At 32.2% G+C, this 144,179-nt stretch overlaps 7 protein-coding genes across 9 annotated transcripts in view; 5 read left to right on the top strand and 2 right to left on the bottom strand.

The window, feature by feature from the left end:
- LOC139516136 (alpha-2A adrenergic receptor-like) overlaps nt 1-2,799 on the bottom strand; it is a 4,557-nt gene extending 1,758 nt beyond the window's left edge. Inside the window, exon 1 of one of the 3 annotated variants that reach the window (XM_071306013.1) lies at nt 2,390-2,799. The gene's annotated coding sequence lies outside the window, so the exon portion shown is untranslated. Of the gene's footprint in view, nt 1-372; nt 742-2,389 lie in introns of those variants that run through there. The other 2 variants (XM_071306016.1, XM_071306014.1) reach the window with 2 other exon arrangements.
- Nucleotides 2,800-11,833: 9,034 nt separating this feature from the next.
- Nucleotides 11,834-40,846, top strand: LOC139515137 (DNA ligase 1-like). The gene is made up of 6 exons (XM_071304698.1): nt 11,834-11,926; nt 12,916-13,073; nt 38,214-38,474; nt 38,895-38,971; nt 39,822-40,086; nt 40,479-40,846. The coding sequence occupies exons 2-6, from the start codon at nt 12,923-12,925 to the stop codon at nt 40,844-40,846; spliced, it is 1,122 nt and encodes a 373-aa protein (XP_071160799.1). The 5' UTR covers nt 11,834-11,926; nt 12,916-12,922.
- Nucleotides 15,087-16,183, top strand: LOC139518145 (uncharacterized). The gene is made up of 2 exons (XM_071309838.1): nt 15,087-15,391; nt 16,119-16,183. Exons 1-2 carry the CDS (start codon nt 15,169-15,171, stop codon nt 16,181-16,183), a joined length of 288 nt encoding a protein of 95 aa, XP_071165939.1. The 5' UTR covers nt 15,087-15,168.
- A 7,516-nt stretch (nt 40,847-48,362) lies between the features above and the next one.
- LOC139516135 (ADP-ribose glycohydrolase MACROD2-like) lies at nt 48,363-61,524 on the top strand. The gene is made up of 10 exons (XM_071306012.1): nt 48,363-48,657; nt 49,346-49,480; nt 52,766-52,921; nt 53,392-53,487; nt 54,394-54,414; nt 55,294-55,397; nt 56,285-56,315; nt 57,108-57,187; nt 57,975-58,071; nt 59,427-61,524. Exons 1-10 carry the CDS (start codon nt 48,420-48,422, stop codon nt 60,050-60,052), a joined length of 1,584 nt encoding a protein of 527 aa, XP_071162113.1. The 5' UTR covers nt 48,363-48,419; the 3' UTR covers nt 60,053-61,524.
- A 3,231-nt stretch (nt 61,525-64,755) lies between these two features.
- On the top strand, nt 64,756-96,738 carry LOC139516131 (WD repeat-containing protein 27-like). The gene is made up of 24 exons (XM_071306008.1): nt 64,756-65,292; nt 66,604-66,745; nt 67,679-67,803; nt 68,332-68,445; nt 68,874-68,996; nt 69,367-69,484; nt 70,268-70,466; nt 73,082-73,185; nt 73,373-73,464; nt 73,911-74,110; nt 75,154-75,236; nt 76,303-76,399; nt 77,677-77,769; nt 79,079-79,188; nt 85,446-85,535; nt 85,970-86,145; nt 87,598-87,731; nt 88,562-88,656; nt 89,083-89,204; nt 91,324-91,421; nt 92,343-92,445; nt 92,677-92,775; nt 95,428-96,181; nt 96,577-96,738. The coding sequence occupies exons 1-23, from the start codon at nt 65,152-65,154 to the stop codon at nt 95,476-95,478; spliced, it is 2,709 nt and encodes a 902-aa protein (XP_071162109.1). The 5' UTR covers nt 64,756-65,151; the 3' UTR covers nt 95,479-96,181; nt 96,577-96,738.
- Nucleotides 96,739-99,550: 2,812 nt separating this feature from the next.
- LOC139516130 (uncharacterized) lies at nt 99,551-139,187 on the bottom strand. Its single transcript, XM_071306007.1, has 14 exons — nt 139,071-139,187; nt 137,046-137,167; nt 136,426-136,553; nt 126,852-126,992; nt 124,908-125,003; nt 122,105-122,219; nt 115,775-115,896; nt 114,694-114,816; nt 113,319-113,418; nt 112,638-112,721; nt 111,046-111,132; nt 101,619-104,857; nt 100,981-101,010; nt 99,551-100,164 (listed from the first exon to the last, which is right to left on the bottom strand). The coding sequence occupies exons 1-14, from the start codon at nt 139,091-139,093 to the stop codon at nt 100,141-100,143; spliced, it is 4,434 nt and encodes a 1,477-aa protein (XP_071162108.1). The 5' UTR covers nt 139,094-139,187; the 3' UTR covers nt 99,551-100,140.
- A 111-nt stretch (nt 139,188-139,298) lies between these two features.
- On the top strand, nt 139,299-143,940 carry LOC139516134 (uncharacterized). Its single transcript, XM_071306011.1, has 4 exons — nt 139,299-139,579; nt 139,849-140,531; nt 141,656-141,864; nt 143,020-143,940. The coding sequence occupies exons 2-4, from the start codon at nt 139,901-139,903 to the stop codon at nt 143,137-143,139; spliced, it is 960 nt and encodes a 319-aa protein (XP_071162112.1). The 5' UTR covers nt 139,299-139,579; nt 139,849-139,900; the 3' UTR covers nt 143,140-143,940.
- The last annotated feature ends 239 nt before the right edge of the window (nt 143,941-144,179 follow it).

Below are 144,179 nucleotides of genomic sequence, written 5' to 3'. Positions count from 1 at the left end.
GTCAGTGTTGATTTTAAATTCTAAATCAATATTAATTTTAAATCGATTGCATGAATCTTCTATCATTCTTTCATGTGTTAAATGTTTTCTCAAACGTCAAATAGCAACGTCATAGTAGATTTCTAAAGTAAACATATGAATAAAAGGTAAAGATATATACATATCTGCTTGACCACTGTATGTATATCGAAACGAGTACAAGAAACATCCATAAATATTCATCAACGCTTCAAAAAACTGAGGTGTTAAATGTTTTTCTGTTCCTAATTGAATGAATGACTTAAATTTTTGCATACTAATTACTCTGAGACTAATTAATACCTTCAAATCTAAGACTTGATAAATTTCTAAAATTTCAGAATGATTTCTTACCTACGAATTAACTTGGGAATACTACAAGATCCTTGTTTTCATGTATTTTAACTTTTCAACACACGTGTTAGTCAACTTACTTTAATGAAACCTGTCAATAGTCTCCAATCCACAATCAACTAATCCGAAAATGTTAGTTTTCTTTAAATGATTGTTCTTTCCGTGTATTCATTAAAATTAAACAGTTTAATCCTTTAACAAGATTAAGGCTTTAGATCTTATAATTGTGATCAAATATTTGATAAATATTACCTCACACTCCATTAAGATTCAAAGAAAATTAACGGTCAAGTATTAATAATATTTCATTTAATAATCTGGGTCGGCGTTTATATCAGATGTAACATCTTAATAACCACTTATACAAGTGTCCCATCGTGTCATAAGACATGCTAATATTTTAAACAAGTAGAAATTTATGAAAATTGACATGATAAAGGTCACAATTAGGTGGGCTATATACCGGTTTTTCTACATGTATATATGCCTGTAGAATTGTTAATTGCGATGAGTTTATTGCTATAACCCTGTTTTTAAAAAACGCATACAATACTATAGAAACTATTTTATTGTTATTTTATAAGGCTGGCTGAACATGTTTTCAATGTAAGAATCTATTCAATTGTTCTGTCACAGAATAAGTAAATGGTTTCTATGTTTTGTCCTCGTAATTTTGCTATATCATGCAATTACAGGATAAAAGTTGATATACCCGGTAAACTTAATCCCTCTCAAGGCAGTACTGAAGGTCAATCTAAAAACTAATTGTGTGCCGGCCTTCATCTTTAGACAAAGCTTTTAAAAGATCGTAAGATTTTCATACATGATAACACGGGTAATATATTAACATATATTATAAATTCAATGTTAGCCACAAAGGTTAATGACAAAAAGTAAAACAAAATTATAGATCGAACTTCAATGCAAATTTAAAATGGATAGGGAGTTCATATAAATTGACAAAATCAAATTTTACCAACCGATGGAACGAGTGAAATTGACTGATACTGTTCCACATTTATAATGTCAAATATGACATTGTTTCAAATCAAACAAAACAACAACAAAAACGCTTGTTTATTTCTTGTCATCTTCAAACAGGTTAATTTGAGAATTTGACTTTATTTTTTTGTCATTTTTTATGATATAGCTCTTTAAAAACGTTTCGGTTTTATGCATCCTTAGTTCTCAAATATTCGGCTTTCGGCGTTCCTGATGAAGGTGCATTCAGTAAGCGACTCGAACGCATTACATTTATAACTTGTTGTTTTCATTTTTGAGTATGACTTGTGAAATAAGGAAACAGTTTCTTAAATGTAAAAGATTATCCCAAATTTTCCAGTGTTTATATTTCTATTTGGATAAATTCGTTATAATTGGAATGGCAAATTTTGATAAAAAAAAAGTGTGATGCATAAAAAATTAATAGCTTTTTAATTGAAGCAATAAAAAGTTAAAAGCCCACAAAAAATCTAAAAACTTGCATTTTTCTGGTTCATTTACTTTTTATACAAAAATTTAAAAAGAAGCATCACCTATGTTTTTCATTTCGTTTGTGTCATAAGACAATAAAAGCAAATCAAAAGTATGTACACTTTCGATAATTAGCGATAAAGTCTATATGAGGAACGTGGTGTCAAATATACACTCAAATACGTTAAAAAGTCAACACACTTTTTACTAGGACAACTATGTTTATCCTATGAGAAATACACACCTTTGAAATAAATACGTAAAAGTACGATAACATACGAAATTAAAGATATTACTTATTGTCAACAGGAACTTTATCTACAAATAAAGGAAACAATAGCTCCTTCTGTTTGTTTATACTATCACGCGAATAAGATCACCTTATGTTGTGGTTAAAGTCCATGTAAACGGAGATAAACAATAAGAAGGTATTTATATTAAATAACTTCCTGTATAGTGTATACCTTTACATACAGGTAAAAATGACGTTATGTTTTTTACAATAACATATATATACATATTCATAAAAACAATAATATCCTACCTTTAAATTCCAATTATAAGAAATATTTTCGTGTCAGCTTTTTCATTTTAATACGTGTCTCTCCAAAGAATTTTCTTTTAAAAATGAAATCCGAATACAAAACATCTATTTAACAGGATACTTCTTGTCCTGGCTTGAGTCCAACTACACATTATATCGTATATCGTTTGAATGGGGAAAGCGTAATTACCGTCAGTTAAATATCACGACCATTTAGATAATGTTAAATATAAAAAAAACAATAAATTACTATAATGTTCAACATCCGGACGAGTAACATTTAGTTCAATGCTTACTTGCCCGGTCAACACTGAATATGTTGACCTTTAGTCAGATTTAAAATCCAGACGTTAAGGTTAATACCAAACTTGTTTTATAGAGATTAATCGTAATCGACATTCAAAACCCTTAAAAATTATTTACAGATTTGTATACGTATATGGTATTTAGATTTACTATCTGATTTTGATCTATCCACTTATCTAATGCAATTAATGAAACGTTTTTTGTTTGTCGCATTCGTATTTGAAAATTTACCACTTTAATAAGTTACAAAACCAGGCAATTAAAATTTTCTATAATAACTTTTCACACTAAATATACATTAAGATTATCTTGACGACAACAAACAAATAAAAATATCAGTTATTTCATACAACAAAATACCCAACTACATTCAAATATCTCATATATATGACGATGTATCTGATTTCATCTGCAGTTTGTAGTAAGGATCATTCCCTCACGTTAAGTTAAAGTTACTTTGCAAGGTTTTATATCTATCATTTGCATTGTGTTTTCTTTTTCTTTGTCGTTCTTTTTCATTTGGTCAATCTTAGATTCTTTAACTTTTTATTGTCCATTAAATATTCTTATGTGAAATTCTTAATCAAATCAATCAAAACAGAGTTCGACTCGTCCTTGTATTGACTTTCGCGATTTCAACACTGTTACATTTGGAAACCAATATCAATTTCCATGAACAAAGTTTTCTTCGGTAATAACTTTAATAAACCTGTCGACAACTTTATTACTTTTTAAATGAATATTCAAATTTAAACTTGAAAAGGACATCGAAACGACTTTTTGATATGGGAGAAAAAGATTCGTAAAGGCAACAGTAGTATACCGTTGTTCAAAAGTCATTAATCAATTAAAAGAAAACAAATCCGGGTTACAAACTAAAACCGAGGGAAGCATATCAACTATAAGATGAAAAAAATATCTGCTTAAAAGAAAAAAAATCAGTATAGTATGAAATAAGATATAATGGAGCAATGAAAAACCAGATGTCGAAGATACACAAACAACACCATATCCACATAACAAAAAAAAACAACAGTTAACAGCATTGTACAGAAAAGTAAAATATTGAGCAACTCAGGTAACCAAAAAGGGTTCGCAGATTCTGATCAAGCAGTGATACCCGTCGTTTGATAATAAAAATTCCGATGGGAGATTTATCATAAATGAAGAAAATGGACTAGATTGTGGCTGAACCGGAGATCTGAAAGTTGTCAAAGGAGGAACGAAAGATACCAGAGGGACATTCGAACTCTTAGATCGAAAAATATGGCACAGAAGTTGCATAAAGTTCAAGCAAATCAATTTGGTTTGTAAAAAAATTGAAAAAAAGTAGTAACAAAATACAGGATAATTTTAAAAAGTACATATGATCTGACACATTCAAAAACACGAATATTACGTACTTGGAAGGATGAATTCAACCTTTATCCTTACAAATAATTTTAGTGAAAGAAAGGCAAGTCCATGGATATCCTATCTGCTAGGATATATCTACTTCATATGTAGTTACTATTGGCGTTTTGTTGCATAGAAATGAAAAATTAACAATGGGAAAATCTCTTTTTATTAAAGAGTAAATTATAAAAGTTCGTGTGACTCTGTCTTTAGTTTTCTAATCTGTTTTGTACAGTGTTGTTTATAATTTTGCCGTTTCTCGGGTGTTTTTTTTTTTTTTTTTGCCATAACATTGTCACTTACATTTTAGACTTATGAGTTTGAATGTCCTCTTTCGCCTCTCTATTAGAAACCATTCGTCTCAACTCGGCCGATTCCGTACCCTCATCTAATGGATAGAAGGAGAGTAGCGGATTCTACCGAGGATTGCCGAATGTATTAGAAACGTGTTCTTGGTGGTAAAGACGTGTGAATGATGTCAGAGGTACATTCAACATCATAAGTCCACAATAAACTGACAACGCCAAAGCTAAATCAGAAATAGACCAACATACAAACAGACAAACAATAGTACACAAAACTCCACATATAAAACTGAAGAAAAATCAACACAAACTCTACAAAAACTGGTGGTGGTCATAGCTAAGAGTTTATATCAGCAATCGTTATTAGTCCAACGGATAATATATGAAATGGAACTTACGTACAATACGTGTCTCTACGCAACTGTATATTTTTATCACAAATAGTGTGTTTACAAATATAGGTATCAAGGATATTTGGAGACATATCGTCTTTACAGTAGAGCTTGTTTAAAATCAATCTAATTATGCTTAAGGTTGAATATAGTTATCAAAGGTACCAGGATTATAATCAGACTCATTGATCAGTGACGCTCATATCAAAATATTTATAAAGCCAAACAAGTACAAAGTTGAAGAGCATTGAGGATCTAAAATTCCAAAAAGTTGTGCCAAATACGGCTAAGGTAATCTATGCCTGGGATAAGAAAATCCTTAGTTTTTCGTAAAATTCAAAGTTTTGTTAACAGGCAATTTATAAAAATGACCACATTATTGATATTCATGTCAACACCTGAATGTTGACTACTGGGCTGGTGATACTCTCGGGGACGAAACGGTCACCAGCAGTGCCATCGACCCAGTGGTGTAAATAGTTATCAAAGGTACCAGGATTATAATTTAGTACGCCAGACGCGGGTTTCGTCTACATTAGACTCATCAGTGACGCTCATATCAAAATATTTATAAAGCCAAACAAGTACAAAGTTGAAGAGCATTGAGGATCTAAATTTCCAAAAAGTTGTGCCAAATACGGCTAAGGTAATCTATGCCAGGGATAAGAAAATCCTTAGTTTTTCGTAAAATTCAAAGTTTTGTTAACAGGTAATTTATAAAAATGACCACATTATTGATATTCATGTCAACACCTGAATGTTGACTACTGGGCTTGTGATACCCTCTAGCGTTGAGACGTCTGATGTTAAAGTTAAGTTTTAAAACAGAGCGATTATCCTATAGTCATGGTTGTAAAAGTTTGAGAAGGAAATATCTGAGATGATAAATGGAACTTTGCATTGATAGGGATTAATTTTTATCAGGGATTTTCCAAACATAAGATGTTGGCGTTCCCAGTTTGACTTTGACTTATAAGCTTAAATGTATACCTTGGACATCTTCCGCCTTGCTTCTGTATATCTATTCTTCTTAGTTTCGGAAGGGAAACGAGTTAGTTTCGAGCGAAAAGGTGCATACTCAACATATTATTTAAAGAAGTAGTATACTACATAGCACACTAGTTAGGTAAAAAAAAACTACACATACAACAATTCTTTTTATGGCAGCTCACGTGTGCCACATGTGGAACAGGATCTGCTCACCCTTCCGGAGCTCCTGAGATCACCCATAGTTTTGGTGGGGTTCGTGTTGCTTATTCGTTAGTTTTCTATGTTGTGTCATGTGTAATATTGTTTGTCTGTTTGTCTTTTTTCATTTTTAGCCATGGCGTTGTTAGTTTATTTTCGATTTATGAGTTTGACTGTCCCTCTGGTATCTTTCGTCCCTCTTTTACATAGTACTTTGAATTATTCTTTTGTATGGAAAACGTGTATGCCATTTCGATTCAAATTTGATTAATTTGTCAAAACAAATCCAGAATATGGCAGGAAATTTAGACCGTCAGATTGTCTATGCCGTTTTTAAACTTAACAGTAGTCATACCTATGGTAGTATGGGAATTTTGTACAACTGTACAGTGCTAAATATTTTTTTTAGATCTACATTTTTTTTCATTGTTTTGTTGAAATTTGTTATATCGTATTTATTTTCTTCCTTTCGGGACACATAATTTCCTTCGCTTGTTTATTCAAAAACGTTATTGTAGTAAAAAATATTCAACATGAGGTCATCTCTTATGGTAATTTTCCTATATTGGTTATCCCGGAATAAGACATGGGAAGCCATGTTTCCATTACCTAGATCAACTGGTGTCGATATGTTGATAGAAAGGAGTTAAACATAGCCTTGTTTTAATCTGGACAGAGAAAGACAATTTCTATGCAAGACAATGGACGGATTTAAATAGAAATTGAAAATGTAAAATCTGATTCAGTGTTTTCCAAATATTACTTTATTTACTTCTATGATAATTCTTGGAAATGAAACTCAATATACTTCTATAATAATTCTTGGAAATGAAACTCAATATGGTGTGTCAGACGTTTATAATTAAAAAAACTGTGAAACATGTATCATTAAAATTTATATCCCTCATAAAGATAAGGAAAAGATCAGGATGTGTGGAATTGTAAAGTAGCTTAAGGAAAAGAAACCATTCTTGTCATTCTGTGTTTCATTGACGATCAAATCAAATTTCCTTATTTTTAAACTGTTTAAACTACCTGACAACAGGGAACCCCCTGAGACAAATATAACTTCGTTTCAATTTTATTTTAAGGTACAAGTATACCGATGTGTGTTTAATTTTTTTTTAAAGTTGATGTCTAAACAGACAAATAGGAATATATATATATTGATTTAAAAGAAGCAAAATAAAACGGTATAGAGGTTTAAAACTTTAAAAAAAAGTTTTCCCTAAAGTATACACAGTTGTGTTTGTTGCATTTTGTTATTTGATATCTTCTGGTCAGTGCCTCGTATCTGTTCTTTTTCATATAGTGGGCTAAATTATACAAAAAAAATGTTCGCGTCGTTACACTTGTCTTGTATTAACTGCGTTGAAAACCCATTGATGGACTTCGGCTGTTGTCTGGTCTTTGGTCTGATTGTTGTCTCTTTGACATATTCCCCATTTTCATTCTCAATTTTAATAAATATCAGATATTTACCTTGTTTTTTTAGGAAAAAAAGACGCGGTGGATACTAGATTCAGGCCATACTGTGACAAAGCAGCGGTCCTATCGACGATAGGACCGCTGCTTTGTCACAGTTTGGCCACTATTCGTGTCGAAACAATACACCAGCAGCAGCGGCTATACTGTACAAGCCACTACAAATACAACAAACTCGCACTTAGTTGCATCGTTTATATCTCAACAGTTCAAACAGTTAGGGAGCTACCATTTAATTTTTATGGGGGGGGGGGGGGGGGGGGGGAGGGGCTAGGATGAAATTTGAAAAAAATAGGCAGGACAGTTTTTTTGAGTAAAAAAAAAAGGCAGGATGAGACACTTTGCAAAAACAAAAAGCCAGGATGACAATTTATGAAAAAAAGTCAGGACAAACTAATAAAAAAAAGGCAGGACCTAATAGAGTGAAAATTAAAAAGGCAGGATAGAGATTACAACTAAAAAAAAATGCAGGACAAAAGTTTTCATCCTAGCCCATCTCCCCCCCCCCCCCCCCCTCCCCCCTAAAAATCAAATGGTAGCTCCCTTATATATATTTTCATAAAGCAAATGATGCTCAAGTCCAAATACATACTATATATTTGTTTCTATTATTTCTTGCGACAATTTTTGGTGAACACTAATTGTAGTTACTTCTGATCATGCAATTGAAAAAACACTCGAATGTTATGAATAACAATGAACTGCACTTTCGTGATGTAGAAGCAGGGGTTTCTTGAAACCACGCTCGTCCAATCCTTTTCGCAACAATTTACACTTGTTTCAGAAGTAGAACTATGAAGTATAACAATAGAACTTGAGCCAGAAAGAAATGATCAACCACATAGTCGACAAAATTTTATTTGTAAAAAGAAAGATTTAACCAAAAATAGAAATAGTATCTCCATCATTTTAGAAAATAATAAATGTGTCTTAAAATTCTGCAAATATTCAAGAAAACACAAAATTATTTACAAATTGGTCTTTTTCTTGGAATGTCTATAAGTATTCTTTTGCATCATATATTATCCTGCAAAAAAGGCTTCAAATTCCTTTTATAAACAGAAATTGCTGCGCTATACATCTTCAATCTTCAAAGATGATACTACGGACTTTCTCCGTCCGAATGCAAATATATCTTTACAATTATTACAACTTGAATCACTGAAAAATAAGTATGTTTGTATACTTATTTTCAATCGGTGTTATTGTCGATAGACTTCTCAGTGCTTATTAAACGATACCATTGATTTCAGTTTTAAACTTTCAGATTATAAAGCAGGTATTTGTAATTCAGCTTAGGTTACAATTAGATAAGGCAATGTTTACATCAATTTTGCTAAGGTAAATGTTTGGTTTTTTTTTGTATTTTGGTTGCCATTTGGGATTAAGGCGTATCGCAGATAGAGGTTAACGCAGAAATACTTACCTTGCAGATTCGAATTGGTATCATGTGTTTATGAATGACTGTCCTGTCATTTAATCCATATCGGAAAACAAGTAAAATTGGCTAGCATCATTTTTATTGATACTTTAAACATTTCCGGAGATTCAAGTTTCTTTTATAGGGCGGTTATGGTCGCTTCCGTATATCAAAGGCAGTTTACATCGTTTGTTGAGCACGACATTAACTGGTAATACTATAAGACGACTATTAGTACTTTGATATTGGTGTCAAATAAGCTGTCCTATCGTACATCCCGGTGTCTTTATAACCTGCTTAGTCGCTCAATATATCTCGTATCGCAGTCTTGTGACGTTTGGGGATAACTTTCACTATATATATATATATATATATATATATATATATGCTATTATATGCTATTGCTATACCAATTATCAGGTTGTCTGTATATTGATAGTGTATACTTGTATATCAAGTCACAATAAGAAGCTTTTGCCGAATGAGCGCATCGAACGATTTCAAAAATAATTCATATTGACGTATTCAATATAAATATGCAATCACTCAGATATTTATTTTAATATCGGGTTGTATTTGCGAATTTTGCACAATAAAAACAAGCGTTTTTTGTTTGTTTGTTTGGGTTTTTTTTACCAACAAACCGGAAGATGACTTTTATTTAAATCCAAGCAGAGTAGGGGACGACCGAAACATTTTGAGATTGGTGTTAGATAAGTAGTCCTCCTTTTGAAAAAAAATCAAAAATCTTCTAAAATTTGGGTAAAATTTAAGATGTTCTTATACTGTGGTGCCTAAACATTGGTGATACCGCAATATGTTTACTTTGGTTACCACTTGTTGTTAGCTTGTTGTTTGAATATATACCCAAAATTTCTAAATAAAAACTGTATTTAATTAGTTAAGAAATCCCAAAAATATTTAAATCCATTATTTTCATATTCTTTATTCAAAAATTTAAAATAATTATAAAAAAGAAGATGAGGTATAATTGCCAATGAGACAACTCTCCGCAATAGACCAAACGACAACGAAATTAACAACTATAGGCCACCGTACGGCCTTCAACAATGAGCACAGCCCATATTGCATAGTCAGCTTTAAAACGCCCCGACATGACATATATGTAAAACAATTCCAACGACAAAAACTAACGGCCTTATCTATATACAAAAAATGAACGAAAAATAAAAATGTAACGCACCAAAAAACGATAACCGCTGGATTACAGGCCCCTGACTTTGGACAGGCACATACATACAACATGTGGCGGGTTTAAACATGTTAGCGGATTCCCAACCCTCACATAACCTGGGACAGTGGTGTAACTGAATAACATAAGAAGTTTCTTAATTATAGTAAGAGACTTATCATAATTCATTTTTGCTTATTTATTTTTTTTAGCATAAATGAGGTCTGTTTAACTTTTTGTCATTAGTTTTCTTTATAGATAATTATCATATGGTATGTATTTGCTCATTATTGAAGATCATATGTTGAACCATAGTTGATTGCGTCCTCGTCTGTAAAGTTTGTATATTGTTAATATATATATGTTCTCTGTAACAATTGTATTCATTCTGTTGGTCTCTGGTTGATATTTTCTGATTGGCATTAATACCACATCCGTTTTTTCTGATATATTTCAAAGGACAGATATATAAGTTGCAGAAAACTTACTAATGTTGAGGTGAAAGGACGACTTTCTTTTAGTGTGTGTGTAGACAATACATAGTAAAGGTGCCTTCAAATGTTTAGAGGGCAGCATGAAGCTGAGATTTGACAAGGGTAGGATTTTCATTTATTTGTACGGATGGTTCAAACATCCGAGTATTTTAACTTTTATCGTATCCTAGAAGTGGACTAGACGTCATGGTAACGCGTTTATTAATTGCTTAATTATTTTCAAACCTGATATCAAAATATCAAAAAATTTCGTCATTAATTGAGATCGAAGCCAAGTAAGATTTTGTTCCGTTTACGCCAATTTCAACAACAGGATTAAAGATGTACTTAATTATCTGGTGACAGCTTATTTACCATAGTGGACAATATGTTGGTCCTGTTTTCGGAAAGTTTATATCCTCTAGATGTTTTGTCGACATTCGTGTTACCCAGCAATGAATTACTCCGATTTATAGTCTGAAACACAGGATGACGTTGTAAAAACTGGTACATGAACCATATTATAAAAAAGGAGATGTGGCATGATGATTTACTAATAGAGAATTGCAGAGAATCCACTAAATAATGCAGTCGGACATGTCAATAAAAAAAATGTAGATAAATGAATAAAGGGAAACAAGAATGGCACAGAGATGTAAACTATAATATCAATCCCATGTTACAGCCGATTTCAATGAGTGTGTAGGCAAATGTGATATCTTTTATTAGCTCGCTTGCTAGCTGAACCGTGAGGTCATTGTTAGGTTAGGTAAACTACCCCCTTTTAAGAGTAGACTAGATCGACAAATAACCAATCTATCTGTCTGTAGGACTAAGCTACTTCGAAAGAAGGGTAGTAAACCTTACCTAACAATGACTTCACGGTTCAGCTAGCAAGCAAGCTAACCAAAGAAATTACCTTTAGCTACACACTCATTGAAATCGGCTGTAAACTATTAATGGAATTTTGCCTTGATTGTTGTTTTTCATATGCATATGTCGAACTGTTTTAGCCACTAACAAGCAAGGAAAACTCAAAACTGTCAAATTTTCAGAGAGTGTGTGTCTTGATTGCTGTTCTTCATCAATGATCTAACAACATTCTTATAAAACAATAAATGAACAAACACTGATTACAACTTAATGACAAATACGTTACAACTTATTGGCCGTCATCAAACATAAAAGGAAGCCGATTACATAGAATCACAAAAAACTATGCGGCGGCGCTGCTGTCATACTTCGACGTCATAAAGATCGCCAATGCCAACGTTATTGTCGAAGTATTGGCAATACACTGCAGCGGGGTTTTTTTTCTGAAGACTAAAAACTAATTTTATTCAGCTTTTTGGAAGATTCGAAAAATCAAAAGATAAGTCTGGTGAGTACACTTTATTTCACTTTTTCAATTCATGTGTTTTTCATCCAGTTATTTATAAAAAAAAAAAAACTTTAAAACCAAAACCCCGTCCGTATTCAAGAAATCATGGTATGATCTGACAATATTTTATCACTGGTGCTTAACTTTCCGTAAAAACGTTTTAGGTTTTGATGAAGAATTCATGTTGCCTCAACAATTGATATATGTGTTTTGATGATAGCGTTATTGCTATATGCAAAAGTTTGGAATACAAAATATTGATAGAACAAAAACCGAAAAGACCGAAAACTGAATAACAGAAACGATCAAGTTCGGTGAATGATTGCATTAGCGATGCAATAATTTAAACCCACCTAAAAAAAAGTCTTCAATGTAGAATGAAATTCAAAACAGTGTGGCTGTGGCCATTGATTGACACATTAAATTCAACCATTGACTGGGACAATTTACGTAAACGTTTGTCTGTAACGACCACTGTTCACGACGTACCTACGATAGACATTTAAACTGTGGGGTCACCAAAGGTTTCTTAACGCCTTTAATTATAAAATAATTCGAAAAATTAATCAGGAATAACCTTTATGTTTTGATTTATATAATTGATATAAATCAAAACATCGTGTTATTTCTGATTAATTTTTCGAATTACTTTATTAAGGTGTTGAGAACCTTTGGTGACCCCATAGTTTAAGTGTCTTTAAAAAGGTACATAGTGAGCAGTGGTCGTTACATACAAACGTTCACCTAAATTGTCCCAGTCAATGGATGAATTTAATGTGTCAATCAATGGCCACAGCCACACTGTTTTGAATTTCATTCTATATACATGTTTTCAGGTATAACTATGAATGTATAAAAGTAAAACCATTCTTGATTGCATAATCCAGCAGATTTCAAAATTTGATAAAAAAAAAAGGGGGGGAAGGGGGGAGAGATGTATCATAGAAATTTCATATTACATTAACTTACAGCTGGTTCAACATTAATAGGTTTATAATGGATATGTCCAATCAAGAAAAAGAAAAGGACCCCGTAACTGGCTTTTGTGAGGCCATATTAAGTACAGCTGAATTTGAATGTTCGCTTGAAGACATTCTAGACAAGAAGGCAGCTGAGGCAAAGAGGACAGTATGGAAAATGGAATTAAGTATGTCATAATATCAGATTCTAATCTAATGTGGACAAGCAGGTCAATTGTTCAATAAATATAGTCCTTTTTATTCTGTCGTCCATGTTTTTAAATCTGCATCTTTTTTTCTCTGTTTTGTTAAGTGTTTCCTGTAGTATTTGACTACGTTTGATAGTGCTTTTTTTCAAATTTAAGCTGGAAATTTCACAATGACTGAAAAACCTGCAAATATCTAGAGGTCAATCTACGACTTTCAATAGCAGAGAAAGGTCGTATACAATATCACGAATATGTGTCGCTCAAAATCGCTAAAAAATGTATTCGATCTTCCAACAAGAGCGTAACAAAAAAGTTACATATGAACGGTTATACTAATTCTGTTGAGAATAATTTCATTCACCATCTTCATTTTTTCGTTTAAGATTGATTATAAAATTCATAATGTAAACAGCACATTTTCCTCATTTTATTCATTTGATTTATTTTAACAGAAGGAGAAAATAAGGAAGAGAAGAGATTAGAAAAAGATGAAAGTATGAATAGAGAAGAAGAGAACCCAAAATTGGGTTTGGATATATCAACAGAGCAGAGATTAGAAAAAGATAAAAGTATAAATATAGAAGAAATGGAACCAGAAATGGGTGTGGATATATCAACACGGCAAAGACAGGGTAATGTTTTTATTGATATGCTTTGTCCAGATATAACTATTACGTTTGCTGGTTGTATATACTTATATGAAAATTTATCTGGTTTATTATAAAAATAACTTCGGAAGATGTGGTATAATTGTCAATGAGACGACTCTCCACAAGAGACAAAATGGCATGAAAAAATATTTTAAGCTGTATGTCACCGTACGAACTTTAATAATGAGTAAAACCCAAACTACTTAATCAGTGTGAAAGTTTATCAAATTTTCGTCAACGAAAATAACAAGTCTGGATAAAAAAAAAAGAAGATACGGTATCATATTATCTCAAATGAAAGTTCTCATTCTTAACTCTGTTAAAATTGCTTGAACTAATGGAACAAAATGCCGAGAGAAAATGAAAGTAATGTGAATATTTTGCTCTTTCTAGAAATGATAATTACAAAGCCGATCCACGTGCAGAGAATTGGAGAGAACCCATTGAAGAATGCCGTCGGACATGCTTATAAGGTACAATAGAACATTAAGGGAACACGACTATGGGGTAGATGTTGATTATTATCCAATTTTATACTAGTAGAGGAACAGTGCTTTCATTCTTCATATTCACAGTGAGATAATGGTCAATGGGTCAATATACTCACAATTGACATCAAGACAAAACAAACATTTTTCCTTTAAACGAAAAGTAAGCTTGACCGTTTCTAAATATATACTCTACCCTTCTGATTTGGCTTTCTTTAAACGTACCAAAATCTATCATTTTTTAAATGGTAAAAGTTGAGGTTGTTCCATTTGGCCAAAAGACTGATTTTTGTGTGTTCATATGCTAGTTGGTTTCTGGTGCTTTTAGTGAAAATCAACGGATTTTGAAGGGGAAATTTCAATTTTAAGTATGTCATAAATCTTGATAAAATAACAACTTGTTTTAAATTTAAAACAGCTTTTTTGTCTTTTTGAAAATGAATATAATTAAGCTCTTTTTTAAACATATTTGAAAGATATCTTAAATAAGGTATCCAAATTTTCACAACGTTTTCAATATTATTTATTTTTGTGTGTGTTGCATTTAAGAATTGAATGCTTCTTTTTGTAAATTTATTGGGGTGTAAAAGCGTTGACCGAAGTACATTTTGTATGAAGTTACAAAAAGAGGCATTCAATACTTATAAATACATTTTTTAGCTATGATTATGAAAACACGAATTTTATATATTTTATTATTTAATTCACCTGTGCACTTTATTGTTGGAGCACGTGTTATCATGAATGAAAAGTTGTATTGAGCAATGCAACTGCTTACGGAATAACACGTGATGTGCAGTTAGCCAATCAGAATAAAATATTATAATGAAACATACATCTAATGTAATTATTATTAGATATATACATGTTGGACAATCATTATAGGATCCTGTCCAGAATTCTGAATCTAAAGGATCAATTGATGACAAAGAAACGATGAAGGACGAAAGGAAAAGGAAAAGAGAAATCACGAAAGAAGAAAAATTAATTGAGAAAAAAGCCAAAGAAGAAGAAAAGGATGTTAAGGCACAAAACAAAGCAATCGACAAGGACATTAAAAAATACTCAAAAGATGTCAAATCAACATGGAAGAAGGAAGAAAAGAGGAAAGCACAGATGAAAAAGATGGGTGAAAAAGCACAAAGGATGTTGGAAAAAGGTATTTCATAAATATGTCCACCTTCTCCAGTCTTTTCCTGACTTCCTTAACGAATTTTGAAGAAGGTGGAAATATTACAGCCGATTTCATTGAGTGTGCAGGCAAAGGTATTATCTTTGGTTAGCATTTTTGTTAGCTGAACCGAGAAGTCATTATTATGTCAGGTATACTTCACTTCTTTCGAAGTAGCCTATTCAAACAGACAGACAGATTGGTCATCTGTTGGACTAGTCTACTCTTTAAGGAAAGTAGTTTACCTAACCTAATGACTTCACGGTTCGGTTAGCCTGCAAGCTCAGCAAAGATATTACCTTTGCCTACACACTTAATGATATCGGCTGTAATATGTCCTCCTTCTTCAGTCTTTTTCTGACTTCCTTAACGAATATTTATGGTTGTCAGTGACGTTCTGGAATCAACCAACACGTGCAATGATGAAAAACAATAAGAGAATTAAACAAACTTATTCAAATATCATATTTCACATTTTTATGATCTTATTTATAGAAATTAATTGGTTAATTCTGATTAACAAGCACTTATATATAAAATTCAGGAAGAGTTTGTCTTACATTAAAAAAATGCAATTTATTTGGTATGACTTCATATTTTTGGTTAAAAGAGAGCAAAAAGCTTCAAAGTGTTAATACGCAAATTTCGAATCAACACTGCAAAAAGAAAGATTGCATTGAATTAAAAAAACCTACATCTATGTTTATGCTTACAGAAATGAGGAAGATCGAAAAAGAAAGATTAAAAGACGAAAAGAAGAAACTAGTCCAAGCTTGTTAAGAATTGCACATGAGGTGTTCCCGCTACCGCTCTCCATGTACACGACGTCACCGTTGTTGTGACTTTAGCTTTTCAGAGTTCAATACAAGTATCATTGCAAGCAGACGTTCTTATTCTTATTAAGCCTTAATTTGTGTCCGATACAACCACTCTACGATATTGGTACCGAGACCAGGATGAATCTGAAGCTACGTTCGATACGAGCAGGACATAGAAGTGCAGTTTCCAGACTGATAAAGAAATTTGAAGACGTTCAACAAGAAGAGGATGGAACCGTGGACACGGAGGATTTGTCAAACATATTGGATAGTCTGAAACGGAAGCAAGAAATATTACGCAAGTTAGATGAGGACATAGTACAGGAACTGGACGACGGAGATATTGAAACAGAGATCGTTGAAGCAGATGAGTATGCATTTAACTTAGAAGGTAAAATTCGTCAAGTCAACAAATTTATCTTAGTCAAAACTACATCGTTGAATACACGCGCAGATAGTTTTACTCCACGCATAGAAACTACTCAACCCGTTCATACTATAAACTCTTCATACACAGAACATCAGAACAATTCAAATTACCGTTTGTCAGATTTTCGCCCATCCTTTAGCTCAACTAGTGAATACAACAAACTACCCAAGTTGAATCTCCCTACTTTCGATGGAGATATACTTCAATGGCAATCATTTTGGGACTCATTTGAGACAGCCGTGCATACGAACCCAACCTTAAGCAACGTCCAAAAATTCAATTATTTGAAATCGTTACTTCACGATGAAGCTCTAAAATCAGTGACAGGTTTTGCGCTCACTAATGCAAACTATGAAAAGGCAATTTCCCTATTACAAGAAAGATATGGTCAGCAACATAAAATCACACAGAGGTATATGCAGGAACTTATTGATATTACGTCGCCTAGGTACACACTTTTCAACCTCCGACATTTTTATGACAACATTGAAATTTACATAAGAGGTTTAGAATCACTAGGACAAACTGATGATTCATACGGAGCGCTGTTAGTGCCAATAATATTGAACAAACTACCAGGGGAAATTCGAAAAAACCTAGCAAGAGAATTTGGGTCCACAAACATACGCTTAGCAGACTTACGAAAAGGCATATTTAATGAAATAAATATCATGGAAGCCGGTAACTCAACAGACAGTCATGAAAATCCTACCGCTACTGCAGCATTTTTGACCAACACAAAATCGCGAAATCGACAATCAAGTCACAGTCACCAAAATAAGAGTCACCAAAACACTAACTTCAAATCTAAACAGTGCGATTATTGTCACGAATCACACGCCTCGGTAAATTGTACCAAAGTAATTGAATATAAAGATCGCATGTCAATAGTAAAAAGAGACCGCCTATGCTTCAACTGTTTAGGACATCATAACTTGGTTGATTGTAAGTCAAATAAAACATGCAGAAAATGTCATAAGCGTCATCACACGAGTTTATGTAAGGATAATGCACAAATAGATAAAGAAGATAGTGTGAACGTAAGTACCATTCAACACAACGCGAAGGAAACGGACACAATTTTACATTCACAGGCAACCACGAATGTCATGCTCAAAACCGCAATTAATCCTGTAAGTTCAGGACTACAATCTTTAGATGCCAACATTCTTTTTGATGAGGGCGCACAGAGGTCGTTCATCACAGAAGACTTAGCCGCTAAATTACAGTTATCAATAATTGGCACAGAAAGTTTGAATTTATCCGGGTTCGGGGACAGTGCAGAAAGTACGAAAATTAGACACTTAAAAACTGCAACTATTTATTTGCTCACAGACGAAGGAAAATTGCCGATCAGAGTATTGATCGTACCGGAAATCGCCGCACCACTCCAAACTTACATCCGCAAAGCTGCTAAATTGTCATATTTATCCGAGATAAAACTCGCACATCCAGTTACCGCGAACGACAATTTCCAAGTATCAGTACTAGTAGGAGCCGACTACTATTGGTCAATTATAGAAAACCATATTATTAGAGGTGAGGGACCTACTGCCGTGAAATCAAAAATAGGTTATTTACTGTCAGGACCACTTCACGGTACCCCAAGTTACAATGACCAGCCAACATCTATGATGAATGTAATGACATCAAGAAAGACAGAAGAATGCGACCTGGAGAAGTTTTGGAAGTTAGAAACACTTGGAATTGAGCAAATAGATGAGAAGGAAACAGGGAACAAGGAATTAAGAGAAGTATATGAGAAGACATGTATCAGTTTCCATGACAACAGATATTTTGCTACATTACCCTGGAAAGAAGAGCATCCACCATTACCAATGAACAAAGAAATAGCCCATCGCAGAACAGAAAACGTAATTAAACGACTGAAGAAGGAACCGCATTTACTACAGAAATACGGAGAAATAATAGGTGAACAAGAAAGAAGAGGATTTATAGAGAAGATAGGAGAAGACACAGCGACTAGCAACACAGTACACTACATACCGCATCATGCCGTCAAAAAAGAATCGTCGACTACACCTATTAGGATAGTGTTTGACTGTAGCTGTAGAGCAAGACAAGAAACTCCTAGCTTAAATGACTGTTTAATGGATACACCACCTGATCTAAACGAGTTAACAGGTATTTTACTTAGATTTCGATTAAATCAATGGGCAGTTTCAACAGATATTGAAAAAGCGTTTTTGAATGTTGGTTTAGAAGAGAAAGACCGTGATGTAACTAGATTTTTTTGGTTTTCCGATCCTACAGACTCTACAAGTCCGCTCTCAGTTTACCGATTCAAATCCGTCTTATTTGGAGCTACCTGTTCTCCATTTATTTTAAATGCAGTTGTTCAAAAGCACCTAAGTGAAAATACATGTGAATGGACTGATGCCATACAGAAGGATCTTTACGTTGACAACATAATTTCAAGTTTTCCAACCGAGAGCCAATTACTACAATATTTTGACACATCTCGTACCTTATTTGCAAAAGCGGGATTTAATTTACGCTCTTGGGCATCAAACAACAAGACTTTACAAGATCGCGCAACGTCAGAAAATGTACTTGATAATGACAAACTTATCAAAGTATTAGGACTTAGATGGAATACAGACAAGGACACGCTTACTTTCGCAAAACAGGAATACATCGAAATGGAGGATCATTTGATTACAAAGCGTGAAATTCTTAGACAATCTTCAAAAATTTACGACCCTCTAGGAATTATAAGTCCGATAACAGTGAGGAGTAAAATGTTCATGCAGACCCTATGGGAGAAAAAACTGGATTGGGATGAACCGCTATCGCCAGAAACTATAATGGAATGGAAAGAAATTCAACGAGACACACATGAATGTATAGAGACTGAAATTTCAAGACCGTATTTCAAAGAAAGGAGATCAACGGAAGATATTTCACTACACATATTCACAGATGCAAGTTTAAAGGCGTATGGAGCATGTGCATATGTAGTTTGCGGGAACCAGTCTACGCTGATTATGTCTAGAAACAGAGTTGCCCCATTGAAAAACATGACAATTCCGAAACTTGAGCTCATGGCAGCAGTGATAGGGAGTAGATTACTGAAACATTTGAAGTCACATATAAGCTTTTCACAGGCAACACTTTGGAGTGACAGTCAAATTACACTGAGTTGGTTAATGACTAAGAAACAAGTACCGATTTTCGTCAAAAACAGAGTTGCGGAAATAAATCAGCTTACGCATGGATTTTCCTGGAGATACTGTCCGACTGATTCAAACCCCGCAGACTTACTTTCAAGAGGAATGACAGCTGTAAGGTTTAAAAATTGTGATCTATGGATGAAAGGCCCCGGATGGATTGTTGATACTACAAAATGGCCTCAGTGGAAAAAAGAAGCTCTAATATGTACAACTCTAACCAAAGATAACTTATCAACAAACACAAACGATACAGCGACAAGTATTACAGTGGGAATAAATAAAATCATGGATATAGATAGGTATGGATCGTACCAGAAACTTTTACGTGTAACAGCATATGTATACAGATTTATTTACAACTGTAAAAATAAGAAAAAACGTAGTGGGAATTTAAATGTAGAAGAAATTCAGATAGCATCCGTTGCTTGGATACAGGATTCACAGCTTCGAAATTACCCGGATGTGTTTCGCAGTTTACAACAGAAAACGTCAAAAAATAATCTTGTAAAGCAGTTGAAATTGTATCTGGACGAGAACAAGTTAATACGTTGTGGCGGACGTTTAAACAACGCACCTATTGCCGCTTCAGCCAAGTTCCCGATATTATTACCAAATAAGGATACATTATCAACTCTAATTATAATGGATGCCCACAATAGACTACTTCACTCTGGATTAGAAAGTACTGTCACTTCTTTACGACAGTTTTACTGGATTCCAGCAATCCGACAATATGTGAAAACAATTATTCACAAATGTGTTACTTGCCGAAAGGTTACAGGAAGACCGTATCCTACTCCGGACCCACCGCCTCTACCAGCAGACAGACTAAGAGATTCACCGCCGTTTACTGTAACAGGCGTTGACTTTACTGGTGCATTGAGCATCAAAACTAAAAATGGAGTTGGAGGAAAAGCGTACATTTGCCTCTTTACTTGTGCGAATACAAGGGCCGTACACCTAGAAATTGTAGAAGATCTTACAGAAGAGACATTTATTTTAGCGTTTCGCCGATTTACTAGCAGGAAGTCGTTACCAAAAATCATGATATCAGATAATGGTACAACCTATGTAGCTTCGGCAAAGAAAATAGAGTTTCTGACCAAGTCACCGTTATTAAATGAACAATTAAATTCGTATGGCACAGTATGGAAGTTTATACCGAAACGTGCACCATGGTACGGTGGTTGGTGGGAAAGATTAATAGGTTTGACAAAAAATTGTATTAAAAAAGTTTTAGGAAAGGCATTTGTGAGTTTACGTGTACTTGAAACTATCGTCACAGAAGTGGAAGCTATTCTTAATGATCGTCCATTGACGTACCTATCATCTGATCCATCGGATAATGAACCATTGACACCCTCACATTTACTCTACGGAAGAAGAATTACGATTTTACCGTACACCGGAACTTTAGATGGAAACATTGAAAATTCAAAAAACTTAACACACGCATCAGCTAATAAAGTGTTACAGATTCAAAATCATATCATTGACAATTTCTGGACAAGGTGGAAACGTGAATACCTTACATCACTTAGAGAACAACATCGAACTAAAGGAGTGGACAAACAGAACATTAATATTGGAGAGGTAGTTCTAATACATGATGAAACTTCAAGAACAACTTGGAATGTAGGGATCATCGACAAATTGATTCAAGGACGAGATGGGTTTAGCAGATCAGCTATTTTACGGACTAAAAATGGTCAAACGTCTAGACCTATTAGCAAGTTATATCCTCTAGAACTAACATCTAATGAATACACAGGACCGTGTGATGAAATACTACCCGCCAGACGAGCGAAGACCGATGCAAAGGAAAAGATAAAGATGTGGACCAAATGAGACTATCGTATAATTTTATGGACTGTTAACTGTTCGTGCTTTATTACAGAAATAATTTTATTTTATTCGTGCTCATGATCAAAGACAGTTAAAGCTATTCAAAGTTTTCAGAGACAGTAATTCAAAGTGAAATTTTCATAATTTATTTTCATTTTATTGTAATTAAATTCATTTGCGGGCCCCCAGAATGTTAAGAATTGCACATGAGGTGTTCCCGCTACCGCTCTCCATGTACACGACGTCACCGTTGTTGTGACTTTAGCTTTTCAGAGTTCAATACAAGTATCATTGCAAGCAGACGTTCTTATTTACTAAGCCTTAATTTGTGTCCGATACAACCACTCTACGATAAAGCTATTGAAGTTGCTCAGGAAAAACAAAATGATTTGAAAATAGTTATTACAAATGAGGAGACAGAGAAAAATGGAGAAGAAAACAAGAAAACGGACCAAACTATCAATGTTAATGGTGAAAAACAAAATGATTCTCAGAAGACAGAGGCAGGGTTGATCAAAGAAAAGAAAACTAGCTGGGATGTCATTGAAATGAATGAAAGAAAAGAAAATGGCAAAAAAGACGCAAAAGACATTGAAATGAATAATGTCGGAAAGAAAACCACATTTGCTGCAAGAATCAGTGGATTCTTCCGTTCCTTATCATGTATCAAAGGGCAGAAGAAAAGCAAATATGTGTGTTGATGAACTGTTTTTATTCATTGTTATTCTATTTTCGTTGTTTTAATAATAAAAAAAACAAAATTAATGTTATTTAGCCTTGAAAAACCTGTTTTATTCGCCGACTAAAATTGAGCTTTGGTCTTGAACTGCGAGTAAACACTTATTTCGATAAGTCGACAACAGGTGCTCAGTCAGCTCCAGGGTAATGTAGGGATCGATAAGAAAGCAACCAAGTCCAGAATTCCTTCCAAGGTTGGTAGTCCAAAAGCTAGTTCTAGTTCTCAAAATGGGTCCCGGTTTGAAATATTAGCCGATGTGCATACTGAAGCTGATATACATCGTGAAGTATTTCACCACTGTCATTTTACTATTTGAATATTAATGGTGTTCTACAGGATAAACTTTCTGAGGCTAAGTTTTGCCCCCAATAGGTTTCTATGTTGAACTGTTGTGCACAGTGACAGCCAACCTGTACAAGCGGAAACCCTGTTGAAATATAACAAAAGCTCTTTGTTAGAGAAGGCGATAAATGCTTACTGTAATGTTTACGAGGGTTTCTTATCGTCGAGTTGCAAGTTGCGAGTTAAGATAGTCGAGTTGCGAGTTACAAAAGTCGAGTTGCGAGTTACAAAAGTCGAGTTGCGAGTTACGAAAGTCGAGTTTCGAGTTACAAAAGTCGAGTTGCGAGTTAAGAAAGCCGAGTTGCGAGTTAAGAAAGTCGAGTTGCGAGTTACAAAAGTCGAGTTGCGAGTTACAAAAGTCGAGTTGCGAGTTAAGAAAGTCGAGTTGCGAGTTACGAAAGTCGAGTTGCGAGTTAAAAAAGTCGAGTTGCGAGTTACGAAAGTCGAGTTGCGAGTTACAAAAGTCGAGTTGCGAGTTACGAAAGTCGAGTTGCGAGTTACAAAAATATTTTTGAGGATCGATTCACATTTGATAAACAAAGCATGCGTGTGTAAGTGATAAATTTGTCCTGGTAAAATATGTCTGGGCGGACAAATATTGCTAGTATAAAAAGTCTATGGTTACAGAATTTACTAGTATATTTAGTCCGATGTTAGTTATAATATATAATAAAAATATAATACGAGATTTTCATCCTCAGATAATTTTATTATTCCAAAACCAAATACAGAGTTGTATAAGTCTAGTTTCTCGTACAATGGACCAAAAGTGTGGAATGCTCTTCCTAATTCAATAAAAAAATCAAATACAGTATCCGAATTTAAACATAAATACAAATCTATGTACTTTTAACATTACCATCATATTTTTACTGTAATGCCATATCATAATTGTTTATTGTATTTTAAATTGTACATAATCTTTATTTACCATTATTATTGATGCATTGTTTATTTGTTATGTAATTATTATTGTATTAAGAGAGCCTTATTGAAAATTTGTGTAATCCAAATGAGTTACTCTCTCTAAATAAAGATATTATTATTATTATTATTATTATTATTAGTTATATATGTCCCCAGACTAACTTTCCTAGGTAATCATGTCCTATAAAATCCTATAATAAATTTAATTACATTTAAACCATGGAAATTTAGATGTGATGTTTTAGTAATGTTTAAGAGTTGCATAGTTATATTTTTGATAAAATTTATGTCCCCAGACTAATTTTCCTATGGAATCATGTCCATGCCAATAATAGTCGTAGGTTAAAATGTCCATGCCCTTAATTTTAAAAGGTGAATATGAATGTAATATGTTTTAGTATTGTTAAAGACAAAACGAAAGAGTTGTGTATCAATCTGTTTAAGAAAATTTGTCTCCAGACTAATTTTCCTAGGAAATCATGTCATTAATAATTCTAGTTTAAAATGTCCAAGCCATTAGTTTTAAAGGTAACTATAAAATAAAATGTAATATGTTTTAATATTGTTAAATAGTTGTGTATCAATTTTTTAAATAAATTTTATGTCCCCAGACTACTTTTCCTAGGAAATCATCCCCCCCGCCACATTATGTATGTATGTGCCTGTCCCAAGTCAGAAGCCTGTAATTCAGTGGTGGTCGTCTGTTTATGTGTTACATATTTGTTTTTCGTTCATTTTTTTTTTTTATATAAATAAGGCCGTTAGTTTTCTCGTTTGATTTGTTTTACATTGCCATTTCGGGGCCCTTTTATAGCTGACTATGGGGTATGGGCTTTGCTCATTTATGAAGGCCGTACGGTGACCTATAGTTGTTAATTTCTGTGTCATTTTGGTTTCTTGTGGACAGTTGTCTCATTGGCAATCATACCACATCTTCTTTTTCATATGATACGAATAATATACAGTTACTGTCTTTTGATGAGGTAAATAAGCGGTTTTATTGACTTTTTAAAAAATGATATTCACTGAGGCCGACGGCCGAAGTGAATATCAGTTATTCCAATGTCAATTAAACCCCATATTTACCGAAACAAAAGACAGTAACTGTTTTGTTCCATATTCCGAGAAAAGAAAATGTATTTAATGACAAACATATACCAAAACAAATTTTACATGAAACATTTTACCATAACGTTGCATGTAAAAGCGCGTGACGTTTAGCGCGGTGAATAACACTTTCTGAAGTGAATATGCTTTTTTATTCAAAATCCAATTCATATAGAGAAACTTACCAAAATGATACCAATATGGAATAACGTCGTTTATTTGGACCAAACTTATGATGACACTGAACAATATTGAAAGCGAATGGCAAATGGCACGCAATAAATCGTACGAGTGACACACGACTGTTGTGCGACAGTCGTTCGACAGTGGCACGAGAGTGGCACGACAGTGACACGACGGTAACACGCATATTTCTATGACATGAAAATCTGAAAAATAGAACCAACAACTCACGATTGTCGTACGACAGTCGCACGACTTTCACAAGACTCACTCAATTCTTTTTTTTCCTGTACTGTACCCATCGTGGAACCATCGTAGACATTTCGTAGCTGATGTGACCTCTCGTACGATCTGTTGTGATCGGGGCTTTACATTTCGAACATCTCTATGGACGTCATGGCAGTATGGCCGTTACGTCCTGCATCGGGTGTTATTACCATAGTATCATCCTTAGTTTCCCGAATATAGAACAATCGAAATTGAATTCTTAGAAAACTAACGGAAACCGTTTTACTAATTAATTCATAATTGACAATCTCAAACGTGTGAACACTATATAATTTTAAACCTAAGTGACTCAGTTTTATAAGTTACCCTATACCCAGGAGGAATACTTTAAAAAAAAATCTTATTCACGATGTAGCACTAAACATTTTAAATTTTCCAATTAAACCCCACCTGTAAAATGGCACAAATGTAGTTTTTACAATAGTATATTTGATGGCTACATGTATAGAACAAAGAATAAAATCGGGGAATGGGTCAAAGAGACAGCAACCCAACCAAAATATGCAATTCAACCGAAGGCCATTTGGTCTTCAACACAATGAGAAATCACACACCTAGAGGGAGCCCCAAGCAGGCCCCGAAACACATTGTTATATATCGTTAGATCAAGAATATTTACGCCATTCTATGCTCCTAAATATAAAGATGAACCAAAATAAAAAAAATATACAAGAGCAACAAAGGCTAAAGGTTCCTGACTTAGGTCAGACACAAAAATTCAGCGGGTTTAAACTTGTTTTATGCACGCACATCATTTCCCCTGTATCTCTAGCCAATGTAGACATATATAATTTTAACGTCCACAATTTTGAGTGTCACTGCCAAAGAATAAATTTTGCGGTCCCTAACGATTATTGCCAGGCTCAGCAACTCGACTTTCGTAACTCGCAACTCGACTTTCTTAACTCGCAACTCGACTTTCGTAACTCGCAACTCGACTTTCTGAACTCGCAACTCGACTTTTGTAACTCGCAACTCGACTTTCTTAACTCACAACTCGGCTTTCGTAACTCGCAACTCAACTTTCGTAACTCGCAACTCGACTTTCTTAACTCGCAACTAATAATAATAATAATAATAATAATAATATCTTTATTTAGAGAGAGTAACTCATTTGGATTACACCAATTTTCAATAAGGCTCTCTTAATACAATAATAATTACATTACAAATAAACAATGCATCAATAATAATAAATTAAAAGATTATGTACAATTTAAAATACAATAAACAATTATGATATGGCATTACAGTAAAAATATGATGGTAATGTTAAAAGTACATAGATTTGTATTTATGTTTAAATTCGGATACTGTATTTGATTTTTTTATTGAATTAGGAAGAGCATTCCACACTTTTGGTCCATTGTACGAGAAACTAGACTTATACAACTCTGTATTTGGTTTTGGAATAATAAAATTATCTGAGGATGAAAATCTCGTATTATATTTTTGGTTTGCAGAAGCTGATACAATAAGACTGGACATATATTCTGGAGCTAAGCCATGTTTTGCCTTATACATTAGTAATGATTTGTGATAAAGTATTCTTTGTGTGATTGGCACAATGTTACATTCGTGAAATAATTCTCTTGAAGGTTTGGTGTAATCATGTTCGTCTAAAATTATTCTTGCTGCCCTTTTTTGCAGTTTTAGTAAACTATCTAACAGAAAGTTATTACAGTTTCCCCATATTGAACAACAATAATCTAAGTGAGGTAAAACGTAAGCGTTATAGTACATTTGTCTAGCTTTATGATTTAGATATTTTTTTATCCTTTTTAGTAAAGCTAAAGAAGAGTTAACTTTTTTGATTATATAATCGATATGAGAAGACCAAGATAGAGATGCATCAATAAAAACACCTAGAACTTTTTCACATGTACTTTCTATAATTTGTTGTCCATTTAAAGCAAGATTAATGTTTTCATTTGATGTAACGGAAAGCTTTTGTTTAGATCCAATGCATATAGCTTTCGTTTTAGATACATTTACAGCCATCTTATTGTCATCACACCAGCGAAAAATATCTTGTAAAACCGTATTAAGTTTTTGACTGATGCAACTTTTGTTTTGTCCAATGACTGATATGGTGCTATCATCAGCAAATAAATCGGTGTTATGATTAGTATTAGACAAAGGAAGATCATTAATAAAAATTAAAAACAACACCGGTCCTAATACGGATCCTTGAGGTACACCCGTTTTTTGTTTTTGTACGTCTGAAAATGTATTTGAAATAGATACTTTCTGATATCTGTCAGCCAAATATGATGTAAACCAACGTAATGAAGTATAAGATAATTTGTATTTGTTTAATTTTTGAATAAGCAGTTCATGATTGAGAAGATCAAAGGCTTTTGCTAGATCTAGAAATACTGCTCCAACAAGATCGCCATCATCAATGGCTTTAAGCCATTTATCTATTAAAGCTGTTAAAGCAGTTTGACAAGAATGGTTTGCACGAAAGCCTGACTGCATTCTATACAATAACTTGTATTTATTAAGATATTTTACTAAGTGTGTTTTCACATGTTTTTCAAGGATTTTAGAAATGAGTGGTAAAATTGCAATTGGTCTATAATTAAAAACATCCTGTTTTGAGCCTTTGTTCTTATAAACTGGTATGACTTTTGCCAGTTTAAATGAGGATGGAAAAATACATGTTTTGATACTCAAATTAAAAATATGACAAAGTGGTAGTGAAATAGCATGAGAAGACATCTTTAAAAATTTTGCACTTATGGTATCAAGGCCTGTTGCTTTTGATTCATCTAGTGCTTTTAGTTGTAAACACACAAAATCATTACTCATAAGTGGTATAGAAAAATACACGTCATCTGGTACATGACCCGATATAAAATCACCAAGTCACTTTCTTAACTCGTAACTCGACTTTCGTAACTTGCAACTCGACTTTTTTAACTCGCAACTCGACTTTTTAACTCGCAACTCGACTTTCATAACTCGCAACTCAACTTTCTTAACTCGCAACTCGACTTTTGTAACTCGCAACTCGACTTTCGTAACTCGCAACTCGACTTTCTTAACTCGCAACTCGACTTTCGTAACTCGCAACTCGACTTTTGTAACTTGCAACTCGATACTCGTAACTCGCAACTCGATACTCGACAACAAGTGAATCTCGTTTTATTTTAAAACACCGTTTGCATAAGTTTTCAATGTATCTATTACATATAGTCCGGCCGATCGGTGAAAAAATTGCTCAAAGAATGAGGAAAGCACCAATTTTTGCATGATGGTACATTTTTGTGTACTGAGCAATTTTAGCTATGGACCCACCGTCAAAATTCAAAATGGCGGTTTATTTCAAGATGGCTGCAGTACGTTCTAAAAGATTTTCCAATATTGCACAAACCACAGTGGATTTGATGCTAGGAGCACAAAAATCAACATATTTGAATGACTTGGTCTACTTAGCAAGATTTTGTTTTGATCTATCTTTGAAATACAAAATGGCGGCTATTTTCAAAATGGCCGCCTTGAAAAGTAAGCAAATATTCATTATTGAGAATTGACCTGAATATAAGCATTTTATTGATGTAAAGTGTCATTTATAGTATCTGTCCCAGTTCTGTCCTTTTTGATTTTGCCTTCCTTGTCATTTCATACACAAAGTAGTTGCTTTCATAAAAAGCTGCAGTAATAGCTTTCATTAAAAGCTGCACTCTTTGTTTTCTTGGGTCACAAATAAAAGCTGTGGTATGGGATTTATCTGCCTTAAGATATTATTCAGTGCCAATCTTATTTCTTGGGTCGTAATATTTTGCTATTTGAGATATTAAACTGTGAATTGAGAATCATTTAAACACATATCAGTGAAATGGCAGGAATTGAGGATAACACGGACAAGAACATTAAAATGGCAGAAACTGAATCATTTGGGGATAATGAGAAACCCACAGCTGAAGACGTTTTAACAAAGGACAGCTCAGAAATGACTATTAAACTATTGTATCAGGAATTTTTAGCAGATAGAAAATCTAATGCTCAATGAACAGTTGAGATTTACCGCAATATAAAACAGAGCGAAGCGCGAATTGATAAAATATGTGTTGGTCTCATTACGTTTTAAGCTGAACAGAAAGAGGCAATGGATATTAATAACGAACAGATGAGAGCAATATCTCGGCAACTTCAGTAGTCTGAAGACATCATAGACCACAAGGCTAATAATAAATGCTTGGCGGAATTGATGGTAAGACCAATACGACACTCAATGTTCTGGTGAGATGAATAGACAAGCTGACAACAACTGAGGAAGGAGACCCAGTTCAATTTAAAAGTGCATTTGAACAGCAGGGTACCTTCCAACAACTGGCATCTGTTGTAAATGAATTATTCGACAATCGAAATAAAGAAGTTAAAATTTCTGCAATAGACACATCATCTAAGCCAAACTGTGACCTTAGCCAGTACAACGCAAGTTTACCAAAAGTACACGACAAAATCCATGCCTTGGGTCTTTCCCCAATTGTAGTTCGCATGAACCATCAACCGCACCAACTCTGTTGAAGGTGTCTTCACCTTAAGTCAAAAGTCCTATGTCAGGGCCCTTAACCCTGCATGAGACAGTCCAAGTTATTCAACAACAATCTCTAATTAAGAAAATACTATAAACCTCTAGTACTTATCAAGGATATCAGCAAAAAGGCTTATGTGTCTTCTCACGCACCCTTACCTTCTACTATCAGTCAATAATTTTTAGTTAAGAGCAGCACACCATTACAGAAACAATTGGCTGCAAGTGGATTCTATCAAGCTTCTCCAATGCTGAATGCAGTGCCTATACTTACGGTATCATCCCCGTCGAGTCAATGGCAAATCCCACATTTATCACTCCAATTATGACAAACTCGTCAGCTCCTGTAGCTCTAATAGGCTTCCCATAACAGCAAGCTGACTCCCCTGACCGATCCAGGAAAGGGCAGAGGAAACCAAAAAAGTGTGGCAACACCTCTTCTTCAGACTCCTCATTGGAGAGAGAATATACCCGATGGCAAGAAAATCTTGGTGCAAGGGACCGGAGCCGAAGCCCACCTCCCAAAAATGCAAAAACTCAATTGAAGAGGGTCCATGACTTGGGCGGCGTTTATTTACCAATTTGAACGAACTGTCGGTAGATGACAATGGTAAAACAGGAAAAATGTGTGTAGGCCCCAGATTGCCAGGCTGATGTTGGCTTTGAGTACGCTCGCAAGGTAAACACAGATAATGATTCCAAGGCCTTAAAAAGCATTAATTTGGAGCAGCACTCCAGCAAGAAAGATCAAACCAGATTGGAACTGAAGCAATCCGTCGAGGATGTAAAGACAAAGATTCTATAAGAAATTTTATAGAGAGGAACCAAGAAACATTCAACAAGGCGTTGAAACAATTGAAAACCTTAAGGTAGTTCAGGGGTATAGAAAAAAAATGACAGAATTTTCTTATACTTTGTGAAATTCAACTTTGAAGTATTGTAAATGAAAAAATGCAAAAAAAAATGGGGGTCACCGGCCATCTAAGAGATATTTTGACCTCTGAAAACGAGTGCAAATAGGTTATATGGAAATATAGGGGAAATGGACAAAAATCTCTGTGATTGAATTTTCAGAGCAAAATAAATGACAGAAGTTGCTCATTATTTCATACTGTAAAACTTGATGTCTCTATTTTATAAAATTGGAATAAAATTTGGGGGTCACCGGCCATATCAGAGATTTTTTGACCTCTGAAAATTAGTGCAAATAGGCTAAATATAGGAAAAACAGACATAAAATCTCTGTGATTGAATTTTCAGAGCAAAATAAACGACAGAAGTTGTTCATTATTTCATACTGTGAATCTTGATGTCTCTATTTTATAAAATTGGAATAAAATTTGGGGGTCACCGGCAATCCAAGATATTTTTTTACATCTGTAAATGAGTGCAAATAGGCTAAATATAGGAACAACAGACATAAAATCTCTTTGATTGAATTTTCAGAGCAAAATAAATGACAGAAGTTGCTCATTATTTCATACTGTAAAGCTTGATGTCTCTATTTTATAAAATTGGAATAAAATTTGGGGGTCACCGTCCATCCAAGAGATTTTTTACCCCTGAAAATTAGTTCAAATAGACCTAGCATAAAACGAACCATCACAGTTCCTCAAAAATGACTGTTACCATTAAAACTAATAAAAGTGCTGACCAGGAGTGCATTCTAGGACCATGCTCGCTGAATAGTTGCGAATTTGTTTCGCACGTAGTTGGAAAAGGAAATAGTTGCCCCTTACCCGTTTTAAGTGAAGGCAATCGTGTTATCCCTCTGAAGAAAGGTACACGTATTGATTACATAGAATAATTTGACGATGGAGTGGGTACGGCAGATGAAAACTCGATAAATGACGCAAGACGTGGCATTGAAGAGACACGAGACATGGTGCCCTTGGCACTGCCTTAAAGTTCAGATGAGTTACCAACTATTCCACCATATTTAACCGACATATATTAACGTTCAATCGACTCGTTTCAACCTATTTCATTCCAACCATTAAAACTGAAAGCGTTTAAAGAACAATTACAATAACATGTAACATATTGATTAACATTTTGAATTTCTCTTTTTGTTTTTGCATATGCAGCCATATTTGCAAATGTATGTGTTATAGAAATAACCAAATATTTTTTTTTATATTTTAAAATTAATTGATAACAAATTCAAGAACATGAAGTCCATTTTTAAAGAATCATTACTTAAATTTCCGAAATTTTATAGAATACCTTTAGGACAATCTTGATATTAATACCGTTTTTCCGCCATCTTGAAAATGGCAGCCATATTGGATTTTTCAGAGTGGGTCCATAGCTGAAATCAAAGGGTATATAATCAAGAACTACTATGCAAAGTTTCATGCTTTCCTCATCAAGTGAGCAATTCTGCTTTATATCTGCACCAATCGGCCGGACTAATAGTAATGCATAACAATTAGATATCTAGTCGACGACATGGGTATCTATCAAGTTGGATGTAGAAAATGCCTAACCTCCGATTTTTTTTTGAAAAAATTACCACGGACAGAGACCATATCAATCTATTAGTTCAGTGTCTGTCCTTCCATTATGTGACTCAAGAAAAAATTCCAAAAAATGGGTAACAATTGTATCGAAAAGAGAAAAATCGAGTGCACCTTTTTATGTTAGGGTGTGTTTGAGGTGTATATTTTGTCTTTAAAACGTAGAAAACAAGGGTATTTTATATACCATCTCGCTTCAGATTCCATAATTTTATATATCAAAGCTACAGGTTGACTTTATAACATAAAAAAATCACAATACGAACTAAAAGTACTTGACGACAGTCTTTTAGGTTAGATGATGAAAATGCATATCTTCTTTTTTTGTGTGATAACTAGGTTTATATAATCTTCAACCACTGAAAAGTTTTAGTCTGCCCTTCCACGAAATATTTATTTAGAATTTTTTTAAATATTTAAGAATTTTCGAAAATTCCACCTGACAACCGATCAGACAATAGTTTTAAGTTGAATCAATGCAGGCAAGATCATTAACTGATGCTTATTAGCTAGTAGTATAAGGATCGTTATGGTGCTATGTGGATAAATTTATCGGTTTTCAAGAGCAAAATTGGCAGCGCGTCATCCATACAATGGCTTCCAGTTCTACGATTGTGAAAATGAACTGGCGTAATGGGAAGATCATTTTGACGAAGAAGAATCCTGACTGTGTACCAAACACTAAAAATAACATTGTCTTTTATTTGATATTTAGTTTAAATGATGACTGTCATGAGGGAGACACTAATTTAAATCAGTGCCAAACGTTCACAAAGCGTTCATAGATTAATTTTATTTTGATAAAATTGCTATTAATATCAAATGTGCATATTGGCCAACATGCTATGACTGCTTCGTGTATATAATATGTACATTCCTGTAATTAAAATTTGTGCATGTCCAAGTTTCCATTCGGGAATTTTCTTTCAACATTTGGAATAACTTCTATTTGAATACGTTCACATTTTTAACAATCGTGATTCTTTAATGGAACACAGCTTGCTGAGTGGGCCTCAAACCTGCATAAATTTACGTAAAGAAACAAAAGATTGCAAGTTTTGTTAAATGATTCCAATAAAATATGTTCCACAATTTTTATTTCGGTAAGCAGGAAAAGCTCAAAATAAGAGGATCACATATGGTGCATTTCTGCATGATGTGGTTTTCGTGTGCGAGATGGCATCCGAGAACCCACAAGCATGTCATATTTGCATCGTTCTATTTGTGTACCTTTGTGGTGTTAATTGCCAATTGTTATTGGCCAAACACTTGTCCATTTAATAAAAACTTTAAGCTCAAATATGTCCTCAATATTTATGTTCAAATGTTAACGACATTTAATGATTGGATAACGGACACCAGATAAGATACTTGAGATATGTGTCCATGGGACAAAGATGATAACCCTGCTTGCATATACGATTATAAAGGAACATAACTCAAGAACGGTAAGATTGACACTACCCAATTTTGTGCTTAATCTGTGTTTTGTGGTAATACGCATTGTTTATAAGTTTCATAAAATTTTCTTGAGGCGAACTTACTAGGCTAGAGAACAAAATTGAAAAATTCGTCAATTTACCCATTTGTAAAGGGCATAACTTTAAAGCAGTAAAAGTGACATAACATTTGTTTGATGGAGACTAAAGTTAGAGATAGGAGACTAAAAAAACAGCATTTTTTTCATTTATAAAGGGGCATAACTCTAGAATGGTAAAAATGACGCTACCAGAATTCCAACGTAATCTGTATTTTATATTAATAAGCATTGTTATTAAGTTTCATAACATTTATAATCGAACGGAACCAATTTTGGGACATACGAACGGATAATGGTAAATTTTAATACCCCTCCTTTACGGCCGATGGGGAGTAGGGCATAAAAAGAATATCTCAATATAAAAATATCTTCACTTGCGAGAGCTCTTTATTTATTTTTCATCAATATGATAATTAAAGTTAAAATTTTAGATGAAGGTATTTCACAAATATTATACATTTAGTTTTGTTCTACTAGTTTTTAATAGACTGGTGCATTTTTTCTCGGTTCTCTGACTATTGATTAAGTGGTAATTTATTAGTATTGGGTTTTTTTCAATGTCATTTGTTTATATTAACATAATCTTTTGCAACACATACATTAAATCTTGGTGGTTGATTGCTTGATGTACAGTCTCAAATATATCATGCATATCTAAAGCAAATATAAGAATTGCAAATAGTTGATTTTGTTAAGTTAAATTCATTGTTTACAAAGAAAATTATTATTTTGCGCTTATGTACTGCAGTGATGACTATTTATCTTAGAGCTAATTTCCGAATGCAGGTAGTTTAAAGGTTTGCTTTGTTTGCTTGATTTATATGTATAACTGTTGCTCAAGTATTGTAGCTATGTTTTACAATTACAATTAGAAGATAAGTGAGGGTTCAGCTAGTCTAATGTTATTGGATGCTTGAGCAAACATTTAATCTAACAAAAAAAGCAAACTAACCAAACCTTTTACCTACATGCATTAGGAAAATAGCTCTAATAATGTATCAGGATTTCAGGGTATTGCAGTTACGGCTTCCTGTAAATGTGGTTGCAGGGCTTATACGAAGGTAAAATACCCTTTAGGCGGTTATTTTCGGTTACCGTTACCGTTTGCGTCTAATTCGTTAAAATTTTACCGTGATTCGTCAAAATATCCTTATCGTTATTCGTCAAAGGTCTCAAATAATTATTGTTAGCGTCATTTTAGTGGGAAAAATAAAGTGATGTGTCAAAATCAGTCGATTTTTTTATCGTCTAAAAAAAGTGTACATTTTATCGTCATGCACCCAAAATTATTCGTCTTGAAGGTATCCCCCATTACTACCCTCTTATGGAAAAGTACTGCTTCATTATTACAACAAAACAAAAGGACGGTTTCAATATTAATATCAATTGAATTTATATTCATATAATATGTGATCAATTTTCTGATAATAACGGTTGACATGTCTAAGCGTTCATATAAGCAAGTCGTGTTAATTTAATAAGATCTAAACTACTTAAGGGAGAGACCGATTTTATTGAACACTTCTGATACCATACAAAAAAAAGTCAAAAATATTTATGATATGGCGTATAATCGTAGTGTTTTGTACTTCCTAAATGTATCTTTGAAACAATCTCGTTTTCACAGGCAACACTGACATTTTTTTCAAATCAAAAAAGACTTTCTTCTGTCGATCCCAATGTTGTGATAATATGACATGCGATCTATACTTCTAAAGGAAGAGAACATATCCATTGAGCCGCAAATCTTCTGAAACCATGCATACAAAGTTGGAAATATTTGTAGTATGAAATATAAATCTTGTAGTGATTTGTACCTCCTTATTTTGGGAGAACATGAGATGATACTTACTTCCTCCCCCTTTACTTCTTTTTTTCGGGGAAGCATAAATTATCCCTTGTTTTCTATCCTCTTCATCTGGTTCCCGTTCCTGTAAGTGAGAGGATGATCATTGGGTTTTTCCCAATATCCTCCTTATTATTATTTTTTTTTTCTTTCTAAAGCATAAATTATCCCTTTTTTACTACCCTCATTACCTGGTTCCCGCCTGTCTCTTAATTCCCTCCAACCTAACTCCCACTCATTCCTAGAATCGTGTCCACCCCAGTTGCGGATCATAGAGGGGGGTTTGGTGTTGGAACTTCCTTTTTTTGTGCCCCTTTTTTGAAAGATCAATACATTTGAATGGGATATATGGTTGGAACCGGCATCTCCTAGTAAGATTAAAAGGAAACTGAGCTATATGTCGATTACGTAGAAATCTTCTTTTTTTATGAATTTATGTAAGTCCAATAAATGATTCAGAAGTAAAATCGGAATGGACCTTACATCAATAGATTTAAACTATTCACCAAAGTTTCATAGGAAATAGGTGAGTCTTTTTGAGCTATTGTCTGAAAACACCCAATTTTTTATCCAAAACATTTAATCTGAAATTTCTATAATAATCAGAGAATAGATATTTATTCATGAACATTTCACCAAAATTTGTATGTGAAATGGTGACATCATGATGTAGTTATTGTACGACCTGTTGACGACAGACCGACGACCAGATAACGGTACACCATTGTTTGTTCTGTCTGAAAACACAGGCGTATAAAAAAAAATATACAGCTGAAATCTTCAATAAGTTTACTCAATAATATTTTGTCTGATGTTTGGTTGAAAGTTAAAAGTACAACTATCAATTAAACTGTTAAATTGGGGTAAATAAATTGTAAGAAACCCCCCAAAAAATTAAAAAATCATAATTTAATTTGGTAACTTGATTCTTCAACTCAAACTCATCCCAAGGCCTCGATTCAAGAATGATGTCTACCTCAGTGGCAGATTAGGGAGGGAAAGTTCCGAGGGTTGGAATCCCCGTTTCTCCCGGGTAAGAAACCAACTCCCAAATTGTGTGTGTGTGTGTGTCTTGGTTGCTGTTCTTCATATAACGGCATTCTTCTAACACAACAAATGATAAAACACTGTTGACAACTTACTGACAAATACGTTACAACTTATTGGCCGTCATCACACAGAAACGGATAACAGAAAATCGGAGAAGCTATGGGGCGGCGCTGCTGTCATACTTCGACGTCATAAATATCTCTAATGCCAACGTTATTGTCGAAGTATCGGCAATACACTGCAGCGGTGTTTTATTTTCTGAAGACTAAAAACTAATTCTATTCAGCTTTTAGGAAGATTCGAGATATCGAAAGATAAGTCTGGTGAGTACTCTTTGTTTCACTTTATTTCAAGTCACGCGTTTTCATCCAGTTATTTATTAAAATGAGAACTTTAAAACTAAAAAACTGTATTAAAAAATCGGGGTATGATCTGACATGATATATCTTATCGGCACTGGTGCTTATATATTGGCCTTTAGATACAGGTTATAACCGGGCTTCTTGAAAACGCTAAATTAGCTAACCGTATTTTGATAAGAGCGTTATTACTACATGCAAAAAAATGTAATATAAAACGTGGAAAGAACTTGACAAAAACCGAAACGACCGAAAACTGAATAACAGAACGATCACTTCGAATAATGATTGCATTAGCGATGCAATGATTTAATACCACCTAAAAAAAATCCTCTTCAATGTATATACATGATTTCAGGTATTTATGCTATGAATCTATAAAAGAAAAATCATTCTTGAAATACATAATCTAGCAGATTCCGAAATTTAAAAAAAATGGAAAAAAAAGGGAGATGAATGTTACAAAGAAATTTCATGTTACATTAACTAACAATTGGTTCAACAATTAATAGGTTTATAATGTCCAATCAAGAAAAAGAAAAGGAAAGCTTCTCTGTGTATGGCTTTTGTGAGGCCATATTATGTACAGCTGAATTTGAGTGTCGGCTTGAAGACATACTAGACAAGAAGGCCGCTGAGGCAAAGAGGACAGTATGGAAAATGGAAATAAGTATGTCATAATATCAGTTTCTAATCTAATGTGGACAAGCAGGTCAATTATTCAATAAATATTTTTTTTTTAAATTCTGTCCATGTTTTTGTTTCTGCATCTTTTTTCTCTGTTTTGTTAAGTGTTTCCTGTAGTGTTTGACTGCGTTTGATAGTGTTTTTTTCAAATTTAAACTGAAAATGTCACCATGACTGAAAAACCTGCAAACATCTAGAGGTCAACATACGACCTTCAATAGCAGACAAGGGTCGTATACAATATCACGAATATGTGTCGCTCAAATTCGCGAAAAATATATATAATTGGGAATATTTTCATTTACCATCTTAATTTTTTCGTTTAACATTTTCAAAATTGATTTTTATTCTTTTAATTCCTCATTTAAATATTCATTGGATTTATTTTCACAGAAAGAGAAAATAAGGAAGAGAAGAGATCAGAAAAAGATGAAAGTATGAATATAGAAGAAAAGAGGTCAGAAAACGATGAAAGTATGAATATAGAAGAAAAGAGATCAGAAAACGATGAAAGTATGAATATAGAAGAAAAGAGATCAGAAAACGATGAAAGTATGAATATAGAAGAAAAGAGATCAGAAAACGATGAAAGTATGAAAATAGAAGAAAAGAAACCAGAAATGGGTGTGGATTTATCAACAGAGAAAAGACGGGGTAATTTTGTTGTTGATATTTTTGCCAAGATATAACTTTTTGCTGGTTGTATATATCTTTTTATAAAAGTTTATCTGGTTGTATATAAAAAATAAGAAGATGTAGTATGATTGCCAGACGACTCTCAACAAGAGACCAAATTGCATAAAAGTTAAAACTGTTTGTCACGTACGGTCTTTAATAATGAGTTAACTCCATACCGCTTAGTCAGCATGGTCAGTGTATATCTATAATGAAAGTTTAACAAATTTTCTCCACTGAAAATGACAATTCTGGATGATACTAAGGAGAAACGGTATCATATCATCTAAGATGAAAGTTTTTATTTTTAAATCTAAGTTCGTTGTTATACCTGCTGGAACTAATAAAACGAAATGCCGAGAGAAAAAGTCAGTAATGTGAATATTTTATTCTTTCTAGAATTGAAAATAAGAAAGATCCACGTGCAGAGAATTGGAGATAACCCATTGAAGAATGCCGTCGTATATGTCAATAAGGTACAACAGAAATTAAGGGGATGTTAGTATGGGGTAAATGTTAAAGATAGAATCTAATAATTATCCAACAGTTGCGGATCCAGAGAGTGGTCCGATGGTTGGAACCCCGTTGTATTTGGACGATCAATGCATTTGAATGGGAACATAATTATTGTTGGAACCCCCCTTTTTAAAATGGATGGATCCGCCCCTGGTCAAATGTTATACTATTAACGGAACCTTTCTTTAATTGCTGTTCTTCATCATGATTCACAGTGAGATGAAAGCCAGTGGGTCAATATGTACTCACAATTGACATCAAGGCCAGAAATCATTTGAATTTTATATATGTCATCAATCTTGATTACATTAACAACTAGTTTCAAATTAAAAACAGCTTTTTTTGACTTTTTGATAAAAAAATATTATTAAGCTCTTCGTTTTCAACCGTATTTTGAAATAAATCTTAAATCACAAACCCCACATAAAACTTCCGTTGTGTAAGTATGTTGCGTTAATAAAATCACATTTGGTGGTGAATGAGCAGTATACACGGCTGGCCGTGTAAGTTACAAGTAAGGAGTTTTATGATGTTAATTGTTCTGTAATTGTTGAAATTATAACTCCTAAAATTTTAAAACAAAAGTTACCCACATCTGAAAATAGAGTTACGGACAGTCTGCTTAGTTTTGATCAAAAAGTTACGGATGTCTTATGTAATTTTAAAGTTGGCCTTGCGCTTTAGTGAACTCTAAATTAACAAACGTATGGTAATTGCTAGTGATTTCCTTATTCTTAGCAACGTTTTCGATATCTAATTTACTTATGTTGTATAATTTGATATATACATGTACATACAATTGTTATATAGGATCCAGTCCAGAATTCTGAATTGAAAGGATTGATTAATGACAAAGAAACGACGAAAGACGAAAAGAAAAAGAAAAGAGAAATGATGAAAAAAGAAGAAATACTGGAAAAGAAAGCTCAAGAAGAGGAAAAGAAAGTTAAAGCACAGTATAAAGCAATCGACAAGAGTATTAAAAAGTACTCAAAGGATGTCAAGTCAAAATGGATGAAGAAAGAAAAGACGAATATAAAGATGAAAAAGATGGCACAAAGGATGTTGGAAAAAGGTATTTCATAACTATGTCCACTATCTTCAGTCTTTCTGTGACTTAAGGAATGTTGTTGGTTGCCATTGACGTTCTGAATTCAACATTCACGTGTCATTAATGAAAAAATCAATTAAATTTCTTATTCAATTATCATATTTCACATTTTTATGATATAGTTTATAGAAATTAATTAGTTAATTCTGATTTACAAGCACTTATAAAATTCAGGAAGAGTTTGTCTTACATTTTGCAATTTATTTGGTATAACTTGATATTTTTTATTATAATTAAGAGAGTAAAAAGCTGTATGAGACTAATTTTCGGATTAACACTGAAAAAAAAGATTGCACTGAATTAAAAAACTTGTTTGAAAACATTGAATTTCTACATCTATCTTTTTATTTTTACAGAAATAAAGAAGATTGAGAAAGAAAGATTAAAGGACGAAAAGAAGAAACAAATAGTCAAAACAAATGAGGAGACAGAGAAAAATGAAGGCGAAAACAAGAAAAAGGATCAAACTATCAATGTTGATGGGGAAAAACAAAATGATTTAGAAGAGACAAAGAAAGAGACAGGGATGAATAAAGAAAAGAAAATAAACTGTGGTGTCATCGAAAAGAATGAAAGAGAAGAAAATCACCAAAAAGACGCAAAAGACATTGAAATTAGTACCAACAATGCTGGAAAGAAGCCCACATTTGCTGCAAGAATCAGTGGATTCTTTCGATCCTTATCGTGTATCAAAGGGCAGAAGAAAAGCAATGATGTGTGTTAATATGATGAACTGTTGTTATTCTTTTATTTTTTTTCAAGGTTTCATTTTCTTCATAAAAAGCCAAATTTATTATTATTCAGCCTTGAAGAATCTGTTCTATTTTATTTTTAGTATTTAATATAGCTTCAACTAGCATTTTGTAACTGCGAGTGTGTTTTTATTATGGTACTTTGTGTCTTTTAAAATTAAGTGAAAAGTGGATAATCCCAATGAAAATCTACGCATTTGTAGGTCAGGAAAATTGCAAATGGCTTTATTCTGTTCAATGTTGTGTCCGTTGAAGAATTTGGTCTAGACGACAGATGAATAGTCTCTGTTTAAGCCATTAGAAGCATGTTTAGATTCGGAGCAATTAAGAGCAATTTAGACATCCCGTGTTGTCATCCGATCATGATTTCAACCACTGACGAGATTGGTCTTTTCTGATAAACAAATGAGCTGTTGTCTGTTTAAACTTGGTGTTTGAGATCTCAACCGTCGACCTTTTAGATAAAAAAAAAAACACCACAACAGTATAATAAAAAAATTACCGATAGGCCAAAAAGAATTCAAGAGACAATTTCATTTTCACGATCATAAACAAGTCAGTATGTTGTGAAATCTGTCATTGCCGATTTGGGCTCCATATATATCTAGTATAAATACACAAAATACACACACAAAATCGGTTTAATTCGGCTTTTGCCTTATATCTATTTAAGGACTTTTTCCGAGGCTAATGCTAAAGGTTAAGGCGCTTAAACTCAACAGGTTGTCCACTTCACATAGTCACCACCGAAAACCCGGAACAGATGGACATATAAAAAACGAATAAACACGACTCAAATTTGGATTAGTGTCGCAGCAATTTAAGAGCCGTCAAAAAAAGACAGAGAAGATGACTACTAAAGGACGGGTTTCTTTCAAAACCATATCAAAATCGTCGATAAAGGATAATAAAACACACGTACTAGTATCTCGTAAAGGAAAGGAAAGATAATCAAAGTACTGAAGTACTGAACATCAGAGGACCTCAAGTTGTGTTGAATTATTGATAAATGACAGGTGTTTATATTATACCTACCAGACAGATATGTTCACCATACAATATAGTACAAATATTAAATATAATATGCTATCATATCTGAGATACTGACTTGAACTAGGAAACTTAACTTTGTGAATTATCAATGATTACTTGGTCAAATGAGAACTGTTAGATTGGCATTATGACCATATATATGCACACATACAAAAATCGTTAGCGTATAATTTATAATAGAGAATCAACATAGCAAACAATTCTTCGAGTAGCTATATAGTCACTCACTGAACTATGAAAAAGAGGTTCAAGATAATCATATCAAAACAGATAAATTGTAATATTGTGGCTAATTAAAAAATAAAGTGGGGAAAAATATATTGTTTTGGCGAAAGAGGTGGCGAAAAAATAATTGACCCAGGGGAAACTTTGGGGCTAAAGATACCAGATGAACAGCAAACTCATAAATGGAAAATAAACTTACAATTCCATGACTAAAACTGAAAAAGACATGCATACAAATAAAAGTACACTAAAAACAACATAGAAAACTAAAGACTGAGCAACACGAACCCCACCAAAACAGGTGATCTCAGGTGCTCCAGATGGGTAAGCAGATCCTGCTCTACAAATGGCATTAATTAACAATGTTTGTACATGTAGTATCCAGGTCTTTTTTCTGAAACATTTAGCTTTTGGATCAATTGCTAATTAAATGGATGTTAACACAGCAAGATTACTATCCCTTATTCTAGATTTTTGTTGCAGTCAACACAAACTCTTTAAATGTTCATAAATAGCTTCACTGAGTTACATTTGTATCTTGGTTTTATTGTAACACAGTCAATCATTTATCCATTATATTTTTTTTTAAATTAGCAGCTATACATGTACATTGTAGGTTCTGTTTTCTAATAAGGTCTTTCCACCTTTCCTTGGAAAGACCTATTGATTTTGTTCTGATTATTATTTTTTTTTTCTTCCGCCTAATTTTTTTTCTTGCGTAATTTTGTTGTTTCAAAAGATGTCGCTTAGATATTTGGAATATGATATCGTATAGTTTATACACTTTAAAACTGACAACCGCGCAGTAAGAGTTATCTCCCCAAACACTGTTTTTCTTGTGGCCACTACTCCTTCGCAACCGTAAAAGATTACAACAAATTTATTTTACCAAATTGCTCGTTACATCTTGAGGATTCAGAGTTTAGTTTTAACCGAAGCTATCCTGATACTCTATATGAGAGTTATTCCCCCTTATGTATTTGATATAAGTGATTTGCATTTCTAACTGGTAAACCATAAGTGATAGAGACCTAGGGTCTTTAAATTTGAGATCCTTGGTCCAAAAAAAATGAAAATTAGGTCAAGGTCAAGGTCATATTCTAAATTTTTTTTGGCTTATTTTTACTTATTTTCAAAACCTTATAACATATCTACATCTTATTTTCACTAAATTGTTAGTTGCGACATGCCGTTACTTATAATTTTTGTTGAAAGGGTGCGTAAACAATAAATAGGAGTTTTTGCCCATCTTATATTTAGAATTATGCGTAAAGTCATATAACTCATTAACCATACATAATAAAGACCTAGGGTCTTTTGATTTGAGATCCTTGGTTTATGACCTTGAAATTGAGGTCAAGGTCATAGGTAATTTGCACGTTCTAGATTTTGACCTTTGCTTTAAATTCATATTTATATATTATAAAGCCATAGGAACTGACATTTTAGATTGATTTTTAATATTTTGATTATAAAATAGATCTTCACTTGTGGAAAGACCTTCAATTGTTCTTTGAACAATTGGTTTTTAATTATTAAATGGTTCATTGTAAATATTACAATGTATTATATGTAGATAGCCATTTGCTAATGATGGTATTTTTGTTAATTGAATATCACAACATTTGGATAGTTTTTCAACTGTTAGGTTTTTTTTACTTTGTTCTGGATTTAATACTTTGGATACCACTGGTTTAGCAATGAGAACATTTTGCACTATACATATAGAACACAACTACCATATGAATGTGTCGGTCCTTTGTAAGAAACCTGTAAAACAGGCCTTGTAATTTTTTGGTGTATATCTTGATTTCCCGATTGTACATTGATGTGGCCATTAGTTTTCTTGTATATATTGTTTAACATTTGACATTTCATGGCTATTTCTAACTGATTTATGTATAGTTTTTTTCTGATTGTAAAAATGTTGTATGGTTATAAGCTTTATTTCTTTTTCATCATTTTGTCTAGAGCTGGTGTCTGATTTATACCAATCATACCTCCCTTTTCTTTTTTTATGAATAATGACAACAGTTTGGTTTTAATTTTCATTTATGTATGTACATGTAACAATATAAAACAGTATATATACATGTATAATCTCATTCCATCATTAATATTGGTCATTGTCGGTATATATTTATCTTTAAGTTTAACAATGTACTGTGAAAGAGCTATCTTCTAACAGATACTTAGTATGTAATGGTTATTGTGAAACCACCGATTCAAAGGACAAGTTTCACTTAATATTGCCCAAAATAGCCTATACTATAAAACTCCAAAAAGTTCTCAATTTGGTTCGTAATTTGGGTTTATTTCAAAAGTCTTAACACTCAATAAATCAGTTCTTTTCATAAAAGTACATTTTATGTTCCAAATTTGTCAAAATGTGATGATTTTGGGCAATTTTCAGACCTGAAAGCTTTAAGCCTTTAGGAATAAAGATTTGGCCGCTACCTACATGTACCATCCAAAATGTTTTGTAACCAAAAGAATCCAAATCTGATATATATAATTCATCAATATAAAAACTTTTTAGATCTTGGATGGCAGCCAAGTTTAATTATGCCAAAAACAATTAAAGTTTTACCATAGTTATCTGTGGTATAATTTTCACAATTATTCAATGGTTTTGTTGTGTCTGATTTTCGAATAGAAAAATAAAGATGGCAAGACCTGAACGATGCCGCCGAATTTTTTTAAGTAACATATATGAACAACAGAGTCAGTGTGGGGCCACTAAGCTAAACTGCCCGCTTTGCACCAGCCAATATAAATGAATGCCTAGGGTGGGAATCGAACCCACATACACCAACTCTGTTGTCCCTATATTTTTTTTAAAAATAAACAAAAAATTGTCAAGAACAAATTTAAAAATATAGCGCTCATAGGTTTGTCTCAATAAAGATTTGCTTAGTTTGCTCATGCAGTATCCCAATATTGCTCTCAATAGTATCATAGGCGGATCCAGGGGGGGGCCCTGGGGGGCCCGGGCCCCCCCTTTCATGGGAAAAATTTGGTTGATTATATAGGAAATCACTGAAGCATGACTGGAGCGGGCCCCCCCTTAGGTCAACCACAGGGCCCCCCCTTATGAAAAGTTCTGGATCCGCCACTGAGTATAAATAGGCTCGTGTGTGCTTAAATAACCATTAAGATTAGTCTCAATATTGATATATATCTAACTCAATTGAGTAGATCTAGCTCAAATTTTACTCAACATATAACTGATCATATTTGCTCAATTTAAGATCTCATGGGTGCTCATAGATAAAGTTAACTGATTGTATTTCTCATAGATATAACTAATCATATTTGCTCAATTCAAGTTCTCATATGCACATATTCATGTACATTTGTATGTGTGAACAAATGTCTAATATAAGTTACTAAAATTTTACATGGATATGGTTAAACATTTAAATTAAATAATGCTGTAGAGAATGATAAGCACAAGTATGTCATCAAATTATCATATAACTTTGGCGATACATGTCAATACTACAAGCTAAGGAAGACTTAAAAAACAGGACAGTTAATCTATATTTATATCTCCAAAACTGTAAGGTTTCTCCCAATATATCTATAGTAATTCAGTAAATGTGATTAACCCAAATTCTGACATTTCAGTGTAAAGTAAGACTCTTGATTTCACGAGCAAGAGTCTTTATACACTCAAAAAGAGTCCAACTCTATAGATGAAAGAAAAAGTCTTCTCTGAATATTATATAAACAATAAATTCAACCAATAATTATATATTAGAATTACTTACATAGACATAGTCAAAGTCATTACAAATTCCGCGTATTTTCCAGTCAAGGGGACATATTCACATATACTAATGCAACAAACTAAGTCGGAGAAGTAGCAAAATTCCGAAACAGTATCTTAAAAAACAGAAAATAGTTCCGTGTGTGTGTCCAAGTGATCAATCTACTTGTTATTTACGAAGAAAAGAAATTTAACTCAAAAAATTGTTGAGATCTTTATAAAAACAAATTGTTGTTATAAAAAATACACAAATAGTAACCTTATCTTTAAAGGCCTTGCAGGTTCTTGTTACTCCTACCCAATCTGCTGGTATTTTCAAAATGGCTGCGGGGGACGTGACCTGATAATTTATTTTAATATTATGACAGATTAAATTTTCCTGGTTTTGCTACGTTAATATTATAGACAAATATATGCTACAAACGGTTTAAAAAGGTTACTCCAAATCAAATAATTGAAATATAATTACCTTTCTGTGTATAAATGTGTGAATTGATTTCCTCTCGATTTTCTACACGCTCGCTCTTGCCCTCTTGCGCACTCGTGGTATTCATCCGCAACAACAATTTTTTGATATTGAAGATCGTTTGATTAAAATACAAATATTTCTAACGACAAAACATTTTCATATTATAAATTTTGCATTAAGAAAAATTAAAAAAAATGAGTATCCATTGAAAACATGAATTTAAAAGAAGTGATACGGAATTTTATTCTGCACTATATAGGTCCGCGGGTCCATAATGTCGCTTATCATTCAAAAACTAATTATATATGCATCTCTTTGATCTTTGCGCGAATTGAAAAGTAGGCGATGGCAATACACCCGAGGCCCCTCAGGGGCCTCTGATGTAACAACCAAAATCAGCGATAGACTGTAAACTATAAAGATTGAATTAGAGTTAAACCCCGCCACATACTGTATGTGCATGTTCCAAATCAGGTGCCTGTATTTCAGTGGATGTTGCTGGTTCATGTCTGTCATATTTGTTTTTAGTAAATTGTGTTGTTATACATTAGGCCGTTAGTTTTCTCAATAGATTGTTTTTTCATATTTTCATGTCAGGGCCTTTCATGGCCTACAATACGGCATGTGTTTTGCTCGTTATTGAAGGTCGTTCAGTTGCCTATAATTGCTTACATACAATTCATTTGAACTTTGGTGGCTATAGTTGTCTCCGATGATTGGTAATCGTACCGCATTTCCTAATTTTTATAAAATAAATTGTTGAAAACTACAAGAAAGAGCTCCCCGATTCACTTAGAAAGACTACCACAACAACACATTCGAACAATAACTTAAACAATCTTACTGACTTCAAACACTTTAAATCAGACGAATGAGAACTATGGCATTATAAACATACAAAATAAAGACAAAAAACTGGCCTGAGTTCTTACAGTCCTTTCACAATATGTTAAATTTTACAGATCATTCATATAATTTCAGATATAATCTCACACACATTTTATTTACCCCCACCCAGGAGTACAAAGTATGGCAAAAAGAGGTTTTGGTTTGAGGTAGGAAAATTTGGTGAAATCCCTACCTATAACTCTGCATGCACCGAGAATCTCTAATTTTGGACAGATCATACGTTACATTTCAGCATGCTTCTTTAGCTTATTTAGACTTTAACTTTGTCGTCCCACAGCTGAAGTATTCTAGTAGTCACTCAGTGATCTGTTTTTTGTTTGGTATTATTTCGTCCCACAGCTGAAGTATTCTAGTAGTCACTCAGTGATCTGTTTTTTGTTTGGTATTATTGTAATTTATTTATTCATGAGTGTTTTTGTCTCTTTGCTAACCACTGTTAAATATTTAATGTGTTAAGCTTGGATGGTTTGATTTATACATGTTGCTTATTCATCATAATATGCAAGTGTTTTATCTATAGGCAATGGCTATTTTGTCGGGTCTAGGTAAGTGGAAGCCGAGTTAAAAACTCAGCGGAAGTTCTTTATTAATTTACAATTTTGCACTTCTAAGAACTGACTATCATGGCAAAAGCAAAAACTATATTATTTTTGAAGCTATGTGATTGATTTTGTTTAAGTGTGTAATGTTTTATCAAATTTATGATGCAATCAGACTTTTAACTTTCATTTGTTTACAACAAACAGTTAAAAAAAAAATTTGTATACATACATGCATTTGAGGACTTTGAGGTCATTTGACTGTGTGACTGATTTTGGAAATAATTTCAACTGCACATTTTGAGATGATTTTATTGCAGCAAATGTGTTATGTCTCTACTATTAAGGACGTATCCTCTCACCAAATTTAAAAAAAACGAGCTTTACAAAACCTTGAAAAACGGGAGTAAAACTTACTAGGTTTTAAAATATATAAAAGATCATAAAAAGACTCTAAAAATAGTGTCAGCGCACCGGATAATATTATCTGAACCGTCCTTGTTCCCGACTTTGTAATTATTGTTAAACTTCCGCTGATAAAGGAAGCAAGATATGTTTCTGTTTGAAGTTTTCTTATTATGAAGAGATTCCATTCACTTTACGTATACTTCACTCAAACGAAACGAATTTTACGAACATTTAAAACACCAGAAAGAACGTTGTCAACAGCTTTTATTACAAACAGCAGCAAGAAAAATAGGAATATTCTTGGCTTTCCACTTTTGGTTTCGGTTGGCATGGAAAGAAATAAAGAAACACCACAAAATGAGCCTATAACTCGACAAAAGTATAGTACCAAAATAAAAGAACAAAAGGGTGAATGACCATTTGTTTTAAATAGTTGTTCCTAGTACTTACTTGATAGGAATAAAACGCAGAAAAAAAGGGGGGGGGGGGTAATTATGTTGAATATGTACAATGTGGATACATGACTATACCTCTTATCAATTTCAACTGTTTAATAGTTCCTTTAGCAGAAAAATAAATAAATTTGAAATGTGCTTAAAAGCAGTAATTTGTATGACAAGTCTGACCACAATTTCATTGCTCTATAAGGTAACAGATCGAGACTCAAATTATGAATCATAATGCAAAAAAATATCTTCTTAATCTTACTGTTGGACTCATCATGACCAAAAATGATGAGTCCTTCAAAAATCCTTAGTGAGAACCCTGTTATGAGTTACATTGGAAGGTACTGTGGATTCATTATTACCCTTGGAATACCAATTGAGTCACAGATCTAAATGTACAACAAAGTATGAATTTAGATATACAACAAATAAAAATTGAGAAAATGGGGAATGTGTCAAAGAGACAACAACCTGACCAAAGACAAATTTTATATACATTTGTAGGCTTACAATGTACATTTACATACATGTACATGTAATATCTACAAAAATAAATCTTTTCCTTATTAATGCATGAATTGGAACTGAACAAAAATTAATGAATCCTACAGTTAATACAATCCTCTTATAATCTTTTACATTTCTTGCAGATAAATTTCTGCATATGCCATTAGAAGAAAAGAGGCAAATTTATAAATGTAGAAATAAATACAATACACTGGAAGAGGTACAGACATGGGAGGAATATTATAGTGAAAACAAAGTTAAATTATTAAAGAAAGTTGGTGAGTATTTTCACAGTACTGTACAATGTACATATATATTCTGTCTGTTTCAATACATGTACATTGTAGTTTCCAGACAATACATTGTGTAACTTGTGTTTAAAGAATTGATCTCTCAAAAATTGTAATACAAGTTTCCATACTACAAAGGAAAGACTGGGATTGAGTTTGATGGTTATTGCGTGCTCCAAGAGGGGTCAATTTTTTTAAGGGGTTCATATTTTATTTTCTCAAAATTTTCAAATTTCAAATTTTTAAAAGTTTCAAGAAGAAATCGTCAACTGCACAGTATTGCGTGCTCCAAGAGGGGTCAATTTTTTTAAGGGGTTCATATTTTATTTTCTCAAAATTTTCAAATTTCAAATTTTTAAAAGTTTCAAGAAGAAATCTTCAACTGCACAGTATTGCGCATTAGATTTGTAAGATCATTGAATTGACCACTTTATTTTGTGTCAGAAACCCGTACATGTATTATGTCAAAAACTTGTGTTTAAATTTGCCCCAACTGTTCAGGTTTGACCTCTGCAGTGGTTTCAGGCTGCATTGAGCGAAGCAATTTATCACACTGTATTTCGAATGATCAAGTTATTTATCACTGGATATTCAATAGAAATACAAAATGTCAAACCTGCTAGATAATGTACATGTATCACTAATATTAAACAAAAACCTGTGTATTAAGACCATTAACTGTTGTGTACTTTGTACAGAGTGAATTCGAACCTGTATTAAAAGACCATTTTTAGCACTCCCTTAAAGTCATATGAAACGAGTTGCTGGTGAAAAATAACGTTTAACCAATTCTTGAACCAATAAAATTGAGAATGGAAATGGGGAATATGCCAAAGAGACAACAACCCGACCATAGAGCAGACAACAGCAGAAGGTCACCAACAGGTCTTCAATGCAACGAGAAATTCCCACACCCGCAGGCATCCTTCAGCTGGCCCCTAAACAAATATATACTAGTTCAGTGATAATGAACGCCATACTAAACTCCAAATTGTACACAAGAAACTAAAAGTTAAAATAATACAAGACTACAAAGGCCAGAGGCTCCTGCATGTACATGTATATCATGTATATATCATAAACTTAGTCTTCTGTGCATGATTTTATCATTTTTATGCCCCACCTACAAAACGATAGTAGAGGGGCATTATGTTTTCTGGTCTGTGCGTCTGTTCGTTCGTCTGTCCGTCCGTCTGTCACTCCATCCGTTCGTCCTGCTTCAGGTTAAAATTTTTTGGTCAAGGTAGTTTATGATGAAGTTGAAGTCCAATCAACTTGAAACTCAGTACACATGTGCCCTATGATATGATATTTCTAATTTTAATGCAAAATTAGTGTTATGACCCCAATTTCACCGTTCACTGAGAAAATGATAGTGCAAATTTCAGGTTGAAGTTTTTGGTCAAGGTAGTTTTTGATGAAGTTGAAGTCCAATCAACTTGAAACTTAGTATACATGTTTCCTGTGATATGATCTTTCTGATTTAAATGCCAAATTAGAGTTTTTACCCCAATTTCACGGTCCACTTAACACAGAAAATGATAGTGCGAGTGGGGCATCCATGTACTATGGACACATTCTTGTTTACGTTAAGATATTGTATAATCGTCAATTTTATTTCTCTCTGTCTGTTATGATTTAACAAATATGGCAATTCATTAATTGCTGTGTTTTGAAGCTGTAGTTTACCAATTGTCACCTTGTAGTAAACAATCAACAAAAATTGAGCACGTGTTTAACATATACAATCAGATAATTGTTTATTTTATTGACAGATTCATGCGTATTGCAATCACCTGATTTTTATGAGTCGGGTCATGCTAAGGTCACTTGCATATACAGAAAATATGTCGGCGAAATTGCTTCCTGGAAGCAAGCAATTAAAATAAAATAAACTTTCTTCTGAATGTGGACAAATTAAAGAGTTTCTTCAGAAAAAAGTATATGTCCATAAGTTTTATAATGAAAACTATCCATTTAGTTATGAAAATCATATGCATCATTTTTTTTTATTTGAGGTTTCATATGACTTTAAGGTTTCTTAATACATCCAGGAACATTTTAAACGGGTATTCAGTTTAAGGTTAATTTTCCTCAAGTTGAATTGCATAAGATTCAATATATAACAATTACCAGTATATATAAGGATAAGTGTTAAGGTATAATTTGGTAAGGAGAAAACACAGAAATTACCTCTGAACTGCGAGTCTACAACCAAAATTTTGCTAGAATTACAACAACTTATATATCTGAATTTGCATATTATTCTTATCTTTCATAAGAGTATTTAAAACAATGTAAAGTTTGGGTTTCAAACATCATTCAACAAAAATATTCACTAAATACAACATTTTCACCTTATTAATATGTTGATTTATTTTTAAAGAAAATCATATTTATATAGAAAAATCATTTCTTAAAATGCTTCAAAAAATCTAATTCTGATTAATTCAGTGGTTATAAGTGTGTTTAAGTGAATCATGGTATGAGAGCCATCAAACTCACTCACAAAATCTTGTCACACACTAGAGTCATTGATAGTCATGATAGTAGGAAAAACAAATCAGTGGGAAATGACTAATTTATATTCTTTGTTTCAGTTTCAGTTTTTGCATCATTTATAATTATAGTTTATGAAACATTGGTACAGTACACAATTTCCTTCTCTTTAAAAGTGAAGCATTTTTTACATTCAGGATTAAAAATAATTAATCATCGGAAAAAAAGAACCAAAAATAGGATGATTGTTTTTGATTTTTTATGGTAAAACTTAGATCAAAGCAAAAGACAAAACAGATCGTCATCAACATAAACAAAATATATAAATAATGATAAAATTAGACCAACTCTTATAGATTTCAGTATCAAAAGTTGAAAGCCTAAATTAGGTCTGAGAACAAGGTCAAACCTGTCTTTGACCCTTGACAGACAAAATGACTCACTTTCAACAAACTTATTATTGTGAACCAAATAAAACTTTTCCACAGAGTCATTTTCTTTTGGTCGAACTTTTTTTAACTTTTGTAAGTTCTTTTGTCCCATTGAATAAATACACTAACTATGTTCTCTATGTAGTTTATTCGCTGGGACCTTTTGATTTTTTCTAAGAGAAATCTATCACTCATTGATTTTTTTTACCTAAAATATATTAGTCTTCAATGGTCTTTAAATAGACAAAAGTACATGTTTCATACTCAAAAACTGCTGAAGTAAAACATATTCTCTATTTATTTTGTATTTTGTAATGTCTTAACAAGTAAACAATGTTTTCAGCAAAGAAGAGTAATTTAGGAAAGAGTCATGGTGAGAGAAGAGAAGTAAGACCAGATCTAAACAAGAAGGTGTCCCTATGGAGAGGGGATATTACCACACTGGAGATTGATGCCATTGTCAATGCTGCTAATGAATCCTTGCTAGGAGGTGGAGGAGGTAAGATATACAGACGAAACAATCAAAGCTTATTTTCATGTAACTGTAAGGTGAGGGGGAGGGGGCATTACAATTTGGCATTTTTTTTGCCCCTGCAACTGAAAGTTTGGGGGTATATTGTTTTACCCCTGTCTGTCCGTCAATCTGTTTTCAGTATCTCTCACATTTACATAGGAGTCAAGCAATTTGTTTTTATAGTTTTGAAATGTGAACTTTTAAAATTAAAATAATAATATTTCTTGAAGAAAAAGCAGCACAAACATTTTTTTTATTAGCTTTTAAGTACTTTATAATTGCTAATGAGACAACCATTCATACAAATATAAACATCAGAGATGCAAACGACTACAGGTCACCCTATGGCCTTCAGCAATGAGCAAAATTCATCATTATAGTCACATTATTAGGTTTGACGATAAAATTTGAATGACAATATTATATCAGGCTATCCACTTTTTTTTTTATCTTAGTGGATGGAGCTATACATCGGGCAGCAGGGAAAAAACTTGTAGAAGAGTGTGCTACACTTAAAGGTTGTAGAACTGGCCATGCAAAGATCACTGGAGGTAAGTTTATAGAAGAAACTCAGTCATGAACCACATGTAGACAACAGAGTTGGATTGAAGACTCAGAAAATGTAGACATGATCCTCGATATCAGTATTGCCTGTCAGAGTTTTTGCTTCATGCTCCAAAACATTTCCCCTAGATCTCTGTTGTAAAAAACATCTTCAGTACAAGTCATTAAATGCTTCCTATAGTGCATGTTTAGCTTGTTCATACTATATTGGTGGTACCTTAACTTGTTTTGATCATGGATGACAAATGGAATAGTAATGTGTCCTGAAAACACATAAAGAGGCTGTTTTGTGACATTATGAGTAAATAAAAAAGTATTTGTTTTCAATTTTGCATTAATACTTCAACTTTAGGAAAAATTCAGATTTCACTTAAAAGTAAATAAAGGTTTTTATTGCACCCTGCCTTTTTGAAATTATTAAGAAACTAAGGTTCCAACTCCCTCAGACAATGTTGATAATATGTTGATTTGGCTAGTTTAGGAATCTTAATTATTTAGGTATTTTATACCCTTGGTTTTTAATTTTGCGAATCAAACCTACCTGATGAAGGTTAATTCAGTACACTGCTTCAACTTTAAAATAAAGTTCTAAAAAATTTAGCATGCATTTTTTATTGCCAAAATGTGGATAGAAAACTTCTATTACTTTCAAAACTGACAAATTATGTCCAAGAGTGCAACAACTAATAAAGAGCAAAGGCTTGGCAATTTGAACTCCAGATAAATTATCAGAAGCAATTTCAATCTTTAGAGATTAATGAAAGAAAGAGGGAGTAGGGTACCAGCGTACACCAATGAAACAGCAACACCACAACAACAAAAAACAAAAAAAACTCAAAGACCTAAATTTTACATTATTTTGTGAAATATTTAATGAAAATTTTATTTTTTAGGCTACAAATTACCAGCTAAATGTAAGTATAAATTGAATATCAAGTATTATCTTAAACAGAGTCCTTTAAAGTGGTTTCTAAAGGGTCACATAATGCTTAAGGGAGATAAGTCTTGTTAGTCAACAGAAGGTTTGAACAATATAGTGCATTAAACATGTTAAAGCAGCTTCATATCGACACAAACTTGAATTTCCAAAGTATGAAATGTCTGCTGTTATATTTATATGTATTGGTATTTTGAGAGTTATTTTACAGAAATCTGGAAATTGGTTCAGTTTCGGTCTAAAGAAAATTCAGAAAATGATTGCTGCAATTGTCAACCAAATGTTGATTTATTCACATTCTTATCAAATTATGGTTCCTCCATGGGTTGCTTTCATTGTATGCTGTCAGTTGAAATTTTATGCATGTAAAATGGCAGTGAAAGGGTTCAGATCTAAATAATGAGTATTATGTATTTACAACTATTTGTTATTGATTTCAATGTTGTATTGTGGATAAGAAAAAAATATCTTGTACCGGTATTTCATACTTAAAAAAATAAAAAATCTTGATCATATATTATAAATTAGTTTGTCAAAGTTACCATATCTAGTATAACATACAAATACTTGTAATGTGAATTTATCTATTTTTTGGTGGTAACAATTTTCTTGGATTGAGCAAAAAAAGTATTTTCCTGGATTTTTTATCTCATGGTATTGCCAAAGTCTACATACAAGTCAATATAAAATTTCGTTCTTTCCTGAACAATTAAATTCCTGGTTCACCTTTACCTACAAAATCCTCAAAAGTTTGTATCCTACAAATAATAAGGAATCCATAAAATTGCAAAATAACTAACGTTACACAGGAAATATAATTAATTCTTCTTGACTAAAGGACAGATTTACTTTTTAGATGTAATACACACAGTTGGCCCAATAGGTGAACAGAAGGAGATGTTAAAAAGTGCCTACGTTTGGTGTCTGAAACTAGTAAACGACAATGAATTGGTTTCTGTGGTAAGTGTATAAGTGTATTTAAGTTGTCTTCAATTAGAACAATTGACCGTTTCAGTTTTTAAGACATTCTTGGTTATATATTTCAAAACAATAACCAAAACATTTTAATTGGTTTATAAAGTCTTTTAAGGTGGTACCCAACACTTTCACTAAAATTAATTTGGCTTGTTTAATTTTTATAAAATTTTGACAATGTACTTACTTTGACCCCTTTACAAAAATATAAAAATTTCAAAAATTTTGAACCAACCGTTTTGTCAGAAATATTACACTGCTTATATAGCAATTTGACAAACACTAATTTTGATCATTGAGAAGCTTAATATTCCCTTAACAACACAACGTAATTAAAACGTTTAGCTGATTTTACAGAGTTATCTCCCTGTAGTGTTAGGTACCAAATCAAAGACAAGAAAATTGGTATTATCTGCTTTTCAACATTTATGAGTGTTCAGGGAGTGTTGTATATATTTCTGCAGACTGGTACCCTTTGAACAAGTTTGTTAAAAACCCAGTTCTGCATATCAATTGTTTACAAAGCAGGAGTCATTTTCTGGACACATCAATGTGTCCTCATTATATTTTTGTACTATTTACCACTGGAGGTGATCCATTCATCTATTTAACAAGACATAATTTAAAGCGTTTGATGCTGAGATTCAGAAAAACATAGATTCACATGAATTTGATCTTTTTGAAAAGAAATTGAGATAGATAGTATATTTCTTCAAATACAGTGTTTGAGCTAAAATTTAGGGGCAGAGGGACACATTTTATATTTTGCACATTATATACAGTTACCGGGTAGGTTGATCTGAAAAAAGTTTGTTTACGTACAATTGAATATTTCGATGAAAATTTTAACAAGTAAGCATTTTCTTTTTTAGGCTTTTCCTTGCATATCAACCGGTATTTATGGTGAGTTCCAGTATTAATTTTCAATCAGTAATGTGTTTGTAATAGACACAGTTTCATCTTTCCTTTTAAGTATTTTCGTTCAACACGATAACAATAATCAGTGTTGCTTAGATGCTTAGAATATGCTTATAAAGGTTGCAGTCTTGTAATTGACTGCTTCATAGGCTTACATGCAAAACAGCTGATCTCTGAAAATAAAAAAATAAAAAATGCTACATAGAAAAAAAAATTCATGTTCATATCATGTATGTACTAATGTAAAATTGTGATTTAATCAAGAAAAAAAAGGGGGTCATGCCACGAAGAATAAAAAGTTACACAATCCTGAAGTCAAAACATTTTTTTTCTACTTTCTGTTTGCTATTTTTACTAGGCCGCACCACTTCCAGTAAACATGATATCCTTCCAATTTTTTTAAAGTCTATATATATGTTTCAATTCAGCATAAACCTATAATCAAACAGAAAAAAATTCAGAAAAAAATGCACTATTTTGTTTCCCTCCATGTATTGACATGCACCGGAAACTGGAGTTGTAATACAAGACTGGTACCTAAAAATGTAAGATGCAAATGTACTGAGTTAGTTCCCTTTAGTGAAGTCTTCCTCTTTATAGAACATATAGATTTTTTCCATGTTCCGGGGTTGGAACCCCCCTTTTTATTTGGCCGACCAATGCATTTAAATGGGGACATATAGTTGGAACCCCCACCCCCCTTTTTAAAATGGTTTGATCCGCCACTGTATGTCCTAAAACATTTTTAGTATTTAAATATTTTAATTTTGAATTTAGGCTATTCCAGTGAAAAAGCTGCTCCGGTGGCAATTGAAACTGTTAGAAAATTCCTGGAGGATAAAGAATTAGGAGAAAAGGTACATTTCAAATATAGTCTATACACAGCATTCTAAAATCTAAAACAGCCATACAAGGGATTTAAATGAATACCAGTATTGTTGCCATAACATTGTACTGAATAAAAAATACTGAAAAAAGGTTATTGCAAAAATAGTTTGTCTCAGTTTAAATTATATCAACATGCTTCCATCTGTGAGTAAGATCCTTGCTGATGGAAAGTCTATTAAGCAGTGGGAGATGTACTGACTCGTGCCAAAAGTGAAGATAATTCCAAGATGGCTGCCATATACAGTTGTCAAGTATCTGTCACTTTTCAACCTTTGTAGTGTAAAATGATTTGAACTCACCTAATACTTTGTGATGTTTCCTTTTGTCCTTATTTATTGCCTTAAACGTCTTGGATAAAAAAAATAATGAATTCTAAGGATATATTTGTTCATATGTTCCGAATTGCTGTCTTCATTTGAGCCTTTGTAGTGATGTAATGAGCCTGTTTTTGCAGTCCATTTTGTAAATAAACAGTAATATTCAGCTGTATTCAATTGGTAGGTCTTCAGTTAGTGATGAAATATCATAAAGTTAGTCACAGAAATTGACATTTAAAAAAGTTTAAGTCACGAAATAAGTATATATATTGAGTCATGACTCATGCAATCGGTGTAGGATTTTTATATCATATTCATATATCTTTACTAATGTTAGTGAAGAAAAAACTCCTACCAAGTGTATCAGAAGTTTTTATTTTATATTTTCAAACAGATATATTATTATTTTGTTGCTTAACTTTTTATTTTCTACTTGCAGATAGAAAGAGTAATCTTTTGTTTATTTTTACAAAAAGATGTGGATATTTATGAAGAACTTATGCAACATTACTTTCCTATAGAATCAGATGATAGTGGTATGGAATAATTTATGGCACATTGCTAAAATGCTAATTAGAAAAAAAAATCTTTTTGCTTAAATCCTATGTGTGCTGGTGTTTTTCAACTGTAAGCATTGGAGGAGGCATATTTTATATTTGCTTGATAGATTAATTGGTAAAACAATGACATAATGTGGATTCAAATATTTTCTTTGATACCAATTTTCGTGGATAGAGGGAAACTTGCATAATCATGGATATTGAATTATGTGGTTTTGGCAAAGGCTGCAAATATTCAATCAGAAAATTAGTATGAGCTTATGCTATAATGTTTTGTATATATATAGACTCTAAATAAATTTGACCTTGCACAGGCATGATAAAGTTTTAGGGGTTGAACTGGAAGTGTAAAGCCCAAAACAATTGATGTGGATAAATAGGTTTAATTATAAGGACATAAACTTTCCTTCCTCTTCCTCTTTTTTAGATTATTATATTGGAACCTGTTTATTTCATTTCAAATTAAAAAAGAAACTTAAAATAAATAAAATTGAGTGACTTTTTGATGATCGGAAGAACCTGTCTAAGTTGATTGTGTTGGAAAAGTCTATTTGCTGATACCGTAATTATTACTGTTATAAAAGACCCATTATAATGAGTTGTTTCCCATAAATTGTCACTAACAATGCAGAGCTAGTAGAGAGAGTGTGCTGAAATCATGTAATATTTGTGTCTTAATAGTGAGTAAATCACAAAACAAAAAGTCACTAAATTTAATAGAGCAGATTGGTACCCCTGGCATTGTTAACCTTGGCTTCGACAGGGTTGACAATGTTTTCTCAGGGTAACAATCTGGTCTATCACCCTCTCAGCTATGTCTTATTTGTATAATAAAAATTGTTTAAGACACTCATATATATATTACCTTCAACTATCATGCATTGCACATGCAGCTGCTCATTTTATCTGGGTAAGAATCAGTCTAAAACTAATAAAAGGAAACAACTTGTTTTAAAAGTGTGTAATAAAATAATCAAATTAAGGTGGTACCTAACACCTGAACTAAAATCAATTTGGCTCGTTTAATTTTCTTAAAATTTTGACAAATTATTTACTTTGACACTTTGACAAAAATATAGATAATCAAAAAAATTTAACCAACCGTTTAATCAGAAAAATTACACTAGTTATATAGCAGTTTGACAAACAATCATTTTGATCATTGAGAAGCTTAATATTCTCTAAGAAAACAATGCCGTTAAAACGTTCTGCTGATTTTACAGAGTTATCTCCCTGTAGTGTTAGGTACCACCTTAAATACTAAATATTAAAAGAGCAGAAATAAACTTTGTCATATGGAAATATGTAATATTTTTTATACTTATTTGTAGATAGATCTAACACGGTATCAGAAAAAGACGACAAAGTCTCAACTTTAGGTCAAAATACAGGTGAAAATGAAGATGTTATAAAAACTAAAAAACTGAAAAAGGACAATGAAATGAAAATCATGAATGAAAAAGTTATGGATGTGAATGACTTGGAAAATAAGCCTCCAGAGGATAAAATAGAAAATGTTTCTCAAGAAAATAAAACTGTGATTGAAAATAAAAGGGAAATTCAGTCAGAAAATAAAGCTTGTAAAGATCAGAAAATGGAAGATTCTATTCAAAACAAATCTCTGAATGAGAAAGAAATGGAAGTTGACTCCATGAATAAATCTTCAGACGACACAAAGACAGAAGACATATTGGAAAATAAATCTCCAGCGGAAAAGAAAATGGAAGTCAGTGATGGGGAGGGTTCTGAAAAGGACATGGAAACTAACACAACTAAGACACTTCTTTCTGTAACTAAAGAAGATGAAGAATCTTCATCTAAAACAAAAGAAGAAAATAAATCTCCTTCTAAAACAAAAGGAGAAAAAGAATCTTCTTCTAAACCAAAACCTTCAGGGACTGTTACAAAACCAATAACTAGAAAGGATGTAGTAAAGCAAGAAACCACATATCTTTAAAAAGTACTTTTAGCGGACATATTTAGGTTTTTTCTGAATGTTTGATAGTAAATATCCAGAAACAATTATTGGTTTGCTAATAAAATTCCAGACAGGCTTAAAGCTTATTACTTTTGATAAAAGCTTTGTAAAAATACTGAATGTTATGTTTTGCACTTGATCATGGTGTGAAAACGCCGGTTATTGTTGGTGGTACTTTGTTTCAGATTGTATTATATTTAGTATTTTGTTGATTATGAAAGGATTGTATTTTTACTAAAAAAAAAAAAACAACTGAATAAATGAATATCTATTAAAAGAAATAGTATAAATTTTGTGATTTGATAGAACCATGACATCAAGGAATATTAGCACACATAAAAAATTATTTTTTCACAGATGGATGAAGGGTATGTTATTGCGTTTCACAAACATTATCATTATACCACAACCAATGTTCAGAAGTAAAGATATCCATTTATAACATATCCATTTTATTTACTCTTTATTAATCCTCAGGAATTTTCTTAAGTATTGAAGTGAAAATTCTTCCAGAAATCCTTTATTTCATCTTTTTTTGATTTTAAAAGATAAATATCAAAACAACATTTGGCCAGATTTTAAATTTGCATTTGATTCTATAGTTCTTACACAGAAATAAGAAGATGTGGGATGGGTGCCAATGAGACAACTCTGCAACCAAGCTACAATGTGTTAAAAGTTATAGGTCAAAGTATAGCCTTCAACACAGAGCATTGGCTCACGGAACAGAATTTAATTCTCTCCCCATTTAGGCACCATTGCTGACATTTTGATGTACTGCAAATTCAGAATGTATGGATGTTTGCTATTAATATCTTTCACATTTCACTTATACTCTTCGAGAGTTACTTTTAGAAGTTCTCTGAAAAATTGCCTGACAGTATTTTTCTCTATTACAATCATTTTAACAGATTCATATTTTACCCCTATTTGGAATTTTTTCTTACATGTTAATATTTATTGTTCTCTCCAAACATTCCCTATGACATTTTAGTTTAATGACAAGTAGAAAATTGAAATTCAAGACTTTTGTCTTAATTTTTTTTAACTTTTCACAAATATTTGAAAAAATTGTCCTTTGCAATGCATAACAAAATTTCACCATAAGCGTGCCGTATATTTCTCCTCATTATTTAAAAGATACATATTAATATTAACACATTTGGTTTAGTGGTAATATATGTAGTTCTAATGCAAAAAATACCGTTAGTTTTACTCAGAAATATTCCATTTGTTTAAACTTTTAAGTTTTAACTTTTCAATCCAGGTTGCATTACGCGTATACATAACATATAGATTTGTAATTCATTGTCCTAAGGTCCTATGGAATGTTTTGCCCTTTAAATAACCAGATTGTTTTAGCAATTGTTGAAAGCTTTTTGTATGTATTTGTTATATACTATTTTCATTATATATTTTTGATTTCATATAGAAAAATAAAGATGAAAAATTTGTATTTTTTAACTTGCATGGCCACTGTGAAGTGTATTTTGGCTGTAGGAGCTTCTCTACATATATTGACTGAGATTATACTGTAAATTCAGAAATTATTGCGATGTTTTTATTATTGCAAAAAATGCAACAGGGTTATAATCCCAATAATTTTAACTCACATTTTTTTTTTATATGAAATAAATAGGATTAATAGCGATATTGCAAATGTTAAAATTCTCATTTTAGTCTAAAATATCAATGCCGCAATAATTGCTGCATTTACAGTAGCCAGTTTCAACTCATTATTGCTGTCTCAGTACCAGCGTCACAATAATTACAGAATATCATCAATGGAAAACAAGAAAGAAGAAGTTATAATACTGTACTACCTAGTGATAAAACCAGGTTTAATTCACCATTTTCTACATAAGTAAATGTCTGTACCAAGTCAGGAATATGAAAGTTGATTTCCATTTCATTTGATGTGTTTGACTTTTTAATTTTGCCATTGAAACATTTCCACAGAGTCATCTCTTCTTGGTCAAGGTATTTAGACTTGTGTCCTTTCTATTGTCCCTTTGAAAAAAATACAAAATCTATTGTTATCTGTGTAGTTGCTTCACTGGGATCTTTTAATTTTTTTTATGTCATATAAATTTGATACGTGCCATTCAGTACCAACTGAAATATGCAGTGAACATCACATGCATATGATACATACATATAATCTTTATATATTCATAAAAGGAGGGAAATTTACTAATGGATTGTTGATTAATGAGTGTTTTTGCGACTTTCAATACTTTTGTGCTATTTCATGACGGTCAGTAGTTATCAAAATGCATGCAATATTTGTCACTGAATTGTAAGAAAACAATTATCAATCAATCAATCATGGCTGTCAGTTTATATTGGATGAGGATGCCCACGTACCTGGAGTAAATTGATCTTCAGGAAAACTGACATTACTGAGAATCATTGACCCTCAAAGGAAAACTGATAATCCTGAGAACCACTGACTTTCACTCACACAGCCTTCGGTACGATAACTGACAACACTGAGCCACTGACCTTCAGTACGAAAACTGACAATCCTGAGAACCACTGACCAACCTTCAGTAGAAAAACTGACAATCCTGAGAACAACTGACCTTCAGTAGGGAAAACTTACAATCCTGAGAACCACTGACCTTCAATAGGGAAAACTGACAATCCTGAGAACAACTGACCAACCTTCAGTAGAAAAACTGACAATCCTGAGAACAACTGACCAACCTTTTTGTAGAAAAACTGACAATCCTGAGAACCAATGATCAACCTTCAGTAGAAAAACTGACAATCCTGAAAACCACTGACCTTCAGTAGGGAATACTGACAATCCTGAGAACAACTGACCAACCTTCAGTAGAAAAACTTACAATCCTGGGAACAACTGACCAACCTTCAGTAGAAAAACTGACAATCCTGAGAACCACTGACCAACCTTTAGTAGAAAAACTGACAATCCTGAGAACAACTGACCAACCTTCAGTAAAAAAAACTAACAATCCTGAGAACAACTGACCTTCAGTAGGGAAAACTAACAATCCTGAAAACCACTGACCTTCAGTAGGGAAAACTGACAATCCTGAGAACAACTGACCAACCTTCAGTAGAAAAACTGACAATCCTGAGAACAACTGACCAACCTTCAGTAGAAAAACTGACAATCCTGAGAACCACTGACCAACCTTTAGTAGAAAAACTGACAATCCTGAGAACCACTGACCAACCTTCAGTAGAAAAACTGACAATCCGGAGAACAACTGACCAACCTTCAGTAGAAAAACTGACAATCCTGAGAACAACTGACCAACCTTCAGTAGAAAAACTGACAATCCTGAGAACTACTGACCAACCTTGAGAAGAAAAACTGACAACCCTGAGAACCACTGACCAACCTTCAGTAGAAAAACTGACAATCCTGAGAACAACTGACCTTCAGTAGGGGAAACTGACAATCCTTAGAACAACTGACCAACCTTCAGTAAAAAAAAAAAAACAATCCTGAGAACAACTGACCAGTAGGGAAAACTAACAATCCTGAAAACCACTGACCTTCAGTAGGGAATACTGACAATCCTGAGAACAACTGACCAACCTTCAGTAGAAAAACTTACAATCCTGGGAACAACTGACCAACCTTCAGTAGAAAAACTGACAATCCTGAGAACCACTGACCAACCTTTAGTAGAAAAACTGACAATCCTGAGAACAACTGACCAACCTTCAGTAAAAAAAAACTAACAATCCTGAGAACAACTGACCTTCAGTAGGGAAAACTGACAATCCTTAGAAACACTGACCTTCAGTAGGAAAACTGACAATCCTGAGAACAACTGACCAACCTTCAGTAGAGAAAACTGACAATCCTGAGAACAACTGACCTTCAGTAGGAAAAACTGACAGTCTTGAGAACCACTGACCTTCAGTAGGAAAACTGACAATCCTGAGAACAACTGACCGAATTTCAGTAGAAAAACTGATAATCCTGAGAACTACTGACCTTCAGTTGGAAAACTGACTATCCTGAGAACCACTGATCATCAGTAGAAATCATCAGTAGGATAATTGACAATTCTAGTCAATTTCAAAAGAGGGACGAAAGATACCAAAGGGACAGTTCAAGTTAGAATTGAGCCAAGAGCACCTTCTTCGCTATTGGAGGTTTTATAATTACTATATAAAACATATATAAAGCATATAATTATTGATTTAAATTAAAAATAGATATATTGATTTAATTATTAATGAAATCATACTTGCTAGATCATTGAATGGTATCAGGATTGATTGTTGTTCTGCTTAAAGTGACATAGTCCAGTAGCAAATATTACATAAATCTTGATCTTTACAACAGTCCTAAACATGTCTTTGAATGGGGATTGCACACTAAAAATTATTAGTGCATTTTTAAACTTTTTTTATTCATGTAGGTCATGCAGCAAAAGCGCAGGAATTATACATTTTTGCAATTTATGTATTATTCTTTTAAAAGAAAATATGATACACCTGATACACAAAAAAAATAATTGGGTATATGTATTTGAAATGTTTTTAAAATTATTCAAACACACCCTATGTCTTAAAAATGTTATGTTTAATCATGAAATTAATGATTGTAACGATATCTATTTCATAATTCGTCCGTTGTTGTCCTTAATTAAAAAAAAAACACCGGTATTTGGGTAAATCTTCATAGAAAATCCGATTGCCTCCCTTGAAAGAGTTCTTCAGGGCACTATGGAAATTGTGACGCTTTTTCAGAATTCGCAATGTGTTCTGTAAAATTATTAAAAGATACGAAAGACACAATTTCAAAACGGTTTTCGTAGGTAAAATTCATGAAGAACCTTCAGAAAACACATGGAGCCTTCAAGTAAAAGTAAAACCTGGAATGACACCATTTATTTCTGGCAAAAATACTTATGAGTTGGATAATTTTAAATAATAAATAGGAATTAACAGATTAACATCTTTAATTCATGGAACAGGAATGTTTATGTTTACATTTAATAAAAAGATCATACAAGACATACAATACTCAACAAAAATTATATCTTATCAATGTCAACGACTGGTGATTCAGAGACGACCTGAATAAAATGGAACTTCAGTATTTAAAGAACATTAGAACTGCCTTCAACCCTGCTCATATTCAGATAGCACTTGATGGAACTTACTTAGCGCTTCCATTGACTCGTACAACTGCAGGTGTGTGGAGTTTGCAAGATTTGTCATTCAAGGTAATTTGTAAATAATAACAAATGAATAAGGAAAAAGGGGCTTGATTAATTTCATGACACATGTCAACGTATATTTGTTCTGCATATCACTGGAAACTTTGTTATAAACATTTTCATAATATCTATTCCTGTTGGAACAAATATTCTCTACCATTTATTCCGTCAGGGACATATACTGTAATATTTTTTCCTTTTGGAACTTATATTTTGAAGGAACTTCTATATTCCGTGACAGCCAAGGCCTTCTTCTTCTTCTTCTTTCAAACGAAAATTTAAACACTCTAGGGACTTTTTCTACTTGTAATGTATGTCTGCCCGGACATATTTTCCAGGACAAAATTATCTCTTACAGAAAACCTTGAGTAGAGGCTGAGACTACGTACTATAACACATAGTAGTCTCAGGTAGAGGTAAGCATACACGGTATGTACATGTAGTACAGAATATTAGTGCAAGTTAACACTCTTCAAAGTTCCAGGCATATAACATTGTATAAACGGTGAAAATATGGGGCACAGCTCTATATTTTGATATTTGAAAACAAAATAGTAGTGCATATGAATTAACTTCACTTTCTACATGATATTTTTTTTTCAAAACTTCCTGGGACTATAATACTACATGTACTAATCATGCTAATAGTCCCAGAAACTTATAAGCAAAAGCAAAACAGACAAAAATGACATTATGCAGATTTTGTATCTATAAAATAAAATATTATACCTACCTGCCTACCCATGACAAAAAATATACCGAGCCAAGTTATTTTTTTGGTGAAAAAAATAAAATATTTTACCTACCTACCTGCCCTGTTTCAAAACATAGGGTCAGAAATGGGCAAACAAACAATATTTTAATTTAGGCCTAACCTTGCCTCATAAGTTGCTGGTTGTGGTAGGTCGTTAATATGAGCCAGGAATTATAGGGGTCCAATGACTGTCCCTTGAGGCACCCCTGAGATCATGTCTATGGGGTCGGATTTATGCCCTTCCAGTAATACGGCTTGTGTTCTCTTGCTTAGGAAGTCTTGTATCCACTTGAGAGTGTTACTCCACATATTCTGTAGTAGTCCATCTTTTGGACGAGTGTCTTGTAAGGCACTTTGTGGTTTGGGTTAGAAAACTATGATGAGATGAGGGTCTAAATGGGGGTACCTTCATAACAAATAACAGTGAAATATCTTGCCATATGACGTTAACATAATTTTTGGTGCATGACGATAAAATGATTTGTAAATGTACATAGTTGTTACATGTAGTTAATTAAACTATAGTGAAATGCATTGTCATCATTTATATATTTTACTTATAGCCATTGGAACTTGAAGGTCATAGGAAAACTCTGAGATGCATGTGTTTTGGACATGGATCACAGCCAAAGTACATATGTACAGCTGCAGACGATTATGTTATTGTTTGGAATATACATCTTGCCAGACAAGCAGTCACTAAAGGTACATATATAAGCATAATTTGTTGCACATTAAAATTTTCTATTAATATAAAATTGTTGATACATTGATGGTTGAGCAAATTTTAATATCCAGATTAAACCACATAACCTAAATGTAGTAAGATAACTCCTTAAAATAAGAGTATATTGTACCTTCCCATCTTTGCAATGACCAAAATTAGACCTGGAACTTTTTCTCTAGCAGTAAGAATTAAGTTCAAACGTCTGTTTCACCAAGATACTAACGTCTTAACATTGATTGTACGTATACTGAATAGTTCATGACTATTGATCAACCTCAGTTGTAAGTTTTTTTCATTAAACTGGCTCCAGACCTTTAATATTTCATGTAAATTGTGTACAAAATTATTGAAATTATACTGAAAATGTTCTTTTTTCTGGTAGAGGTATAGACTATAGAATCACTGATTGGTCCAACATACAGAAAATACTCATGTCTTCATACATTTGGTGCTTAGATAATTTTCATGGATTGATTGATTGTTGATTATTCAATATCCAGCAAAAAAAACCCAAAGTTTTCGAGGCATAAAAGAGTGCTGCAGAACAATGCACTGGGGCAAATTCAATTTAATGTAGAGGAAAAAGAACAATGTACATACTAGTAGATTCATTATTATGCCTTGGATACCAATGTGTGTGGATTCTGCTGGTACTTCTGTACTGCAATTTAAATTTTCAACTAAGTACCCAAATATTTAAGGCTTGTACATTTTGTATTCCCACAAAATCATATATGCATAAAAATACAATCTTTCCTTGGTCCACGATAATAAATGAATTCACAGTATGTTTGTTATTTTGTTAAACATTTCGAAATTCTTGCGTAAATCTTTATAGGTTCACTTCCACTTGGAAACAATGTGTATTTGATGGTTTACAATTTATAAAGAAATGCATTTTCTGTTAACAGGTAATCAAGTGAAAGGTAAAGTGATAGGAACAACATTAGGATGTATACAGTATTGTTCATTCAGCCCTGATGACAAACTGGTGGCTGCTTGTTGTGAAAATGATGTCATCATTCTTGAAATTAAGGTTTATATTTTCTTTATGAATGTTGCTATATATATTTATTTTATTTATAACTCCACCATATCTTGAAGATTTATAAACAAAACTGTTTGCCATTTTCTGAATACATGTATTTAGCACCACAAAAAAAAAACCCGGCATGTCTGAACTTTGAATTGATGTGAATTTGTAACATAGATTTGGTGTATATATACATCAAAGAGACTGGAATTGAAGCATATAACCGAAAACATTTTAAGGGAAAGACACAGTTTTCAGTAATAAACAGGTGTCTTCACAATTAGTCAAGCTCTAAACACTGACAAGTTTATTGACTTGAACAGGCTCTTTCTACCAAAGTGATACTGCGATATATACCTAGTTCTAAAAATCGGGTCTAAAGAATTATCACATGATGTCTGCATTAAATTCTGAAAACTTTATATATGCAAATATACGTTCAATAAATATGAAGGACATGTAAAATCACTGATGATATTGTGATAAATTGAAATATCTGGATTTAAAAAAAATATGTATACATCCTTATAGAATGAAAAGGTACTAGCTACAGTGGAAGGTCACACTGCAAGATTAACAGGTGCAGAATTTTGTCCACACTATACATCAACTCTGGTTACAATATCTGAAGACAGAACATTTAAGGTAATATCAAATATTGTTATGTATAATTTTGCAGTTAAATTGAAATCAGAAAATATTTAGCACTACATGTATTACATTGGTTACAATAAAATACTGTGATTTTTCAGTTAAGAATAAACCAATAATTTCTCATGTGAAATAAGTTAAAAAATTTCACTCCTCTGACCTTATACAACAATAAGTGATGTCAAGACATTTTTTATGATGTTGCATCAGTACAAAATGAAAATGCCTTGTTATTTGTATAATCTACTTTTTTCCATCAAAATCCCAGCTCCTATGCAATAAAAAAAAACTAACCAAAAAATTCAAACATTAAATTCAATACATGTATGCCCAAACAACATTAATACTTAATTCATGCTCCATACCGTTTCATAAGTTGATGTGCTGTTTGCAATTGGTCACAGTTTCTACTAATATTTTAGGTATGGGATATTAGTGATTTCAGTTTAGTGTACCAATCCCAGATCATCACAGCCTCACCATTTATAAGTATGTCAATGAACATAGAAAAACCGCAGGTGGCTATTGGAACGGCTGATGGTCAGGTATGTTTGACTTGTCAAGTGAATAATATAGGATTGATTTTTTTTTCTGTACTTTTGAATGGGTTTGTAATCTCACAATTCAACATTTTTAAAGAACCTAATAAGATGTAAATGTATTTACACAATTCTTTGAAGGATAGTGAAAACCTTCCTAAGCTTTGAGCTTGCATAATTTTTACTTTTGTTTCATATGTTCAAAGTTATTACAGAGAATTATTTCCCAGATTAATTCAGTCCTCCAATTCTATTATCTGTCTATACATGTATAACAAAATGTATATAACAATTGAAGTTCTGTCTATTGCTTTCATCAAATCCATGCTTACTATGATATAGAGCCATATATTGATTAAAATGATTTTATTTGAAGGTAAGAGTTTATGACTTAACAGATGGAAATGGATTTAGATGCCTACATCAGCTTGATGTAGAGAAAATAGTTAGAAAACAGAAAGAAAAGAAATTTATTGAACCACAGCCAAGTCAAGGTAAAAAATTGATTTAATTTGTTGATTTTTCTGAAGATGCATGTTTAAGTAATGTGAATCCATTAACATTGGCAGATACCAAATTTTAATTGATTTCGATTCAGGAAAAAAAAATGAATGGGGACGTGTAGTTGGAACCCCCCCCCCCCTTTGTCCTGGATTAGGACCCCCCTTTTTTAAAATGGCTGGATCCGCCCCTGATTTTTCTGATAAAACGGTTGGTTCAAAATTTTTGAATTTTTATGCCCCACCTACGATAGTAGAGGGGCATTATGTTTTCTTGTCTGTGCGTCCGTCCGTCCGTCTGTTCGTTCATCCGTCCGTCTGTCCGTTCGTCCGTCCGTCTGTCCCGCTTCAGGTTAAAGTTTTTGGTCAAGGTAGTTTTTGATGAAGTTTAAGTCCAATCGACTTCAAACTTAGTACACATGTCCCCTATGATATGATCTTTCTAATTTTAATGCCAAATTAGAGTTTTTACCCCAATTTCACGGTCCACTGAACATGGAAAATGATAGTGCGAGTGGGGCATTCGTGTACTGAGGACACATTCTTGTTTATATTTTTGTTAAAGGGTCAAAGTATACTCTTGTCAAAATTTTAAGAAAATTAAACGAGCCAAATCAATTTTAGTTAAAGTGTTGGGTACCACCTTAACATCTAAAAATTTCTGTTTCCCCTATAACCACATAATCCATGAAAAATGGTCTTCACTAATAGTAATGAATTCACAATAATTTCCAAATACGAATATTCAGTTTTCGTGACATACTGTTTAATTTGTAGGCCCAGTAAAAATAAGCAGCAGACCATCATGGAAAAGACCTGACCAATCAGAAGAAGTTGACATAGTCAATGCAGAAGATGAAATAGAAACAGGAAGTGCAATATTAGGACTACATTTTACTTACGGATCTCAGAATAAATCATCAAATTCATCATCATCAACTCCTTCATTTCTACGTCATGAAAACACATTACTGAAGTAAGTGATATGAGACTAGAATCTGTAATTATTGGTAATTCTCAAAGAAACTAAAACTAAAACCAATGGTTTAAAGTTTAAAATTTTACCCTGTAGGACAGGAGGCATTAAGGGCATATGATACAGTTACAGGGGAGGTAATGACGTTGCTAACGTAAATAGTTATTTTCGCGATGTCAAAAGTATGACTTTTGGGGAAAAGGTTCAGTTTTCAACTGATATTTATCATTCAAACTTATTAAACTTGAAGACGAGTTCATGGACCCCTTCTTTTATAAAATGCCATTTGATTCCATTACATAAGAAGATTATGTGTTCCAATTTTCATGAAAATGTAAATAGTGCATTTTTTTTTTTTTTTTGATAAATATACAGCAAAAAATAATGATTTTTTTTTCTACATTCATGATGATTTGATAAATATGAGTTAGGCCAATTAAAATTAATTGCTAGATTTTCATCCCCGCCCGCCCCTCTGAAATCGTCTCGCCCCGATTTTTTTTATTAAACAAAAATACGATTTCCGGATTTCGGTCATGTCCGTTACCAGGAACCATTGATAATTTCGTTTCATTCGAAACTTCCTGTTTGAAATTTCTTTTTTGTATTTCTTCGCCAGAATAATCCCATCGAAAATGATTAAGTCGAAATATTCTGCTGCTCTATGATGACAACATCATCTACCGAGAATAGAGATTGATAACGAGAAGGGCATGAAATATTCGAGTTACGAGTAAAACGCCTTGTACTTGAACGCAAATTGCGGAAGTCACCGGTAGTCACAAGTGAATCGAAAATCGTGTTTTTTTCTTTATTTATACAATGACTTTGTGTCAGGAAATTTGGACTGTGAATGATATCCAAAGCGTAAGAATCGTAGAACAAATTGGTACAAAAAACATGACTGGATTAAAGAAATTGACACAAGCACGAACTTGTTTGAATTATGACCGTATATTGAGAAAAAAATGTCGACAAACACGCATTTTAATTATAACAAGCCTTCTATTCACCCATGGCTTTTGTTTTTGTTGACAAACAGCAAACACCCTCTGTTACTGTCCCTACCATCAATTTAGTCATTAAGCCACAACTAATTTTTTGGTTAAGTTCATGTTTTACATCATAATTTCTTTCAACACTGAGTTTACATTTTATTCTGTACTCGTAATACTTGTGTTGCATACAATTGTACCAAAACATTTAATTAATTTTATGACGACTACAAACCATTGCTTAGAAAGCAAAATAAATGTGGTGTAGGTATACTAATAGTCTAACTGAAGACTGAAGAGAAATGCTGTCTACTATAAATAGGTTTCTAAAGCGGCAATTGCATGTATAACAGTGGTTGCCAATCAGGGATTTTTATTTAAGAGTTTAGTGTAGGATTCCTTATACAGCATGTATATACATTATACAAGCTTGTTTTCCACTAGCATATACCCCGCGGTATGAAAAACTCATGACGATGATTTCATATGAAATAAAATTTTAAAAATAAAATCCTCCCACCCGCCCCATTTTTTTCAAAAATTTGGATGAAAATCTACTAATTAATTTTAGTTGGCCTTATTTAAAGAAAAAAAAAATGCCCAAATTTAAAGGACATCTATATAAATTAGAATTCACAAATAATTTTAACAAAAAACAGATTGTGTTTATCTTTTAAAACAAAAAAGTAATGTATCTCTGTCGAAAAGAAAAATACATCCACAAATCCGAATTTTATGCAAATATAAAAAATTTTGTACTCAAAAAGTAGCACATGAGGTATATTTTTTCTTACATATTTAATTTGATCAGGCAAAAAAATAGCCGATATGCAAATTGTCAGCAAAATCTCAATATGGGATCAAAACTGTATTGTATGCCCTTAAGTTTTACCCTTGTTTGTCTGTATGTCCATATATCCCATAGCTGGTTTTTGTTCTCTAATTTTAGTTTGCCTCAACCAAAAGTTATGAAACTTATACACTATGCTAATTACTACAAAACACAGATAAATATTAAATTTTGGTGGTGTCACATTAGCTTTTCTAGAGTTATGACAAATGTAAAATTACTGAATTTTTCGATTCCATTCTCACAGTTAAGTTTTTCTAAAACCAAAGGTTTATGAAACTTATACACAATGCTTATTACTACAAAACTCTGATCAAGTACAAATTTGGGTAGCTTCACATTTATTGTTCTGCAGTAATTTCCCTATATAAATTTATAAGCAAGTGTAGGCATCATATGTGTCCCGTGGCCACATTCCCCATTTATTTTATTATACTCCACTTCAATTTGTAATTTTTTTTCAGCAGTTATAAGCCATAATTATATAACAACCATGCTTTCTCAGATTTTGCCATACCTTGTGATAGGAGTTTTGATTTATTTTTTTTATTTTTTATTTTTTACTTTCTGTTTGCCAAAAACTTATGAGCATTACATCTTGTCTCTCTTTATAATGATGAAAAAGATGGATCTTTATATTGCTAATATATATATATATACCGTATATATAAAAAAAAAGAAAAAGATGTGGTATGATTGCCAATAAGACAATTCTCCACAAGAGACCAAATGCCAAAGAAATGAACAACTAACCTGGTTTCTGTTTGTAGTGATTTACTAGATGCTGCACCTATGTTATGTATTGGTACAACTGGTTCCTTGTTACAAATCAATGCCAAAACTTTGGATGTTTACAAATACTTTGATCTTCAAGGTAAGTATCAATAAGTTTAAGCTTTCCAGAAAAGCTTGCTTTACTTTTTTCTTATCTCTCCATAGGACATCAAAATGTAATGAATAACTAAGTAAAATTGGTACATTTGGTATTTAATATTATGAAATTTGTGGTGATGGAGTTTAATGATGACCTTTATATTTTATAAGTTTTATTTCATTTCCAGACAATATTTTGACTGACATTCTTGACATGGAAACAGTAGTGTTGAATGCAGCTGGCTCTGTATATTTCAGTCAAGGATCTTCACCAGATCAGGTAACAAAATTATCGATTATATCAGTTAGAATGTCTTTAGAGTACCTATACCAAATGCTTTAGAGAACCTATACAATGCAAAAATTTCAGCGTCTGTCATTAACAATTAATAGAAAACAATATTAATGTCCTTGCATTAAACAATTGCCCATTAACATGACCATTCATTTGGTACTTTTCTAGTCAATTCAGAAGAGCACATGATTAATTTTAGATAACCTAAAGAGATGCAAATAATATATCAGTCATTAGTCTTTAAAATGATATGTTCTGGACATTTGTACCTTCTTGAATTTCTTTTCATCATCCAGTAGTTGTAGATTTCCTTAAACACTTTTGATTCTTCATAAATTTTCAGAATCATTATAAATCCAATATTTACTCTTTTTTTTTTACAGTAGACTGGCCAAACAAATAATAAATCCTCAAGTTATATTACTTTTCAGATTTGGTGCATTGTGGGAAGTCACTTTCAAAACACAGTAAATGTTCTCCAGTGGAAGCATGCAGCTATTCATAAGGATGAACCGGACCTTGCATTAGCCATGTCTGCTGTGTCTGTAACACCTCAGTCAAGTACAGAGGGAGGCAAAGGTGACAGCCTTCAGGAGGGGAATAGTTTTGAAGGGATTACAGTTTTATCAAAGTAGGTTTTGGACTATCATTTATTGTTGATATCAGGCGCTCTTGTTCACCTGACAAACACACATTTTGAAATTTCGAAATGTAACAATTTTGCTATACCAATTTAAAAGCTTAAAAAGAAGTTTTAAAGAAATTTAAAAAATGTTATTGTCTATATCTTTTTTGTCATAAACATTCCGTCAAAGCAAGATTAAATCAAGATGTTTCTATATTTTAAGGTTAATTCCAATTGGTGCTACACAGATCGGTTAATTTAAGCATTCTGGGTAATAATATTTTTAAATGCAGATGACAAACCTTGGAAAGGACAAGGTTCAGTTATGGCACAAAATGGCCTAAAATATCAACTTTATCATAAAACACCAAAAAGGTCTCAATTTGGTTCGTAAATGGGTCTGTTTCAAAAATCTAAATGCTAAATATATCAGTTCTTTTCATAAGAGTATTTTCTATTCTCCAAAGTAAGCCCATTTTGGACATTTTGTCAAAATATGATGATTTTGAGCATTTTTTAGACTTAAAAGCTTTAGAAACACCTTGGCCGCCACCTACGATCCAGAATGTGTTGTAACTAACCAAAAGATTCAAATTTTGATATAGATTTCATCAATATAAATGCTTTTTGGATCGTAGATGGCGGCCAAGGTTAGTTATGCCAAAAACGATTAAAATTATGGAAACAAAGTACCAAAATTGACCTTTTAATACAAATTATGTTTATTGAAGGAGTCATAGCTCCATAAATTGTAAAGGAAAGTGTCAGAAAAAATATTTTTGTCTTAATAGAAATATCACAAGAATTTCTTTGTGAAATTTGTAATGTTTTGGCTTGATTTAAAAAACGTAAAAAATTCAGGGCCAATTTAGCCCTTCGTGAACCTTCTCCTTTGTTGATTACGTCTGTAACATTTAGTTTTCAATAATGTGGCATTATTTTTATTTTGATCTGTAGAGAATGAAATTACCGGGTCATAATGCTCTTATATTTTGAACTTTAAATTTTAATGCCTGTTGTGTACTAATTTTTATGGTTTCTGTTCTTAGTACTCCACTACTGCCAAATTCAGCTCTTAGATCTGAAATGGTTAAAAAGGTGAAAGAAGATCCTAAAGCTAAAAAAACAAAAGGTAATTAAACCAAATATTACTGTGACAGATCTAGGTTTATATTAAAAAAAGGTGATGATATCCTATGGACTTTATCTTTTACAATTCCAAAAATATGATTTTCATTTTCAAAAATGGTATTGTTTTTATATATAAGATAAATCAAAAGGAAAAAAAATAAAGATTCAGGATCTTTTTGTCAAATACACGTTCTATGAGTGTAAAGGATGTCTTAGGATTTAAACTTGAGTTCTTAAAGGAGCACTAGCTACGAGATATATAAAAAATCTTAAGTATGATTTTTTTTGTTCAATCATTAATGAAAGTGAAATAGTGAAATAATAATTTGCTTTTATCAGCTAAAATGGTACAATTTTGTCAAATAAAGCTAATAAACATTGATAATGAATTATTCACTTGCAAGTGAAAAACTTGACCTCATTAAATCCGTATTCATGTGAACTCCAATTTAACCCCTTAGAAAGAGATAGAATACGCATGCATTGTCCGTGTATGGTTATTTAAAGGAAAAGAATGTCAACATTGAAAGTGATACAAAGGTTAATAATTTGATTGACTAATTCGATCCACAAAAAATCTTTCTTCTAAAGGTAAAAACGACGATAAACATAAATTTATAATTTATAAAACAAAATTTAACAGACCTATAAAAATCTAATTGCACAAGCTGCTTAAGCTATTTATATCTATGTTTATGTTTACATCGCTTATATGGTCATAGAAGGTCAACTCGATAGTTAATTAGATGGCGTCTTGGCTAAAATTCTTACGAAACCAAGCTACATCTTATTGTGACCATGTCCTGTAAATTGTTTATTTTATACTTTTGATAGTTTGAATAAAGGTTTTACATTGTTATAAACAATATATTAGAATTTGAGTCAAATCGGTGAACATGAATTTGGCAGCTAGTGCCCCTTTAGACAACACTGTCAATATCCTAAAAAGAATTATAAACAAGTTTATTGAATTATTTTGATAATAATAATTTTAAGTTATTTCTAACTTTGACTATCAGCGGAAGTATGATTAAAGTACCTTGGTATTATAATTTAACATCTAACAGGAGCAACACCACAGAAGAAGCCTGGTCAGATGATGAAAGATCAGCCAATCACATTCCATCATAAAGTGAAATCTTCAGGTTATACAGAGACACCAAGGTAATTAATTGGTTTCCTGTTGAATAAAAAAAAATCTAGAAGATTATTGTTACATAGACATCACAGTCAATCATATTTCCCAGAATTTTTTTTTAAAAGAATAGAAGATTAGTTTTATAGTTTTATATAGACATGACAGTAAATCATATTTCACTGAAAAATATTTCTTTTCAATTAAGAAAGTAATTCAAAAATATTTATGGTCTTGTCACTATAATGTCTAACTATGATTTACATTTAGTTTTTGGTAAAAATTAGATTATGAACAACAGCCTTACTAAAAATAATTGTACCCACGCCAACACCTGTGTATATGACATCTTTCAGTAAAAGATCTTGTTGGTTTTAAGGATGTTGATTATATTTTATTATCCTGCAATTGGGTGTCCTACTATACAGATACAGCCCTACAGATATCGCTATACTGTATCTGTCTATGCTGTATCTGTATACTATACAGATACAGATATCGCTTTAAAGCTCCGCCCACTGCTGGACTGAGTATTGTTTGAACCTGTGAGACCTCAGAATGTGTATTCCAGTTTCATTCAAATGACGATGACAATTGTCAATTTCAAAACTTGAATGTGTATGATTGTGTTACAAAATCAACCATGTCAATTTTAGCATGCATGTTTAGTGAATGTCAAGTCTGAAGCGTAGGACAACTCGTACACTTCTGTTTCAAATTTGACAATGTTTTGTTATTTGTTTTTACTGTTGAAATTAGTTGTTATGGTAAAATAGATAATTATTCACCTTGAGCTATGTATTATTGTTGACCATTCGAGATTCTTTTTTTGCGAACCCGTCTTCAGCGTAATGTGTGATTTTGATATTACTATGTGGGCCTCAAGGGATTACAAATCGAAAATAAATGCTAAATATGTTAGTTTTTGTGTCTTTCAAAACACAAACAATATACAGAATTAATTGCAGGATAAAGACAATAACTGTTTAGTGTCTTTAAATATCAGCTGTATTTGTACTCGGCTCGAAACAGGTGTAGTAGCTCGCTAAAAGCTCGCATACACCTTGTTTCCTAGCCTCGTACAAATACAGCTGATATTTAAAGACACTAAACAGTTATTGTCTATATATTCATGACAAAATCATAGACAAACGGTACAGTATGCAAAACGTATTTCTTGTTTCTATTTTTGCACATATCAGTTTATGTATGCAAACAGCTTTGTTTGTGGTTTTAGCCTTAGAAGGAGTGTCACAGATATTTGGAGATTTAACTCATTCAATCTTTCTTTAACTTTTTATTACAGGCAGACTCCCATGTTCAAACCTCAGACAAATTTTTCCAAGTCAGCATCAAGCAACAGTTTGCTGTCACACAGTTCTTCATCATCAAGTTTAGGGTATATTCCTTTATATCTCCTACATAAAAAAAGACAAATAAAATATATTTTTTCAAACTTTTCACTGACATTTTGTTGACAAATGCATGAGGATGCAAAAAAATCAAGTTGGAAGAGATAAGGCTGCTTTCAATGAAAAAAAAATACAACCTAAGACAAATGACATGGATCACTAGTTATATCATATACCGTAGAAAGATTGGTCTATCAAGATTTTGATACTGGTCTGTACTTTTCTACTTGAGAGAAACAAAATTGATATTGTTAAAAGCCATAACATGGGCCAAGATCTTCTATGAAATGTTTTTGAAGTGATATTTTTTTGTCAAAAGAAACTTCTTTTAAACAAAACAAAAAAAAACTTAAAACACCATTGAGCTTATTACAAGTGATACTTAAATCTGTGTACCTTGTTGAAGAAGAGTTTTCTGATTATTTCCTGCAAAAAGGTTTTGAATCTTAAGACCTGGTTGTTTGTCTCGCTTGACTGATTCAAAAAGCGAGACATAGGTATGCTGTTTCCGGCGTCGGCGGTGGCGTCAACAATGTATTAGTTTGTGATAAGGTCTAGTTCATGGTGAACCTCTAGTGGTAAGTCAAAGATATTTGGTATGCAGTTGTATTAATATTGGCACATTTCATTACTATGGAGATTAGTTGGCCCGCCCCCTCAGTTATGGTCAATTGACTTTTAAACTCTGCTAAGTTTTCATATATTAGTTTGTGATTAGGTCAGTTTATGGGGAACCACTAGTGGTAAGTTAATGCTAATTGGTATGCAGTTGTATAAGTATTGGCAGATCTCATTTCCATGGAGATTATTTGGCCCAGCCCCCTCAGTCATGGTCTATTGACTTTGAAATTTTTCTTAGTTTTCATGTATTAGTTTGTGATTACCGGTAGTTCAGTTTATGAGGAACCACTAGTGGTAAGTTAATGATAATTGGTATGCAGTTGTATAAGCATTGGCATATCTCATTTCCATGGAAATTATTTGACCTTGCCCCCTCAGTTATGGTTTATTGACATTGATATTTTGCTTAGTTTACATGTATAAGTTTGTGTTTAAGTTTCTTTAAAGGGAACTACTTATGATAAGTCAATGGTATTTGGTATGCAGTTGTATTAGCATTGGAACATCATCTCATTTCCATAGAGATTGTATAAACTTGTACCTTAAGTCATGGTTCATTGACTTCCAATATTTGCAAAACTTACATGTTAAAGTGTTGCCATTTTATTAATTTCAACATTTGCATTATCGAAATTACAAAAAAGCAAGACATATCTCTGTTTATACTTTTATAAGGAAATCAATGGACAAAACTTATCCAATGAAATGTGCTCCTCCAACAGAATGTCATTGTAAAATAGATGTGGCAGAAAGACCTACTCCTATCAACAGAATCAAATTCTCAGGTAAGAACAAAATTTGATTTTATGGCAAAACTAAGAAATATTTTATTCATATATTTATTCACTTTGGAACAACGCTCTGAAATAAAAGAAGGGTTAAACAGATTTTTATTTGCAGGTAATAACAAAATGTGTGAAATAATATGCATAGTGCATACATAGACAGTGTGCTGTGTATATAATATTTGTAGGGGTTCCGCAGAACCCAGTGTCTTCCCTGCTTTTGCTGTTAATCGCAGGCTCAACAAAAATGAGGAAACAAATTAATAAAAATATTCCGCTGGATACTATATTTTGATTGTAAGAAGCTACATATACTGTCCCAGTTTGGTTATAATTCTGAACAGTTTATGAATCTAATAACTGTTTTAAAAACTTCAACTGCAGACTGTAATAATGTAATGTTAACTTGAAGAAAAACTAAGTTCATTTATAAGTAAAATACGGAAAAACAGTACCCATATTTTTTTTTCTTCAAAATTTACTTCTGGATACTATCTTAGGATGGTAAACAAGCTTCTGTCAAAGTTTTGTAGAAAATTAAAGGATAGTTTTAAAAAAGTTATTAAAATTTCAAAAACTTTAACAATAGAGTGAACATTTGTGGACGCTGACAACGACGCTGATGACAGAATCTAGGATCTCTATGTCTCGCTTTTTCAGGCTTCATCAGGACAATTTTTATATAGAAATTAATCCCTGAAGTACTCAAAGTGGTACCTTGAAATTGACATTGTCATGGTGAGAGAAACAATGAAAAGTGAAAGTAGCAATAATTTGACAACCCTGCATACCAAGGTATCCACTTCAGGGACTCTATCGAAACGATTCACACAGGCGTTGGTTCACCACACGGAGTTAAATTTAATATTATTTATTCGTGAACCCCTGCATCTGAAAGGAACTGCTTTGCTACACGCACCAATCTACAGGCCACCAGCATATACATGGACCAAGGAATATTCCATACTTGCGACGAAATAACAACTGAACCAAGATGACCAAGATGTCCGATTCCACCTTAACATCTATAAATGATAGCAGGAAAAACGTACCACGGGTGCCGATCTTATAAGAACTAGGAATTCACAACCATGCCATAAAAAGACCAACTACTGCAGACGATCCAAAAATATATAGATTCGGCGACTTAATCTTCCTATTGTCGCAGACATGCCAGGTAGTAGTAACCTCCAACAATGGCCAGGTTGGAAGAATAGCCTTGCGAAGTGGTAGGAGCCATGGGAAGTTCGTCCAATTAGACACCAAGCCTTTAGAACAATTTCATGTATCATATAAAAGTAAAACGAACTCAAGTTGCAATGAAAACAAACTTTATTTTTCTATATTTATCTTATCTATTTATAACTCTGTATTGCTACTTTCACTTTTCACTGTTTCTCTCACCATGACAAGGTCAATTTCAAGGTACCACTTTGAGTTCTTCAGGGATTAATTTCTGTAAAAAAATTGTCCTGATGAAGCCTGCCTTGCAGGCGAAACATGTAGACCATTGCAAATAAAATTGCAGACCATTTGAAGTGTTGTTGTCAATTTGGAGTACTATTTTAATGTTGCATTCATTTGCATAATTTGACAACCCTGCATACCAAGGTATCCACTTCAGGTACTCTATCGAAACGATTCACACAGGCGTGGTTCACCACACAGATTTTAATTTAATATTATTTATTCGTGAACCCCTGCATCGGAAAGAAACTGCCTTGCTACACGCACCAATCTACAGGCCACCAGCATATACATAGACCAAGGAATATTCCATACTTGCGACGAAATAACAACTGAACCAAGATGACCAAGATGTCCGATTCCACCTTAACATCTATAAATGATAGCAGAAGAAACATACCACGGGTGCCGATCTTAAATGAACTAGGAATTCACAACCATGCCATTAAAAGACCAACTATACTGCAGACGATCCAAAAATATATAGAGTCATGAAATAATTAACATAGGAACATTTTTTGACAATTTTATTTTCCATAACGGCAACCATAATCTTCCTATTGTTGCTGACGCGCCATGAAGTAGTAACCTCCAACAATGGCCAGGTTGGAAGAGAAGCCTTGCGAAGTGGTAGGAACCATGGGAAGTTCGTCCAATTAGACGCCAAGCCTTTAGAACAATTTCATGTATCATATAAAAGTAAAACGAACTCAAGTTGCATTGTAAACAAACTTTATTTTTCTATATTTATCTTATCTATTTATAACTCTGTATTGCTACTTTCACTTTTCATTGTTAGCGCACCTGGCAAGAAGGGCCAAGTGAGCTTTTCCCATCATTTTGCGTCCGTCGCTGTCCGTTTTCGTTAACTTTTACAAAAATCTTCTCCTCTGAAACTACTAGGCCAAATTAAATCAAACTTGGCCACAATCATCATTGGGGTATCTAGTTTTAAAATTGTGTCCGGTGACCCGGCCAACCAATTAAGATGGCCGCCATGGCTAAAAATAGAACATAGGGGTAAAATGCAGTTTTTGGCTTATAACTCAAAAACCAAAGCATTTAGAGCAAATCTGACAGTAGTTAAATTGTTTATCAGGTCAAGATCTATCTGCCCTGAAATTTTCAGATGAATCGGACAACCCGTTGTTGGGTTACTGCCCCTGAATCGGTAATTTTAAGGAAATTTTGCTGTTTTGGGTTATTATCTTGAATATTATTATAGATAGAGATAAACTGTAAACAGCAATAATGTTCAGCAAAGAAAGATTTACAAATAAGTCAACATGACCGAAATGGTCAATTGACCCCTTTAGGAGTTATTGCCCTTTATAGTCAATTTTTAACCATTTTTCGTAAATCTTAGTAATCTTTTACAAAAATCTTCTCTGAAACTACTGGGCCAAATTAATCCAAACTTAGCCACAATCATCATTGGGGTATCTAGTTTAAAAAATGTGTAGCGTGACCCTGCCAACCAACCAAGATGGCCACCACGGCTATAAATAGAACATATGGGTAAAATGTAGATTTTGGCTTATAACTCAAAAACAAATGCAATTTAGAGCAAATCTGACATGTAGTAAAATTGTTTATCAGGTCAAGATCTATCTGCCCTGAAATTTTCAAATGAATCAGAAAACCAGTTGTTGGGTTGCTGCCCCTGAATCGGTAATTTTAAGGAAATTTTGCTGTTTTTGGTTATTATCTTGAATATTATTATAGATAGAGATAAACTGTACACAGTAATAATGTTCAGCAAAGTAAGATTTACAAATAAGTCAATGTGACCGAAATGGTCAGTTGACCCCTTTAGGAGTTATTGCCCTTTATAGTCAATTTTTAACCATTTTTCATAAATCTTGGTTATCTTTTACAAAAATCTTCTCCTTTGAAACTACTGTGCCAAATTAATCCAAACTTTGCCACAATCATCTTTAGGGTATCTAGTTTAAAAAATGTGTCCGATGATCCAGACATCAAATCAAGATGGCCACCACGGTTAAAAATAGAACATAGGGGTAAAATGCAGTTTTTGGCTTATAACTCAAAAACCAAAGCGTTTAGAGCAAATCTGACAGTAGTAAAATTGTTTATCAGGTCAAGATCTATCTGCCCTGAAATTTCAGATGAATCGGACAACCCGTTGTTGGGTTGCTGCCCCTGAATCGGTAATTTTAAGGAAATTTTGCTGTTTTGGGTTATTATCTTGAATATTATTATAGATAGAGATAAACTGTAAACAGTAATATTATGTTCAGCAAAGTAAGATTTACAAATAAGTCAACATGACCGAAATGGTCAATTGACCCCCTAAGGAGTTATTGTCCTTTATAGTAAATTTTTAACCATTTTCATAAAATTTGTAATTTTTATTAACATTTTCCAATGAAACTACTGGGCCAAGTTCATTATAGATAGAGATAATTGTAAGCAGCAAGACTGTTTAGTAAAGTAAGATGTACAAACACATCACCATCACCAAAACACAATTTTGTCACGAATCCATCTGCTTCCTTTGTTTAATATTCACATAGACCAAGGTGAGCGACACAGGCTCTTTAGAGCCTCTAGTTTCTCTCACCATGACAACGTCAATTTCAAGGTACCACTTTGAGTTCTTCAGGGATTAATTTCTGTATAAAAATTGTCCTGATGAAGCCTGCCGTGCAGGCGAAACATGTAGACCATTGCAAATAAAATTGCAGACCATTTGAAGTGTTGTTGTCAATTTGGAGTATTATTTTAATGTTGCATTGATTTGCATAATTTGACAACCCTTCATACCAAGGTATCCACTTCAGGGACTCTATCAAAAGGATTCACACAGGCGTTTAATTTAATATTATTTATTCGTGAACCCCTGCATCCGAAAGGAACCGCCTTGCTACACGCACCAATCTACAGGCCACCAGCACATACATGGACCAAGGAATATTCCATACTTGCGACGAAATAACAACTGAACCAAGATGACCAAGATGTCCGATTCCACCTTAACATCTATAAATGATAGCAGAAGAAACGTACCACAGGTGCCGATCTTAAATGAAATAGGAATTCACAACCATGCCATTAAAAGACCAACTACTGCAGACGATCCAAAAATATATAGAGTCACAAAATAATTAACATGAGAACATTTTTTGACAATTTTATTTTCCATAGCGGCAACCATAATCTTCCTATTGTTGCCGACGCGCCAGGAAGTAGTAACCTCCAACAATGGCCAGGTTGGAAGAGAAGCCTTGCGAAGTGGTAGGAACAATGGGAAGTTCGTCCAATTAGACGCCAAGCCTTTAGAACAATTTCATGTATCATATAAAAGTAAAAGGAACTCAAGTTGCATTGTAAACAAACTTTATTTTTCTATACTTATCTTATCTATTTATAACTCTGTATTGCTACTTTCACTTTTCATTGTTTCTCTCACCATGACAACGTCAATTTCAAGGTACCACTTTGAGTACTTCAGGGATTAATTTCTATATAAAAATTGTCCTGATGAAGCCTGCCATGCAGGCGAAACATGTAGACCATTGCAAATAAAATTGCAGACCATTTGAAGTGTTAATTGTTGTCAATTTGGAGTATTATTTTAATGTTGCATTCATTTGCATAATTTGACAACCCTTCATACCAAGGTATCCACTCCAGGGACTCTATTGAAACGATCTACACAGGCGTTGGTTCACCACACAGAGTTTAATTTAATATTATTTATTTGTGAACCCCTGCATCCGAAAGGAACCGCCTTGCTACTCACGCCGATCTACAGGCCACCAGCAGCTCCGAGACCACCATTGTCGTCCCTTGATTTTCGTTGTTCACAAATATATTCCCTAGTGTTGACAGTGGGTTACTTGCCATTAATTTTTATACCCCTTCCACATTTATTTCCCCATGTTTAATGCCTCAAATTGCAAGTAGGGGGGTGAAATTACACTGTAAAAAAATTTGGGTCCAGAATTTTAAAGGAAAGTAGTTATTTGGTCCAGCTGAAAAAGGTTTAAAATTAGCACTTCAGAAGCTGTCAAAAGATTTCAAGACGCCCTAAACATAAAATTGTCCATATTTTGAGTTAGAGACGATGAAGTTTTCTATAATTTTGATATAATTTGTCCCAAAAGTAGTATAACACACTGTAAAAGTTTCTTTGAGAAAGCGCAGGTGGGATTTTTTTATTTTCACTTATGTTCTTAAAGAAATGCACTAAGAAATAATTGTGGTCTCGGACCAGCATATACATTGACCAAGGAATATTCCATACTTGCGACGAAATAACAACTGAACCAAGATGTCCGATTCCACCTTAACATCTATAAATGATAGCAGAAGAAAGGTACCACGGGTGCCGATCTTAAATGAACTAGGAATTCACAACCATGCCAGGCGAAACATGTAGACCATTGCAAATAAAATTGCAGACCATTTGAAGTGTTAATTGTTGTCAATTTGGAGTATTATTTTAATGTTGCATTCATTTGCATAATTTGACAACCCTGCATACCAAGGTATCCACTTCAGGGACTCTTTGAAACGATTCACACAGGTGTTGGTTCACGGAGTTTAATTTAATGAATGTTTTATTTCACTAAAAAAATACTTTTTTGACAATAAATGTTTTATTTCACTAAAAGATTACTTTCGAAAAAAAAACAGCTTTAAAATTGAATTGTTCTTTTGTAAATCAGAATACCTATGACTGATAACAAAATGATATATACCAAGTTGGAGTGTTTCCTCTCTAACTTGTGAAATTTCAACATACATTATTTTATTTTTTTCAGATGATGGTCAGTACCTTGCCACAGCCTTATCAAATAAATCAGGTCATGTGTTCAAACTACCTCTTGGTAATAAAGGTTTTAGTTGTACAGGTAATTATTAGATGAATTGAGTTTAAATATTTTAAGTTTCATTAACCTAACAGATAGAAGATCCAATCACATTAGAAAATACAAGCATTATGCTATTTCAATAGATCAAACCATAAACATAAAAATCATAAAGATTTGTTGTTAGCAGAGTCTATTTGCTGGTTAATTGTAACTGTGCATGCTATGAGAATGAAAGGTTGTAGGTTTTCATGGACTTTAAACTTTTGATTTGCTGCTCAGCCACAAAACACATGTGGAAGTTTACAACAAAGCTTTTGTAAACACTGATTTCGGTAAACTTAGTTTGTCTCTAAATGTTGCTAGATTAATTGTGCCACCATGATCCATTTAATCACATGTGTAACAAATATGAATGATTTTATTAAAGTTAGACATAAGTAGAATGAATTCAGAATGATATTTTAATTTTTCAGGACATAATAACAATGTAAATGGTATTAGTTGGAGTCATGATGGTAACTGGTTGTTAACCTCCTCAGATGATAAATCTGCTTTCTTATGGAGTAAAGGACAATCAGATCCAAATATGTGTATAAAAACAGTTCTTCATAACATGTCTACAGATAAAGATGCACAGAAAAAGGATAAGGTGAGACTGAAATGATAAACAGGTGATTTTAAAATTTTATTCTCAAAATTGTAGTCACCAGGGTTGATGGGCTAGTAATCTACTGTCTTCTATATGTCATTTAGGGAAAATACCTCTTCTGTTGTAAAAGAAAAATGACCAAATGTGTTTATTTACAAAGATAGATAAAAAAAAGGACAAGATGAGAGTGAAAAGATAGGGAGATAAGTTTCATAGATTATCATTATAAGTTATATGGTTCGCTATTGACCCCCTACGTATCCATCGAGGGTTAGTAAAATCCATAGGGGGTGAGGCAGGAGGCTGAATCCATTATGGATTTTATTCACCCTGTATGGTCCGTAGGGGGTTAGTAGTTAACCGTATAAAGAATTTATGGCACACTGGACTTTTTCTGCTGCGTTTTGTTGAAAAATAAACAATGAAACACAACAACACTAAAAGATGACGTCACCATTAACAGAAGACGTGTCGTCGTGAACTCCCTATAAAATTTACTAACCCCCTATGAATCCATAGGGGGTCACCACGTGACGGCACTAAACCAATCACAACTTGATATTTTACCTGCAGTGCGATGATGTATCTTATTCCCAAAAAAGACAATTAAGGGTGCAGGGCAAGTAGTCCAGTGTCTAATTATACTCTAATAGCATTCTCTTCTGTGGAAACAGAAGATATCATAATATAAGATGAAGCTGTTTTATTGCAATTTTTTTATTTTGCATCTCTTGCACAGTATATTAATTTATAAACTTAAATGTATCCACATAATAAATGTTGTTGTTTTTTTAGATTGTCATGTCAGTGAAGTTTGGAACATAATTAGTTGCTGTTCAAAATCTGACTGATAAACCAATGTTTTTTTGTCAGAAAGAGTAGTCAAACACCATCAAACATTAAACTTCTCTATATTGTTAGTTTTGTCATTCCAGAGTTACCTAACTTTGCTCAAGAAAATAATACTTGTTCACATGTACTATAACTCATGTTTGCTTGGACAGAATTAAATGTTTTGTACTTAAATGCAGAATAGTCAAAGTAATGCAGTATCCTTATGACTTTTGACATCGACGGTGTAAGGGCTGTATAGCAAGTCAAGGTCCTTAAAAACTTCAATTTGTTGACTTTTGAAGGTTTAAAGGTTGAGTATCTTACTGAACTTTTTCAAAGCTATTCAATGAATATAGATAGAAATTTCAAACCACCAGGAATATTTAAATTGGTTCAGTTAATTGGAACACCATGTTGTAATTTTTTTTTAAACTGAAACTTTCTTGACAATGGATGTTTTGGAAACTAGACTTGGCATTAGGTTTATTTTTTCCACTTGATTGTGATTTTTAGATAAAAAAATATGATATCTAATGGTTTACTTTTCCAGGTTACAATTTATTACATGAACTAGTTTTTATATTTTTAAGTGACTTTATTTTCTCTTTCCTTTTGCAGGATAATGTTGCCTTCCCAAAAGAAGTTAATTTTGCCAAATTTTACTACATGGACAAGTTTATATTACTGACATCAGGGAATACTTTATACATGTACAAATATCACTTAGAACAAACTAAAGATGATATTAAAAGGTATACATATACAGATATTATAGACAGAAAAAAAGGGGACCAGATACATTGAAGAGGGACATACAAAAAAAGACACCATGACCAAACTAAAAAAGGGGAACAACCAATAGTCCATAAAAACAACAGATTAGGAAAAAGTTATTCCCAGCAAAATGTTCGTCAAACTCACTGCCCTATTGCTCAGAGTTATAAGTTTGAAACCTCTGTAATGAATGAAATGAAAGCAGAATGTAATCTTGTTCTTTCTATTATTTCCATGATGACTGTTTTGTTTCTTTTGAAATTTTTTATTGGATTTTTTTTTTTTGGGGGGGGGGGGGAAGAGGCGGGGAATTTTAGGGATTTTTGGATTAATCATTTGTTCATCAACTTGGTTAAATTATTTCACTTTGAAGCCTGTTTTGAACTTATTTATATCTTGCAACAAACAGCTATTTTTAACAAGATGTAGGGACTACTTGTGTTAATAATGAGGTTGGAATATTGTCTTTGGAAGTTCACAAATAGCATTTTACTTCAATAAATTGCCATAATATTGCCAAACCCCTTGCCGAACTGTTTCCTTTGAAATTTAACTTAAAAATAGTGCAAATAAGCTGTTAATCAGGATTGAAATTATCAAAAAAAAATAATGGTGACAGTATTATCATCGTTTTTGTAAAATATTTCTATAAAAGGTATCTCCCTTCTATGAATAAAAACTTAAAGTTGAAAGAAAACATTGAATTGTTGTTAATGTCTTTTTAACGTTTAACGGATAAACATTCCAAATGTCACATGTGTTTATTTATTTATAAAAGTCTTGGTTTTCCAATATTTATATTTTTTAGGTACTTGAGTACTAGTAAATACAAGCAGGTTACGTCATTAGCCATTGAATCCCAGCAGATTACGGCCGCATCAGCTGTCAATGGCTTCTATTCTTGTATCCTTCACAACACAATAGCTGTTGCACTTATTAACTCTATTTTGTTTTTATGTCATATCTATGTGCGTAAAGATGAAATTAAAACTAATTATGAATAATAACTTTTTCATAATTAATAACTAAGAATATTTTGGTCCAGTTGTATGTAAATTGATCTGCCGATTACTAATAATTATCCCTATTGAAAACGATAAATATGTTTGTCAAAAGTCAGAATCAATATTTTAAGGCTAAAAATATATGAAAAAGATAAATATTTGATCGCTGATGTGAAACTTGAAATATGATATTGATTTGTAATTATGCACAGCTATTTTGCAATGATGATTAAAAGTACTTAAAAAAACGTTATGAAAGAATGTGTGCAACAGAAGTGTAAACAAATATGGTGCAAATGGATGAATTCCTTACATATTTTATAAGATATTGTAATGTGTGCTGGGACAAATAAATCTGTTACTGTGTTTGACATGAATGTGGGAAGGAATGTCAGAATAATGGCTGACGTTCATACCAGACCAGCTCATGTCATTTGTCAAAATGAGGTTAGTTTGAATAAATATTGTTTTTATTTTAATGTTCTCATGCCTATTGACCTACTTTTAACCTACTATAGAAGAGGGCATTGTGTTTTTGAGTCTGTGTGTCCATTAGCTCATCATAAATCCAGTTTAAGTTTTCATTCATGGTAGATTACTGTTTTGGTTTAAGACAGTTTTTATGCACATTAATTTGAAAGTTAGTACACATGTTTACTATGACACAAACAGTTGGATGTTAAGGTGGTACCTAACACTACAGGGAGATAACTCTGTAAAGTCAGCTAAACGTTTTAATTACATTGTGTTGTAAAAGAAATATTAAGCTTCTCAATGATCAAAATTGGTGTTTGTCAAATTGCTATATAACCAAGTGTAATTTTTCTGACAAATTATAAAGGTAAAAAAAAGGTATGCAGTTTTTGTTGAGCCTGTGACTTTTGTCATCTGACCTTGACCTCATTTTCATGGTTCAGTGGTTATAGTTAAATTTTTGTGTTTTGGTCTGTTTTTCTTATACTGTATGCAATAGGTCTACTATATTTGGTGTATTGAATGATTGTAAGGTGTACATGTCTAGCTGGCAGGTGTCATCTGACCTAGATCACATTTCATGGTTCAGTGGTCAAAGTCAAGTTTTTGAGTTTTGGTCTTTTTTCTAATACTACAATGTATATGCAATAGGTCAACTATATTTGGTATATAGAAATATTTTGTGATCTACCGGTATATGTCAGTTGCGTAGGTTTTATTTGACCTTGACCTCATTTTCATGGTTCATTGCTCAGTGTTTAGTTTTCTTGGTTAATGTTAAGTTTATGTGACAGTTGTAATAAAGCTTTATATTGAGGAATATCAACATACTATCAATGATTAGTAAAGAAGGCAAGCTATTTCAGCGTGTGCACTCTTGTTTGAGCATTGGTATTTCCTTGGAGATTATTTTGCCGTGCACCTACATGGACTTTGAATGTTTTTCATAGTTAGCAGGTTTAACCATTTAACTTCAACATTTGCATTTTCCTCTCAAAATTACAAAAAACAAAAAAAATATCTCTGTATAACATTTTATTTCCAAGATTTAGTGGTTCACTAAATATGGAATTATAATACTAAAGTTTTTTTTTATTTTCATGGTTGCTAATTTTCAAGAAAAATATATTTTGTGGATATTTAACTGTCTCATGATAACATTTGATGCTGTGATAGAATCTATACATATTTTTGCGCCTGTCCCAAGTCAGCAGCCTCTGACCTTTGTTAGTCTTGTATTATTTTTAATTTGAGTTTCTTGTGTACAATTTGGAGTTTAGTATAACGTTCATTATCACTGCACTAGTATATATATATTTGTTTAGAGGCCAGCTGAAGGACGCCTCTTGGGTGCTGGAATTTCTCGCTGCATTGAAGAACTGTTGGTGACCTTCTGTTGTTGTCTGTTCTATGGTCATGTTGTCTCTTTGACACATTCCCCATTTCCATTCTCAACTTTATATCTGTCATATCAGAGTGTCAAATTATTTATTGATTGACTTTTGTAAAATAGAAATAAAATCGGATAGTTCAATGATTTGTTGCATAAAAAACATTATGCAATTTTAATTGAAAAAAATATTAGCACCAGGTTAAATTACTTACGATCTTTTTTTTACTCTGCTCTGATAATACTTTTAATTCTGGATTGAAGGTTTTGTTACTAATGGGAAATATCTTTGGTTTGAGTTTATGGTTTTTGAAAACTATTAACTCTGTTTATGAAAAATTATTGGCAAAAATACATATCATTTGATTCTGTTATTACATAAGATACATTATTATTAATGGATTTGGTGACCACAAATAAAATATTCAATAAAATAGAAATTTCGTTAAAGCTTCAATTTGTCATAACCATGATAGTCTTAAATATGTGTGATATATTTGCAACAAAACATTCCGCAAACAACATTGTGTTAAAAATAACCTGAACCAAGCTGTTCCACTTGAACAGTTATTTTGCAATACCGTAAAATTATATATAGCTGTTGCTAAAATTCAAATTGAACTGTTCAATTGCAAGAATATTGCTTGTTTTAAGTTAACACATGTGTGGTTTTGGTTGCTAGAATAGTTTTTCCTTTTTCAGGGATCAACATTTGTGTCACATCCATCCAGCGCCTATGATTTGTTTGTGACAGCTGCAGCTGGGGACTGTATTAAACTATGGGATCTCAGAGCAGACAGGTAACCAGTTCGAAAGAGATTGCAATGGATCATGTGCTTAAAAAAGGCCAACATGGTCACTCCCATTATGACTATTTGAAAATATGTTTTAGGACTAATAATTGAAAAAATACCCTTCTCTTAATATAGAATAAAAAGTTGTAGGTCAATTGCTTTGATTTAACACATTTGTGTAAGAAAACATGCAAATAACAAGATAAGATATTACCAGTATGTGGAGTCAACTTTATTACTTTTCAATTGACTGAGTTGTGTAAATAATTTGAATAGTCTTGTGATTTTTGCTCATGAAAAGATGAAAGGTGACTGATTGTGAGTAATGAAGTCTATTTGAGGTTACATTTTGGAAAATTCAATTAAAAACACCTGCTTTCACTGATTTTATAAACAAAAAGAAGTGAAAAAAGAAAATAAGAGAGAAAAAATATTATGCAATTTTAATTGAGACAAATATTAGCACCAGGTTAAATGACAGGCTATTAACAATCATTTTTTTTACTTTGCTCTGATAATACATCTGAAGTACCACTGATGCAGGTGTATTTGTTTATATCATAGATATAGATAGGTGTTCTGTATGTTTTGTGCTGCTAAATCTTAAATTTTAGGAACTGTTAATTGTTTTTGTCATGGTGTTGTCCATCTTACAAATTTGATGAAACTGTCATCAAAGTGAGAGGGTTAGCACTATAAAACCAGGTTTAATCCACCATTTTCTTCATTTGAAAATGCCTGTACCAAGTCAGGAATAAGACGGTTCTTGTCCATTCGTTTTTGATGCGTTTTGTTATTTGATTTTGCCATGTGATTATGGACTTTCCGAATTGATTTTCCTCTAAGTTCAGTATTTTTGTGATTTTACTTTTTATTAACTGAAGGTTTTTGATTGACCTGGTGACCTCTTTTATTATTTTTTTGCAGGTGTGTCAGAAGATATGAAGGCCACCAGAACAGAGCCTATACTTGTGGCTTAGATCTAAGTCCTTGCGGTAGATACCTTGCTACTGGATCTGAAGATAAAACCGTATGTACATTATTTTTCAAATGTATTGCATGTGTAATGCTGTTGATTTTTGCAAATATATTCTCACAATAGAAAAACAAAAGATATATCTGGTATCCATCCTTGACACAAAAACAGTACATGCAGAGCAAATTAAACAACTCACAAAAAGGAAAGGAACAATGCTACTATAGCTGTTCTTCTTCTAAAAGTCACCATATTGATTGTGAGAATTATTACTTTTATTTTCAGGCCTACATCTTTGATCTTAGAGCTGGAACCTACTGCAGTAAGCTAGGTGGACATAATGATACCGTGTCAGATGTAGCATTTCATCCATTATATCCACAGGTTAGTTTACAATCACTCAAAGGGAATGATCTTTTAACTAAAAGGGGATAGGAGCTAGTGGGGTCACCGTCAGTGGTTATGTTTTTTCCTAAAAAAAATAATTCTGATCCCCAAATTGATAAAAGAAAATACTATGGTCAAGTAGATGACCAAAAAGAAATTCTGAATCCAGATTTTCGCCATATCTTAGTGTTAAATTTTGAAGAAAAAAAATGTTTAGCATTGAAAAACTAAAAATATTGTCAATGCTTTCGGCGTAAAAAAATTCCGACTCAGAAACCATTACACCTTCCTCCACTTGAAGTTAAATTATTGCTCTCCTTACCACTTCCATGGTTCTAGGGTGGCATGCTTGCCTCAAGTTTGGGAGGTCAAAGTTTAATTTTTGCCTTGTAGAAATCGGACTTTAAAATGTTATTTGTTTTTTCTTCAGTTGAGATATATTATTTAGCAGCAAAAACATAGCCTTCTTAAGACTAAATAGTGTGGAGATTGTTGATATTTTACCTCGTGAATGGGCACACATGTGTTGATCTAGTTCAAAGTAGGTTGATATTTGACTTTTACCTCATGAATGGGCACACATGTGTTGATCTAGTTCAAAGTAGGTTGATATTTGACTTTTACCTCATGAATGGGCACACATGTGTTGATCTAGTTCAAAGTAGGTTGATATTTGACTTTTACCTCGTGAATGGGCACACATGTGTTGATCTAGTTCAAAGTAGGTTGATATTTGACTTTTACCTCGTGAATGGGCACACATTTGTTGATCTAGTTCAAAGTAGGTTGATATTTGACTTTTACCTCGTGAATGGGCACACATGTGTAAGTAGATTGATATTTGACTTTTACCTCGTGAATGGGCAAACATGTGTTGATCTAGTTCAAAGTAGGTTGATATTTGACGTTTACCTCGTGAATGGGCACACATGTGTTGCTCTTGTTCAAATTAGAGTAATGTATAAGACATATACATTGAACATGTGATGTTCTAGTTTTAAAAAAAAAGGTATATATATGTACGTGTGTTGCTCTAGTTTTGAAATAATGTATATGTGTCACTATGTCACTATGTGACATGAACTGGTTCAGAATAGAATATATGTATATGATACTGAACATGTGTTGAGGGATGTTGCAGAATGATAGAGATAAGAATGCTAATCCATGGTGGCAGTGTTACTTCTTTGCTTAAAGCTGTTTGTTGCATAAAATAGAACTTGGGATACTGTGAAATCATTATTATTTTGTTGAACATCAATTTTTTTGTGGAATTCGTGGATACAGGTGAACCACAAATACCCTCAATGTTCAACGAAATACAAATTTTCTTCAAGTGTGTATGTTCACTTTGTCCAAACTATGAAATCAAATAACCACGAAAATTCAATTTTGATATTTACACAATCTTATTAAAAACCGATCTCTCATCGCTCCCGTTTTCTGATATGTCGCGTCGGATACCGGCTTTCAGGTCACATGTGAGTGAACTAAAAATTATGAATTTATAATGATATGCAAATGAGTTGACGACCTATTAATAAGCCAATCAAAAAAGTTTATGAATTATTTTGACTGACGATTTCATCGTACATAAAATGAGTTACATCCCTTTACCTTACGTTAAACTTTCAAGATCGTGGAAGACTCAATTTCATTGGTCGAAAAAGACACACCTACGAGGTCACTCACATGTGACCTCAAAGCGGGTTTCGTTAGATCTCCCACGTGACATATCAGAAACAGGAGCGATGAGAGATCAGTTTTTAATTAGATTGATATTTACATTCATTGCATGGTAAAGATGTCCATCAGATAGGGCTCACATTACCTTGACCTCATTTCATGGATCAGTAGTCAATGTTAAGTTTTGGTGATTAGGTCTGTTTCTGAAACTGACTGTCTGGCAGAATTCATCTGAATGTGACCTCATTTTCATGGCTTAGTTGACAATATTAAGTTTTTGTAATTAGGTCAATTTTTCAAAAAATAGAAGCAGTAGGTCAACTATGTTTGGCTTATTGAATAAATGAAAGTTGTTAATGTCCGTCTTTAAGGCTTAGTTTGACCTTGATATCATTTTCATAGTTCATTGGTGAACATTAAGTTTGTGAGGGTCATCATTTTATTAGATACTATAACCACTTACAGAGGTATATTTTTTGTATGTAGGTAATGATTGTAAGGTGTATATGTCTGTCTTGCAGGCTCGATTAACATTGACCATATGTTCACAGATCTTGAAATTTTTTTTAGTTTATGTCAGAGATATCTATCGTAAAACCTTAATCAAAAATACATTATCAACATCAATTAAAGCAAGCAAGACACCTTAGGTTGTCTACTCATTTTGTTAAATTTGTACAATTTAAAGCAGTCAGTTTTAACGGTGATCTAAACAATTGAATTAAACAATGTCCACAATCATTTACTTTAGATTTAAATTTATAATTTTTGTCTTGCTGTGATTTATATCTTTCAAAATAAAAAATCCAGATATGACGAAAGATAGAGAAATGAGGGGACAGTGATGTTGCGTATTCATCTTTTTTCTTTTGTATCATCTTTAGTAGTCTAGAAATAAAACATTAATTCTTATCACGACCATTTTTTTTTGGTTGATGTGCAATTTCTACATATCTTTTTCAGCTTGTAACAGCTACACTTGATGGAAAATTAAGACTTTACAAGGATAAATAACTCACCTAGATGTGTGTTCAGCAATACAAAACAACAATGAAAATGAAAATCTAGCCGATACCAGAGACGAAGGAGACCAGTTGAAATAAATAATACTTCATTTACTCATACTTTCCAACCTATGACAATGAGAAATCATGTCATGTCTACGACTGCTTGTGAAGATTGTGTAATTGGTGGAATCATGGTGCTTGTTGTCATAGAAACAAATGTCTGTCTTGGGTATTGAGATATGGATTTTGACAAACTTCATATAAATTTGGAAAAGTAACATTATTGACACAATAAGTTAATGTATACTTTTACATACATTCCAGTCAAAAAGAATTATGTTCAGTCCTTGCGCTGTGTCAACAACACATGAAATGTGTGTGTTTTGGCAGCCAGATTTCTGACTTAAAAGAATGAGTTCATCTGAAACCAAAGAATAACGAAGTTTGAAGGCTAACAATTTTTTTTAGCCATAGGTACAGCTAGAACTGTATTTGGTTACTTTTTAATGACATTGGATCAATCCAAATATGGCTTATGCATGTTTATATGGAATTAGCGATAAATAAAGGTTACTCTTCTAGCCATAAATAACGATTACTCTTCTATACTTAAGATTGTGATTTTGCACAACTTCAAGTGGGTACTCCAATCTCAGTTGAATTAAGTCTATCATTAGGAGGGGGGTTATAAACTAGATACATTCCAAGAAGTTTGCTTTTTGAATCTGTCCCTGATTAACTATTGTCATCTCAGAGTAATCAAAGTTATCCCGGACGAGCCCCCAATGTCATGCGAATCACTATTCCCGAGTTCTCTGATTTTAAAGAATCAAACCGTTAAAGTTTCAATGATGATTTATATGACATTCTACAAATGGAACATACATTCCAAGACGTTTGGTTTTTGAATCTATCCCTTATTAACTATTGTTTAGTTTAAACATATTATAGTGGATTGGGAAACAAGTTTTGCAACTTAAATTAATACCTTTCCACTTTGCGGGTGCGAGTGCTGCCTTGCAGCGGCATTAGCCTGCTCTTTTTCGAAATCTACAAGGGTGTCTTTAACGTGCAAGAGATATGGCTCTCTCTTAACACGGGTCAGCCATTTATCGTCCCCGTCCGATTTAACTATTGTGATCTCAGAGTAATCAAAGTTCTCATTATACATTTGTTTGTTATTCAATGATTTTTATAATGTGTTGCCACTTTTTATAAAGCACTGCCTGTTGAAGAGTGAAATATGAAAATAAAAGTATTAAGATTTTTTTAGTTTTTATACATCTATGACTAATGGTATTACAGTATAGGATGTCATGAGTTTGTTTTAACCAATTTACATGAAATGTTAAACACAACACAAGTTTTGAAGAGAAAAGCTCCCCTTAGATTGCAACTATTTTCAATTTTGTCATTCCAGAGTTATTGGAACAAACTGTTGTCAGGATTGGTGAATATTGTTGGATTGCTTTTGATTTTGAAAGAATCCTTTCGATTTAGTTTCCGAATTTATGGGACTTTTAAAGGAATATTTATTGTCTGTTATTCTGTAAACATCTAATTTTTACCCCTTTTTTCTCTAATCTTTAAAAAAATTAACCCCTTTTTTCTCTAATCTTCAAAAAATTAACCCCTTTTTTTCTCTAATCTTCATTTTTTTGCCCGTTATTCTCTAATCTTCATTTTTAAGGGCATTATTCTTTAATCATTTAATCCCATCCAAAGCCTCATTAATGCAGATGAACACTACAACAGGTAATATTTTCATTTTTAATTCTGTTCATCATATTCTATATATACAGCACCAATTTCGCATAACTGTTAATTGTCATGTGTGATGCTACACCAAAATTACACATGCAATTCTACATTTAATACACAGTCAACAGTTAAAAAGACTCATTCTAATATGACGTTCTTCTTTAGCTTTGGGTACAAAGCCATGTTCTAATTTGAATAGAACATGGGCTGCACATGATTGACGTGACAATTGAAATTGCAACATCACTGAGATGAATTTTTAACAACGCCAGAGATCGAAATGGGCATTTTTTATGGTGTTGCTAGCTAGGAAATGAAATAAAAACATTCTAAAAGTAAGTTTAAATGTTTTTGTTCTTTTTTTATTGATAAACTGTTGATTTTTCTATTACGTTTTTGTTCATCAAATCAAAATGGCGACATCTCGAGCATCTACAATAGGTCCGCTTCGAAGTGCATCAGTTCAAAATATTCCTATTAGAATCGAATTAATTCTATCATGCCATGCTCTATGCTCATTTTAACATGGGTAGGCATTATATTTGTAAACATTTAATACCTCGCTAACGTTCGGTATTAAGATATTAACAAATATAATGCCTTCCCATGTTAAAATGAGCATAGAGCATGGCATGAAAGAATTATTTCTTAATTGATTTACAAAATTATAAATATTTAACAATATCATTAAAAAAATAGCTACCATATTATAATCAATAACAATAGTACTAAATAAATTTACAATTTTGACACGCAATAAATATTTAATTACTAATAGTTGGGTTAACCTTTAAAGTAAAAATGAAAACTCCCAGGAGTGGATTGGTTTTTTTTCAAAGGGTGGGGGGGGGGGCACAATTCCATGAAATGGAAGAAATATTGGTTGCCAAGCTTACAAGCGTTGATAATTTCATGCTAAAGATGATATATTTTCCCCATCAGAGGCAATACATACCCCAGACTCAAACTACTCAACAGTTGTAATTATGAAACTCAATGCCCCGTAGTACCCATTGGAGACTTAACTTAAAAGTACATTTCATTTGTATTGTCAAGTTTATGGGACACACATTAACATACAAAATTAAATGATATCCATCACAAACAAATAAACAGCTGCCATATAGTTGTTAAATATTAAAGAAAACATAGACTTATGAATTATATCAAATAATCAATTGATCAGAATTACATGCAGTGAAATGACACCATCTTTATCAACCTTGGGGGCTTAGTGCATACATCGACTGCTATGCCAATAGATATAAGAACATGTGGTATGAGTGTCAATGAGACAACTCTCCCTCCAAGTCACAATTTGTAAAAGTAAACCATTACAGGTCAAGTTCAATTCAAACTAGTTGGACTTCAGAGTTTTGTGAGTATCATGTGAACACACTGGAGTTGCTATTCAGAACAACCCTAACTAAGACTAGGGTAAGGCCCTGACCAAGCATAAAAAATATGAAATAATCTGATTGGTTTAATCATTCAAGGGTATCTCAAGTTTTAACCCTGGCTTAGTGAGTGTTAGAACCAGGGTAAGACGGGTTAACTTGAGAGGTTCTAGTGAACTCTACCCAAGAGGTCAAGGGTTTAACCTTTCTCTAGGTCCACCAGACTTGAAAAATGGTATTTGCTTTTTTCTGCTAAGCATAGGGCATAAGGGAGTAATTAGAAAGAAAGACCCAAAGATTCAGAATATTGGCCTGGGTAGAGTGACATGTCTTCCAGCAGACTGTAACCTAATGGACTAGGACTTTCAAAAATAAGCTCAGCAAATCAGGGCTAGTACAATGCAGGGTTTGTATTTATAATTTACATGTTCTTATCATAGTAATATGCATATAATAGTTGACACTGGATGTTAAAAACACCACAACTATCACCATCATCATTATTATTGGATATTTAAGTTGTTGTATCATACCTCTTGCTTTTAGTTGGGAAATTAAAGCAAAACTGCACATGAATGTCTTGCAAAATATCAGGTAAAGATAACAAACACTAGCGTCAAAAATTATTAAAAGTTATGGCTTGTATGAGATGAAAACTATAAAAACATAGTCATAAAGTCCTCTGTCTGGTCCAAAAAAACTAGGGAAAAGAAGTTTTCCCCTTCAACCACAGGCCCACCAGCCCAGGGTTGTAAAAATCGCTAAAGGCCAGAAGAATTGAACTAAAATTTAGCTTTGAGTCTGCTGATTCAAAAGTTTTATCACGAACACTGGAAAAGATATATAACAATGTGATATTTAATACCCTCGGATTTCCTAAAAAAATTAAATTGATTATTCTGTCCAGTATTCAATACATCCTTTTTATTTGTTTTATATATATATTTTAATTGTCATGCAGATAGAAAAGTCATAATATTCAACAATAACATCAAGTCAAATAGCAAACATATTGATAACAAAAATAGGTAATAAATACATTTACGATATACACTATAAATATTGAATTGATCCTGAGAACATAACAATGCTTGGAGTAAAATATCTGATGACAGTTAAAATTGGCATTGCATTTTAAATTCGCATGTAACAATAAAAAATGAGGTTCATAATAGAATAATCTTAGAAAATCTAGCAACAGCCCAGTTATCAAATAGCAAAAAATTGATATCAATAAATCTGCTCTGTAATTTAGTCATCAAGACAAAATGGTGCAAGTAAAAAGGTCAAATTATTCTGATGAGCTTACAGATGCTCTTAATCAACCAATTTTTTCCTGCCTAGAGTTAAAACTAGGTTAATTTAAGCATGGAGTTCATGGTTTCCCAACACTTGTATAATCATTCATGAACCCAGCTTGAAGCTGTCAGCTGCACACGACACAGTATAAGTTATTAACAAAATAAGTTATTTGGGTTTCCTTGGAAACTGCCTCTGTATATATATTCAATTCAAATACTTAGCAACATCACTTCCTGAAAATTAAAAAAACAACAATATTTTAACACAAATTTTTCTCAATTTTCCGATTTTTTTATACCTAAAAATCAAATTGAATCCAGATTTTGGGAGTTTAAACCATATGAATGCTGATGCCCTTTTTGACCCTTGCTATATTTTCAATTGAATCTGAATTTATTTCTTTGATATTCTTATAATTAGACATACTGAAAACTAATTAAATAACATATGTCTTTATCTTTTTTTTATGTAGTGTTTTATGTAGTGTTTTATGTAGTGTTTTGTGTAGTGTTTTATGTAGTGTTTTGTGTAGTGTTTTGTAGACCATTGTTTGTCTTTTCGTCATATTTTGTTTTTTGTCATGATTAAGTTTTTGTTTCTCTATGGTTTCTTCAGCCACTTTGCTGAAACAGAATTTTAATATTATTGAAGTTATCAAAGATGAGGGGATGAAAGTCAGTCTTAGTGATGCTGATATAATGGTCCAACTTATTATGAGGCTTAACTTCATGTACCAATTTTTTTTAAAACACATTGAAAATATTACAACTTGTAAGTTGTTAAGTCTTTTCGGTGGGGTTTAGTAATGGATAGGTGGACACATTTTTTTTTAAATGTAATATATGATGAGTGATGCTCCCACTACCTATAGAACTATTCTAAAAGCACTCTAGATCTCTTCCTCTGGTCCATACATTTTTTTGTGTTACAGCCAAATACAACAAATAGCATTCATACACTGTTGCATGGCTCTTTGTGGTTTTTTTCTAATCTAGTATTTAAGGTCATTAGGTCAGGTTTAGACCCTCACCATATTTTTTTTTACCTACCTCATCTGAATCAGAATTTCCATAAGCAGCCTAAAACAATAAATACAGACTGGAATTAAGTAGAAATTAATATCTTATTATAGTTCGGTTGTTTTCTTTTATTTCAAGGTTTCATTACATCAATAAATATATTCTGCCATACATTTTTACACTAATTTCCCTAAAATAAAATCCAAGTAGATTATTCAACTGAATTTTTGTTTCAAAAGGAAAGAATTGTTATATATTATTTTCAATGAGTAGCACTATCTTTTAAGTATATTTTGCATTGGAAAAGTATGTGTGCAACCCGATCAACAACTAACTTTGATAAAGCTCTTTTGAAATTATCTTTTTGTTTCTTGGCTGTGTTAGATGTTTTGAAACTTGAAATATGAATCATTTTCTTGATTCTTATAATGACGTAATTTAGACCTAAAAAAAATAAAAATCTTGTGCAACTGATTTATATTTCTTGACCATAAACATTTCAAAACATAATGTGCAAATTTGAAATAGTTCTCAAAATCTTGATCAAACATAGTCCAAAAAAGGGGCTTGAATGCCACCCCTTTTCCCTATTATTGATTAGTTTTAAATGGAATAAAAATCATTACAACTACATAGAAATGCCACATATAAAAATATTATGGTATTACCTTTAATTCATCTTCAACCATTATCAAATTAACACAATCACTGCTAGGTGATAGAACACCTGATCTAGAGACAGGAGAGAAAATCTTTCTCGGTCTATGTGGTCGTGCTGGACTCATCAATTTAAACTTCTTCCTTGATGAACTGCTTTGATCAGTTGACCGTGGAGGTCCATTAAGTTTCTGGTTGAAAGGAGAATAACGTCTCAATAAATTTTGGTCTTCTACTTTTTCAACAAATTCTGTGTTCAAAGATGTGAATTTTTTAGGCAATATGATTGGTTTTCCACTTGATTTGTGTCGACTGCTGAATACCACTTTTTGATCGGCAATGGACAATTCATCAGACGGGGATGAATTTCTCTCCTGTTTCCTACTATTCTGTTGCAAATGTACTGGTGATTCAATTGCTCCATGCTTTTTATTTGTAGATAGTCTATTTGATTTCTGTAAATTGAAGCTTTGAAGAGGGGATAATTCACAACTTTCTTGCTGTACAACGGTTTCACAAAAGAGAGATATAGCTGTGTTTCCCCTGTTTCTGATGTCGCTTTTGATAATTACTTCTCTAGATCTATTTTGTGGGGTAACTCTGTTCAATCTTACCCTATCTTTTACATCTTCCAAGCAGTTGCTATTGCTTGTCTTATTTTTGTCTTTTGCACCATCAGGACTTGACATGAAGTGTTTATTTTCTGGTGAAAAGGTTTCATTTGCCATTTTATCCAAACCAAATATTTCTGATTTTCTACGTCCAAAGTTTTCATAGTCAGTCTGACTGCTTCTAATGTCAGACTTTTTAAAATAAGCTTTCATGCCACTGTCTTTGCTTTTACTTCTTTCTGTTGTGTCTGATAGACTTGATAAGAAATGTTTATTTCCTACAGAAGGTGATTCATTGACAGAATGATCAAAACTACTGTCAAATGTCCCTGGTTTTCTACTGACTGTCTGATTAGTATCGGATATCTTACTAACAGTTGGGTCAGGTCCAGATGTTTTTGTTAAACTAGCTGTCAACTCATCCTTTTTAGTAGTCGATCTCACTCTTTTTCTTTCCTCGCTAATTTGTATGTTGATAAAACTCCTCTTTTCATCTGGAGTTATTTCATACTCATAAGGATCAATTGAATTTGTATCATCTTCTGTAATATAACTATCCGCCACTTGTATTTTATTGCCTCTATAATTTTTATCAACTTGTTTGCTGTCTCTATTAAAATCTTCACCAGCTGGTTTTTTGTAACCACGAAAAAACTTTTTCTTCTTTCTAATAATCCCTCTTTCTTTGTGAAGTGAAGCAGTAGTTTTTATTGGTTTTAAAGTCCCAGGAAACTTAAGTTTTTTTCTTGCTTTTTCCTTTGCACTGTTTTCTAAAGATATTTTACCTTCAATGTATAAATTTCTATTTACATCTGCTTCCCCTGTTTTAATACAATTCTCCCTCCTTTCTATAGTTATAAATTCAACACTCGGACTGACATCCCCTTCAGATGTCTTGTTAGCAAAATTTGCTTTCTTTGCAGAAGTTGATGATGTTCTTCCTTCTTGAACAAATAATAATCTACCAGTTTTGTCAGACGTTGTTTGACCAGTTTCATATGAAGTTAATCTTTCAGTTTCATCAGACGTTGACTGCACGATCTTCTGTTGTAGTTTGTTGACATTGCCATTATCACAATTTTTATCAACCATGGGATTTAAACGATTAAAACCTTCCTTCTTTTTTTTAATATCATTACCCAAAGATTTTCTGTATTTACCTCTTTTAATACCAATTTGATGAGAAAGTTCCGTCATGCATTTATTGCTGACAAATTCATTACCCAAACTGTTCCTTCTAACAGTGTACGTTTCATCAAGTTCCTTTGTTTCATATCCACTTTGTTCTGCAATATCTAAAGTCTTTTGTCTGCCCTTGTTTCTTCCATTTGACAATTCATACATCTTAGACCCTGGTCTTTTAGTTATTATTTTGCTGTTTGAAGACTCCCTATCCTCAGGCATGGGTCTATATTTAAAATCTCTACTGACTGTTTTCTCCAACTCAGGCTGAAGTCCCTCTTGAGCAGGTCCAGACTCATTACCAGAAGAATCATTTGTGTCTGACATTACTTTATCTTCTGCTATTTCTGAACGTTTAAAATTATGTTTTAAATATCGTCTTCTTTTCTCTTCTAACCTATCTGAATCTGTGGTTCCCCTTTTTCTTGATGGCAATATTCCACATCTTTTAAGATCTTCTGTCAGTTTTGTGTGTATATCACCATCTTGGGGTTTTAAAATTACCTCAGAACTCAACTCCTTAGAAGAAACATCAACATGACCTCGATTTGAAGCTATTTGATCCTGATTTTTTATAATGAGCTTCTCTTGTTTTAACTTAGTTTTATATAAAAGTTCTTCATTGTCAAATGATTCTTTATACATAGTCTGCTGACTTCCAGTTCTTGAAACATCTGGCGATCTTGGCCAATTCGTCATGCCAATTTGTTCATTGGACACAATATGTTCTTTTCTGAATTTTCTTTTGACTCCTGGGTGTGTTCTTGTCAGATTGTTTCCAAAATTTTCACACTTGACTGATTCCTCTAACTTGGGACTATTTGAAACTTTTTCATCAGAGAAGGGACCAGCTTTATTTACTTCTTTGTTTTTTTCTTGATTCAGTTTTTCGTCACTTCTTATTTTATTGAGTATACCTGAATACAGTTTTGGTGTGTTTTGTCTATTAAGTGGAACATTAATGTTAGGACTTTTTGCCTTTTGTAGGTTTGTATCAAATGCCACAGGGTTATGATGCCTTTCTCTCCCATCTGATGTTCTAAATAATGGACTTCTTTTGTTAAAAACAGTAGAAAGATGAATAATTTCATTGTGGTGATTGTCCCATTTTCTATTTTGGTCATTCACGTTTAACTTTTTTAGATAATTATTTCTAGAGCTCATATTTTCCATATCAGATGACCTCCTCCTTCTATTGTCGTTTCTCCTAGAGTCTTGTATCAAATTTTCTTCTTGTATTTCATTAAATTCTTGACATTTCTCATTGCTTTTTAAAGGATCTACTATCGCCACTCTACATCCTGAACTGTGACTTGATGTATCACTTTTATCTGTATCCAGAACAGTTGTACCTAATTTCAGTAAATCCATTGAGGAAGGCTGACTTCTCTGTATATCTGATGCCACATGAGGACTGTGGCTGTAATGTGGCACATACACTGAGGGATAAATTTGGTCTGAAAGAGAAAATGGATTCCATTAAAAGAAATTAGCAGATTAGAAGTCAATACATTAATAACCAGAAGAGGGTAAAAAAATTTAAGAAAATATAATCCCTCTATAAAAATGAGTTTAATCATCTTCCAGACCTGTTGAGGCCAAATAAAAATATATGTGTGGTTCCAGTAACCCTACCATCCCTACTTTTTCGGCTTAAAAATAGCCTACCCTAAAGATTTTATTGTCATTTTTCATTAAGCACTGTTAAAGTCAGAATGTTACTCCCATAGACCCAATGTACAAAGAAAACATAAAATAAAAAAAAAAATCCCCACCTACCTACCCTAACTTTTTTTTCAGATGTAACTGGAACCACACATACTTTTTTATTTGCCCTGAGCTTAAAATATTGGCATCAAAACAAATGGACTTTTTTTCCAGTGTAATACTTGCATATAATAATATGATGAATGATATTCAGTATACAATAGTGCACATACACACTGAAATATCTTCCTGTTTACTGACCATTAAATTGATGTTGAAAGTCTTCAAGATAAAAATTTGAGTACAAGTATCGCATAAATTGTTTAGAGATTTATGACAATAAGGTCAAGGTTACATAATATCTGCCAGACAGACATTTGGGTGCAATCAACAGTTTTTTACGTGACGTCATTCTGTAACAGGGCATGTAATAGTGGACCCATCATGCAGAAGTCAGATATTCATAGTTATATAGATATCTATACATCAATGGAAAGATAATTCTATGAACTTTCTGAATAAATAAAAAAAAATCCAACATCTCTTGTTTAAACATGCAAATTGGTACAAGTTATCAGCTGGAAATTAGGCATTTTCCCCCTAAAAAACCTTAAAAACAGACCACCTTTGGACACACGGATCAGTAACCTGTGCATATATTTGAGATTTCTTAAAATATGCATTTCGAAGAGATTATCCGGCTGATTTAAGTAAATGTAGTTTCAGCCTACGTTCGCCTGCTCCGAAAGGAGCTATCTTACCTGACAAATCAAAGTGCTTTTTGCAACAGGTGAAAATCAGCTGTTTATGGAGTTGCCTCCCATATAGTAGGAAGTCACAAAAACATTTTTTTTTTTAAAATCTTGACAAAAGTGGCATTTTAATTGAACTTCAATATATGTTTTTCACATTGAACATAAAAAAACAATCAACTTTTTCATTTAGTGGTATATAAATAGCAGGGAATTCCATCAGTATGTAAATCTCAATGGGGAAATACCCCTAGTTTTTAGTACGAAACTGTTTATAGCACCCTTAAGCAAAACCTTGTATGCGATATATAAAAAATTCTCAGCTTTTCTGCATCTGTACACTATACCGATTAAAATGATGTCTTACTTTAAGGATTGTGACCACAAATAGTGAAACTACAGCTCTTTTTTTATGTCGCGCGGTAGTGGCATATTGGCCAGTGGCAAACAGTTTAACTGGCAAATCCCAAACATTTCCTGTATCACATTTTCATCAGTTTTACAAAGAAAATAAATCATAAAATAGGGTTTCTTTTAAATAAATAGAATAAAAACTATGAAATAGGCATGAATAAAGTTACTTTAAATAGATTTTGTTCCTAGTACTATATGAACTAAGTTATAGCTGAGTTGAGAAAATATTGAAATAGTGTTTTTCTTAGGAATGGCATGTGTACCTTTTTGACTATAAAAAGTACCAAATATATATTATAATGAATAAAACTTTATGTAACACTGATCAGGAGTAAAGGTCAAAGTAGAAAAAATCTACACTTTTCATATGCAACTTTTGGTTCCAAATATATGAGAGATTGAATAAAAATATCATGACGTCGCAAAAAATTAAAAAACTTCAATATTCGCACAGAGTCTGGTTTTCTTTTATCTGGTTGCTGTGTACAAATCTGTAATATTTGCATTAAATATACCAAACTGATGCTTTTAAATTAATGTATACATGCCGTACAATATTTTTCAGAATTATTTTACTCCATTTGCAAACACATTTCTATGCTAAAACATCACTAATATTTTGTATTTGTCCCTTAAGGGTGCAATCAACAGTTTTTTACGTGACGTCATTCTGTAACAGGGCATGTAATAGTGGACCCATCATGCAGAAGTCAGATATTCATAGTTATATAGATATCTATACATCAATGGAAAGATAATTCTATGAACTTTCTGAATAAATAAAAAAAAATCCAACATCTCTTGTTTAAACATGCAAATTGGTACAAGTTATCAGCTGGAAATTAGGCATTTTCCCCCTAAAAAACCTTAAAAACAGACCACCTTTGGACACACGGATCAGTAACCTGTGCATATATTTGAGATTTCTTATAATATGCATTTCGAAGAGATTATCCGGCTGATTTAAGTAAATGTAGTTTCAGCCTACGTTCGCCTGCTCCGAAAGGAGCTATCTTACCTGACAAATCAAAGTGCTTTTTGCAACAGGTGAAAATCAGCTGTTTATGGAGTTGCCTCCCATATAGTAGGAAGTCACAAAAACATTTTTTTTTTTTTAAATCTTGACAAAAGTGGCATTTTAATTGAACTTCAATATATGTTTTTCACATTGAACATAAAAAACAATCAACTTCTTCATTTAGTGGTATATAAATAGCAGGGAATTCCATCAGTATGTAAATCTCACTGGGGAAATACCCCTAGTTTTTAGTACGAAACTGTTTATAGCACCCTTTTCATCAAATATAGTTGACCATTTGCTTATGGTAATTGAAAAAGAAACCAAAACACAAAAACTTAACATTGACCAATGAACCATGAAAATGAGGTCAGGGTCAGATTATACCTTCTAGACAGACAATACACCTTACAATCATTAAATAAACTAAATATAGTTTACCTACTGGGTACAGTTTTTGAAAAACAGACCAAAAACACACAATTTAACATTGACCAACAAACCATGAAAATGAGGTCACGCCAGATGATACCTTTGGGACAAACATTTACACCTTACAATCATTTTATACACCTAATAAAGATGACCTACTGTTTAAAGTTTTTGAAAACTGACCAAAACACAAAAACTGAACACTGAACAAATAAATGGAACAATTGAAAGGAAAATGTCGGTCTGACAGAATTTATTTAACCTTGACCTCATTGTGATGGATCTTAAAAATGTTAAAAAGTTTATGTGATACTTGTAGTAAAACATTTATTTTTAAGACTTTCAACATTAAATTAATGGTCAGTAGAACAAGTGAGACATTTAAGTATGTGAGGTCTTGTTCTAAATTTTTTTTTTTTTTTTTTAATCATATAAATGTGAATCGACATATTTAATCATGAGTACATCTCCAGCAATATAAGAAAAGGATGGTAGACGAAAATTACACCTGATTTCATAAGTGTGAAACTAATGTAGGTCTTCCAGCTGTGAAAAATATATCTATTGAGCAAACAGGTGTGTTATTTAATTAAAATCATTCATGTAACTTATGTTTGATAATCGAAGTACATATAGGTTATGTTTGATAGTACAGTGTATAAAAAGGGAAGTACAAAAAATTATGAAGTATAAAATTTGAAAATGTATTTATTATATTGTTTGTGTAATCTTTTACTCAGGCCAAAAACCCCACCACAATATAGGACTCAACATGACAGAATTAATAAGATTTCTCTTTTGAAGTGGTAAAAAAAGACCAAAAACGGTGTTTGTACTAGACATACATGTACTCAAACTAGACTTGTCTTTGGGTTTTGTTGTGGTTCAGTTGTTCATCAAATTTACCATGTTCTAACCTGAACTCTGATTTTACTTTATTTGTCCATCAATAAAGTTTATCTTCTAAACTAAACATAAGTTTCTCTTCATTGTGATTATATGCACTGGTTATATAAGTCCCCAGCTTTTGGGTTTAAATTTGAAAATTGAAGTGAGTCATCCTCTTATTCAAAACAAAACGAGTACAATGATTGAATGAGACTGCTTAGTATATACTGTGGATTCATTAATATTCGTTGGATACCAATTTTCGTGTATTTCGTGGGTACAGGAGAACCAAGAATTTAAATGTTCAACGAATTACATTTTTTTTCTAAAGTAATGTATGCACACTGTGCCGAAACCACAAAATTAGATATCCACGAAAATGCAGGTTTTCCTCAATCCACGAAAATTGGTATCCACGAAAATAAATGAATCTACAGTACTTGGACATAAAATTACCCTTTATCTGTTTGACAATTCACCTCAAACTTGGAATATCAGAAAGGGTTGTTTGAACCAAGTATGGTGAACATTGAAAGAGTTGTCTGCCCTTTATTTCTAGTCTGAACGGCCTTTAATAGGCTGTTAATAATTTGTACCAAGATTGAATGAGTGTTTGAAGCCACTTATAGTACTCTTGATTATATCATGGCTGCCAGTTTTGAGGCTCCCACAGGGTACCCCCTCTAGTCGCAAGGCCGCTTTTAAATTCGTCGAGAGGTCGTTTTTAAGGGAAATGTACAGGTCGCAGGTCGTTTTTCCCCAACACAGTGGACGGAAGTCGGTCAGAGGTCGTTTTTGGAAGGCCCACAGGTCGGAAGTCGCCTCTAAAAATCCCAGAGGTCGCAGGTCGTTTTTGACCCTGCCAGAGCCTCAGTTTTATAGTTGCAGGAAGGCCGAGTCATAAAGAAACTATTTGGATATAAAGAATATTTCAGGTTAATTTTTTAGAAACTGTCATAAATTTTGCCAAAATATGTAAACATCAGGTTTTAACAAAATTCCCATACATTTTTTACATCAATTTATTCATTAACCAACTTCTTTTTATGTATGCAGTACAGATGGACTGATTATTGGGAATGAGGATCAATGAACCAAGTAATGTGTTGTACTTTCTAATTATAGAGTTAATATCTACTTTTGTAATAATTATGACTTTTTTTATAAATTTATTCTGTTTTTAACATATATATGTGAATTGACATAGTTAATCATAGCTGTTTCATTAATTTTATGCATGGATATAAATCTACCAGTGTCAGGCTGAAATTATACCTGAATTCATAAGCGTGAAACTAATTATTCACAGGTGTTAATCAAAGTCCATTTTAGTACAAATAAGCAACTTATTATCTAATGTAATATTAAGATAAGTAATTCTGTCGACCTCTGACTGTGAACATAATAAAGGGTTGTTCAAACTTAGTATGGTAAACATTCACAAAGTTGTCTGCCCTGGACATCTACATTTTGTCTGACATTTTAATGTATTACTTCCCTCTTGTTTAACTTTATTTTGTGTACCAATATTGAATGTTTGATTGTTGGTGTTAAATGATAATTTTAAGTTTTATCTTATGGCGGCCATATTTAATGGGGGTAGGAAGCCAAAGTGCACAAGGATTACAACCAACCTATGACAGGAAATCATGAATTAAGATTGAAAATTTACTTTTCATGATACTGCTATGAAAAAGTCTTTTAATGAATCCTTGAAATTAGACCTTAGATAGGTATTTACACATTTTATATGATGTTTCTATAATGCCTACTTATTTTGGATGAAGACTGTACTAATTAAATAATATGTTCTGTTCTGTCAACATTTTGATTGCAAACTGACACAAACCAAATCTATTGACACATTGTGCAATAACTTAAATGGTTAAGGTGGTACCCAACACTTTCACTTAAATTTATTTGGCTCGTTTAATTTTCATAAAATTTTGTCAAAGTATTTACTTTGACCCTTAAACGATTATATAAAAATTTCAAAAATTTGGAACCAACCGTTTTGTCAGAAAAATTACACTGGTTATATAGCAGTTTGACAAACATCAATTTTGATCATTGAGAAGTTTAATATTCCTTTTACAACACAACGTAATTAAAACGTTTAGCTGACTTTACAGAGTTATCTCCCTGTAGTGTTAGGTACCACCTTAAGTTTCTGTATTTCCCACTTGTAAATATATGACTATTTTTTCCTAAAAGTCTTGGTAACCTTTTTTCTTTACCATAGCGAACCTGTGTTTAATGTTTCGATGTATTTTACTACAATCTTTCGGCTGTTGTCTGCTCTATGGTCGGGTTGTTGTCACTTAGACACATTTCTCATTTCCTTTCTCAATTTTTAAAAGTTTTAAACATTAATCAATCTATCAATAAAATGTTGTGCCCCAAAAAAAGCAATATGTAATGTATATATAAGTACCTGTATTGGACCCCATTAGAAATCCTATGGGAAGCTCAGATGCTAAAAATGGATGTAAGGCTGCTTCTCTTGGTTTAAATCTTTTGTCTGAAATTAAAATAATTTTTTTCAATTTCAATAACTGTTATCAGAAATTATTGCGTGCATTTATTATTGCGATTTTGTCATTTTAGAGTAAAATGCGATTTTAGAAAAATCTTGTCTAATCCAACATATAAAAAATTTTAAAATATGTGTTTAAATTATTGTGATTATAACCCTGTTGCACTTTTTGCAATAATAAAAACTACGCAATAATTTCTGAATTTACAGTACTGAAGAAACACGAAATTCAATCATGCCTTTAAAAATCTTAATTAATGCAGCTGAACTATTGACTTCAAATAGGCTCATTTGTTGATCTAGAAACCAGACAGTTTAAATTGATTTCTTAGCAAACTATCTAATATATTAAGCATAATTTTTTTCATTCATATTAAGTAATTTCTTACTTAGCCAAGCATGTTTGATTATCAAAGAGAAATCAAACAGCTTAAACTTGATTTCCTTAGAAAAATTGCAGAAATTAAATTAAATTAAATGACTTTTTATTTTATTCATGTTTATTAATTTCTTACTCAGCTAAGTGTGTTTGTTTGTCAAAGTGACATTTCCAGATAATTTTATGAGGTTAAAAGACTAACATTACAGTACCTTAATTGCACTGAGTACCAAATTTGCACCCATTTTGCAAAAGCAGTAGAAATCTTACAAGTTTTCTTAGAAACTAAACAATTTGTAATTTATAATTTGCTAGTATATGAAGGTCTTTAAACAAAGCTAAATATGTTTAAATATACTGAAAACAGTCATATTATATATCAACTGATGATGTATCCAGTGAAAAAGTTAAGGGCATACAATAGTTACTGGGGAGGTTCTGTCGTTGCTTACGTTAGATGTTATTTTCACGACATCAACTGTGACTTGTCAGGAAAAGATGCATCATTGGACTGTTTTTACAATTCAAACGGATTTAACTTGAAAACGAGTTCATGTACCCCTCTTTTTTTAAATGACATTTGGTCTATTATGAATGATTATTATTTGTTTATTTGTTATTTACAGCATGGATTACTGTCACATTGTTTTTAAAATGTAAAGAAATAAAACAAAACATCAGTCATCAATTTTTATGGAAGTAAACTTAGCATAAATGCAATTAGTTACAGAATTTTGGGTTGTTTGTAGGTCAGATCAAACACCACTTTTTTTTTTATTCATTATGGATTTAAAATTAAATTTGTTGAACTCTATAGTAAAAAAAGTATCCATTTACAAAATAAACACAGTAAGGAAACTTTTGTCAGTGTCTTAAATTAATGTAAGTGAAATAAATGTCAAAATAGGTGCAATTTAGGTACTCTCATATTAGCCTTCTGAACCCCTTTCTTTTTATTGAATGAATATGTACCTTGGTTAGGTTATAATGTTAGCCCAAAAAAAAACAATACATGAAAAATAAATTCTTACCTGAGTTATACTGCATACTACCTGGATTATACTGCAAACAACTAGCCAAAAAAGAACAAACTTGTAGAATAACTCCTTACCTGGGTTATATTGCAAACAACCAGCCAAAAAAGAACAAAACTTATAATCTCTACACTTCAGCTGATCCATTAAATGATGACAGACTGGAATAAAAACAAGAACATATGTACTGGGAGCTATTGATCACTAATCATAACAAACCCTCCTCAATGTTGTCAACATTGTACAGTATCTAAATACAAAATTTTCATATATATTCATGACATTTTAAATATATAATTTTTCAGCAAATAGGAAGTAAAACATGGGAGGAACTGTGACGGGGGTCACATGTTTTGGCACAACCAGATGAAGCTTTGCGCCACATATCAAGAATTAGATCTAGTAAATTCATTTTTGGGCTATTAAATTAAGATTCATATTGAACATAATATCTACTGCATTTTTTATCAAATGCACGCTGAAATTTATTTACATCCGTTAAGTAATTGATCTTCAAACTTGAATTTCATTGTTGCAGAGTTAATATACAAGATAGCAACAACAATGCTTTATCAAAAAGACAAATTTCACCAAAACATATAACATGTATTACTATTACTAAGTTTTTTTTCATACATTTGGTGCAAGGTGAACAAAAGATATTATCAAACCTTACATTTAAGGTCAACATTTTGATTGGATAATAATACATCATTTTGTGACATGGAATAATTCAGTTAATTTACATTTGTTTTTACCATTTTCCTGTGTGTTTGTTCCAGTGAAACTCTTCAACTCGCTGTAAAATTTCCCTTTCTGGAAAACATGAGTAGGTAGTAATCCTAAGACCTCAGTCATCTAAAAAATATTAAAGAAGAATAAAATGATTCACTGAGGGCAGCCAGATACTACTGCAGAAGTTGAATCCTGAATAGTTGGAGCAAATTTTGACACAATATTCAAGCTTGATACTGTCTAAATTTGGATTGTGATCAAATTTTTGACATAAAATAGATTTCTGACAAAAAATAAATTGTCAAAGATCTTATAAATTTCTTTCTCCAAACTGTGCAATCGGCGATTTCTTCCTAAAAGTTAAAACTTTTTAAAAAAAAATATGAACCCCTTAACCCCACCCCCCTAAATTTTTTAAATCCCCCCTTGGAGCAATTAACCCTAAACTCAATCCTAGACTTTCCTTTGTAGTATGCAACATACACTTAAATACAAGTTATTGTCTGGAAATGTAAACTTAAACACAAGGTATTGTCTGGAAACTAGATAAATGCTTGTTTTTGGTCCTTTTTGGGTCCCTAATTACTGCATGTTAGGGACAATTACCCCCAAGTTCAATCCCAGCCTTCCCTTTGTGATATGGAACCTTGTGTTGCAATGTCAGAGGGATCCATTAATTTACACAAAAAATATTGTCCGGAAACTACAAATTGCTTATCTTTGGCCCCTTATTTGGCCCATAATTCCTTAACTGTTGGCACCATAACCCCCAAAATGAAACCCGACCTTCTACTTTTGGTATTAAACATCATGATTCAATTTCAGAACTATTGAAATACTGATACACAAGATATTATCCTGAAACTAGAAAAATGCTTATTTTGGGCCCCTTTTAGGCCCTAATTCCTAAAGTAAACGGTTGAAACCATCATCCCCTAAATCAAACCTGAACTTTATTTGGTGGTATTGAACATCCCTAACAATATTTTATAGAGATTATTCACTTTAACTGAAGTAATTGTCTGGAAACCAAATGTGTCTTCGGATGAAGACGATGACAATGACAACAAAGACAACATCCACATCATACGATCCCCAAATTTTTTTTTACAGTCGTAAAAAAATAATGTGTATGCTTGGCAAATTGTATTGACACAAATCTTTTGTTGAAAACCACAAGTTGGCCTCTAGTTCTACATTTTGTTTGGTGTTGTTGGGTTGTTGTCATTTATGTACCGTAGATTCATCAATTTTTTTGTGGATACAAATTTTCATGGATTGAAGAACAACAATAGTATATTTGTGCATGTACATTATACCTTTTATCAGATATCTAACTGCCATTTACTTCAAATCAAATTGAAAAGTCAGACAGATTATTTTTGACTACCTAGTTACCTTTTTTACAATGGATTTCTCATCACCACCAAGAAACAGTGGTTTTCCAGCATACAATTCTGCCAAGATACATCCAACTGACCAAATATCTATTTCTGATCCAAATGGAATTCCAAAAATTACCTGTAATAATAAAAGTCAATTCTTGTTACTATAATCAGTACATGTATCACTCCTTTTATCAGTGGCGGATCCAGAAATGTTCATAAGTGGGGGCCCACTGACTGACCTAAGAGGGGGCCCGCTCCAGTGATTCCATATATAAGCAATCAAATTTTTTTCCAAAAAGGGAGGGCCTGCCCCCCCCCCCTAAATCCGCCTCTAAACATGCTCTGTTCTCCTGCAGTAGTAGACCATCAGTACTAAGGCTAACATCTCCTCAGCAGCTAGTGTTTTTATTACTGGCATAGGATTTAAAATGATGTATCTTATTAGATATTTTCCAGTTCATGATTTATGTAATTTTACTAAAACTAAGGTAACAACACCCAACAGCAAAATTGCCTTTTTGCACCAAAATTGTTTATAACATGAATGGTTTCTGCTGTTTAAAACGAATGACATTTTGAATACAGCTTATGTAATTTGTTAGTGCATTTTTAGTTTGATCTTCAACTACAAAAGATGGTGTTCCCGCCTTTTTCATTTATTGAGTTTAGTTTACACCAAACTAGTTTGCAAGGTAGATTATCAACAAATTTTGAATTTTTAAGTATAATGATTTCTTGCTACACTTTGTCAGTTATTTAGTAGATGCACGAGGGTCTGGATGGGGGTGCTTCATTGTAGTATTCTTTAATTTTTGGGGTTATTTTTTCAAAATTCTCTATGCATAATGTTTTTGCCCTGATTTTCTACATTCTTTAATCTTTTTTACTTATTCTGCACATTTTGGTCCATTATTTTCTATTTGGAAACCCAATCCAGACTCACATGCATGTTACTGTATATTGAGTAGATCACTATCAAGGAATGTCTAAAATTGCATATGAGAAATAAAACTGGTTGTTGATTAGTCTTTCAAAAATGTTTTATATTTTTATGAACGAATTGAATTAGAACATAAATATAAATTCCTTACCTCAGGTGCTCTATAGAGTGGTGTTTGAACCTCAAAATCTTCATAGTAAAGAGAAACCTCTTTATGTATATGATGGATGGCATTTCCAAAATCTATGACCTTCAATGATCCAAGGTCATCCTCTGGAAATAAAGATTATACAAGTGAAACAAAACCTTTTGCTAATATCACAAAGAGGTATCATTATATTTTATCATTACATCTTTGTCTTCTATGTTTATCATCAGTTGTAAATCTGAGGTTTTGAAAAGGGCACAGGCTTTGATGGATGTTTAAACATTGAGCAAGCAGTTTTTCAGTCACCAATTTTTCAACCATTACAATAACCAAAATGCATTGATGTGATCTGAGTTTGATCCATGTTCAGAACAAGGTCCTCAAACACAACCATATTTCAAAGATGGCAACTCAAATTGAAAATATATGCAATTATAATTGTCAACTTGTATTTTGTCATTGGAAAATAGGCTGGGAAATGATTCTCTCTAAATTTTTCTTACATCGAACATAGGAATCTTCTTTCTTTCAAAACTCACAAGGTTTATATTAGATTTTCAAAAATTGATTTTTTTTAAACTACATTGTATAAGAAATAAAACAATGAAAAGAAAAATAGGGTTAGCAGGCAAAATTTTTATAGGCACTACATGGATAAAACCAGAGGATTCTGAGTATCTGACAAAAAGTCAAAACTCAGATCAGCAAACATCCTTAACATACAGAGGGCAGGCACTTAGTTCATGCATATTCAGGACGATATTATAACTTAAATAATTCCAGCACGATTTTATAGAAAAATCAATTTGAAATATAGGATACACTAACAATATGTCTAATTATAACCAGTAAGAAAGATATTTCACAAGAACATATACATGTAGAAACAAAGAAAAAGGAATTTCCAAAATATTTCAATAAATAAAATAATTTAGTCATTCTTTTATTTCCTCGTATTTTTTTTTTATTATTGAATTAATATTTCCTTCTTTTTACAACACTCCTAAAATTGATGTATTTCTGGTTGTGTGTCTGATATATTTAAAATTATGTGGATCTATCAAAATTTGTTGGATATTAATTTTCATGAGTTCGTGAGTTAACCACAAATTAAGTCTTTTACTGAGTACACCAATTTTCTAATTGATTTGAAATGCAGATTTTATTTTAACCATGAAAATACATTTTTTCCTCATTCCAGGAAAAATTAGTTCTCACAAAAATAAATGAACCCCTAGTACCTGGTTTAGTTTGGACTTTTTTTCCACAATATTTTTCAGGTAATCTGGTTTTCCCTTATTATTAAACACACAAATTTAAAAAGTGTAGCTAATCCCCAACAGTCAAATCAATCATGTACGAGCTGAATGGATATTTGAAAGCAAAATTATTCACCGAGCTCTGTAAACAGATAAAACAAATGATACTCAGAAACGCTGCGACAGTATCAGATTGGCTTTTCCCGATAATAAAGAATAACAATATCACAAGTTGACATTTATTTTCCTTATGTGACAAATCAACATCTTAAACATTATGGACAAAATTCCCAAGTTATACAATTATAAAAATCGAATAAAATTTTATGTCCACTGTGCAAAGACAATGAATTTGTTTTAAATCAAATAAAATAAATGATTTTCACCATCAAGACTAGCAAATGCTATTTTCTTCTAATGGTCTTGCGGAATTAAGTTACCGATGCAGAGACGAGATAAAAGATAAATTGATTGTCCTCGTACGGTATTGTGCAATATGAGGTTATTAAAACCCATCAAATTCACTGAATCAGATGATATTACTCGTAATCTCGCTGATCTGTATCGGTTCAGATGAAATAACACCGATTTATATGTAACAATTGACTGTAAATTGTTAAAATCCATTTTAAAACTAGATTAGAAAGTGATGTAAATTACCCAGGATTTGTTATAGATCAAAGTTAATTTGTCTTTATGTGACAACTTGTCGCTACCTATTTTACGTCTGGTATTATTGTTGGTCATTTAATTCCGTTATTTTGCTATTAACTCCGTCTTCCCTATTGCAGTTTTTGTAAATTACGGTAATGTATTACATATCCATTTAAACTTTTTATTTAGAAACTGACTCAATACAGAGACCATGAAATTATTTTTTTATAGTATTATTACCTTTAACATATTAAATAACCACTAATATCTGAGTTAACCATTTTACAATATCAATTATTCAGATTTGATTTGATTTTTTTTTAAGGCAGATCTATTTAAATATTAACTTATGATTTAAATGAGTTCTGTCTGAAAATGATGATTTAAACAGTTCATAATAAGTACCAGATTGATTATTGTTCCCCGAATATCCAGTGGCAAGTATTTCATGCATATTCAAGGCAAGACAAAATCACCAAGAAATGTTTAACACGACTTTTAGCACAAGTGCTATGTCATGGCACACAGAAGTGTTCTAATCAATATTTTCAAATAGTTATTTGGGACTTGATATCAGTTTGACAGTTTCTCTAAAAATTCATCATAAGATCTATTCAGTTGGCACCATTACCAAATAAAGAAAGTTGTTAAGGCACTTGGTATAACACTGCTACTTTTTTGTTGAAAGGTAACTCTTATATGGTGTGTGGGGTCTAATATTGCAGTATTTCCTAATGTGCTTCTGAACCTGCAGACCAACTGAATTTAAAACCATACAATATGAATTTATTTTAAAGCTAGCGTAATACTAAGATCACTGACTTATAAAAAACTACTTTTTAATTTTTGATTTATTGCCGAATATTTAATCTTGACCATTGACTTTATTTATGCAGTCTACTATTTAACCTAGACACCCACTTAATACTCTGACGGTCTGACCACCCAACTTTTAATGAACTCTAATTACAGGGTTGTTTAACAACCTTGACTATACATGAGAACAATATGTTTTTACTTCTAATGTTATTATTGACCATTTAAACTTGTACTTTTGACATTATTTCTTTTGACCAGTTGCAACTTACATAATGTTTTATTTACTTTTTTTAAAAGCTGACTCAATACCTAGACCACCAACTTTTTGTAATGGACGAATGGAAATTTAATGTTCAGTGACAAATATTACAGGCATACCTAGGATGAAAACATGTTTTTGAGAATACTTCCTCTTATAAATCACAAGTTTTATACTGAATTTAAAATCACTTTGGAATTACAAGTTATACAACTGACATAAAATAATTTCTACCAAAAAAGTAAAACAGTACACTCATATTGACCAATGAAAAAATCCATAATTTGTTATCAAATACTATCTAAAATTCAGAATATTTTTCCTTCTTTGTTAGCAGTTTCAAGGTTTTATGTTATCCTTACAACATTTTATTGAAAACAAAGTCTGGCACAAAAACTTCAGTCTACTTTCAACTGGAAAAAGTGGGGAAAATTATGATTCCACAGTAAAAAAAGTTGCAATATAAAACAAACATTTCTTAATAAATTGTAATCTTAATCTTAGTCTCCAATCCATTTAACTTTATCTAAAAACTATGGTCCAACCACAAAACTTATTGACCAATGACGTAATCAGAGATTGTTATTAAATACTATTTAAAATCCAATTTTTCACTTCTTCGTACTATAATATATGTTATCAGTCTTAAGTGTTTAGGTAATCTTATGGCATGTTCTTTTAGATGCAAATCTGATGCAAAAACTTATGTCTTCTTTCAAGAAGAAAAAACCTGGATATTTTGAAGGATTAATTAAAAATTCTTTTTTTTTTAAATGTGTACATTTAAATCGTAAATCGAATCTCAAATATCACCAAAAAAATATTTTTCTGTAAATTTGGTACCACTACAAAACCAATTATTATAATATGATTGCATAATTAATATATTTAAAAAAAAATTTTAAAACAAATGTGTCAATTCAAATAGTAAATTGGATCATATTCTTCAATATTGTATCAGCAATATGACGGAAAATCTGTTCAGTAAATTTGATACCATTGGTTTTAAAAGTGTCAACAATAAAGATCTTTAAAGTGCATTCGCACAACAAAAGTAATTAACAAAACTTGACCCCCAGAGGCTTTTAAAACAGAAAATTTTCAATCTTTAATATCAATAACAATATCAGTCTTATTATCATATTTATTGCTATAATAGATTTAAATGTTTTGTAAAATGGTAGGGAAGTACCCTAATCAACCCATAATTTCTCTCCATTCAAAAGTATTATTATTAAGACACTGCTAAAATACTTAAATAATAAATTAATTAATCAAGTGGAATGAAAAAACAAGAGGTACCAATGACAATGTGCCATGTACTTTAATCATATGAATTACAGAATATTGCAAAATTCAAACCAGCTCTTATGCAATTTTTTAATTTTTCTAGTTCATATTTTGTATTTTTTTTTTTTAAACAAAATTTTACATTACATGTATAAACCATTTTTTTTTAATCATTACGTCAAATACACTTCTAACAAATTATTTATGAGTCTTTCAAATTTTGGATTTTTCATTTAAAACCCAGCTTTAAAACAATTAAATGACAAAGCAATTTTTCTACAATAACAATTAATTCAATTTGCAATTCATTGTTGAGTTTTTTAGTGTGAGTAACGAACGACCTACTTTTAAACAATTAAATAAACCGCAACTGGTCAATTTAATGCACATCTTTTCCGTTTAACAAACCACCCTTTTTCGAAGCAATGACATAGCAATTTTCAACAATATAAAACATTTAAATGGTCAGTTTAATAATATACACGAACAAAGCAGTAATTGATATTTTTAAAATAATTGTTATCTAGTCACTTAACTCTCTGAAACAATAACAAGGAAATAATTTTTCATCAAGAATCTATAATTAAACTTTTTTAAAGGGACAAAATAACAAAACATAACCTTGATATAGCTATAATAATAGTTATTACTGTAAAGTCAAAAATTATTGCGTGCATTTACTATTGCGTTTTTTAAAAATCAAGATAAAACTGCATGATTAATTTTTCATGATTTAGTAGGGGGTGTTTAACAAACTTGACTACCCATGAAGGTCTCACGCAATCAGTTTAAGGTTTTGGGGAAATCTGTATACAACAATATGTATCAAGTATTATAATGGTAGTACATTTGTATATATAATTATGATACTCACCCAGTCGCATTATTTGCGACGCAAATAATCTCGCAATAATTTCAAAATTTATACAAGTAGTTGTTACGTCCTTGAATTTGTTTATAACATAGATTAATTGATTTTTGGTTGCTTAACATCGCAGTGGCAAGTATTTCATGCTTGTTCACTTTGAATTTTAATAGAAAAAGCATCTCCATATTCCAACAGACAGTATGTAAATAATGGAAAATGCAGAGGATGTATACATTCAAAATGGACCTACGGGTATACTATAAAATTACAAAATTATGAAAACCTTGGAACAGGATTGATTTGTTGGTGTTTAATGCCACCTAAAGCACTATTGACTATATCATGGCTGTCAGTTTTCATTTGCTGAAGAAACCAGTGAGAAAATAACTACCAACCTTAGATCTTTTGAACATGAAAAATTAAAACCTTCATTTGGAACCTTGAACTATACCTAATGACTTTCAGCTATCTCCATTAACATTCATGAAAGTATATGTATAAATTGTTTTTACTATGCCTAATTCTTTGTACATTTGTAGTAATGTAATTGTATAATTTGTTTTTGCTGTGCCTACATTATTGTCATAATGACCATATTAGATACTTTTTTGTAATGCCTGAATAATTTGGGTTATTTATGGTGTATTCTATTAAGCCTCATTAACTTTCAATTTACCATTCCTGTATGCTATGCCAATTTCATTGTAGTTATGATCAATTTTTGCGTTGCCTTATTTATGTTAGCTAATAAAATATCTCTGATGTACTGTTAGCTTAAAAGGTTTTAATAGATATAGGAAGATGTGGTGTGAGTGCCAATGAGACAACTCTCCATCCAAATAACAATTTAAAAAAAAAAAACAATTATAGGTCAATGTACGGCCTTCAACACAGAGCCTTGGCTCACACCGAACAACAAGCTATAAAGGGCCCCAAAATTACTAGTGTAAAACCATTCAAACGGGAAACATGAAACTGTGTATTCATTTATTTTCATTGGTACCAAATTTGGTGGATTACAGAAAAATTACACTTTTGTGGATATTTATTTTGTGGTTTTGCAAATTTTTGCATAAATTCTTACAATTTGTATCTCGTTGGGCATTGGAATTTGTGGTTCCCAGGAACTATGAATCCATGAAAATTAGTTTCCAATAAATAAAATTGAATCAACAGCAACTTACTTTTCTTTAATAAAATATTATCAGGTTTCAAATCAGCGTGGATAACATTTTGTTGTTGTAGAAAACCTAGAATTGTCAACAGTCTGATGGCTAACTTCCTAATGCTTGGTATTAACTGCAAAAAAATATGTAATTCTTTTATTATGCTCCTTTAAAATTTACCTGTAGTTTCATTCTAGCAAATGTTTAAATGTACATGCAACTTCAATTTCAAATATAAGCTGCATATATACAATGGCGGATCCAGGGGGGGATCCGGGGGTTGGAACCCACCCTTTTTTTGGCGGATCAATGCATTTGAATGGGGACACATAGTTGGAACCCCCCCTTTGTCCTGGTTGGGAAACCCCCCCCCCTTTTTTTAAAATGGCTGGATCCGCCCCTGATATATATACTACAATGACATTTATTTATATCTTGTTTTTACATGTGAAAGTTATATTAACCTATGACTTTGTTTGAAACAAGCTACAAATACATGTAACAAGATATCTATGTCAATTAATCTTTAGTGAAGCTTTGTCTCATTGGCAAAGGCAATCCTACCACATCTTCTTAACTTAATAAGGGCACAGCAGAAGCTGTGCATCCCCATAAAATTCAACATCAATCAAATATTTGGGTTTTTTTGCCATAACGTTCTTGACCTTTAACCTGTAACCTTCACATCAAAAAAGGTTTTTTGTAATCTAAATAGACACACTTGTACTAAGCATTATGAAAACTGAATGCAACAGGCATAGCTTTTACAATGAATAAGTTTTTTCCAAAATATTATCAGATGACCCTTGTCTTTGAACTCTGACCTTGATACCAAATAGACTTCATCATCTCCTCATTGACATTCATTGTATCAAGTCTAGTTCAAGGTCATGTTTTTCAATGTATATGATATGCACTTTCACAGTAAGTGTTACGAAAAGAAAAATACATGAAAACATTAAATAAAATAGGGCAAAAATATGAAACTTACATAAATAATAAATGCATATTCAATATGATAATAGTATACATTTGGTGAACAGATGGATGTCTAGTACAATTTGTAAAAAGTAGAATATATTTTGAACCTACCGCACTAACCAGACTCATTAGTTCTAGATAATTACATAATAAAATAGTAATTTCCTTTTTAAGCTGTACAAATGACATTTAAGTACATCATAAGAACATTCAGATATATATAAATCAAACGATATCAAAACACTTTTTACAGTATAGAATTAGCAAATTACATAAGGATATATACAGTATACATTGCACCAGATGGCTTATTTGTGTTTAAAAATTTTGTGTGAAGATCACATGTAAGTAATGACCTTGTAGCAACTACAAATGATCTCTACGGTGACAAGTTTCCCAGATCCTTTTTTACAACAATGTCTCTTCATAGACCTACCTGGTGAGCGGTGACCTTGACCTTCGATCTATGATTTTGTTTCATATACATGGTGGTTTATCTTATTCCCAAAGGAAAAAGTTGTTCCAAATTTTTGTGAGGATTAGACGTCAGCGGTGACATGTCTTTAATAACCAACAAACATTTCCCAAGTAATATCAGAAGATCTTGACCTTTGACCTATGCCTTTAAACAACAGTATTCTCTTATGGTGAATTATTGTAAAAACTTTGGTAAACATTGGAGGTAAAAAAGAACCCAATAGCAATTTCACATCTAGACCAAATTATTTCTATCAAAAACTTTGAACCCATTGCTCACCAATTATACCTGAAATTTAAAGTGATGAATATGATAGATAACCCATCACCAATGAAAACATTAATATCTCATTTGAACCTATGATCAAAATTTCAGGGCACCTTCGTTTTTAGTTCTTAACAAAAATGCAAAGGAAATTTCAAACACAGCCTTTTTGTTTATGTGTTACTAATGCTGAGTTCACACGTAATTCGAGTTTGATTCGCATTAACTAATTCGAATTAGTTTAATTCGCATTCGAAATGTTTTACGTCCTAACGTCAATTCTTATTCGAATTACAATGCGCGTCAAACTCGATTTACCGTCCAAACGATGTTAACATTAAATTCGCATTGACAAAAGCGTATTTCTAACGCGAATTGGATAATTCGAATTAGCCAATTCGAATCAAAAAAGAAGAGTGTGTGAACGCGATTAGCAATCGAATTCGATTCGCATTCAATTCGAATTCAATGTCCGTGTGAATGAGGCATAAGATTTGATCAACAGAAATTTCGATCTGTTTCACAATACTGTGGATTCATGGGTAACAATTTTTGCTACTTAAGGAAAACTTAAGTTTTTCGTGGGTATTTGATTTTGTGGTTTTGCTAATCAGTTCATACAAAGCCTATAGAAAATTTGTAATTTGTTGAACATTTTAGTTTGTGGAACATTTGAATTTAGGGTTCATCTGTACCTGCAAAACCCACAAAAATTGGTATCCAGTGAAAAACAATGAATCTGCAGTACTACAAATGCATGCTTTATATTTTGTTGAATTATTTTGATGGAGCATTTCCAAAATTTGAAATAATTAATCTCTCTTTTTCGTCAATCACAATAACTAATGAATGGCAAAACCTCTTACTTTGCCTTTTTATTTTAATTCCTATTAATGTTATACCTAAAATTTATAAATCCCGCCATTTTGTAAAAAAAATTTAAATGACTCAACTGATCCTTTTTTGTTCAGCAACACTTCTTTTTGAAAAATGAACCAAGTTGGAGTAATGTTTTCATACTGAAGATAGAAAATACATTTTTTGTTCTCATTATTGAATCATAATAGCTTGAATATGATATAATATATTTTTTTTTACCTTATCTCTTGAAATTTGATGAAATATCCGATTGATCGGTTCTGGATATAAAGCTTCAAATACCATACAGTAATGATCATCAAATGTGAAAATATTCTGCAAATAAACAATAAAAAAAACAACCATGAAATAATTACATGGTTTTCCGAAATATGAATTAATTACATCATCACCATAATTAAAAGATTTTATCATTAAGTCATCAAGTATTTGCACTTTTATCTTCTAAATGTGTATGTTTCTCAAAGGGTTTGATCTTATGGGGAAATATAGCAGCGAGGTAATTGTTCCCTTAAGGAGAAGTTTTCTACTGCATGAAAGAGCTATATTTACAAAAAAATCTTTGATGAAATTTAACAAAATCATTTTTGTGACATAAGTAAAGAAGATTAAATTTATTATATTTTAATTTTGTTTCATAATTAAAGTGAAGTTACTTAACAATTTACATCAAAGTTGCTTTGATATTTTCAATTATAAAGTATTCGTCATCCATTTTGCAGTTAAATTGTGCAAGCAATTTAAAGTAAAAAAAGTAAACAAGAGGCTGTCAAAGCAAACCAGATTTTCCTTTCATATTCTAGTATCATGTTAAATTAATTAAGGGTCCTAACACCTAATAAGCATAAGGAATATCATTAATATCCAACTTGACCTTCATTTTGACATGAGAAAGAAATCAACATTTGTGTAATAATTATTTAAAAAGTTTCTGAGTTAAAGAAGAATAACAAGATGAAGCATATTTATTTCTCAATTCAAGGACCTACACTCTTAATGTACAAAAGTGAAATTCATCAAAATCACTTGTGTGTATATAGTATCTGAAAAAAACAGACCTACCTTCTAAACTTTACATGAAAATGAGGTCAAGGTCAGATGAAATGTGCAACAAAGATGTGTTCATTGTATAATTCCATAAACACCAAATATACATGATTTAGTGTATAACACTTTTCTCAACTGGACACTAAATAATAAAATTTTGACAGTGGCTATTTAAGCATATCTTCACATTTAGCAGATCCATTCGTAAAAAAATAAGGGAGATTAAAGTAAGCTTGTAACATTACACTTTATATGTATGTAGTTTTTTCATTATGCAATGTTAATTGTTCGTGATTGGTTTTATCACCTTTAATCATTCTGAACTGAACTGAACTGTGTGGCGTTAAATAATTCTAGGATGTGATTCTTAGGATAAAAGAAAAATGTGCATGTTATAACTTACTGCATGTCCATTGTCGGTTTAAAGCTTTTAAATAAAGAGAAAAAAATACCAATTAATGGTGTGCTTAGCATCAATTTTTCATATAATTACCAACAATAACACTATACTTTAAAAGATTTTCTTTGGTATGCTATTAGCATCAATTTTTCAGTATAGTGCCAAATATAACACTATACTTAAAAAGATTTTTTTTGGAACGCATAGCATCAATTTTTCAATTTATTGCCAAATATATTACTTCACTTAATAAGTTTTAATTATAGAGTTATGCAACAACTAATTATGCAAAAGAAATGTTGTCTGCATGCAACATGTCTGCGAAATTTTATTGAGAAAAAATAAGATTGATGGACCATATCTTATTTTGCATGCACATTTTCCAATTTATATAAATAACAGCAAAAAGAATGTAACAAAACTCTTTTATTTTGACATTCATATTTTATTTGGAAATTAAGCCGGTAAGTCCTCTTAAAAGTTGATGTAATGTGAAAGATATCAATTTGAGGACATACATTTCTTGAATTTACTCCTCCATAATAAAAAAATATAACTAGACGGAAAAGTCTATTCATTGCTTCAGAAATTGCAAAACTTAATTTGGATACAGAGTAACCAAGAACCCAACCAAAAACACTCATGTGCTCTACGAGGGTTTTAGAGGTGTTTTTAAATTTTATCAGACTCCACAAACAACACATATCAAAACTTACCAAAAGTCTGAGTGTATGTGAGATATTATCAGGATCTACAGTGCGAAGTTGTTGTAAACAGAGAGTTTCCTGAATGCCAAGTTGTGAAAATGTTGTATGGAGAACTTTTATCACTACAATTGTATCTTCTCTAAACATATCCTGCAAAATAAATCAATATTGATACATGTAGTAAGTTTGATTGTACAATAAAAATTTGTGTACTCTGTGTAAAATCAGCAATGAGTAATTAAAATATTTCTTATATATTAAAATAGTTTATGTTAAGTTTGGTTCTATGAGGACAAGACATCCTTTCAATTTTGATAGTTTTCAGCTATAATGATCCAGAGTTAATTAAGGGACTTTTAATAGTAAAAAAACTTGAAAATCTCATCACTCAAGTGTACTACAATGTATTCTGGTATTTATGTCCCACCTACGACAGTAGAGGGGCATTATGTTTTCTGGCCTGTGCCTACATTCGTGCGTCCGTTTGTCCGTGCGTTCGTTCGTCCATCTGTCCATGCGTTAGTTCAGGATTATGTTTTTGGTCAAGGTGGTTTTTGATGAAGTTGAAGTCACATCAACTTGAAACTTAGCACACATGTTCCCTATGATATGATCTTTCTAATTTCAATTTCAAATTAAAGTTTTGACCCCAATTTCACGGTCCACTGAACATGGAAAATTATAGTGCGAGTGGGCCATCCGTGTACTATGGACACATTCTTGTTTATTTTTATTACAGTGTTAATTTATGAAGACAAGCTCCTTTTGATAATAGTCAAGTAAACAACAATTTTGTAACATAAGGTATCTGAATACAAGGTATAAAACATTCATTCAGGTCTTCTGCCGCCAAATAGTAATATCAAGGAGGTTATATGAGAAGGCGAGAGGACGAAAGAAGATAATGACACATAAAATGTTACCGACTTTTCTGTAAGTGGGTGTTAATTAGTTGAGATCGACTCTGTCAGAGGGAGATTTTGTCCTAATAACATACCCGAGTAAGAACGGAAACACCTGAGGTGTCATAAACTGACCGGATATAAAATTATTGACATGTTAATAAGATTTTTTGTGATATTTTTTATTAAGTAATTAAAAATAAAATTTTATGTTAAAAGAAAGCTTATTACCAATAGAAATGAAACGAATATCTGTCTCATTGCCGTCAATGTTCATATCAACAGAAAGCACTTTTACGTTGTTCCCGATAAATTTCTCTATGTTTCAATTGCAAATATTCCTTCCGGTCGTTACCGGTCACCGTGACTAAAGTAGTTTGCATATTCGTATATTTTCTATGATTATAACCAGCCAATTCCCATCAACAGAAGTTGAAAGGTGAAGCTAAAATCTTTGTTTAAAGCAATGTAGTGTTTAATAAAAATCGCACACTAACTTTCCTTTAAACCCTCATAACTTTGTTATTTCTTTATCTTTTTTCACGGCAGACAGACGATTTATTTTGAAATTGCGCGTCCGATCTTTTTCCATATCATGAACACCTATACACTGCATTGTTACCGAAAATACACCTGAAGTTTAATGACCCAGTCACTGATAACAATCATGTGACATATGCGATTTATCTAATAGCCTAAACTGCTCGCGGTAACAGCCCGGTACATCAGAGGTCCAAGTCAAGTAGGTGATAAACATGTTGGTTTCTTTATATTTTTATCATTTTTCTCTGATCGAACTGCTATCCTGGGGATGCTAATTTTGTATCAAGTAGAGTGTTCACTCTTCAATTAAACCTCCTTGGTTATATCTATGTCTTGCATACTGTGACTTTCATCGCAGGTAGGACAAAAAATCACATGAAAGCTTATAAATCCTCGTAATAATAATAAATTCTGCTGAAATCAATTTGATGAATACTTGAGCCAGAGCACAGTTTATGCAAAACTTAAATCTAAGGGTCAAAGTTCTGTAATTCTGGAATTTTTTTAATTGATTGGAAGATATCTGCTATGGTAAATTCCATGATTCGCTAAGTTAAACCCCCAAATAATTTAGGTCAAAGAGCAAAATAAAACGTGCACAATCCCATTAATAGTAATTGTATGGAGAAAAAGTTTCATTAAATTCCAATAAAGGGTTAAGCGGGAAAGTGGCTATAAAGTTGGATAGAAGAACAAAGGAATTGATGCAGAAAGAGAAACCAGTGGATGGAAGGAAAAAGGAATGGATGCAGAAAGAGAAACCAGTGGATGGAAGGATGGAAGGACAAACGAATGGATGAATGAGCAAACCAACAGAAACTCCAATGACTATATAGTGTCTAATTCATTTAGGGATGGTCAACTTTTATTTTATTGTCAGGTATTTTTACATGCTTCGTGAATCAGTTCAAATTTTCATGACTAGATTGGACACAAAATATCTTGAACTCAACTCAACCATAAATACTACCTAACCTTATTCAATGAAGCATTAAGTGTACCAATAAGGTCAATGTAACATACTTTTGACTAAAATCTGTCAATATCCCAAAAATACATTATCATAACAAGTCGTGTGACGATATAATGTAAATAATATGATAATGTCTTGTTTATCCTATCAGAGTTCCTTTGAGTTGGAAAAAAATTAACATTCTTTTCCATTATGAAAAAAATTCTTCCATCTCATTGACAAGTATTTATAAAACACTAATATCTTATCATAATAAAAATGCTGAAACAGTCATACTGCACTATATTTGTTAAGGCTACAAGGAATTTTTTTATCTGATACTCAAATCATCCCTTTCTTGACTCTTTCTTTCACCTTCAGACATGTAAATTTATTAATATATAATTATTGTAATGATTTTATGGTTCTGGTCCTGTCTGGAATTAAATGTACCTGATTTATCATAGGCAGATCCAGGGGGGGGGGGCCAGGCCCCCCTTTCATGGGAAAAATTTGGTTGATTATATAGGGAATCATTGAAGCATGACTGGAGCGGGTCCCCCCTTAGGTCAGTCAGGGGGCCCCACCTTAGGAAATGTTCTGGATCCGACACTGTTTATATAAAAATAAGAAATATATGTAGCTCTATCATGATAATTAGTATATGAATCTTTAATATTTCATTTCAATATTTTTCTGTTATAAGTCATAATGTATTGATTTGATTGTATACATGTCATGCTGCCCATCAAGGGCACTTTGTTGGAATAACAAATATTCTTATTCTTTTTCGATAACACATTTTCTTAAAAAAATTTAAAATTAAAAAAAATCTGTATATTTTTTTAACTGCCCCCGCATTTTATGAATAATTTTTGAAGCAGGAAACAGAATCTGAAAGCTTAATATCTTATGTGGCCTTATTTTTTTTTTAGTGAGGACACTGACTTTGTTTTGTTACATTACTAAGCTCTACTCTAAATAAACTAAATAAATAATAATACACCAAGTAACTTGTGGTTGAATGCCTACACACAGAGAAAATTACCAATACTTATCCATTAATGTGATCACAAGGTTGTTAAACTTTGATAAGAAACACTGTGGCTCCTGGTCATGATCTTTAATCCGTATTATAGTAAAGGATTAAGTATATTTTGAATCATAAAGTAACATAACCTAATTAGGCTATTATTATTATATCTTAAGCTTTTTTATTAAAATTCTTTTTAAGAATGGACTTCAGCTTTTTAAAAAAGACATTCACCTTACTGGCTTAATGATTGCAAAAGAGTCAAAACTATAAACAGAACCTTTGAAACGGAACGTGCCGAAAGGCATTTTATTGTACAAGCCAAGGTCTTAACATTTGTACGATCTCCTCGATTTCTGTCAGAAAATTGTGCTAAAATTTCAAAGGTTCAGCCAAAGTAGTCTTGAGATAAGACTTGGACAGATAAAGTTTAACAACAGACCTATCCCTAATTATTTACGCAGGAAAACTTTTGAAAATTTTCCATAATAAAATAAAAGTTTTAAAAAAAAATTATACAAAAATCTTCTAGTGACTTACATTGCATAAATGAAAAAAAAAGTGCTTACTGACAGTGGCAAATAGTTGATGCACATACAGGACCAAAAAAGATAATATCAATAAGAAGGTTCTGCAAAGTTGATCAATGGATAATAATTAAAAAAAAAAGGGGGGGGGGGGATTTAAATTGTCATTAGCAAAATGGGGAATCATTCGAATGATATGTAGATGAAGTAATTTTGTGTTACAAAAGTCACCTACAGATCTCTACCAGGCTTACTATGCAATATTCATTTTCATAGTAACAAATTATCAAAAGTTTTGGGTGGAAACACATCAGATGCTATTTCTTGATCTTAAAAAGGTTTCTGTGCAAGTTTGGTAAAATTTTCATGAAGCTTTGATAAAGTTGTTGATGCCTATATAAAAACTTTTGGCTTACAGTGTACCTGAACGAACACAAGAAAAAATTGAAATGTAGGATTGTTTTGAAACAACAAAATAAATTGAACTTTCCTATTTTTCATAATTCCAAGAGTTATTTCCCTTTCCGTCAACTTAATATTTTGTTTATACCCTAACATGCAAAATTGGGTATCTTTATCTATTTGTGAATAGATGACAATTGATTTTTTTCATCAAATTGAAAATATTAATGAGGAAAATTATAAATATAGAATAGATTTTACCACTGTATGAAGTATGATACAATATTTATCAACTCAGGACGGTTAAATATTTAAAATTTAACCATTGAGAGTGGATATATATTGTATTGCAGAAATATGATGGTGGAATAAATTTCTCTAATGAATTTTAAATGATCTGCAAAAAGATGAAAAACAGGTCACACCGACCTACTGCTGACATGACACCCAACCACAAAATCAGATGATCTATTCTAAGCTGAGATATTGTTTGTTGACAAGCATTAGCACAAACATGACAAAGAATTAATTACAATTTTTTTTTCAGATTCACCACAGAAAATTTAGCATGAGTGTCAAACAAGTTTTATTTTATTATTTTTCATCTCAAGATGATGAATGGTTATGGGGTCATTCAGTACAATGTTATGTAAAAGTTGTCATCATAAACCGCACACAAGTTTTATCATAATAATCACTCATAGAATGGAAAGATTTAATATGCTCCTTAAATTTTTTTAAGATAAATTATCATAAAATAAATATTATTATTAAATCATTTTAATCATTACTCATAGAATGCAGAGATTTGTACATTTAAGATTTTAAAGAATTTAAAATTTTTAAATTAATATAAAATTAATTTTATTATTAATTTATTTTAATATTTTGAAGTAAAAAAATATTAAGGATTTCAGATACTAAAATAAAATTAATTAAATAAGAAAGATATAGACATTCAAATCTTAGGTTTCATGACAAATGGTTCCAGAATATTTATCCAAATTATGCAATTATTTAATCAAATTTAGGTCATGATAAAATCTTTCATGTCAAACTTTGTAAACTATTAAAAATGCAGTGTCAGCATTGGAATTTTATAGTTTCATAACTTTTGGTAAGTGAGATTAAACCAGAATTAATTAAAAATCTGGAAGCTATTCATAAATTGACTATTCCAAGTTGAGGACAGTCAGTCAGAACTATTTATTTTCAAACTTTAAAAAAAATAGAATAAAATAAAGGATTTTAATATGACACCCTTTTCTGTTTATCACTTTTAAGAATGATTTAAATTAATTACTGTAAATTCAGAAATTATTGCTTGCATTTAATTATAGCGATTTTGTAATTTCAGACTAAAATGCGATTTTTTTTTTGCAATATTTAGAAAAACCCTGTTTAAATCATATAAAATATTTCGAAATATGAGTTTCAATTTTTGCGATTATAACCCTGTCACATTTTTTGCAATAATAAAGACATTGCAGTAATTTCTTAATTGACAGTAATTAATTTAGAAGAAAAGATGTAAATTGACTTTTCCTTAAGCTTCAACAGGGTTCTATAATGAATGTGACACCAAAATTAGTCTACATGTATATGCTGACAAATAGGTACAAGTTAGAAAAAATGTTGATTTAATTTGTAGTTTCTGCAAATATGAATTGAAAATTGTCAATCAAAATCCGAAATTGCCTTTTAGCAGTCATGTTTTCAACCCAATTGAAATCAGATGGAAAAAAAATATAAACAGTGTCCATACAAGATGTACATTATATCTGCCAAGATGGGTACAAATGGGTAATGTAATTGCAAACCTGGGTCTTTTCTGACTAATATTTTCAGGTCACTGTTGGGTAAAGATACAAAGCTGGGTCCCAATTGTAGGTACTAGATGCTTTTAAGGAAGTATCAGTTTATCCTTTTAATAAGACTGATTTGACTAAATTCATTTCACAAAAGATTCAAATGTAAAATTAAATGGACAATTAGAAGTGATGAAAATCCATGGGCCAGGTGAGCTTAAAAAAGTTTAGAAAGAGATAATGATGATTGTTCCATACATAATCTGTTACTAAAATAGTATTAGCTTAAGAATTTTTTTTATAAAAGATAATTACACCAGAAAGCCTTCAAGCAAAATTTTGCATTACACACTACCAGAAATAGTCAGCAAGCTTACCCCCACCCAGTCCTACTCATACCCATGAATCATATTTTAACAAAAATGGTCATGACCTCTTCGATAAAGAAAAACTTTACATCATGTCCTAAATCTGTATCATCTTTTTTTATAATCAAAAACATAAAAAAAAGTCTGCGGTTAATTTTTCAAATTTATCACTAATTAACCACAAAAACTACTCAGGTGTGACATAATGCACAGCAGGGACATAAATGTCAACACAATATTCATCTTTAACACATCGTAATAATATAAATGTGCATCATAGGACGTTAGACTATCACCTTTGGCAAAGTAACAGATCAGATAAATACATTTAAACATTTAAAAATAACAGTTTAAGCTTTAAATTTAATAAGTACAACAACTCATAATGTTACCCCTGGGGCTACTGTCACCGTGACATGGAAGGTTAATCTAGTCTATTAAAATAAGATTTAATCTCATTCTTTTTTTAACAATTCTTAATGAAAACGGCCATTCTATTTACGTTTTCTTTGTTGCTTTGAAATGCATTCTTTCTTCAAATGTACCTATTTTTAAATACATTGCAACATCTCTGTCACTGAGTGTGATGTCTATGTCATTGTGCACCAAGAGAAAAGACTAAATAAAGTAAAACAAGTACAATTGTAAATAAAACAAAATGCCCTGTAAAAGCTAGACAATATTAAATTACAAGCAAGTAAAAATATAATCAAATAGTTGAACGTGACTAAGGTCATTTTATTGGCTAAAACAATGAGATTAGCCTTAATTTTAAAAAAACTTCCTCAACTAATAAAAATGTAGTAAATGTCAATGAGATAGTAACCCAACAGTATTATTACAAACCTCATAACAGAAGTTATAATATGGTAAAAACTTTAAATGACTTTGTAATTGGAACAGACAACTTGACTAAAAATTATTCATCTCCAGTTTCATTTTATCAATTGATTGATTGGTCTATTCTTTAATGCCATTTCTTGGTGGTCAATAATTAGTTATTATTAATGGAGGAAGCTTGGAGTGCCTGGAGAGGACAAAGATCTTTGGCAGGATGGCTGACAATCTTGGTCAATTGCAAAATTTTTAACTCAACACCTCATTGTTGACAGGCTAGTGAAACTAAGACCACTCAGTCATCAAGGCCCTTTTTTCATTTTAGAAAAACAAAACATTTCTATTGCAACTGATTCAATAGAATATTTTGTAGAATTTTCTATAATTAAATGTTTGTGTCCTGTTATTAGATCTTATCATTTTGACATTATCATAAACAACAGGACATTACATGTTCATTAATAGGATACAGTTATCTCCCCTTATGAAAGATTAAAAAAGACAAAAATCTAAAAAGATAAATGTTTTATGATTTTTTGTGCCTTTGGGTGGATGTCTTATTGAACAATACCCATCCTCTCTTTTTGAACAGAAACAATGTGGAGATTTTGAACTTGCAAAGTTCTGGCATATACAAAATGTACTGTAAGTCTGGTCAGATAAACTTTGAGAAGTCATACTTTTTTCTCTGACAGAAGAATTGGTTACTGTTCTTGTAAACAGATTTTATATACCAACACCATTTATTCATATGGGGTGTAAGGAAAAAAAAGATATAAAGTAGAAAAATGGCCAAAACATCATTATGTAAAAATTTAAACATGTTGAATGAAAAAATGAAGAAAAAAATGTGATTATTTCGTAGTAATGTGTATTGATAAAATCTCCAAAAATAAAAGAGTACATGACTTATCAACAATAGAAGTATTGAAATTTATTATATTTCTTTAAATTCTTAGTACATTTAAACTGGTTCCCACCCTTGCATAAGCCTTCCTGAAAAGCACATGACTATCATGTGAGATTTCCTGTCAAATCTAGTTTGCTTATTACACTTGAAGTTTCTAGTTTAATCATTATATACAGATTTTACTACTTTATTCCATTTATTTATCCATGTTATTTATCGTTCATTTAAAGCATTTTTTAGCATTTTTTAGCATAACATTATAGGCCATTTGCTATTGGTATAAATGGAAATTTTTGATGACCTTGACTGGATATACATCCCTGGCACAGTCGGCCATTGCTATTGGTACAAATGAAAGTTTTTAACGACCTTGACTGGATATACACCCCTCGCATGGTCGGTCATTGCTATTGGTACAAATGGAAGTTTTTAACGACCTTGACTGGATATACACCCCTCGCATGGTCGGTCATTGCTATTGGTACAAATGGAAGTTTTTAACGACCTTGACTGGATATACATTCCTGGCACAGTCGGCCATTGCTATTGGTACAAATGGAAGTTTTTAACGACCTTGACTGGATATACATCCCTGGCATGGTCGGTCATTGAACTGCACACATAAAATTAGAAAAAATAATCTCATATCAATACACAAGCATTTAGGAAGATAACAAAAATATGTGTAAACAGGACACCATGACCCATTTGCACAATCACATGTGCATGTTCAGTGAATGACTTGATCTGGGTCAAAATCCTAATTTGATATAAAAAAAAAAAAGTTATATCATATAGAACATGTGCACAAAGTTTCAAGTTGATATGACCACAACTTCATAGTAAACTTCCTTAACAAAAAATGTTAACTTGATAAAGGATGCAAGAATGGGGTGTACATTTGTAACACGCATTAGTTTATTGATTGACCATTTTTAGTCTCAGATAAACATCCAGTGCAAAAATTTCATGCATATTCTGGTAGCAAATGAAAAGTGAGTGAACCCAGCTAGCTAAATGGTCAGTTATTTCGTCTTTCCACTTTTATTATTTCTGAGGTTTAGGATTGTTCTATAAAAACTAACAGGAGTCCAATTGGAAGGCACTTAATAATTAAGTATGAATGGGTGCCAATTTACTTTTTTGTACAGTAAAAATGTAAATAAAAGCTCTAAAATTGCATGTGGTTATCTCATTTTCTTGGTACCATATTCTATGCCTAGATGAATCAGCCTCAAGTTCGTTTGTTTGAATATTTTAAATTATCTCCCCTGTCTTGGGCAGGTTTGGATGATTCTTACCTCTGCCTTTAATAACACACCTGACTGGCCTTTCTCACTTATGAGGTCTATTATCCTATATCTAGAGGCCATAACACAGGATCCACTAATGTAAAAGTGACCTTCATCATTTGTAAATTGACCTTTCCCTGGAAAAGAATCATTTATTTACATTATTTACATCTGAACATCTTAGCAGATAAAAGATAGGGCTAATAAAATATTTATTTATATTTCCTTACACTTTATAAACATTTTTAGTTCAGCACTATAAGAAGTAAAAGATATTTCCCTATATAGTCAGGGTTGGCACCCTCAAACATATTTTATCCTACCACATTCTTACTGTGCCTGTCCAAAGTCAGGAGCCTGAAGTTCAGCGTTTTCTGTAGGGTCAAGACTATCATATTTGTTTTGGTGATAAAAATATAAATTTGGCTTAGCAGTTTTAGAGAAAACTTTGAAAATATATCAGCAATTAAATGCTCTTCCTGCAATTCTGAATAATTAGAGTGCTACAAGGATAAATTTGAAAGGAAAATGTATAATTCAATATAATTCTTTCCATTTCCTTTTTTCAATAATATAAATGTTCATTTATAAAAACACCATTTTTACTGTAAAATACTAGATTGACTAACTGTACACTGGAAGACTAAGGCAGTCATTCTTTAAATGGCTGTATAACTTCTTTAAACCGCCAGTCAGGTAAGATGACAGATGTATTCTGGGTGGTTTTACTGACCTTATCTGTCCATTAGACCTATAAAAGAGAAGAAAACTAAATAAATGACTACAAATTCATATCTTGTCTCTAATGCATTGATTTTTTCTTGTGGACTCAAACATTTTAACCCCGAAACATTCTGTATGTTCATGTCCAATGTCAAGAGCACGTACGTTGATTGCTGTTAGTTGCTGTATATCATATTTTCTTTGGTTAAATGTTTTGTACTCAAGTCGTGCCATTAGTCTCTGTTTGAATTGTTTTACATCTGTCATTTTTGGGCTGTCATAGTTTGCTTTGTGTTTTGAGTTTTGCTTATTTAAGAAGGCTGTACAGTATTATTGTGGCAAATGTCTACATCATGTGGTCTTTATTGAAGAGTTCTCATTGGCAATCATACCACATCCTCTTATTTTAACATCCACATGTACATGTATGTAACATACACAAGTATTCTTTTTTTGTTTTTGTTCAATTTTCTGTATTTTTCACATGCATATCAACTAAATTTTCATCTTAATTTGGTGGGTATTCTATATATTTACCTTTTGCGAACATTAAAATGTTCAAAATTGAGAATCAGATCAGACAATAGCATATACATTTTGTACTTTGTTTAAAAGTGACCTGGTGACCTTATTTAGTTATAAAATAAGACCTAAGGCTAAGGGAAACTTTTCTATAGCCAGAAATGAAGCATTCATGTTCTGCAGTGGTCAGAACACTGTAATTCTGCAACATTTCACCTAACAAATAACACAGAAAATTATATATAAGTAACTCCAGTGATGATGTGCAAAGGAATTAAAGTTCTATTAAAAGGTACCACATTGTAAAAAAAATTGGCAATTAGAAGCTAGTTAAAAAGGTTACACTTGTTTGCTAATAATACATTTCTCAAATAATGAATCCAGGTTCAGTTCATCCTGATTCATGTTCGCCTTAGTACCTGTTTGCCCAGGGTCCATTCGCCCCGATTTGATTTTTTTATTATTGTTGTATGGTTGCATAATGTTTATTATTTGAACAGAGTATGTTAAAAGTTTGTTGAAAAATTTGTTCAATATTTGTATTTCAGCAACCTAATAATCATTTTACTTTAATTTGCATATAGTACTGGAATACAACGATTTATCTTATTTCAATTATTCTAGTCTATCAAATAATAAATAAACTTATAAATCCTTTTATGTTTTTCGATTCATACACCATCAGTTTTTTTTCATGTCAAGCCAACTAGTTTATAAAAACAAAATGTTGTTTCTTGTATTAATCTATCAAAGACAATTATTACAACACTCAGTATTATAAGAATTATCATTATGAACAATTACACCCTCCAAAACAAGCTTTTATTTGCTTCAATTTAAAATATTACCATGAATTTCAAGAATTTATACCATCTATTCTTCATATCTGAATAAGTTTGAAAACTTTGATACAATCCATATTAATATTTTTAATAAAATTTGGGAAAACAAACCCAGAGAGAACATACTATATTGTCAAATGAACCCAGTCTCAGGGTTGAACTGTCTCAGGGTGAAGGGACCCAGGGCAAAGATGTAAATTAAGAGGGCGAACAGACACAATACCCTCAATATTAAACACTTTGATAGTCAGGTCATTGAAAACAAATTGTAGACATTTAACTTTTGTACCTGGACATGAGGGGTAATGATGTTATCAACAAGTATCCAGTGAAACTGAAAGAGGGAGTCAAAACACATGCACTTGTTTTCTATCCATGACAAGATCCAATATCCCTATATCGTAATATATTATATATAGGGATAGTAGATCTTGCCATGGATAGAAAACAAGTGCCTGTGATTCAAAAGCAAATTTGAGAAATGGTCGAATGTATTTTTTTGCCTTGTGTGTCTAATCTATGTGAATGCAGTGTTTGTAAAGTAAATCTTTTTGAATATGATCTCACCAAATATTTGAGCTAAAAGCCATACAATAACATTAAAAGTTAAACAGGGGAATATAAATAATTTGTAGTTTGTTTATCGCGCCTTCTCGTGTAGAGTTGTCTCCCTTTGATTGATTTCCGTCAACACTCATGAATAAAAGACGGATTTGACAGTCATTTAAGCCCCGCCTACCTTTAAATTATTTTGTGGTATAATCTATATAAAGTGCGCATATCTTTTTATTTAACAGTTATTCAAACCCATTTTGTTCAATGTTACAATGTTTTTATCACTGTAAATTATTTTTTCTTCCGAAAATATGCCGAAGAAACATTTCAATCGTTTATGGGCGTGGCTCTAAGTGTGATGATTAACAAGTCTAAACAAGTTTTTAATATTGGCTGTAAAATGATTGGTTGTTTCCTTATTATGACTGTGACGCAATGTTTCAAAACAGTGGCACGCGTATTTTACTATAATCTTTAGTGTAGTAGTTTTATTTTGCGGGAAAAGTGATACACACAAGACGGTAAGTGTTGAGTACCTTTTTTAAGATTATATTAGTTCATATTGTGGATTTTGTTAAACTTTTTACTATAAAGTATGTTTTATTTCTTACAAAATAAAAAATAATGTAAATTTATTTTGGAAGTCAGTATTTTTATCCATAGTGATTTTTGCTATAAATAAGTGTTACGAAATCGAAGTCGATTTATAATTATTTATTAATTTTGATGTATTTTGTTTTCTAGTATTACTATGTATACTTTTTTTAAACTTTTTATTATTTTATTGTAGATTACATAAGCAATATATAGAAAAACACCTTTGTGAACAATGGATTAGTCACATGTTACCTATGAAAAATAAAATGGAATCTAGCAAATCGGATGGACTGAAAATTCCCAAGGATAATTCATCTGCCTTTTATTTGTATGATAAGAAACGTGACAGTGGATATTTGACAAATTCACCAGCGACTCCAGCTACACCAAATAACAATCTTCAATTTGATTTTGATGAGGATAATATAGATAGTGCAGAAAATTTAAGCCATAGTGCAAAGTTTAATAAATTCGAGGACAGTGGAGAACTTTCGGATGATTGTTTTTATGATGCCGAGGAAATGTCAGAAAATACGGATAAAGAAGTAGAATGTGCTATGTCGTTAGAAAACATTAGATCAGTGCCTATTCCAATATTAGTCCGTCCTAGTGCTCCTGCACCCCAGCCGTTTGACAATCATGACGTTCATGGAAATTTGGAATGCATTTCGGAAACTTTACATTTCACAGCATATAGTTTCAATAGAGGATCACCATTAAGGTCATCAAGTCATCATTATAAAAGACGTCATTTTAGACCTATTGGTCAGAGAACAATAAGTACCCAGACTCCTCATCAAAATAGTCAAATTCTCCAGCAGGCTGTAAATACATTGTCTGATAGATTCCATCCTTATGATGCACCGTTAGGAAGAGGTGAGTTATTCTTCTTATTGTTGCATCATCCATTCTTTTAAACGTGACATACTAAATACATTCAGCGATAATACATATGTAAACAATTATAATGAGATCAAGGATTTATAACTAATATACGTCCTTGATGATGAGATGGGGTAATTAAATTCTACTTGAATAATTGTGTAGATTTATAATTTTGAGGGTCATTTCTTCTGTCATTTTTCGTCTGTACTCTTATGCTAAATGTATGTCTAATTCACGTGTGCTCTTATCTGCATATTTATTTGTTCTCTGTCAGAACTTTTGCAATTAATGAGAAATAATATATTTCTATTCCATTTTTTTTTTAATTCGAATTAGTTCTGTTCATTCATTTCTAATTTTTGTTATTAACTGCTATGAGAAATATTTTGATTTTTTTTTTTTTGGGGGGGGGGGGGGGGGGGGGGGGGGTGTTTTTTTAATTGGGATGTCGTACTCAAATACACCTATTATATAAACAAGTATTGCCCCTTTAATAGACAGCGAAACTCATCCCTTTCATAATTACATGCATGCCTGAGAAATCGGAAACAGCACCACAAGTACATGCAAACAATTATAATTACTTACATAAATATATACAGGTGATATTTTTATATATAGATATTACAAATTCTCATTGATGTCATTTTTTCCCTGTTGACATTGATCAAGGATGAAGGATCAAAGTTCAATATATAAGTAAATAAGTTTTGACACCATTTTTAAATTAATTAAGACGAAAACAAACTAAAAGAATTATATTTCAGTATGTCAAATTTTCTATATACATGTATTTATTATAAAATTCACGTTTAATTTGTAATATCATTATTTACTCTCCTGAACCTTGGCTTGTGGTTTAAAAGGTACAGTTTCCATTTCCCTATTTTGTTTTGATTTATGTGTGTGTGTCCCAATATTATGATAAAGGATTTGTATACTATACAAAAGGATTTGTAATACTTGTTATGATTGTCTATATACGAAAATCATATACGTGCTATCATGGATGCAAGTTCAAGTTATTTAAATAAATTTTCATTATCATCTGTCAAATAAATAACAGACATCAAAAGTTTTATTTTTTCTTCATTTTCTTTTTCTTTTCTTTATAGGTACGGTACACAATAGACTCCGTCATAATTCAGATGACTATGTTCCCCACGAACCTCTTCCAGATTTGGTACCCATGGCCAGGGGGAGAGACCGTTCCATTTCACTGCCAGATGTGCCTGCATTGAGGGAAGCCCAAGAAACGGAGGTTGGCAAAGAGCTTCGACGCATCAGCGACGAGTTTCATTTCTCCTACCACACTCCGAGACAGGTACGCTCTTTTGTGATATTTAAAAACAATTATCCTAAATGTAAGTTTCTGTGTCGTGTTTTGAAACTCTTTTAGATTCTTTGTTGTATATTTTACAACTGATGTGTTTCGTCTGATTTGACAGATTGAGGTCGGGTCGGTTACTACCTGACCCCGATGTCTCGGTTGTAGTAAAAGTTTTGGAAAAGTGCCAGTTGTGATTAAAATTAAAAAGTACATGGTATGTTACGTGCACTTTGCTTGTTGACAATATAATTATATTGTTACTAATAAATACATTGTCACTCGTCAAGGCTAGAAAAGGTTACAAAGTACATTATTGGCAACTATTGAACGGCTTATGATCTAAACCACAAATAAAAGTATATTTGATGCCCGATGTTGTATTAGTGCAATTTCGATGAAATTAATTAAGTGGAAAGATACACTCAGTACATGTTGCCTTTGTAATCCTTTTTGAAATTAATAAGCACTTGTGATAAAGTAAACAAACACAGAAGATGTTTTTTTATAGTTGTACTTAAGTATTTATGAACCGATGTCTTTATATCGAAGTATATAATGTTGCCAATTGGGAGAAAAGCCAATTAAGAGTGGGTGTGCTCCATGAATTTTTAATTTGATTTTTTTTTTTTTTTGTAAATTGTCGCTTGACCGTTTTTTGTAGCAACTCTCATTTTCAGTTAAGTCCTGTTTACATTACGTATTAATCTTCAAGAAGTTCAATGATACGGAAGTGCTTTAAATAACTAAAAATTAACATATCGAGATAAATATTTGATATTTTGAAATTTATTAAAAAGGCATCAAATTTAAATTCTCTTTAAATAGCACATTTACATAGTCATTACTGCATCCTATATGAATTGATGAAGATGTCAATTGACAAATGGGGCATAAGAGACGTTAATTTTGGCCTAAAATAGAATAGTTTCCAGTTTATTTAGTTTTAAAATTTGTAAAACGGTTTAATTTCTGAAGTGTGCGTTATCTTCTTCTTTGTCAAACGAGGGTCATTTGCTATTCTTTATTCACTTGTTTGATTACAGTCAGAAAATGTCTATTTGTTTCTTTGTGTTTCTTTTTATAGACACTAAAATGTATTTCAAATTTGTTTTTAATAGATATATATATATATTATTATTATGTTTTCAGGCAAGAATCATGATACGACCACATCCAGGATCTTTCCCAGGAACTTGGAGATTTGGCGGCTTCTGGGACAGTTTACGACAATTATTCACGCCTAGTCCTACCAACCCATCAGAAAATTGATACAATGCCTTTTATTAACAGTGTTCGGATGTGTTCGGGTGTTTACATAGATGACAATTTTGGATATTTTTTTGACAATGTTCGGATACTTTTTGTGACAATTTTCCGATGTTTTACATGACTATATAATAGGATGTTTGCTCATCCGGAAGTTTGGTGCTATGCAAAAATCAGACCACAAGATTGATTGCTCAATATGGGGGCCAAGCCCGCGATCTCATATATTCTTGGTGGTCACTAAAGTGCTTTTATTTGATTTTTTATTACTAACCATTTTCGATTTAAAATTTATGCCTTTTTCATGTCTTTTACTAATTGATATGGTATGACATACCATATAAAAGAAGGCATAATTTTCAATCATGTTTAAAATATTATTGTTATTAATGTGTTTTTCTTGTTCTGAAAATAATGATTTATTTACATTTAATGTAAATCAGTTTTCAAATGATCTCAGATTTTATTTTAACAATTGTATATTTATATTTGAAAAGGGGTAATGATTTAATCAGCATTAATTTGGTGCATTAGAATATTTTCTTTTCTTTCTTTTCTATTCTTTCATTTTGTCTAAAATAATTTTTTCATACACGTAGATTTGACTTTCTAAATATATATTATTTATTGAAAACAAATATATGATTTTGGATTTTATCTGACCATTTGATGGAGTGACATTCCAGCTCAGCGACCTCTGTTTCCATATCGTTTCTTTTTAGTTTTACTAAAAATAAATGTATGTAATTATGTATATTTTAAATATACTTTATTGTTTATTTGAATGTAAATAAATTTAGAAAAGAGATAATGGTGATATTCTCTCAGCCCATTGAATCAATCTATGTCTGTGACTAATTATCTAGATGAATGACTATGAAAAGATTGCGGTTGAAATGAGACAGTTATATAGTTACATCATAACATTAATTTACTTATATCAGCCAGGTGAATATATGAATTATTGTTGTTAATTTATTTTCCGGTGACCCATTGACTACAGATAATGTAAACAAATCTACAGACCTAAAATAAAACCAACA

Source organism: Mytilus edulis, chromosome 3, assembly GCF_963676685.1.
Source record: "Mytilus edulis chromosome 3, xbMytEdul2.2, whole genome shotgun sequence".
In the NCBI taxonomy this organism is placed as follows: domain Eukaryota; kingdom Metazoa; phylum Mollusca; class Bivalvia; order Mytilida; family Mytilidae; genus Mytilus; species Mytilus edulis.
The sequence above is the reverse complement of the archived record's forward strand: the minus strand, read 5'-3'. Positions and strand labels throughout refer to the sequence as shown.

Bases quoted from the DNA above. Each gene is read 5' to 3' on its own strand.
- LOC139515137 (XM_071304698.1), top strand. From the start codon at position 12,923: ATGGATATGTCCAATCAAGAAAAAGAAAAGGACCCCGTAACTGGCTTT. The intron at 38,475-38,894 runs GTAATTTTGTTG...TATTCTTTCTAG, and splicing joins ATCAACAGAGAAAAGACGGG to AATTGAAAATAAGAAAGATC. The intron at 38,972-39,821 runs GTACAACAGAAA...ATTGTTATATAG, and splicing joins CCGTCGTATATGTCAATAAG to GATCCAGTCCAGAATTCTGA.
- LOC139516131 (XM_071306008.1), top strand. From the start codon at position 65,152: ATGGAACTTCAGTATTTAAAGAACATTAGAACTGCCTTCAACCCTGCT. The intron at 68,997-69,366 runs GTATGTTTGACT...TTTTATTTGAAG, and splicing joins TTGGAACGGCTGATGGTCAG to GTAAGAGTTTATGACTTAAC. The intron at 79,189-85,445 runs GTAAGAACAAAA...TATTTTTTTCAG, and splicing joins CAACAGAATCAAATTCTCAG to ATGATGGTCAGTACCTTGCC.
- LOC139518145 (XM_071309838.1), top strand. From the start codon at position 15,169: ATGAAGGACGAAAGGAAAAGGAAAAGAGAAATCACGAAAGAAGAAAAA. The intron at 15,392-16,118 runs GTATTTCATAAA...TTATGCTTACAG, and splicing joins ACAAAGGATGTTGGAAAAAG to AAATGAGGAAGATCGAAAAA.
- LOC139516134 (XM_071306011.1), top strand. From the start codon at position 139,901: ATGTTACCTATGAAAAATAAAATGGAATCTAGCAAATCGGATGGACTG. The intron at 140,532-141,655 runs GTGAGTTATTCT...TTTTCTTTATAG, and splicing joins TGATGCACCGTTAGGAAGAG to GTACGGTACACAATAGACTC. The intron at 141,865-143,019 runs GTACGCTCTTTT...TTATGTTTTCAG, and splicing joins CCTACCACACTCCGAGACAG to GCAAGAATCATGATACGACC.
- LOC139516130 (XM_071306007.1), bottom strand. From the start codon at position 139,093: ATGGCTTTTAGCTCAAATATTTG. The intron at 125,004-126,851 runs GTAAGTTTTGAT...GTTTATTTGCAG, and splicing joins CACATACACTCAGACTTTTG to AATATTTTCACATTTGATGA. The intron at 104,858-111,045 runs GTACTTATATAT...TTTCTCTTTCAG, and splicing joins TCTAATGGGGTCCAATACAG to ACCAAATTTATCCCTCAGTG.
- LOC139516135 (XM_071306012.1), top strand. From the start codon at position 48,420: ATGAAGAGATTCCATTCACTTTACGTATACTTCACTCAAACGAAACGA. The intron at 52,922-53,391 runs GTAAGATATACA...TTTTTATCTTAG, and splicing joins CTTGCTAGGAGGTGGAGGAG to TGGATGGAGCTATACATCGG. The intron at 54,415-55,293 runs GTAAGTATAAAT...TTTACTTTTTAG, and splicing joins CTACAAATTACCAGCTAAAT to ATGTAATACACACAGTTGGC.